Genomic DNA, 144,179 nt, shown 5'->3' with positions numbered 1-144,179 from the left:
TTCTTTATGTTCCAATGCAGATGACTGAGCAATCCTCTTTGTGGATTTAAACCATCTCTGTTGCTCAGGAAGTGTTTATAGTTTTCCTCATGCACTTGTCATGTTGCAAACAGCCTGGTTATTTGAAATTTTAGTGTTACTGCAAATGGTTGTCCGGTTGTTGACTTACAGGTGTTCAGCTCCTAGCCAGCCACCATACTCACATTCCCACGGAGGTTCTGACAGTTCCCAAAAAGGAATCCCATCAGATGTGAATTATATGCTGAACTCTTTTTTAAATTTTTGTTTATTAGTATTTGTGGACGTGTATATGTGTATGCACATGCATGTGTGTGGTATGTGGGGGAAGGCACACCACAGTGCATGTGTAGACTAGGGGACAGCCTTCTAGAGTCTATTCTCTCCTTCCACCTTTAAACGGGTTCTGGGGTTCACACTTAGTGGGGGTCTTTGTGATCTGCCAGCCAAGTATCAAACCCTGTGAGGCAAGAAGGAAATCCAGTCCAAGATGACTCAGTAGACAGCGTAGATTCAAACTCCTAGAGTCTCTCACTGGGCAGTTTGTGTAGGCATATTTAAGTACAGTACAATTTGGAGAAAATACTTCCTGGTGTAACACAATTCCCTGTGCACAAGAAGGCATAATTACATTGAAACTCTTCTCAGAGTACATGTTACTTCTTCCATGATGAAGGGCTCTAGAGATGGGCTACATGTGTTATCTTCAGCCTAGGGGAGGATACAGTGTGGTCTCCATCATACAGATAGTGTAGAGGTCATTTGGGCTATTAGCCACCTCCAGTCCTGGCTGTGGGAGCTTGGGGGAGCCCCTGGACATACAGTAACACAAAGGTCATGTAGACTATTAACCACCTACAGTCTTGCTTGTGGGAGCTTGGTATTGTCTGGCCCTACAGATACCACAGAACATTAACTACCTCCATTCACAGACTTCTAGGTGGAAAAATAGGCTATAGATCTCTCCCATAGGAAAGGTAATCTTGTGTGTTTAGCATTCCTGGTTTCCCTAGTGCTTATCTGTGAGCATAAGGATCTTTGGGCTCCCAACAATACTTGGGACATCATGCTTTTGCCCACTGAGCTTATCTCCCCAACCCCTGTACTCTTTTTCTGATAATTGGATCTCTCTCTCGTTTCTCTATTATGCCATAATGTCACTAGCATTAGGCATTGGTCAACAGTTACACAATATGTAATAATTATTTAATATTTAATATGTAATATTATTTAATATATATGATTATGGTAGTTTGAAAGAAAATGGCCCCCGAAGGGAGCGGCACTATTAGGAGGTGTGCCTTTGTTAGAGTGGGTATGGCCTTGTTGGAGGAAGTGTGTCACTGTGGTGGATGGCTTTGAGGTCTCATATAAGCTCAAGCCATGCCCAGTGTTTCAGATCACTTCCTGTTGCCTGGCAAGATATTGAACTCTCAGCTCTTTCTCCAGCACCATGTCTGTCTGCGTGCCACCATGTCCCACCATGACGATAATGGACTAAACCTCTGAAACTGTAAACCACCCAATTAAACGTTTCCTTTGTAAGAGTTGCCATGGTCATGGTGTCTCTCCACAGCAAATGAAACCCTAACTAAGACAGTAATATATAACAACAATATGATAACAATATACTATAAGTACCATGGGCTAGAGGGAGATTAAACAACGAAAAAATTATTTTCTCCTGGTTCCAGAGGCTGAAATCCAAGATAAAGGTGAGTGAGGCTGTCTTCACTGAGGCCTCTCTCCTCAGCTTACAAATGGCTGCCTTCTCCTGTGTCTTCATGTGACCTTCCCGCCTCACATTTTGTGTCTGAATTTCCTCATCTTTTAAGGACAAGAGAGACCCTAATGGCCTTGTTTTAAGTGAATGAACTCGTTAAGAAGACTACCTCCAGTCACATACTGGAGGCACTTGAGGTTAGGACTTCAACATATGAATTTGGGGACCACAGTTCTGCCCATAGCAGGTAGCATCTTTGTCTATGCTATAAGTGTATCTTCAGTTTCAAGTCTGAAATATGCTTAGGGTTAAGAGATACATTTACCATGCTTCATTCAAATTCCTAAAAGGCTTTATGTCAGGAATGAACCTCAAGTCTATTAAAGGCCTTTCAGAACCTATTGACATAGCCATATGGAATATTTTAGGAATAGATTTCCTGTTATAAAACAATTCTGGCTCAACATTTAAGATATATAGAGACCCTACAAAATGACAAGAAAAGAATTGTTTTAATCTGGTATAAATTAAGCTAAGAATATAAACAGACAATTTAGGCAAAAAGAAACAGACGAAAAAAATCTCTCCTTCACTAGTAATCAAGGAAATGCAAATTAAAACAGGAATAAAAGCCCATCCCACACGAGAGTTAGCAAGGTGTGGGAGGCAGAAATATCCCTCCTGTTCACAGGAGGCTTGCTGCTGCAGCCTCATTCACACATGTGGGTGGGGAAGTGTACACATTTGTTCTAGCATTGTTATAACAGCAGCTAAGAAAAGAAACAACCTACATTTCTGTCTCAGTCCACGCGGCTATAACAAAACACGGCAGACTCAGTGCTTATAAACAGAAGGAGGCTGGAAGGCAGAAGCCGGGAGTCTGAATTCAGGCGTCAGCCTAGTCGGGTTCTGCTGAGGAACTTCTTCCAGGCTGCAGACTTCCGCCTTCTCACTCTGTGCTCACATGGGCGAGAGGGCTCTGGAGTATCTTTTAGAAGTACATCGATTCCATTCATGAGAGCTCTGCCTTCATGACTTAATTATGTCCTGTGTCAGCTTTATGTTGTTGTGATAAAATACCTGAGTTAAGTGACCTAAAAGGAGAAAAGGCACAAGGGAAGCAGAGGCAGGTGGATCTCTGTGAGTTCGAGGCCAGCCTGGTCTACAGAGATCCAGGACAGGCGCAAAGCTACACAGAGAAACCCTGTCTCGAAAAACCAAAAAAAAAGGGGGGGTGGGGGGCTCAAAGTTGCAAAGCTTTCAAAGACACTTATGGAGAACGTAATTGTTTGGCCCCATTTCTTTGGGTATATCATGCCAGGGAGCATCTGGCAGAGAAAAGCAGCTCATTGTGGTGATCAGAAAGCAGATACAGGTCCCAATATACCCTTCAATGCCATGCCCCCAATGGCCTACTTCCTCCCACGAGGCCCCCCTTCCTCTAGTTCCCACCACTTCCCAATATCTAAGAATGAAACCTTTAATGCACAGGCTTTTGGACTGAGCAAATCCAGACTATAAAAGCCCAAAGTCCCCCCAACTCCTAATGCACTGTTAGGGCTTCAACATAGTAATTTGAACTAGACACAAATGTTCTTGACAGAAGGATGATGTCCACATATGCAATGGATAGCGTTAATGGGCAGCATGACACACCCAGAGTCTTCTGAGGAGAGGGTCTGGATGGGAGATCATTTACATTGCATTGCCCTATGGGCATGCCTCGAGGGAATTATCTTAATTAAACTGGTTGATGAGGGAACACCCAGCCCAGTGTAGGCAACACCATTCCCTAGTCAGAGGGTTCCTAACTGTATGAGAGTTGAGAAATTGGGCTTGGTACAAGCAAGAGAGCATGCATGCATCCATTCTCTCTCTCTCTCTCTCTCTCTCTCTCTCTCTCTCTCTCTCTCTCTCTCTCTCTCTCTCCTCTTGACTACAGTTGTGATGTGACCAGCTATCTCAAGTTCCTGCCACTGTGACATCCCCCACAATGATCAGCTGTAACCTGGAATTATAAATCAAATTATCCTCTCTCTCCCCTAAGTTGCTTTTTGTCAGGGTATTTTATCACAGCAGTATAAATAAAACTAGGGAAGCGTGTTTTAAAAATCAATAATTAAATAAAAATGGAGTATGTATACCATGAATGGGCTAGCTCTCTTGTGTCAACACGAGTGAATCTCAAAATCATAATCCTAAGAGAACAAAGCAAGGGTATGCAAAATCATGTGTGGCTAGATAGTTGTGGATATTTATGAAAGTTGTAGGGACAGCAGAAAATATAAACTGGAGGGATAAATATCAACTTCACAGAAGTTGTGATCTCTGGTTTTTGCAAGGGGTGGGGAGAAGAAGAAAGAGGTAGGTGTGGAAGCCAAGAGCTGTTCAGAGAGGATGAATGAATTCATCTATAAGATTTTCTTTTCTTTCTTTTTAAATAAAATGATCTGCAGAAGAGAAGGTTTTGCATTCCTAGGACAAATCCTGCTTGGTCATGGTGAACGATTCCATTAGCACATTATCGAATTGTTTGCTGTTATTTATTTATAGGTTTCATCTAACGCCGTGATTGTCCCTTCTCCCCCCCCTTTCCCACTATATTCTTCAAGATTGGATTTCAGGGTTGTGCTAGCCTCATAAAATGGATTAAAGTATTTTCTATGCTTCTCTATAATCCGGAACCATTAGCTGAGTATTAAAAAAAATATCTTTTATTGGAAAATCTAAAGGAAAAAAGTTAGAAAAATACCTATGCAAAGAGGCTGCTTTAGACTTAACATTTGTAATGTGCATTTTACATTTATGTGATTTTTTTTTCATTCAGTCTGATTTCCTTTTTTATAAGTCTACTATTGTAATTTGTATTTCACAAAGCAAATCTGTGTCATTGCAGAAAGTTGTGCGTGGTAATATCTTGGCTTTCTAACTTCTCCCAGGCCCCCGAAAGTGCCTCATCATCGATAACGTTTGCTTTCCCCCTCTCCAGCCAGCTGGTCGGAATTTCAGCTAAACTGTGGGGTTTCTTCCCAGAGCCCGCTCTCTGGTACACTTCTCGCTTTTCTGCTCTAAGATCTGTAGATTTCTGCTTTGTTCCTTAAAGATTTATTTTTCTGGATTCCTTTTAAAGTTTTTTGCTAATTTTCAGACTTCTTGATTTGGAAGCTAGCTTCATTTATTTTTTATTTGCAACAGTAAACAGCAATTTGAGAGCCCTGGCTGCATCCCGCACGTTCTCATATGTTTTATTCACGCTCTCATTATTCCCTAAATGGTGTTTGACTGTATGCTTTATTTCTCCTTAGACTCGATAATTTCTTAAGAGATTATTCTTTTTAGTCCATTTCCGAATAGTAATAGCTGTTCAGTATAAATGTGAGGAACACAGACTATGAGAATAGACCAAAGGATGCATCCAGCATAGTGCCTGGTACTGTTAACACTCATTAGGTGACCACAGTGGGGTTGGATGGAAACAGGCTATTGATCATGAGGAAAGGTATTGACTCCTTAGTTAACATAATAACCAAAAATAACTAAAAAGAAGCAGTTTCCCCTCCCCCAGCTTGTGCCACATGAGGATTCCACGTGTTATTCTTAGGGACAGTGATCCACAATAGGTACTGTTGTGGTTTGAATAAGAATTGTCATCCACAGACTCATTAGTTACACTTGATCTCCCATTACTTTTTTTCCTCTTTTTTTTTTTTTTTTTTTTGACGTTTATGGGACCTTTAAGAGGTGGAGCCTTGCTGGTTGCTGGAAGGGGGTATGTGACTGTTCCCAATTCCTATTCTCCCTCTCTGCTTCTTGACTGCTGAAAGTGTGATCTTCCAGCTTCCTGGAGAGCAGAGCAGCCTAACACTGCTGTGTGAATGCCTGTGCATTCACCACTGTGATGGGCGGTATCCCCTACAGAACTGTAAGCCCGAGTAAGCCCTTCTCCCTAAGTTGTTCTTTATTAGACACTGTCACGCAACAGAAAATAACTAAAACAGAAGTAACAAATACAGAAGTATTAGCAATACAGAAATACAATGATACAGGACAGTATAGAAGTACAGATATGCAGAAGAAACAAAAGTAGCTAATACATTCCAATGACTGAATCCACAAGACCCGGTTTAACTAAGAGCAAAGATCTTTTGGAAATCAGGGCTGAATCCTCCCACCATCATTAAGAGAATTACCAAATACATAGTATGTATCATTGCTCACACTGAAAATCATTGCTCACACCGCCCCAGTGTGCTCAGCATAAACAAGGCCATTCCATCATGGCCAAGCATCATAGCTAAAACTGGCCAGTAGACTCTATTACCAACTTTCTAAGAAACACACCTTGACAAGACATGAAGAGTCCAATATGTCAACTGCAAAATTTAAGGTGCCAGGGCCACAAGATGACTCAGCAGGTTAAGGCACCTGGTGCCAAGCTGATAACCTGAGGTCAATACCGAAGACCTATACAGTGAATGTGTGCCATAGTGTGTGAATATGTATACACTCCCAGACACACAAGACACATAAATGATTGTGTTTTTTTAAAAAGGTTTAATATGTCCCTCTCTACCTTTCCAATTTCTTATGAGAAAACAGTTAAAATTTGGCATATATATCTAATTGAAAGGAAAATTCATTATATATATATGAATTTTATATATTTTGTATAAAATTGTATATATGAATAGTATATATGAAAATCCATTATATACACCATATCTATATAAATTCATATATATAATGAATTTACCTTTCAAACTACATTAGCACTATTTATGTTGTTACTGTAAATGCCCCCTTGCCTTCAAAGCAGCTAATATGAGGGCTGGAGAGATAGCTCTGCAGTTAAGAGAATGTACTGCTCTTCCAGAAGACAGGGTTAGACTCCCAGCAACTATGTCTGGCAACTCACAACCACCTGTAACTCTGCCTCCAGGGGAATCCTATACGTCTGGCCTCTATGGGCACTTGCAGTCATAAGCACATACACAGGTGGGCACACACATGTGCGTGCACACATACATTTTAAAACTAAAATGATTTATGAAAAAATACAAAATAGCTAATGTCAACTATTTTGTAGTTATCTTTTCATGTTTCTCCTGAGTTTATACAAAAAGTCACAAGGAAGATTTCCTACCTAAAATAGGCTCTTCTTCAAAACTAGGGTCATATTGTACAAACTTGCTTAACAGGACAGGCCCCAAAACATAGATCTGACCTGTTCTCAATCACTGCATAAAAATCTAGAGTACAAAAATACTATAATTTCTTCAATAGTTTCCACTTTTTTGGTAATTCCCGGATTTTCAGAATTTTGCAAGTTTGGGATATTTGTAATAGATGGATTTCTATTGAATTTTTATTTTCATTTCTGTCTGAGTCAAAGGGCACAGACATTTTACACTTCAGTAGCTCTGTCAAGATTTTTTTTCCCTTTGACTGGCTAAAACAATTCCTATTCATACCTGCAAAGTGGGAGACTCTTCTTTCTCTCTCGATGATCACAGCCATGATTATGAGTCATTTTGATTTGGACCAAACTAATGAATTTCCAGAGTGATCTCACTGTGGTTTTGATTTGCATTCCTCTTCCTGACATAAGAATGAGCATAACATCATTTGCATATTAGCTATTTGCATTCCCCTGTCTGAAATTGCCCACTCCTTTCCTTTGCCTATCTCTTTATTGGATTTTAAAAAAAACATTTTTAGAAGGTCTTGTAGATTGAAAGCTTAGCCCTGGAGCCCTCCAGGAACTTTCCTCAGAATAGTCTAATACAGGGCAGGAGTTTTCCTGGAATCACTGGTATGAAAGAAAGCCTGGAAAGATGCCATTTTGCCGCTATGTGCAGAAAAGCTGATAAAATTAATATAGAGAAGCAAGCCAGAATGGGGCAAGACAAAGAACTAATGATATTGTTTAAATAGCTAGATACAGCCACACTTAAAACTCCAATGGTTTGGACAAAGTTAAGAGCTAATGAATTTCCTCTGCTGCTTGTGACCCAAACCTCTCTGACTACAGTGTTATTCTAGAGTTAGTTCTGGGTGCAGGCAACATTTGAATTTCCTTATTGTAATCCTTGGGCTTCCTATGACATGGGGACCTGCAGAGGTTCCCTGACAAAATAGCACAGACCAGTCCCATAGGAAGAGATCATAGCGCATGTCTAGCATACGGGTCACCAGAGAGAGAAACTGAGTCTCTGCAGTTACATGGTTTATGTGCTGTACATTGGCTGGACACACTCAGGTGAAGGTAGCAAGATAATATGCACAGGCCCATGTTACAAACCACAAGTCACACCTGGTGGTGTTTGTGAAAAAGAAATCCCCGAGCCCGCAGGTGTGCAGAGGACCAGCTAGCTCTCCATGTAACTGTCATAAGGTTGGTTGTTGTTTTCATTAGCCGTGTATCATGGGATTAAGAAAGAGGGTTGCAAAGGAAAGGGGGTGTTAACAGTGTGGAGATTTTAAAACTTTGTAAACACTTGAACAGAGAGGACTCCATGGTGTCTGGTGTAGGGATTTCTATTCTGAATAGACAGGGATCTGTTTGATATTGAGGTGCTAAGAGATTAGCCAGACTTTGAACGTACTACCATAAGATTCCAAACACCATCATTTTTGCATGAAATAAAGACGTCTAAGACCAGCCAGGCAGTGGTGGCACATGCCTTTAATCCTGGTACTTGGGAGGCAGAGCCAGGAGGATCTCTGTGAGTTCGAGGCCAACCTGGTCTACAGAGATCCAGGACAGGAACCAAAACTACACAAAGAGACCCTGTCTCAAAAACAAAACAAAAGGCATCTAAAACCACCAACAATTTTTGCTAACATTGATCATGGGCCCTTTGTGTGCCATACATTGAAGGAAACTCTTTGAACGCCCCTTCATTATCTTTGCCCATATAACAACCTCCATAAGTCGGGTACCAGGTCTTAGAAGACAACCAAGCTCATCTATCCAGAGTTCTACTGGTCAGGGTGAGGTATGTTATGCTGAAGTAACAACCACCACAACAACAAACCCTCAGCATCTCCGTGTCTGAACAAATTTTGCTTCCTCTGCACTACTGGTCCAGCAAAGTGAAGGGCAGTCTGCTCATCTTGGAATAACGAGGGCTCTGCCTGAGCTGTGTTCCAGGACCACATGGAAGATGAAGGAAGCACACCAAACTGCATGATGTTTTTTAAATCGTAAAACTTGTTAGCGTAAGTGCCGGGGAGACGGTTCTGTGGATAAAGTGCTGCACATGTGTGAGGATGCCCAGAACCCTGCAAAGGCTGGTCTGTCACCCTGGTGCTTGGTGAGAAGGCAGTCACAGAAAGATCATAGGGGCTTGCTGGCCAGCCAGCGGAGCCAAAAATGACAAGCTCCAGGTTCAGTGGGAGACTTTGTCTCAAAAAGGAAGGTGGAAAGCAATAGAGGAAGACATTCAGCATAGACTTGACCTCTACATGCACATGCATTGTTAGTGTATATTATTTGTACAGAATAAATAGATTTCTTCATGACATTTCACACATGTTTCCAAAGTGTGTTCATCACATTCACCCCTTCATTCTTGGCCCCTACTCCCCACCATTCTTTCATATTTTTTTTCAGATTCCACATATGAGAGTAAATGTGATACTTGTCTTTCTGGTCTGACTTATTTCACATAATAAAGGTCCACCCATTTTCCTACAAATGACATAATTCACTGTTCTTTATGACTGGATAATATCCATTGTATATACATACCATGCTTCTGTTACCCACTCATCCACTTACAGATGCCTAGACTGATTCCATATCTTGGTTCTTGTGAATAGTGCCATAATAAACATGAGTGTGTGGGTGTCTCTATTGGTCTTGACTTGGCTTCTGACAGATACCTAGAGTGGCATAGCTGGGCCATATGGTAGTTCTAGGTGATTTTTCTTTTGAGGAAACTCTATACTATTGGTGAAATTATTAAGGCCACTCCACGTAGTTAAAAGGGAGGTTTATTCTGTGGGGTAACTTACAAGTGAAGGGATGGTTTACAGGGTCTGGGAAAGGTGTGGCACAGCCCGGCGGTGTTCTCTGGAGAACTCTGCTCGGTCTACCTCCAGCATCCAGGGTCCGGCAACCAAGAGAGTCAGCGCATCCAGATCTTATTCCCATCAGCAGTCTATAGGTTCTATTCAAATGCAGGATGTCCCCGAGAGGTTTGTGTTTTGAGTCCTTCTTTTCCCACATGCTGGTGCCATTTTGGAGGGTGCTACTGTTCTGCCCGCTGCTCCCTCTCGCAGTTCATTAGAACAAGACCCCCCTGTGTGCGTTCAAGGCAGGAAGAGGGGAGAAGTTTAATCCACCTGTGCCCAGAAAGAAGGGAGCTGGAGATAAAAACCACAGCAGTACCCACAACCACAGAGTGCTTCTTCCCCAAACAAAGATGCAATGACTAGGGAGAGTTCTGTTTCTCTCTCCCAGGTGAAACCTGGAGACTTAAACATCTCTTTGCCTAACCTCACCTTTCCCTCTCTGCCCCCATTCTGTGCTCTGATGCTCTCGTGCAGGGGATTCTCATCTTTTCATTCTATTTGAGTAGAACTTTTGGGCTCCCTGGCACAAAGTTCTTCTAAAAGTCCATATTTGAATCAGTGGAAGGGCGGTTTGGGTTTTCTTTTTCTTTTTTTCCAAGGGAACTTTAAAACCCTTCATTCTGTATTCAGGAATAAATGAGAAGGGGTGTTATTTATAATTGGCTCCCTCTAATTCAGACGAAATGTAGATTAATCCTAATTGATAACACATAAAATTTAATTAAACCTTAATAAAGAACCTGGGAAAGAGTCCTCCATAGATGATATCAATGGTAATGTTGGCTGCTGCATGCTGCAGCTTGAGAGATAAAACACAACGTGCCCAAGTGTTTGCAGGACTCTGTCGAAGTCCAGGCGGGGGTCATTACCTCAAACCCGACGTTCATTAAAATCGTGGACATTCTGAGAGATGGTGCTCTCCACACGACTTTCCAGTAAGAAGTTTGCACTGCTAGAGTTCCGCAGGCCTCCGTTACCACCCTCCTTTCCCCAACCGGTCACAGGCTGCCTCAGGTCCCTGACCTTGAAGCCACCCTAAGTCCTTTCCAGAAGTTGCTGTCACAGCCTCTGTGTCAGCAGATAAACCCCACCCAACCGCACATCTTGTTGCAGAAATCCAATTAACACAGCAACATAAACATCACCCTTCTGATCAATGTTCCCAGCACAGTAACATTTTTATTTCATGTACTCACGAATATTTTAATGTGTTCAGGAGTGATTGAGAACCGATCTTCCATGGTCAATCACTGCAGAATCTAATTATTTAAAACATGAATACAGAATGCAGGCAGAGGTGGGGATCTGCCTCCCAGGGACAGGGTTCCCATCTTACAAACCAGAACAGTCACCCCAGCAGCTAATAAAGTGGGTCAAAAGCAAACTCAGGCTCTTGTAGAGACCAACAAGCTTCCCTGAGAGGAAAGAGGAAATAGTTGATGGTGCAGTCACCTGTGGAGTGCCGACCTTGTCAAGAGAGAGAACCATTCTCTACCCACGGTTGCTGGAGAGATGTCTTACTTTGCAGTATAATCCAAAAAGAAATGCCTGATTTTTTTTTAATTGGTGGGAAGAAAATGTTAAATACTTTTCAGGTCTTTGTGTTCCGGTTTAAAATTCTTCTCCTGTCTTGAGGACTCCTTTTCTTTGGTCTATTTTTCCTCTTATTCTTCCTGTATGGGCCATACATATCTAAAATCCCATCACTCAGGAGTCTGAAGCAGGAGAATTTCTGTGAGTTGAGGGTAGCCAGAACTGTAACAAGACTTGACTTTAAAAAAAAATGAGCTAACAAAAAATCTATGATGTCCTTTCCTTCAATAAATTTTTTTTAGATTTTTAAAAATTTTAAAAGTATTTGTCTGCATATATATCTGTGCACCATATGTGTTCCTGATGCCCAAAGAGATCAGAAAAGTGTGTCAGATCCCCTAAAGCTAAAGTTCCAGACAGTTGTGTGTAGCTAGAGTTTTCCTGCTTTGCCCACAGTCAGGACAAATCTTTGTCACCCGCCAGTCCCACAGCCGCTCAGACCCAACCAAGTAAACACATAGACTTATATTGCTTACAAACTGTATGGCCGTGGCAGGCTTCTTGCTAACTGTTCTTTTATCTTAAATTAACCATTTCCATAAATCTATACCTTGCCACGTGGCTGGTGGCTTACCGGCGTCTTCACATGCTGCTGGTCATGGCGGCGGCTGCAGTGTCTCCTTCTGCCTTCCTGTTCTTTTATTTCTCCTCTCTGTTAGTCCCGCCTATACTTCCTGCCTAGCCACGACCAATCAGGTTTTATTTATTGACCAATCAGAACAACTTGACATACAGACCATCCCCCAGTACAGCCAAGTGCAGACCATCTCAGACACCTGCACTCAGGCCCATGGTCCTAATCATCCTCTATGCAAACCTGCTGGGTAACGCCACAAGGAACCCAAGAAGGGCTCCCACAGGACATACATTAACATCCCACAGCACTTCCCCTTTTCTTTTTTTTTTGAAAAGGAAGGTTTTAACTTTTACACATCTCCAAAGCCAGCTTGGTATATTTGGGAATTTGGGCGTAGCTTCTCTTAACTACTTCCTGCTGGAGGGGGGCGCTGTATCTTATGGGGACACAAAGAATATTTAAGGATCATGGAGTAGTCCGTGAGGCTGTATCGTCTGAGCCAGTTGCCTTGAAACAATTCTGGATGTTGAATCATCTGGGCCATGGTGTCATCAGAGACCTTTCAGGTGGTCTTGGCTGGTCAAACCTGATGTATCTTAATCTGGAACAAATCCATAGTCTCTGGCTTTCTGTAGAAACAAAAGCAGAGTCTCCTTTCCAAAGCAAAACATCCTTAGACATAAATTTCAAAATTGAAATACCTTTAAAATATACACATTGATTTAACTGAGCAGTCTTTACAATCAAATGTCTTTCTGCAGTTAAAAATCCCAAAGACAATATAATCCAGACTCTCTGTGTGATATCCATCTTTACATGGCTTATTTTTTATATTACTTTTACTTTCTCTTTAAAGACTTTATTATTTTAAAACTTTCTATTTCTTTATATAACTGTCTATGTTCCTTTTCCTCTCTCTTCCAAGCCTATGTACATTTTTACACACATTGTAAAGCATTTAAAGTCTTGTTCCATCTGAATCTGTCTTATTGTGAATCTATTGCTTTAAACTGCAGCATTTGTAAGACTGAAACAGCGCTGTGGCTGCTGGCTCCACCCACCTCAGCTTCCCAACATGGCGGTGGTACGTTTACCGCCAGCTCTGGGAGCTATCATGAGTCTATGCTTTTATCCAAGCAGCGTGTAGCCCATAAACCTTTTTTGTTTTGTAACTAGCAAAGGCTAAATCCACCACGCAGCTTAATGTGCCACTTGCAGAGGCCTCATTTCCGCCTTACTGTAGGTTAAGCACACACGCCAGGAACCCGCCAGTAACTCAAACCAGCAGCTGCCGATCATTTGAGAGAGACAATTAGGAACTGTTTTTAGCTCCATTTTAGAATCTTTTTTCTCAGGTTTTAGGTGGAAACTCTTGCCAACACGTTGGGCGCCAGTTGTGGGCCACCATGTGAGTGCTGGGAACTGAGTCCAGGTCCTCTGCAAGAACAGCCAGTGCTCTCAAATGCTGAGCCATCTCCTCAGACCCCTCTATCAAGTTCTTGATGGATGCTTACTAGGTACTAAGTACTTTCCTAGCAGAGGACAGAGAAAAAGAAGCAAAGTAAAGATCCCCCCTCCTTGTGCAGCTTATATTCTGGGAGGAGGAAACAGGCAATCAGCAATAACTTAACGAATAAGTATAAAATACAATATGGCTCATGGGGTAAGTGCTGAGCAGAGACAGGACAGCATCCAACAACACTGGAAACTGGGATTTCAGAGAGATCAGCCATTGCTGGACAGACAAGGTGACCTGGAAAGGTCTCCTGCAGACCGTGACAAGGGAGCAGAAACTTGAAGGACAGGAAACAAGCCAAGCAAACACCCAGGCAGCACTAAGGAAAAGGGGACAACTGGTCAACTGGTACAGAGCTCTAGGCTGGTGGTGATCAAGAAACAGCACCTCAATTGGCGTGCTTGCAGTGGAGTGAGCAAGAGGAGCCTGGGGAGCAGTAAGGAGCGGGGGAGCACATGGTGCCTAGGTCACTGGAAAGATGTTGGTTTGTAACTGAGCAGCCATAGCCACTGTGCCTAGTGGCTCAGGTAGAGCTAGTAGGAAATACCTGCAAGTCTGCCTGTGGGGACCAAGAACAGAAGTTCAAGGGCAGCTTCAAGCAGTTTAGCTTGAACAACTGAGAGGACAAGAAGGCACCGTCCACACCCAACCCCAAATGTCCCCCAACAATTTCAAACAGATGAGAAAACGCTGGCTCCATGATGATGGTAACAACCACCGCATTCTCACTGAACACTCATTACCTGCCAAGGCAGTTTATACACACATTGTTTGAATCCTGTATCAACTCAATGAGCTACGCAGTTACTTAGCACCACTTTCTCCATTGAAACACTGAAGTCTTAAAAGGTAAGTGAAGGTTGAGAGTACATAGCTCAGCGGTAGAACACTCTCCTAGCACATTCAAGGCTCTGGATTCTGTCTATCCACAGCACTGAAAACAAAAAAAAAGGGAAATTGTCAAGTTTACAGAGTGTGTACATTTAGGGTCATGGCTTAAACCCAAGGCTCTATGACTGCAAAACTTGTAGCCACAACCACCAGGGTATACTTCCTCTTGGGGCCTTTATTTTTCTAGCTGCTTGCCAAATGTCAGGAATGAGCTAGGGCACTTTTCCATGTGGCTTCATTTCAGCTTTATAATGACCATGTGGAACAGGAGTTATTCTTCCCATTTCCAAGTTGAAGTTAACCGAAATACTCAGTCACTGAGTCCCTTATTCAGAAGCTGATCTCATGAGAAATATAGGTAGAGAATGCTATGATGTGAATGCCCTGTCTTCTCCAAAGCAGCATGTTGAATCTCTAATGCCTAGTGTGGTGTTGTCTGGAGACAGGACATTTAGGGTGATGATTGGGTGGGCATTACCATTGATACCATCTATGGAGGGTTCTTTGTTGAAGTTTAATTAAATTTCACGTTATCAGTTGAGATTATTCTACATCTAGTCTAAATTACAGAAAGCCAAATATAAATAATGCCACTTCTCATTTATTTCTGAATCTGTAAACTCCAAGTTCAGTGAGCAATCCTGTCTCAAAAAAAATATGAATATTGATTAAGGAAGACACATGATACTGACTTCTGGTCTTCACATGTGAGCACACACACATGCATGCATGCACACATGCACCTGCACATATATACACACACACATAGACAAACACACACTTCTAAAAATGAAAAACACCTCACACTTCTTTCCTTCTCCCTTTCTTTTCCTCTCTCTCTCTCTCTCTCTCTCTCTCTCTCTCTCTCTCTCTCTCTCTCTCTCTCTCATCTTTCTTCTCAGGTACAAAAAGACAGCAAGACAGCCCTCATCAGAAATGAAGTCCCCAGCATCTTAATCTTCCAGATACAGGAAGAATTGTGTTTCTGTTATTTGACCCCTGGTCCTTGGCATTTTGTTACAGGAGCTTGGACTGACTTCGATAGGACAGCTGGGATCTACCCAACTGCTCCAACATTGGCTTGGGTAGAAGAAGAGACTGAGCAAAGTGAGAGTGGAGGGATAGAAGACGGTCTCTGCACTTTTGAAAGATGACTCTCCCTGGGACGATGACTAATTACAAATGACAAGCTAGATGCCAATGTCAGTGTGTGCCTGCCTTCATCAGGCATCCCATTCAACTGAAACTTCACTCTGTGCTATGCACTGCACAACGCACTGAGGATACAAAGATGGACAGGGGAAAGCTCCTGGAAACATCCACAGGGAGTGAAGCTTGTGGGAGGCATCTGCATTTCTGTAAATGATTTGCAGAACTTATTCAAATGCATCATAACTGCCACTGAGCTGAGTGTCTATTCCCAGTTCTTTTCCTTAAATGTTAAAACTAAAGACAGCACTTGCCATCTGCTGTAGCTTGAGATCTTCTCCTTCCCCCAAGGCCTCCTGACATGGTGAGCCCTGGTTGATGCCCCATGTGCTACAGCTCACCAGCATCCAGAAGCAGGCAGAGCATCTGCTGGCCTTTTCTCTGTAAGGCACAATGCTGTAACCTTCTAGCTGGTGCTTTGCAGATGACTCCAGGCTACTGGACAATCAGAGACCTGGTCCTAGGGTGTTCAGCTCAGGCATTTCCTCATCTGGGTCTTCGAACTCCTGTTGTTTGTTCTGCATATATTCACTAAGCATATTCTCTATGCTGAACATGGTTATAGATGATACAAGGGTAAACAAGAAAGATGGAGGCTTTGCCCCATGAAGCAAAAACTAGAGGGGACAGACCAACCATGAATAAGTTCACTGACTATTTGGGAGATATACAGAGCACCTCAAGAATATCTAACAGATAGATCTGGACTGCTATGATTCTCCTGGAGCACATGATATTTGAGCTAGGAAGGAAGCATATCACCCAAGCCTGTAATCCCAGCTGCTTGAGAGGTTGAGGCAGGAAGATCCTAAGTTCAAGCCCTAGCTGGGCAACTTAGCAAGACTCTTTCTAAAGTTGCTTTTAAAAGTGAAAAATAGAAAAAAAGAAGGAGGAGGAAGAGAGGAAGAAGGAGGAGGAGGAGGAAGAGGAGGAGGAGAAGGAGAAAGAGAGGAGGAAGAAGGAGAAGGAGGAAGAGGAGAAGGAGGAGGAGGAGGAGAAGGAGAAGAAATAATGAAGCAAGTGGAGCTGGTGGTAACAAGGACTGCTGAATTGTTCAGGCAAGAAGAACAGCAGAAAAAGCTGCTGGATCTGGATAGTGCCTCTCAGCTTGGAGGCAAAGAGGGCACACGGGAGAAGATACAGTGAGACAGAGCAAAGAAATCTGGTTGTGCATCCTGTTGGGCCATTTTAAGAAGTTCATTATTTATCCTGAAGGCAGAGGAGAGTCACTAAAGGGTTTACGGGGAGACCTGATTAGGTTTGCATTGTGTGGAGCCGAGAGAGAGATGGAAAAACAAGAAAACAAGAATCATTAGTGCCTTGCAGTGGTCCAGATGGGAGAGGGGGTAGCAACTACACCATCAGAGAGATGGTGGAAATGGAGGGGCTAGGGTCTAGACATGGGTTTAGCTACAGGACACGGTAAGAAGTTAGATGAGGTGAGTGAGAGATGCGGTAGAATACGGTAGGATACAGGCTGGTTTTACCTTGAGCTGATGCTTCTGTCAGTTTTAGGTGATGAAAAATATAGGAGCATCAGGTCCGAGAAAGAGGAAGGGTGATGCTCAGAGGCTCACTTTTAGATTCACTGAGACGCTGGGAGACATTCAAGAAGATGAGCCCAAAAAGGAAAGTTGGCCAGACTTTCCATACAGGCCATTTATTTATTCTTACCAACATATAAAAAAGACACAGTAGGGTGAGTGAACCCTTCCATCCTGTGAATCTAAAGTGGTTTGTGTGCTGCTGTTGGAGACAAAATACAAACAGATGTACTGGGTACCCAGAGATGGTTCAACGCTCATTTGCAGCACCTTGGACAGCTCCTGAACACAGGCGGGGTGGGGGTGGGGGCCGCAAATCCGCCAATGGCTCTTTACTCCTCTCTTGTCCCTTACGGCCTCCACTGACCTCAGACTCTATTTTGTGTATGACAGTCACCAGTCACTTGCTCTATTATCCACAGTTTGGAAAGCAAATACAATATAATAAGAAGTCTTCCACCATCTGATTTTTTTTTTCTTTGTGAAACAGGTAGATCTGGACTGCTATGATTCTCCTGGAGCACATGATATTTGAGCTGGGAAGGAAGCATATCAGCCACACCTGTAATCCCAGCTGCTTGAGAGGTTGAGGCAGGAAGATCCTAATTACATTCTTGCTATGTATTGCAGGTTGGCCTTGAACTTATGATCCTCCTGCCTCAGCCACTTGAGAGCTAGGAATATAGGGGTGTGCCACGGAGCCTGGCTACTACTTGATTCTTGATGTGATTTTCCACAAGACTCTGAGAGTCGGAGGCAGGAGATCAGTGGGAATCTTCCCAGAATTGGAGAGTGTAGTGGAAGGGAGAGCGGGAAGGTAGGGGGGATGGGAAATTAAGCATTGAGTACTGCATCCTCATAGTTACTTATCTATCTATCTGTCAGTCTGTCTGTCCATCTGTCTGTGTGTTCATATGCCTGTGTGCAGGTAGCTGTGTGCCACAACATTCTCTCACCCGAGGTGAGAGAATACCCTCGGGTGTCAGTCCTCAGCTCCCACCCTGTTTGAGATAGTCTCAACTCTTTCTGCCGTTTGCCACCACAGAATTCAGGCTCTGGCCCGTGAGCCCTCATGTCAACCTTCCACCTCACCACAGGTGCACTGGGATTACAGACAGTGCTTCAGCACCCAGTTTTTACCCGGGGTAGGGGATTCAGATTCAAACTCTAGTCTTTGGGTTTGCGTGGCCAGCATTTTAACCACTGGGCCATTCCCCTAGCCCCAAGAGAGTAATCCTGATATAGCTTCAAGAAGCACCACAGAGCAATGTACATTTAAAATGCAGTCTGGGTGTAAAGGCAGCGCTTGGTAGTGAATAAACACTTCAATAACAGTATTGATTTAGGTCCCAAACTTCTAATTAGAAGATAAAAGAAAAGGAAGGAACATGAGCTGATTCCTACGTACTCACATACCATAATGTCCACAAAATGCTTCTTTTGAAAAATGGAGGAAAGGACAGCTTACTGGGCAGAATCTGTCCACAATCCAGCAGGCAAAGAGTTAACACCAAGCACAGCACAGTTTCAGATTTCTCAACTCTCACTCAGAACTCAGGGTCCATTCTACCTGGACAGTGGGCAAGCTGGAAAACTGTTAATTTTGAAAACATCTATTCTTCTCCCCCACCAAAAAAGAAAGTTACATTCATTCTTAAAAAAGAAAAAAAAAAATCTTGGTGTGGCTCCAATCAGAATTGCCTGATGACTGTCCTGCTGGAAGAATTTTAGAATACTGGGTCTCAATTTCCATTGTGGTCACGATTCACATGTCAAAGAACATTTACATCAAAGCCCGGCTCTCGTAGGCTTGCCTAAATTTTCAGACACATTCTTCTCTGCATCTCCAGCAGATGCAAGCTGCAGAATCAGAGCTTGTCCTCAAGGCTCTCTGCCTGATGCTGTCACAAGGCTGAGGGAGCCGCTCCTTCTTGGAGGCCTGTCTCAGCTACCTTCTCCCCACCCATCTTCATGCTTGGCCTCTGTCCCTTAATATTTCTCATTATTAAGCTCTGCCACCCCGCCTGCTTCGTCAGCACTCTGGAGACGTGCACATTGGCAGACGAGCTGCCGTTGTTCACACTGTATCTGGCCCACTCTCCAGCTTGTGGTAGACTTTCCAGAATATTTATTGCTTATGCTACATGCTATTTGCAAAGTGACCCTCCTCGTTGGTGGCTGTCACAGCTATGACAACTGTCACTGCATGGTTACTGCGACAGAGGACACAAAGCTTGTTCTAGGACAGGACTGGTAAGAGGAATGTTCCTCCCATCTGCAGGAGCAGAATCTATTTGTCTGTCTGCCTGTTCCAAGGACCCTTGCCTTTCCAGGCCTCTCCATTCTTTTTTTTTTTTAATTAAACTTATTCTTTGATAAGTTCGTGCATGTACATAAAGCATCTGATTCCCCTCGCCCCACCTTCTCAAGCCCCCTTCAAGCCCCCTTTTCACATTCATGTCTTTTGTTTTGCATTATGACCCAGTGAGTCTAACCAGGCCTGTGTGCATAACCATGGGTGTGGAAGTATCCACTGGAGCCTGGTGGGCTTAGAAGCTACGCAGCTGAAGTCATTGACTCTACCTTGCCGCTAGCATCCATCAGTAGCCAATAGCTCTCCAGAACAGGGTGGGGGGCTCTATGAACCCCTCCTTGGCCCCTGACTGGCTGTTGATAGGCCCAGTCTTATGCAATCCTGCACTGCTGCTATGAGTTCATGGATGCAATGCCATGGCATGCCAGAAGACAGCTTTTTACAGTACCACTCCCCATCATCAGCTCCTACAGGCTTTATGCTCCCCCTTCCCTAACATTCCCTGAGCCTGAAGGATATAGATATCCGGTTAGGGCTGAGCACACAGCAGTCACTTATTAATCAGCACCTGGAGCAGCCATGAGTCTGGTTCTCTGCCATTCGCCATGAAAACAAGCCTCTCCAATGCATATGAGAGCAGCACTTGCCTGTGGTATGAGTTGAACATTCAGAAGGCAGTTCGACACCACCAACCCTCTCCTGTTCTCAGTGTCTCTATTTACTTACATCGTTACCTGATAATAAATATCCTCTTTTGCTTTCGAACGTTTGTTATGGAACAAAATGCCTTTGATTCTCCTGTTTGTCTCTTGTTGGATACTAAAAGGCGTCATTCTTCTTAAAGGCACCACCATGTTGAGAAGCCAGATGAAGGTCTTTGGTACCCCAGTGATGGGCCAGTGACCAACATCAGATGGTAATTCACACGGGATGAGAGGGGAAGCCTCGACTTTTCATGCTCTAGCACAGAGAGCAGTCTTTCAAGGGAGTATCTAGTCAGCAGGTCATGTTCTTCCATGCTGTGACCCAGGGGCCCAGGCTCTTTCCAGCTTCTGACTCCACTTCCCCTAGAGCTTTGGAACCACCTTCTTTGGTTTACCTGAAGGGCAGGGAAGAGAATGGAGGAAGTGTCACTTCTTTAAAAGCCACCACCCAGCAGTGAAGCATGTCACTCCTACCCTTGTCTCCTTGATAAGAACTAATCCCAAATGATGTGATGCAAGGAAGGCTGAGCCCTGTGCTCCCTAGCTGGGAAGCTGCCTCCCAGCAGCAACTGTAGGAAGGGGTTGCCACCTACCACAGTCAGGGAATTAGAAGACCATCCAATAAAATGAAGAGAATCCATCTCCTTGGAGGCCAAGAACACATTCTCGCATTCATTCTTCCCAAGTCTCTTAATAATCCTGATACCTGTCATGGGATGTTGGTTTTTATGAAATTGTGGGGTGACTTTGAGCTAAAAGGCTGTACAGGGGTGCAACCCAGGTAAACCTTCACACTAGGCTGGAGTCCATATGGCCTGATGCCACAAACCCTGTCCACCTCAGGAAGCACATAAAGCATCCTTCAATTGTTTGAGATTAAGTGGTCTGTGTATTACTCAGATTTCTGTCACTATGATCAAACACAGGAGGCAATTAGCTTATGAAAAGAAAAGGTTTGGGAGCTGGTGAGATACCTCAGCAGATAAAAGCTCTTGTCACCAAGTCGGATGACCCGAGTCCAGCTCAAAAACCACAAGGTAAAATCCACAAGGAAAGAACTAACTCAGGAGGTTGGACTCTGACCTCTACACACGTGCTCTAGCATGTGTACCTTCATGCATGCACGCACACACATCAATAAATGAAGAAATTAAAACAATGAGAAAAGGTCCTGGGGGTTCCAGTGCAAGGTCAAGGGGCCCACTGCTTTCCACCTCTGCCACAGCAGGACATCTGGAAGAGGTAAACAATGGGGCCAACTCCTCTCATGATCCAGGAAACAGATTGGAGAGACATGATGAACCACAGTCTCACAATTCCCTTCAGGAAAATTCTGAGTCTACAGAACCCCAGCAACATGCCCCTGGGGACCAAGTCTTAAACACACGGACCTTTAACATTCCAACATCAGCAGCAATCCCCCTTCAGCTGTGGTCTTCTACTGTCCTTGGAGCATCTTGCCCCTCTCATCAGCCCTGTCTCCTGGCTCTGAGGCCACCATCTACCCCGTAAGAAATGCCTGTAGTAAACTCCTAGAACCTGTGTCCAATAAAGCTGATAGAATATTTTTTCTCATGCAAGTGCTACTGGTACATAATGAGCATTTTTTTAAAGTATTTTCTTTCATAGAGAAAAAATATAATTCATTCTTTTCCTAAAAAATCATAAAGAAAATTGCTAGTGGGAAAGAAAGGCTTGGCATTTGAAACCTAGTGGGAGATTTCGCCAGCAGATGGTTTAGTGACAAAAAAGCTTTTAAGAATTTCTGACTAGAGAGAGGAGAGGGAGAGGGAAAGGAGGGAGAGAGGGAGGAGCTGGAGGGAGGAGAGGGATAGGGGAGGCAGGAGGGAAGGGGGGAGAGAGGGAGGAAGGAAGAGAGGGAAGAAAAACCAGAGAAAACAGAGACAGAGGGAGACAGAGAGAGAGTTGATGTGATAAATGTTTTAAAAGAAAATCATTTTTACTCAAGGTGTGATGACTCAAATGACCTATACACTACATTATAGACTTATTTCAAAACTTGGCCTTGCATCAGAATAGCATGAAAAGTGTGTTTAAAATACTCACAGAGTCAGAATATCTGTGGGTGGCAACCAGACATGAAGATTTTTTAAGCTCCATCAGTGATGATGTTGAAACCCAGTGGCCCTTGTTTGTTTAAATTGATGAGATCTCTGAAGCCAGGTAGCATGTATTTTCTCAGCAAGCAACTCATACTCTCTGACGCTTGTTTTTGTTTTTGTTTTTTGTTTTTTGTTTTTTTTTTTAATTTTTGTCTATTCTAACCCATCAGCAGTAGACCCTTCACCTGGGCCTTCCTGTTTCCCCAGGAAGAACTTGGATGCTGTTCTTCAGAATCCGGTGGGTGAAGATAGCAATGCATTTGATGATTTCATTTGCAAACAAGAGGAACAGAGTTCATGGACAATTTACCCGGAGTTGTGTTACATCCAGAGCCTCGGACGAACATGGATGCTCTGGGGAGGCATGGAAGCATCCTGGAAAGGGCACAGGCTTTGGTGGATGAGCTTTAACTTGCAGCCATACCCTCTGCTAACTGAGAGCCCAGGACAAGTCCCTCCAATCCATTTTGTTTAATGTGTAATATAGGACTGGATTATATTAACCCTACAGCATGGGAAAACATCTGAGAAAGACCTTACTACAGAACTGAAACTGGACAGTGGTGCTCCCCTTATTCCACTTCTCTGGACCTTTTTGTCTCTAGAAAATGGAGAACCAGTTAGCAACAGCCAACAGCAGGTGGCATTCCATGATTGTCTATAGATGGGTTATCCTAGAAGGATAATGGTGCACACCTGCAGTCCCCTCAGCTAGGATGCTGAAGCCTGAGCCATATAATAAGTTATAGGCCAGCCTGGGTCACAGAATAAGACTTTGTCATTCATGGATGGATGGATGGATGGATGGGTGGGTGGATGGATGGGTGGATGGGCAGGAAGATGGATAGATAGATAGATAGATAGATAGATAGATAGATAGATAGATAGATAGATAGATAGATAGATCGATCCAGATATATATGTTATCTAAAATGTAATTTGGAGGCTTTCTCTGCTTTCCTTCATGCAACATGACTAGCAGTAAATGGACTGTTACCTCTAGTCCCAGATAGCACTCAAACTGGAAAGCATCTCCTGATACCCGAGGCCAACGATGAAAATCACAAGCCTGGCTTTTGTAGCTGTAACTTAGGTCATAGAAATGATTTCTGTGCATCCTACATGGTCAAATGCAAAATTATATGGAATTCAAATGAATCACATAGACAGGCATAAAACACCAAACTCTGAATATTATTTACCCAGCACCAAGCAGATGTTTGTTTCCAAAGCTGCAATCTCCTCTAATTGGCCGACGCTGTGCTGCATAAACCCCAAAGCAAGCTTATGTTCTACAATGAATGACAAATGCTGAGAAGAATCCTCTGTGAATTGACAGCCTCCCCCTCCGGCATGCAAATTACGCTGAAACTCCATCAGCAGACTAAGATAAGCTCATCTGCATGATTGGCAAACTAGTGGATAAACACACCCTTGGAGTCATTGTCCAAATTCAATTTGATCGGTTCATCTCTGTTTTGAGGGATCATTTGCTTGTTAATTTATTCATTCAGCCAACATTTATTGAGCAGCTATTCCAACGCAGGCACTGTCGTCTGTTTTAGGAACACAAAGTTGAACAAAGATATGTTCTCTTTGGTGAAGAAAACAGAAATGAAGCAAATGGTGTAAACGGGCATGAAAGTAGAGAGGTGAGCCAGCCTCTGTGGCCATCAGAAGAATGGAGTTGAGGGTGGGAGCCCAGGGTTTCAAGGGAAACATGGAGAAAGATGTTTGCTGGCCATGTGCAGGGCACAAGGAGAGGTTTCCATAAAGAGAGCAGTGAGGACACAAGGCAGAGGATGCAGCAGCATCCCATGGACCAGGAGCAGCTGGGGCTGCTGGAGCAGAAAGGTGTATGGGCAACTCTGCTTTGATCTCTCTGAAGCACCCTCCCAGGAGGTAAAAACGCAGTCCCTTGAAAGGGTGACACAGCTCCGTCTATTGAAATTTAAAGCCTTATTGCAAATAGAAAAAGCATAGAAAAAAGTGGTTCTTGGCCGGGTGTGGTGGCGCACACCTGTGATCCCAGCACTTGGGAGGCAGAGACCGGTGGATCTCTGTGAGTTCAGGGTCTGTCTGATCTACAGAGCAGATAATAATAATAATAATAATAATAATAATAATAATAATAATAATCAACTGATTCTTTTAAGGAGCTACTTAAACTATGGTCCATCAAGGTATGGAAACACTCCAGTAATCAAATACTATACTCTATAAAGGGAATGAGCACACATATACTTATATGCACATGGAAGGCTCATAGCTGTAGAAAGGCCTCCTGGATATGTTGTTAAGTGTGTGTGTGTGTGTGTGTGTGTGTGTGTGTGTGTAATATGTTACTTCATGTGTAATAAGGAGAAAATAAAGTTGTGTTTCTTTGCTTTATATTCATAAAAAATGCCCTGAAGGATATACCCTGTAGGGACAAAATTAAGGGAGAGCCAAAAGTAAGACTTTGCAGTGTATATATTGTCAATTTTTTTATCTTTTTATCTTCATTTTCATGTGTATGACACATGAGTATGCATGGTTGATGTGTGTGTGTGTGTGTGTGTGTGTGTGTGTGTGTGTGTGTGTGTGTGTGAATGTAGGCAAACTTGTGCTACCACATACATGCTGAGGTCACAGGACCATCTTGGGTGTCAGTCCTTGCTTTCTATCTTGTTTGAGATGAGTTCTCTTGTTCCCACTACATGTGATAGGCTAGCTGGCTGGCCAACTTCCAGAGATGCTCATGTCTCTGCCTCCACCCTCACCATTAGAAGTGCCAGAGTTACAGACACCTACGTTGTGATTAAATCTTTAATATTTTCACAAAATAAATAATAAATATGTAAGGCAATAAACATGTGCATTAGCTTCATAAAACCATTGCATCCTACACTACAAATTATCCAGTGTGTGTGTGTATGTGTGTGTGTGTGTGTGTGTGTGTGTGTGTGAGAGAGAGAGAGAGAGAGAGAGAGAGAGAGAGAGAGAGAGAGAGAGAGACTGTGTATGAGAAAGAGAGAAAGATTTATCTTAAGAATTTGCTTACCCAATTAAGTGGGAAAAGCAGAAAAATAGGATACCATTAATGTAAAAGCACACACACACACAACTACACTAGCTGAAAGAATTCACACCTAGTAGGCAACTGTACTTACCTCTGTCAATGGCCTGGAACTGCGATCTTTTGTAGAGAGCTGGATAGTAAGTATTTAGATCCTGCAGACTGTGCATCTCAGTCCTGTCTAATCAGCAATTCCATCTGAGTGTAGATACAACCATAGACTATGTGCAAATGAGTGATCTGTGTTCGTATAAAACTTTATTCAAAGCACATTGTGAACCATATTGGGGCCTGCCATGGTTTCCAGCTCCTAATTAGAGAACTGGGATGGGAGGCGTAAGTTAAATGTTCTTTAATATTTCATTTTTTATTTTTATTTTATCTATTCTTTGAAATTTTCACACATGTATACAATTTATCTTGATCCTTTCTACCCCTCAATGCCTCCAAGCTCCCCCATAGCCCCAATAAACCCCCCTCAATATCTCCCTCTCAACTTTGTTTGTTTGTATTAACCCACTAAATCCAATTGCTGCCTATGTGTACATGGGCATGGGGTCATCCATCTGGGAATGAGGAAGATGTTTTTATAAAAAGATGAGAGCCTTTATTAATGACCTTTCATAGCTAAAACAAGTTACAGACAATAATGTGGGTTCATGTGTCTTCTCGGGCTGCTATAGTAAAATACCAGTGAGTGGATGGTTTAAATAGCAGATAATTCTTTTCTCACTATTCTGATATTTAGAAGTCCAAGGTGCCAGGATTGGTCTATAGTGAGGACTTCCTTCTTGCCTTGAGGGCAGCCAGCTTCTCACTTTGTCCCAACATAGCCTGTCCTCTGTGATCAAGGGAAATGATGACACACTCCATATTTCCTCTCCTCCTCCTCCTCCTCCTCCTCCTCCTCCTCCTCCTCCTCCTCCTCCTCCTCCCCCTCCCCTCTCCTTTTCCTTCTCTTTGGATGAAAGTTCTATCAAGTTTGGGCCCTACCATTTTGACCAAATTTAACCTTAACTACCTTCCTAAAAGCACTGTATCCAAACATAGTCACATTGGAAATGAGAGTTTCAGCAAATGAATCTGGTGAGACATGATTCACTTTATCTTCGTAGACCCTGAGCAGTAGTTCTCAACCTTCCTAATGCTGTGACTCTTTAATACAGTTCTTCACATTGTGGTGACCCCCAACCATAAAATTACTTTCATTTCTACTTCATGACTTTAATTTTGCTACTGTTATGAATCATAAAACATCTGTGTTTTCCAATGGTCTTAGGCAACCCCTGTGAAAGGGTCAAGACCCACAGATCGAGAACTGCTGCCCTAGAGAAATCAGTCAAGGTCACGGTGGTCCCCCAAAATGAGGTGATACAATCTTCCTTAAAGTCTCTCTTTGGCTAAGTTTCTCTATCTGGGACTACCTTTACTTATTTGTGGCTAAAGCATATTCTTCAGAATCGTGTCCATCCACTTCAGAGGTGACCCATTGCTGGAGCAGTGATGCCCGAGGCTCACAGGCTTCTTGTTCTGTGGTTCCCACCAACCTTCCTCCACACAGCTGTTTCCCATCTATGCCCCCCAAAAATGGGCTGGCTTCCAGGTTCACTGGTCCTAGTCATGGATCTGCGTCAGGAATTCTTACAGTGTTGCTTGAACAAACAAGGAAAAGTTTCTAGAATAGCTTTGCAATTTCTGTGCTGGGTCCTACTCCTCAGGATAAAGAGGGCAAAGGAATGGGTTGGAGAGCTATGGTAAAATGAGGTAGATCTAAGACATCCAAAAAAAGTGTTGAACATTAAAAGTTGGAACTTGGCTGAACGTGGTAGTATGTGTGCTGTGATTCCAGGTCTTAGGAGGCTGAGGCAGGAGGATTGTGAATTCCAGGCCAGCCTGGGCTACTTAGCAAGATCCTGTCTCAAAAAAATATTTATCATAATTATCTGTAGTTTGGCTGTAGGAAAGAACTCAAATCAAAACAAACGGGCAAAGGAAGTGATTATTCAGTTCACAGAAAAAGATAAATAACATCTCTTGAATATACAAACAGATGTTCAAACTCACTCACAGCAGGAGAAATGCAAGCTGGCAACCTGAACACCATTTCTCATCTATCTATGGAAAAAAACTGAAAAAGGTGATGATGCCTTTTGTTGAGAAGGGCTGTGAGGAGCAAGAAGACGCCTACGCTGCTGGTAAGAACTTGATTTTATACAGTCACTGCCAGGAGCAATTTGGCATTCTAACACAATTCCAAATGCACATGTCCTCTGTCCCCCAGTCCTACTTTAGCAAATGTATCCTAAGGATATCCAGGCGCATGTGCGAGGTCAGTTAGTGCAAAGGTTCTCATTACAACACTGTGGTAATGCACAGGTGTTAGGCAAGGTTCCCCAGAGAAGCACAATCAATAATATATGTATGTGCACACACTCACACAAACACACACACACACACACACACACACACACACACACACACACGCATGCATGCATAGGTTTCATACTTATGCATTCAAATGATAATATATAGAAAATGTTTTTAAATGCATCTGCTGTAAACAGATGTCCAGATTTTTTTTCTTGTTATTGTTTCCTAAACAATAGAGTCTGGTGACTAGCTTTGTGGTATTTACACTGACTTACCATGACTAACCTAGAGATGGCAGAAGAGTATACAGGAGGCTGAGCACAGGTTACACACAAACACTTGACTGTTTCATACGAAGACCTTGAACAGCCGAGGTATCTGTAGAGGGTGCTGGGAATCATACACACACACAGAGAGAGAGAGAGAGAGAGAGAGAGAGAGAGAGAGAGAGAGAGAGAGAGAGAGAGAGAGAGAGAGAGAGAGAGAGAGAGATTTTGCTGACATAATTGCAGCAGCTGAGAACAGAAGCCCCAGGAAAGCCAATGGTGTAAATTCCTCTCTGAGTTGTGTCCAAAGACAAAACGGATGCCCTAGCCCAAAGACAAACAGGCTGGGAGAGAATTCCTTCTTCTTCTGTATTTGATTCAGGCTGTCTACAGATTGGATGAGACCCACCCACTGGGGGTGGGGTGACGATCAGCTACACCAAGCACAAAGTTAATCTCATCCAGACACACCCAGAAGAATAGTAAACCTTGTATCTGGATGCCCGCTGCCCAGTGAAGTTGACACATGAAATCAATCATCCCAGCAAGTGACAGAAAGCTCCTCAGTTGTCCACCTGTAGGAATCAGCTTAAATAAATTATGGGACACCCAGACAATCGAATGTTGTACAGTCATAAATCTCTCTCTCTCTCTCTCTCTCTCTCTCTCTCTCTCTCTCTCTCTCTCTCTCTCTCTCTCTCTCTCTCTCTCTCTCTCTCTCTCTCCCACACACACACACACACACAGACACACACAGACACACACACAAGTGTGTGTATCCCTGTATGGGTCCTGGGGGTTACATTAAGGTTGTTGGGCATGGGGGCAGGTGCTTTTACCCACTGAGACATCTTGTAGGCCCTAACAAACTTATTCATAAAAGAATGAGTCAGGGGCTCAGAGCTCTGGCTGCTCACCCAGAGGACCTGGGTTGGGTTCTCAGCATCTTCATGGTGAGCCACAATCATCTGTAATTCCAGTTCCAGAGGCTCTGATGTCCTCTTCTGACCTTCTTGGACACCTGGCACTCATATGGTCCACATACATACCTGCAGGCAAAATACTCATACATATAAAATAAAATCAATAAATCTTTTAAAAATGAGTTAAATGCAAGACAAAGAGGATAGAGAATTAAATGGCTTTTTTATATCATCTCGATTTTAACCTTGAAAGTGCCACACAGATAGAACATCACTAGCCTGGAACCTGATGCCCTCAGTACTCCAAGTTGGAAACTTTTTGAGGGCTATCATGATACTACAAGTGGAAAAATACATGCTGTGAAATTTTCTTTCATGCATAATGTTGCTTAACATACTATATAAGATTACCTTTGGGTTATCTATATGAACACCTAACTTTGAGTTTAGATGTGGGTCCCATCCCCAAGATACTGCTTTAGATGATGAAATTTTCCCCAAAATCCAAAACACTTCTGGTCCCAAACATTTTGGATAAGGGGTGCTTAACCTCTATCTATTCAGAAAGATTTTTAAATAACTCAGGAGAGAAGTGCAAGGAATAGGTGCCAAGGAAGACAGAATTTTGGAATCATTAGCACAAGGCCTGCCAGGGATGAAGCCATGAAGGTGAGGTGGCCCAGAAGGTGATGCAGAGAGAAGGGGGTGATGTGGAAACCAGGCCCTGGGAAGACATCAGTGTCTTCAAAGTAGGGCTAAGAGGCCAGGAAGAGGCAGTCAGACAGGTAAAGGACAGGAGAGACGTGGTCTCCGGGATCTGTAACGGCGGCAAGAAATATAAAGTGCAGACTTAAGCATTCAGATCATTTCTGAGATGATATATTGAACCAGGTAGTCTTTATTTTGTTTGCACTTTCTGCAAGAAATATATCACTTAGTTACATTTCTTCCCTGGAATTCCTTTCTCTCTTGTCAGTGCGACCTGATTCGAGATGTAAATAAACTGCAGAGATAATGCCCATGTCTCCTCAGACTCCGGATTCCGCCACCAGCCCAGGATGAAAGCAGTGATGAATGGCACACGAGCTGCAGAGCATCTCCTCTGCTTTAATATTCGATTATCACGTCCCTCATCTTCCCTAGACCTGAGACTCCACACATTCGCATTGCTTTGTTCCTTCCACAATGCCTCTATCTCCATCACATCTCTAGCTTCGTTTAATATTGTTCACTATTGAAATGAACACAGAAAACCAATTACCCAGGTGGCGTTAAGAGCTGGTTCCATGCCCAACCAGCCACACTGAGAACGGGATTCCTTGCTCAGGTGCATACGAATCTATACACAGATGAGCCCCTCCCTCGGGCTCCTGGGAGTGGCCACTGATGCAGCCACAAGAGGGTCGGGCAGCTTGGCCAGCCAAGTCCTTGTCAATGAAGCAGTTAAGAGCAGAGATGCCCAGGATGCCTGAAGTCAATTGTTGAAGCTGCAGCTGAAGCTGTAACTCTGCAGATTCTTAAATTCTCAGTTCCTCCTGGTGTCCATTTGTAAAAACAGAAACAGGCTGGGCACGGTGGTCCCATGTGACTAATCGATGCTTTTTTATTTTTTATTTTTAGAAGGAGGCATGAATATTTCAAGTTCAAAGGCAGCTTTCAATACATGGCAAGATCTGCTGGGCAGCAGTGGCGCACACCTTTAATCCCAGCACTAGCGAGGCAGAGCCAGGCGGATCTCTGTGAGTTCCAGGCCAACCTGGTCTACAGAGCGAGGACAGGAACCAAAACTACACGGAGAAACCCTGTCTCAAAAAAAAAAAAAAAATACATGACAAGATCCAAGTCAGCTTAAGATACAGAGCAGGACCTGTATCAGCCAATCAATCAATCAGTCCATCAATCAATAAAGCAATGCAGCACCAGTGACCTTCTACCAGCCAAGACTCACATCTCCTGCTAGGAGCTGGAGACCATTTGGTCAGGATCCCATAGAGGACATTTCAGCCTCAACCATAACAAAAGCGATTCAGAATTAGGGCAGCCTCTCCATTCAATGACTGGTATCCTGAAGAGAGAGAAGTAGAGACATAGCTCTAAACACAAGAAGGAAAACGCCAGCTGATGGCAGTGGTTCCAGCTAGAATAATACAGCCACAGGCCAAGGGACAGTGACCACCACAGGAAACTAGAAGAGCTAGAAAGGACCTTACCCAGGATCCCCAGAGGGGAGCTGCCATCTTGCTTTTGGATTTTCCAGCTATACAAGTGGAGGATGAGTGTCTACTGATTCAGGCCACCCGTTGTACCATATGTTGTGACAGCCACCTCCGTGGATTGTTAGGACGATGTATTTGTTATGTAATACATGTAACATGTACAGAAGAGTGTGGGGCATCTCATGGACCGCCTGCAAGAGTGGTCAAATGCCTTTGCCCGTCAGTATTACTTCGTAGTTGGTCACCCACGAGCAACCACCTTAGCTGGTTGAACAACAACAGCAGACAGATGGGTGGATTTGCAGCCTTCCATCTTCAAGGAACCTCAAGCTTCAGACTAATTAATGGGCCCAGTTCTGTCCTAAGCAGAGAAAGAACCCAGGTCCTGCACAGGGTATGGGAGTCAACTTTGCAGAATTTGTAAAGGAAGATGTTAAAGGTATATGCACAACAAACACTTTCGCATATTGCCAGCCTGTCACAGAGAAAGAAAGTTACATACATACATACACACATACATACATACATACATACATACATACATACATACATACATACACACATACATACCAGAAAAGAAAAGGACTTTGGAAACAAAAAGAAATTCTTTCCAACATTTGAAAGTAATACGCATAATTTATAACTAGATTAGGAAAGAATGCCTGTGTCTTTATAATGAAAACAGTGGATGCTAATAAGAGCAATAATATTTCAATAGAAATCTGTTAACCTTTTGCAAATTCAAGCATGGCTTTAATGCTGTAATGATTGATTTAAGGACCAAGGACTGGACTGATTATCCCTTCTGGGTTTGTCTGTTTGTTTTTAAAGAGAGGTTGGCTGGGGTGTGAAGGGCTGGGGAGGACTCAGTCACCCAAACCAATAAGAGCAAGGAATTGGTAGCAGAAATGGGAGCACTCCACCTGCCTGGATGCTGTAAGCTCTTCCCTTAAAAACATCACAGCTCAGGGAGACATGCCCCTCCTTTCAGAAAAAATGAACAGAAATAGACACACCAAAACTTTTGCATTTAAATGATTCTACATTGGAAATACATATCCTGTACATAAATAGAAGTTAAAAGCAATCTTTTTAAAAAGAGAGAAAGGAAAGTCTTGGTCTCATTATTTTATAACTTATTCTGAGATGCAAGGTCTATTTAAATGGGAGAGGGAGCAGATCCAAAATTGTAAATAAAAATTTTAATTCTCCATATCGCATCTTAATGAGATGCCTAGCTATGATTGCCTGGCTGGTAGGAAGGACTGGAATTATGAAGCAACCTTTGATATTAGAAACAAGTCAATTTCAAAATAGCACCAAAGGTCTGGACTCGGAACCCTCTACCCAAAAGTGATAAAATTATCACTCCTGTTGCTCACTTTACAAAGTTAAAATGAGGCTTTATATCAGTACCAAATCCTCCCAAAAATGTTAAATTAATGTCCTCTGTTTTGTTTTCCTTCGATTTTTAAATTGTATTTATTTGTGCGTGTACCTGTGAATGCACACAAGAGAATGCACACCTGTGTGGGCAGAGGCCAAAGGGAATATCTGTCCTCTTCCCTCACTCTCTGCCTGTTCCTCTGAGGTAGGGCCTCCACACTAGAAATCCTTCTGCATGTGTGGGGACGCTCCACTTGTTATGTGGGTACTGGGATCTGAACTCAAGTCCTCATGATGGTGGAGCAAGCTCTTAGCCTCTAAGCCATCTCAAGAGCAGCATCTGTTTTCTTTTATAGTTAATGAGACTGAATCAGCAAGGGAAGAATTAGTGAATCCATGTTCAGATGTGTTTGTTTCTTTGTTTGTTTGTTTGTTTGTTTGTTTGTTTGTTTGTTTGTTTGTTTTGAAACCAGACTCACCATGAAGCCCAGGCTGGCCAAGTATTCACTATCTTCCTGCCTCAGCCTAAGTGCTGGATTGCAAGCATGTGCCATTAAGGCAACATCCATGTAAAAGTGGTCTGTGGGTGAAGCACCTCAGAGAAGTTCTTTGATGTATGTCACTGTCTTCAGATTTTTCACATCAAAACCCTGAGGAGGCTCCATCAGGCTCCAATTTGTACTAACACTTGCTTTCAGCGTTGCTAAGTCTGAGGAGCCAGTCCCCTACAGGAAAACGATTGGGTCAAAAGAGTTCACCACCGCCTTGCACAGCCTTGGTGCAGTGGGAAGGGGCTTGGACCTGCCTAGGCTCAGTGTTCCGGGCTCTGCTGACTCCCCATGGCAGACCTTGATTTGGGTGATGTGGGGATGCAGGGTGGCTTGGGAGAGAGGGTGTGGAGGGTGGGAGGAGGGAGGAGGTGGGATCTGTGGGTGGTATGTGGAGTGAGTAGAAAATTTCTTAATAAAGAAAAATGAAAAAAAAAAAAAAGAGTTCACCACTTATCCTTAACAACCTTTATGGTAACTGAAGAAACTTCGGTGACAATATTTGCTGCCTCCAAGTGATCATCTTTTCCTCAGTATGTCCAGCAGTAACTGAACCCTGCTGAATAGTTCTGGAAGGGAGTGCTCATTTCCTCGAGACGGTGCAAATTCAGGCAATATGGCATCATCAAGAGCTTGTGGGTTTGTTCCCTGGCTGAGCACTTATGTGTAAACAACAAGACGATAATAGTCTGCATCCATTCTGCGACCAAATAAAATCTTCTCAAAGGGCCAGCTTCATGGCACTAGCCAAGACTCCTTCCAGGATTCTGGCCCAGTTTCCATGCCAATTGTGGAAGACGCGAGGGAGCCATATGTGATTATGAGCACGCCGGCTGAGGCCAACTGCAGCCTTCCCGACAGACATTTCCTCCAGTTAAAGCCTGAAGAAACCAACTTTTCAGTCACTGTTTCTAAGAGGACTGAGAGAAAATGATTCCTCCAAAGCAGTCAGAACGGACTGAAAGGGTGAGTGTGGCTCCACCCTGAAAGACACGGATGATTTTACACCCCATAAATGGAGGGATCGAGGAATTGTTGAGGTTCCTGCTTTAAAATGGGAGGTACATGTCCATCCAGAGCAGACGAGGCTTTTTGAAAGTGGTATTGTTTGGTGGGTGTCTCTGCTCAAAGTCATAAATCAGGTCAGGTGCTGCTTGAGTTCTGGGCTTTTTGGCACCATCCTTTAATGTATGGACACTCCGAGGAGAGGCGGGACAAAGATGTAACATGCTCCAACTTGAGGGCTAGGACTGAGACAAGTTCAAGAGTGGCTTCATCCATTCCTCTCAGGAGAAGCATCCACGCTGCAGGCTGCCCTTCGGCTTCTGATGCTTTTATGTGCCGGTTGACAAGTAGTTCACATTCCAAATGACTTCATCATTCCTTGAAAGAGACCTCAGTTGTGATGTTCTCTCTCATCTTGTAACTTCCCTACTGAGCAAGGCTTGATCTGAGCAAAGATGAACTTCCATTTTCAGTTTCTACCAATGACAAATTGATCTGGACAGGAACAAATGGCAGCCATAAACTCTGCATATGTGACCTGCTGGGAAGGTGCCCCCCCCACCGCATAGCATAATTGATTAGGATGAAACTATTCCTTAATCATGTAATTTGACACCAAACAAACCAAAAACCTTGTCATACTTTGTTAGAGTGTGTATATAGTGTGTGTGTGTGTGTGTGTGTGTGTGTGTGTGTGTGTGTGTGTGTGTGTGTGTTGTGAACCAAATGTGAGGTGACGGGTCCATCCCACTTGTTCAGGGTGACCACCACAAATGCTGTGCGCAGTATGTCTAGGAAATGACAGCCTTCCCCTACTCTGGGGCCATCATTCTCCTGTTCTCTCTTGCAAACGGCTCCCCCGCAGACTGGATACACTGTGAGCCTCTGCCCGCTGGCTGGCATGTACTTGTAGGTATTGGTTGTGGACCCGCTACTGTGTTCTCCAAGCTGCACCTCTGCCTGCTGTCTGTCTTGGTCTTCAAGCTGAGCTGCCTTGAACTTCTACTCCCAGTTTCCTTCGGGCCTCCCTCATCAGCTTCACCAAGCTCAACCGGAAGTTTCAGTAAGCAGCATTAAGGAACAGGATGTGGGGATGAGCCCTCCTTAATGGCCTTGGCCATGGGTCTTAGGCTGGACCCACCTGTGTTCTCAGATGGAATTGGATGTCTCGATTCCAGTACAAGCCACAGGTAGCACTGGATCCAGGCTGGATGTCTCAAGTACTCTGTGTTCTTTTGCCCCTACAGTATATAGCGTTCTTAGGAAAAGCTTGAAGTGCTATGTCATATTTATGCCCGTTGGTAGAGGGACATGCTGAAGACACATGAAGCCCCGGGATCCTGCAGAATGGTTTTTCTGATGCTACTGTCTATGCCTCTGTTGCAGTAAAGATCTTCATCCTGAAGTTACAGGGAACATACCTACAGCATCCTGTACTGTGGCCAATGGGCCAGTTCCTTAAACCCGGGTAAGCGGTCCATGGGGAGGACCCTCCTTTTGACTAGATTAATCTGAGACTCTATGGAAGAAGAAATTTCTAACTATAAACACAGTACCCAACACCTTTCTCAAAGTACTTATCTATGATAAAAATAAAATAACTCAAGAGGATACTAAAAGTTGCAACAGAGAACCACACTTTAGCTCACCTATAAATCTAAAATTTGCTTTTAAAATTCATACAAAAATGTAAAAAAGGGGGTCTGGGGAGATGGTTCAATTGGTAAAGTGCTTGCCCCCATGTAACACCCAGCTATGGTGGCATATATCTGTAATCCCAGCATGGGGAGTGGTTGGGGCACATAGAGATAAGCAGATCCCTGAAGCTTCCTGATGAGAAACCCTGTCTCAAAACATACATAAAGTGGAGTTCAACTGAGGATGATATACAACATTGACCTTTGGCCTACAGACATACACACACACACACACACACACACACACACACACACACACAAATACACATGTGCATGCACACACACGATCAGCTAAAAGAGCACAGACTGGCTTTTGGAGCACCACAGTCTAGATCTTGAAGTACCTTCAACATCCAGTAAGATGTGCGAGCCAGCAAACTTTTATAGTCTTAGTTAACACAGGGTTTCAAATTATGAAATTTGTTCTTCCTAGGGACTCTACTACATTGAAACAGGATATTCCTTATAATTATATTAGATTTGATGAACACTAAAACAAAAGATATCTTCCTCCTTAACCATCAGAAATATTGCCTGTCTAAGTTCCTCATAATCAAAATGTCCTTTGCCCTGAAATATCCCTTAGTAGGAAAGGGCTGTGTGACTCTTCCTGGGGGGACACAAACAAATGTCTACTCACCCCAGAGAAGGCCCTGATGACAGACAGATGGAAGGTACCATCCCCCCAAGTCTGTCTTGATAACCAGTGCACTTATTGAGATTATTTATGGGAGAATGGGTGAAGAAGGTCACTCACAGGCACACGGGTGACTCAAAGGCGGCTGCTTCACCAGAAGCTTCTCACAGAGTGGGTGACAGCTCACAAATCCTGCATCCCTAGAGCTCCCTGAGGAACTTGCCGACAACTCCACACAAGAGTCTCATTTCCTTCAGCAACAGCTTGTGGCTTATGAGGAGGGGCCCCATGAGGCCCGGAACTTTGACCTGCCTGAACCTCGTCAGTTTCCTCCGCTTCCTGGGTCTTGTACTACACAATGGTAAGAGTTCTCTGTCTCCATTTGTGATGATGTTGTTTTTGTCATGCTAGGGATTGCTCCTAGGGCTCTGCGTGTGCTATGTAAGTGCCCGACCACTGGACTATGTCTCCTGCCTCCAACGTGTACTAAATTAAGGTTCAATTGAGCCTTTCAGGTGTAAAATTGGTTTAACCAAAACAGGGCCCCCAGTGGACCTCCCTGATCCTGCTTAGAATATTTAATAAGATCCAGTATAAGTCAGAACAAGACATGTAAAATTGAAACGTATTGTGAAGGTCTAGTCTCCATTGAGAAGCTCAACTTGGCCTACCTTCCCCTTAGAAGGAAGGAATGGTGCCTCACCAAGGACACCATAGCTCAAGGTCATGGCCACATCAATGCCCACTTGTTGCTCAAAAGCTAAATGTTCTTTTTAATTAAAAAAAAAAAGTACCATATATTGGGGTAAATGCTGAAAGACCAGAGAGACAAAGGAACAAGCCACCGCCATGCCTCACCTCACCAATTCCATGAATCCTCTGACCGAATTCCTCTGAGTCCTCACCCGGATGGCTCCAACTGAAAAAACTTCTAGCTGAAAGGGACGCTTCTGCCGAAAAGCCTTTAGTTCCTGTCTCCTCATGCCTTATAGACCTTTCTTCACTCAGCCATCACTTCCTGGGATTAAAGGTGTGTGTGCTTCCCAAACAAAGGCATGAGATCTCAAGTGCTGGGATTAAAGGCATGTGATTCCCAAATACTGGGATTAAAGGTGTGTGCCACCACTGCCTGGCTGTTTTCTTTCCTAGACTGAGTCAAACTCATGTAGTCCAGGGTGCCTTTGAACTCACAGAGATCTAGACGGATCTCTGCTTCCCAAGTGCTAGGATTAAAGGTGTGTGCCACCACTGCGTGGCCTCTATGTTTAATCTAGTGGCTTGTTCTGTTCTCTGATCTACAGGCAAATTTTATTAGGGTACACAATATATCACCACACCCACTAAATTCATCTAATCAGCAACTGGTGGATGCTTTGTAGTTGTGCTTAGGTAAGCCTCTCCTCTGTGCCTATTGTAACATGTGCCCGGTTCCACTTCACCATCAAAGGTATGCAATACTCTTCAACTCAGTTACCTCAACAGCCCTGCCATTGCAGAAAAATCTTAACCACACCCACCGCAATGAATCTGGCTAGAAAGCTGCTGCTCTCCACTCCTAACCAAAGCATCTCTCAGAAGGAGTGTACCTAAGGCCATCACAGCCAAAAAGACTTCAGAAAGCCCAATCAGCATGAAATGCCCTGATCAATAGTTGGCCCCATATGCACACATTGTCAATGATCTGGCCACACAGCCTGGCCAATGATAGGAATATCTATCCCTCATCTAAATCTTCCTCTGGGGTAAAGAGCTCCATGAATCTCTTGCTTCATAGATATCCAAAATAGAAATTGGCACCACTCATCCTAAATGCACTAAAGCTGTGTACAAAGTCTTGCTTCTTAGATCCATCTGCCTGGACCAGAGCCCCCAGCTTATACCTCAACACACACAGAGTCGGCCACTGAGTGAGTCACTAAGCGGAAATTTTATCTCCTTTGTCATCCTCTGGGTATGCCTGCTAGAAAACCACAAGCTTCATTAAACAAGTTCAAACTCAAATGAAACACAGCAAATATGAAAACATAGGTTTGTGAGGCTGGTAAGATGGCTCAGTGGTCAAATGCACTGGCTGCTCTTTCTGAGGATCCAGGTTCAGTTCCCAGCACACACCTGGTGGCATACAACCATCTGACTCCAGTTCCAGGGGATCTTTCCTAGCCTCTTCAGGCTATACATGCATACATACATGCAAACAAAACACTCGTGTGTGTGTGTGTGTGTGTGTGTGTGTGTGTGTGTGTGTGTGTGTGTGTGTAAATAAATATTTTTTTTTAAGTTGGGACATATGATCCAGAAAACTCTGTCCTGGGCATATAACCCAAAAGAATTGAAAGCAGGATCTTGATGAGTACACAGGGGAAAAGGACACAACTCACATGTCAATCAACAGATAAATGAAAAACAAAATGGGGTATAACAATATACAATGGAATATTCCTCACCTCCTTTTAAAACAAAGAAAGTCTACGATTATGTTATATGTGGTGAGCCTTGAGAGCGCAATGCTAAGTGAAATGGCCAGCTGCCGCTGTAGTGCCTGCCACACTGTTTACTAACAAATGTGTAAATTGGCATGATTTTACTTCTGTACAGAAATGACTGGATATGTGTAAATATGATAGTTCCATTTATGCTTAGATACAAGAGAGACAGTGTTCTCAGAAGAGATATCCTCTGTGCTAAAGGTGACAGATCACTTCCTATGCCAGTAGCAGATGCCTCGTGCCACTGGATGCAAAGGACCACAACAGCCAGCACTGAATGAAAACTTAGAGGATTTCCGGGTTAATGGAGAGAGTGGCAGATACTGGGTGCTCAGTAAACACTCGAGTCCATGAATGGCCCCCACTCTGTGGGATTGAGAACTGATCTGCTAAGAAAAGGAACACATCACAAATAATGGAGAAATCAAAAACAAGAAAGCTTCTTCCGTGTGCTTCTTCCCAACATTTGCCAGACTTCAATGATTCCAAAATAAAGTTTAAAAAAGTTTTGGTAGTGAGACTTTAGGTGGACCTGTCTATGAATCGGAAGATTGGTCCTTTTTAAGACACTTTCAGAAGAAAAATTCCAAAAAGATTAAAACCAGTGCAGAGACCAAGGAACCATTTTTTCTATATCATATTGATCATTTCAAGTGGAACTGTTAGCTATCTTAGAAAAATTGTGGTTCTGAATTGCTTTCGCCTCTAACTCTGGACCTCTGTTCCTACGGGGTTGTTTCCTAAAAGAAAACATTCAACCAGAAAATTTCAGCACACCATAATCTCTCCAAAGATTAAGAAATCTCTGTGAAAAGACTGAATGTCTAAATTGAAAAGTTTTGGCTGTGGCATTCAGGTGTCAGTGAAATCATTTTTAGTATGCACCCCTTCTCTGTCTGTGGTGCAGATAAGCCAACTTTTCTCTCCAAAGTGAACTAAAATTAAAGCCTGTGACACTAAGTGTCTGTCGTAGTCAGCGACACCCTCTCCTGCTCTTCTTTGTTGAGGTGTTCCCAGAGACAGCCACCAGACACCACCCCTCTGTTTGGCTGGCTGTTCTCTATGCTCATTTTCACATCACCCGAGTTACACTGTAGGTACTGTTTCCAATGGGAACTCATTAGGCCGGGCCGTCTCTTAGACTTCTTTCAAGGCTCTTTTATGAAGGATTAGTGTCCCCTCCACACTGTGTGGGGATGACTTTCTATCTACATCAATGCCTTGTCACTAAAGCAAAAGAAAATGGCATTCCATTTCTCAGCCTGGGAGTCTCACTAAGCTTGCTCCTTGTCCATGACAGATGGGACATTTGGGAAGTTCTAAGCCTCCCTGAGGACCTGTCGCCCTGCTACTGACCTTGCCACACAGTCTTCCCAAATCCTCTGTTTGACCTCCAGACTACTTCCTACCAGGGGAGTCTGGATCTGGCCACTCAGTGATGATGGTGCAGCCAAGGGATTCAGGTCCCCACATATGGAGTTCCCTCTGGCTTCTGTACAGTGGATCTTTCTACAACACTGGAGGAATGTTTTAAAGATGGTGCCCAAGTCTCTCAACTGGCAGCTGGTCTGAGCCTGTAAAGCTGGAGGCCAGAGGCTAAGGAGACCAGGTGTGGCTGCCACCCTGTGATGTCACATCCCTGTGAACATGGAATGCAATGCGATGTGGGAAATCAGACATCTTATCTTTCCCAACTTTCCATAAATCTTGATTCTTAGAATCAAGGGGCTCTTCCTGCTAAGATGGGCCTTTATGTACAGTGAGGCAGAGAAGAAAACACCTTACCTGAGTGCTTTTGAAATCTCACTTACAACCTTTGCAAGCATTACATCTTTGCAAGTTTGATTATGTAACTCTTACCTTATTATTTACGTAGTGTTTATTTTTCATGGTGGGGAGGAGGTGGAGTGTGAATACAAGTACAGGGTGCAGGTGACTTCTCCCTTTTTGTTTGAGACAGACAATTGGCCTGGGACTTCATGAGTAGGGCAGGCTAGTTGTCCAGTCAGTGAGCTCCAGGGACCCAGCTGTCTCTGCCTCCCATCTTGTCATTGCTGGGATCACAGGTGTGTGTCACCATTCCTGGCTTTTTATGTGAGCTTAGGAATTCAAAAGCAGGACCCACACTTGCCAGACAGCAGCTGCACTGCCTAGCCATCTCCCCAGCCTCGCCCTGCTTGCTGTTGTTCTTCAGGCTAGCGCATCTTCAATGTGTCTAGCCTTAACCAATAACCTGTCTGTCATTACCCACCAGAGTAATGAACCACCTGTTGCTGGGATGATGCTGAGAGGAAGCCCAGCCAGTGAGAATCTCCTCCATCCTCCTAGTTCTCCTGTGGACAGAGCATCTTGGCAGAAGAGAGGGGTAAGACATTGCCCCAGCATTAGAGAGCAGAGTTCAAGGTAAGCTCATGGAAACGCAATTACTTTCCAACCAGCACACCGTACTTGACAAAATACTGTCCTAGAAGATGCTCGGGCAAGAAACGCCAGTTTGGAGAAATACGCTTGTGTGCACTGAGAGGATTTGGAGCTGGCTTTCCAGATCCCCTTAAGGCCCAACAAACAAATTATAATTTAGACAAGTCTGGGATTCTTCACAGCTCAGCTTGTGGTGAGGGTATTAGCTTCACAACTACAAACAAGCTAGACTATCTCTGTGAAAGCCATTCCGCAGCACCTCACTGGGAAACCTAGAGGCGCCAAAAGCACCGGGATTTCCCGGCATGTTTTCAACCAAGGGGAGCAAGTTTGACCCTCTGGGTGCTATGTCATCGTGAAGAAACAGTGCCCTTCTAGACCTTGCATAGAAGCCAACCCAATGACAAAGACAGACATGAGCTCCTGAAAGCCTCCACCACAGTGGAGCAAAAATGCCCTTGGCCAGGTGCCCTGCTCCTGCTGGTTCCAGCCTAAAAATCTGTGTAGTCTGATAGATAACACGTATTCCACACCTGGTTCTCAAGTGTTTACCCATCTTGTATTACACTCCTTATAGTATGCCCCTCCCATTGAGAGATGGTGTGTAGTCCCTCACTGCTCGCAGCTAGGCTAGCTCTGCAGCTTGTTTAAGCCAAGAGAACATGGTAGAAATGACAGTGCTGGTCCAGAACATAAGACTCAAGGTCTTGCATACAAGGACTTTCTTTTAGGACCCTGTCTCAACATGGACAACTCCACCCAAGCTAGCCCAGAAGAGAATGAGTGACCACATGGTGGAGAGCCAAGGTGTCCCAACCAATAGACACAGAGAGAGAGAGAGAGAGAGAGAGAGAGAGAGAGAGAGACAGACAGACAGACAGACAGACAGACAGACAGACAGTGGCAATTCTGGGGGCACAGTTGACAACACATTGCCTTGATATTGGATCTCCCAGCTTCCACAGTTGTGAGAAATAAAGTTCCATTTTATAAGTCACCCTGTCTCTGGCATTTTGTTACAGCAGCCTATTTTATTCACACTATAAAAAGTGAATGAAACAGTATATCTGCAACCATTCTTTCTTGTCATTATCCAGAAAACTATGACTTTGTAGATCCAGTTTAAATACTACTTCTTCCAAGACCTCCCTCAATCTCTGATAAAAAATTCTCTTGCTTCATGAAACTTGACAAAACAATCTGGAATTCTTTATCTAGCCATGGAGCTCTTTGTTTATCATCTTCCTACGCACAACTGCCTGTAATTCCAACTCCAGAGCGCCCTCTTCTGACCTCCAAAAGTACCTGCACTCATATGGCATACACAAACACACACACACACAACACATAGACACAGAGACACAGACACACAGAGACACAGAGACACAGATCTACACACACAGACACATAGACACACAGATACACACAACACATAGACACAGACACACAAAGACAAACACACAATACATAGACACAGATACACAGACACCTACACAGACACAGACACACACAACACACAGACACACACAGACACAGACATACAACACATAGATACAGATGCACACACACAACACACAGACACACACAACACACAGACACACACAGACATACAACACACAGATACAGATGCACACACACAACACACAGACACACAGAGACACAGACACACACAACACACAGACACACACAGACACAGACATACAACACAGATACAGATGCACACACACAACACACAGACACAGAGAGACACACACACAACACACAGACACAGACATACAACACAGATACAGATGCGCACACACACAACACACAGACACACATAGATACAGATACAAACACACACACACACACACACACACACACACACACACACACCAAACACAAATAAAAAAAGAAAATCTCCCTCAAATCAATGTACAAAACTTCTCAAAAAATTTTATTAATTCTTATGGGATTTCATACCTTGTATTTTTATCATATTCATCCCCCTCCACCAACTCCTCCTAGATCCATCTCCCCATTACCCACCCAACATTGTGTCTTCTTTTTATTTTAACCCATTGAGTCAAATTTGTGCCATTTATATACTCAGGTATATGGCCATCCACTAGGCCATGGTCAATCTACCAGGGTCACATCTTAAAGAAATTCTTCCCGCCTCTCTCAGCAACTATCAATTACCAATAATAGGTCCTCAGCTAGGAATGGGACTTCATGCCTACCTCCCCTCTGCATTCTGGAATTTTGTGTGGCCTGAGTTTATGTGGGTCTTGTGTTGCCACAACTGTTGTGAGTCCATATGTCCAACCACCCTGTTGTATCTAATTAATCATATTTTCCCTAACAGCACAGGAAAGAGAATATGTATCCAAAGATATCTGGGACTTAGCATGAAGTAGCCCTCTATAGGCAGATGGTTTAAATTGTTATCTCTTTAAAATTCCAATACAAATTGTTTATACTCTGCTCATCTTAATATTAAATGCTATATTTCGTTTCTTGGGCATCATTTTAAGTGGTTTTTAAAAACACTCAACCTCATTTAACAAAATAAAAGCAAGAAGCTGGAGAGGAGGCTCAACAGGAAAGAGTGTGCTTGCTGCTCTTCAGAGAAACCGAGTTTGGTTCCCAGCTCCCATGTCACGTGGCTCCTGACGGCCTGTGACTGAAACCTGCATGTACACATATTTTCTTTTACCCTTTTCAAAAGAAAGGCAATTTAAAACAACTATGTCATAATACCTATAAAATTGGGAACAAATTTTACTGTGATAACACACTGTTGGTAAAGTTATGAGAAAACGATTCTCTCTGGTGTTGGAATCTTGTGGGAGGAGGGGATTAGCTACAAAATTTGTATCCAAAATTTAAATGCAAGTTTTTAATCAATCCACAATTCAACCTCTAGGAGTTTGGCTTCCTGATTTCTTGCACAGATGTGTGTGCAAAGATTTGCATTCAGCACTATCTGTGACAGAGAAAGGCTTGAAGCAACTCCAGTGCTGATCACCAGGAGACGGGTCCAGAAATACTGTATATGTTGACTGAGTCCTCTGCAAAGCACATGCAGAGATCGAATGTAAAAGGTTTATCAAGACGACACCTAGGGAGGGAAAAGAGAAGAGAAGGAATTGAGCAGAGAGGCCATTGAAGCACAATGTAGAGCTAACAAAAGATCTGCTATTCTGGAATTGCAAAAATTGCTTACTAGAGAAATTACCTCCTGGCAGTGGCCACATGCTCAGTTACTGGCTGAAGTGCCATTCCAGAAGGGCACACTACAGCTCCACAGCTGAGCAGGAAGATCTGCCAGCTCCAGGCAGTCAGCACCCCACTCCTTGCAGTGCACACTGAGCCAGCTCATCTCCAGGTCTGGCCCAAGAGTCACCCATAGAATAAAAATGAAAGGGTGCAATATGTACTCCATGAAGCATTGTTTAGTTGGCTTTCCACTTCTAAAGAAAAAGGAGTTCTTCTGTTTCCCAGTTCTGGGGAACCCGTTGCCCCGTTGCATTGGGTGTATAACAGAGGGAACACAGGGAGAAGCAACTGCTCACCTCATGGCTGGCAGATTAGGGTCCCACGATCCCCTTCCAGGGCACACACCTAAGGACCTACCCCAAGGCCCCACCTTCTGAAGTCCCACACATTCCTGGTGCCATCTAACATATGGACCTTGGAGGGAACACTTTTCCAAACCACAGCAATTGAGAAATAACATGAAAGAACAAAAGAGAATGTAATATTTGGAGTAAGATGAGGTGTTAATTGCACAGCCACGTGAAAACATAAAAATTGTGTGCTTTAATATGGCAAATTTCACTTATAATATCAATGCTAGGGAAGTGGAGACAGGAGACTCCCTGGCCAGTCAAACTAGCCTAGCTGGTGTAAGCTCCGGGCCAATGAGACACCCTGTCTCAAGAGTGGGGGATGGTATTTCTAAGGATAACACCCAAGATTGTCCTCTGACCTCCTCACTCACATGCACATACAAACACACACACACATATACATACTACATACACATTACAAGAAAGGTCAGTTTTAGCACTGAGGAGATGATTCAGTGTTCTTGCCGAATAAGCCTGAGGAACAGAGTTTGGATCCCCAGAAACCCACAGGAATGCTTAGTGAGCATGGAGGCCCACCTCTAATTCCAGCCTCAGAAGGCAGAGACAGGGGATCCACAGAGCAAACTGGCTAGGGAGACTAGTCACATTTGCAAGCTCTGGATTTGAGACCCTGGGCCTCAGTGAATCAAATGAAAGAGTGATCGAGGATGATTTCCAACATCAACACTGGGCCTCCACATGCCTGTACACATGTGTACACATATACTCTTGTGCTCATATGCCTGCACACATTTGCCAACATGCATACACATTCTTGCACACCACACATACACACATGGAAAAGGAAATGGGGGGGTGTTAATTTTATGTGAATTTTACCTCAGTTTGCTTTCAGAAGTAGAAAATAGAGTGCTACTGCTGCTTTGAAGAGAAGAGGACCGTGGTCAGAAGCACGTGCAGAGCCAGCACAGACCTGTGCACGCAGCCACGAAACTTCCGAGGTCTCCAATCAGAAGACAGCCTGCATCTCCTCTGAACAGCCGCAGTGCTGCTCAAATTTCTACCACAATTATGTAATTACACCCCCTCTTTCAAAAACATCACTGAAGATGTCGTTTAATTGTTCTCATGGAAGAATAAATTACTTGCCATCAGGAAAAACAAGTGATGAAAAACTCCCTGCAAGACTGTGATTAGTAATTCACTACAGTGCTGAGTGATCCTTCCAGGAAAGCCAGGCCCCATCGGGGTGCACTGACGGCTTCTATTACACTGGGCTCCGTCCTTCCAGGGTCAAGGCTCCGCGAGGACACAGACACAGTAAATTTCTGGAACCAAATGGCAAATATCAAAACTGGCTAGAAAGAAGAGAACGCTTTACTGAACATCTCTTACCAGGAGCTGGGAGACGGCTTGGTGGGAACAGTGCTTGCTGTACAAACATGATAACCTGTGTTCTGAGCTCTAGCAGCCATGGAAAAGCTTGAAGTGTGGCCCAAGTCTTCGATCTCGGTGCTACAGGGCATGCACTGGTGCATGGAAGCTCACCGGCCACTCAGTCTAGCCAAGGGGTGAGCCCCGAGTTGAGTGAGAGACCTTGTCTCAAAAGCTAAGCACAGGAGTAGAGGAAGACACCCAACTTCAACCTATGTCCTCTGCACCTATGTGCATATATGTGTGTGCACACACGCACAAATGCACGCATGCGCGCGCACACACACACACACACACACACACACACACACACACACACACACACACACACACACTGCTTTACCTGCTGATAATTGCTCGGGAGCAGGCGGATTGGCATGTCCTTATAGGCTGCTTTAGTGTAAGGCTGACAAGATAGCCCAGTCCTCTTTCATTAAAATATAAAGGACTCTCCGTCGGTGTCTCTCCACCAAAGTAGAGCTTTCGAACCCATTTGATGGTGTCACTCAAGAAGGGCACCTTTTTTCAACTTGGCTGCCTCTTTTTGACCCAAAAATAATTTCAACCTTTTCTCCAGCTCCAGGCTCCACCAGGTTTTTTATTATTGCATGTACCTTTCACGGTGATTCCTAGCTGACCTTGAATGAAGAGACAAACAATTTTTTAACTGTGTTTGATTGCATTTCATATTGGACTGCTCCAAGCCCAGACTTCTCTCTGGAGTTGAAAAAAAATACCGGTTCTTACTTCCAAAGTCACACAAGTAGCTTTTCAATGTCTTTGCCAGTGTTTGGTTTTCTGCAGTCAGTGCTCAGATTTCTCTCGATAGAGAGACATATGGTTTGGGCCCATTTTAGCAACTCCATAATAAAACCAATTATAAAAATAAGCATCTAAGAATATCTCGTGCTTTCAGGACTGACACGGCTGCTCACTACTCAACTGCTGGCTGTGGTTGGCAGTGCACTTGGCGTCTCTGTGGTCAAGCTTGCTGCTGCAGACTCAGAGGCAATGTCATGGGACAGAGCAGAGACTCCGAGCCCTGTGGACAGGCATCCATTCACTGTGTCACACATGACGCAAGCTTCAAAACTGTGCTTTAGCGTCTTATACCTTCTAGGTCAAAATGTAACTTTGACTCCAGTCGCCTTTGAGAACGCACCTTAAATGATCCCGGCGAGGCATGAGAGCAGAGGGCGGGACTGCTTAGGAGAAGGAGAGGGCTAGCATGGGGAGGGAGGCCAAGGGGGATGATGGGGTGAATATACGTAGTTGAAAGGCTGTAATGAAATCCATATCTCGTATGCCAACTAAAGAACTCATTTAAAATGATGCTAACGTTTCATGAACTGGGGCAGGGGATTGCAAGCTCAGGGCCGACCTGGGCTACAAAGCAAGATTGTGTCAAGAAAAGAAAGGGAAGGGAAGAGGGGAAAGGGAAGAAGGGAAATGAAAGAAAAGGGAAGGAGAAGGGAGAGGAGTGGAGGGAGGTTACAGGAGGGGAAGGAGACACAAAAATCCACAAAGCCAGAATTGTCAGCAATCCTATGTGCCATTCATTTATTCCTTCACTCAACCAATATTCATCAGGTGGCTGTTTGTACCCCAGGTACTCCATGGTCCCTGGAAACTCAACCATAAAAAAATAAAAACAGAGTCTCTGACCTCGTGGAGTTTCTGATCTATTAGGGAGCTATAGATGCTAAATAACAACCATATGCATGTGTACTCACATGCTGTGAAGTGTTCCAAAGCAAACCCGTGGCACTCTGAATGGGACCAGGGCCTCACTTTAATCTAGAGAGTGAAAGGAGTGATATTCAATGTGAAAACGTAAAGGTAAGTGACTGGGTTGGAGCAAGGAGGGTGGCAAGGATGAAAACCATGGAGAAGGCAACCAAGGAGGTAGTTAAGTGAAAGAAGGGACCACGTGACTAGAGCACAGCAACTGGGCATCAGAAGGAAGATAGGACCAGAGAGGCCGGTGGGGACCAGCCCATGCTGGGCCGCAGAGCTTATGATAAGAGTCTGGGATTTTCTAGTAACTGCAAGGGAGCTTTTGAAGGTTTAATGAACACAGCAGCTTGATCAGATAAGTGTTTGTTTGAGGATTCTCTGGCTTCTGCTGAAAAAACAAAGGAGGCAGGGGGTAAGAGAGGAAGTGTGGATGTGAGCTGAGGCCCCGTCCTGTTGGGATGTTCTAGAGGCTCAGAGCGATGATGACAGGGTGGAGAGAAAGAAGTGGGTGACCTGGATGAGGCTTGTTGCTGCTGTTATTGGAGTGTGTGTGTGTGTGTGTGTGTGTGTGTGTGTGTGTGTGTACATGCACCACAACACATGTGTAGAGGTCAAAGTACAACTTTATGGAATCATCATTTCTCTCCTTCCGCCTTTACATGGATCTCAGGGAGAAAACTCAGGTAGTCAGGTTCACAAGGTATGAGCACCCTTAACCACTGAGCCATCTCACCAGCCAGCACTGGAGGTAAACTGGTGAGATACACAATTGTTGGAAAGAGAGTGTCCATTCGAGGGCCAAGAAGTGAGTGCTGGTTTTTAATGTAGCACTTTTACTCTGCGTCACGAGGCACCCATTATCAGAGCTGAGTTCTATGAGAAGAAGGGAGGGAGAGAAGAGAGGGTGACCAGGCGTGTGGAAGACATGTGCATGGAGAGAGAGGGTAGGGCAGGAGGAGGAGGAGGAGGAGGAGGAGGGGGAGGGGGAGGGGGAGGGGTCTGTGTCCTGCTTCTTATGGATTCCCCTGAACATGTGCACATGGGCTTACGGAGCTAAGGCACGCATGCGCAGATTGCATAACCACGCTGCGCAAATTACGCCATCACACGGCACACAGACTACATAGGACGTAAGGCCCCTTGCTTGGCTACTGAACTGCGCATGTGCGGTCATATAGCTGGGGGAGTGGCCAGGAATTCCAACGGTGAGGTGTAGGAGATGTGTCAAAGAAGAGAGCTGAACAGCTAGCCACTGTCCTAAAGCAGTGTACCATCTGAATATCTCCAGACCTCAGTTTCCCCGCCTTTGAAGACACTTGACCTGATGGATGAGAACAACATCTGAAGACCATCAGCAGTCAACACTAAAAGCCAGCTCTCTTTACGGCACTCTATCTTAGTCATCTTTGCCTGTTTCATACTGTTGTTTGCCAGAGGGGCTAGATTTTTCTCTCTTTGTCCATCTACTCACCCCTACCCAAATCTTGTTTTTGTTCCTTTAGTGCAACACTAAGGTCACAGTACATAAGTCCCCTGAGTTGTCAACTCCTTTTGTCCAAGAGAATTTCTTCTACAACTCTGGGCAGAGAGCTGTGCCTCGCCTCTTATCAGCAAGACTTTTAGACACTGTGGTCTTCTAGCAGTTCTTAATCTCTTATCATCATCATCATCATCATCATCATCATCATCAGTGTATGTTTCTGTGTGTGCATATGTGAGTGTTCATGTGTGCATGTGTGTGTAGAGGCTGGGGTGGATACTGGGTGTCTTCTCTAATTGCTCCCAACCTTATTTTTGAGACAGAGTCTCTCAGTGAACCTGGAGCTTTCTGATTTGGCTAGACTGGCTGACCGGTGACCTACCAGTCTCAGCTTTCCAGAGATGGAGTTACAGACACCCTAGCCTGAGTTGAGCCATCTCTCCAACCTGTTCTGGCTAGTATTTTGTCAACTTGACACAAGGTAAGTCATTTGGGAAGAAGGAACCTCAGTTGAGAAGATGCCCCCACCATACTGGCCTATAAGCAAGCCTGTGGGGCGTTTTCTTGATTGATGATTGAAATGAGAAGGCATAGCCCACTATGGGCAGCGCCATTTCTGGGCAGGTGGTGCTGGGTGCTGTAAGAAAACCGGCTGAGCAAGCCATGAGGAGCTGTCCAGTAAGCAGCACTCCTCCATGGTCGCTTCATCATGTCCAACTTCCACGTTCCTGCCCTTATCTCTGTTCAATGATCAACTGTAAAGAATGAGCCAAAATAAACTCTTTCCTCCCAGGTGCTTTTGGTTACCACGTCTTATCACACTATAGAAACTCTAAGACAAACTCTTCTCATTATTTTTATGGCAAAAAAAAAGCATATCAACTTCTTTAACTGTCTAAATTAAAGTATTTAGAGTAGCATGGTTTTATTTGAACAATTTCACAACATAAAAGTCTATAATATGTAGAGGACTATGTATTTAATACCTACCTCTCCCAAAAAGTTTACAAGCTCCATGTGCTCAGCGACCATTTATATTGCTCACCATTGTGTTTCCAGGGTCTCAGCTAGAAACCAGTGAAAAACAGAAGGTGTAGCCTCACTGGAGTATTTTCTTGTCACCACCATGGCTGCCAACCCAAAAATACCTGAGCTGGGAGAGATAGTTCAGTGCTAAGAGCACTCGCTACTCTTTCAGACGATCCAAGGCTGGTCCCAGCACCCATGTCTGGTGGACCACCTGTGCCTCCATCTCCAAGGGATGTCTAAACATTGTTCTAGCCTCTGTGGGCACCCATGTATATGTTGCACACACATACACACACACACACACACACACACACACACACACACACACACACACACTCAGAGAGAGAGAGAGAGAGATTAAAATGTAATTAGCCCTCATTGCCTATACATGGTCTCAAGTAACAGATGCCATAATGAGGCAAATCACACCAGCTCCTTCACAGCAGGGGACCTCATGGAAAAATCTAAAGTATGAGTTGTTGGCTATCATGGAGACAAATTGCAACTTCTTAGACCAGGAAATTCAAGGTTTGCAATAAGCTGCTTCTGGATAACTCCCCAGTTAAATCAATTAAAGAATTAATAAATAAATAAAGCTTAAAATCAATTGGAATAGTATTATGCCAACATCAATTTCCGGGTTTCGACAACATAATAGGGTTATGTAAATATCACCAAGGGAAGCAACGGATGGGCAAAGACCATTTCTGCACTACTTCTGTACCTCCTGTGAGTTTTGAATGACTTCAAAATAAGAGATTTTCAAAAGCAAATGCAGCTTTAAAAATTAATTATGGCCATCCAACTTGAGCACAGTAGCTTCACTTCTAGAGGTTTGGAGGAAGAACATAATACAGCTTCGTGAGGAATAACTATGTTTCTGTTGATCACACACCACAAATATGACAATGGTCCCATGCGATGAATCACCTAGTGATATGGGAGCTGTCTTCATCAGTCTAAGTACGGGCTGTAATGTTCCCACACCTGGGACACAAGCTAATGACGCATTTCTCAGAATGGATTCTTGTCGTTAAGTGACATGTGAGTGTACTTCACGAGTCATCAAAACTGCAAAAACAGTATGCAATTCATATGCAAAGCTGGGTAGACTCAGTGTTATAACAGTACCTCCATTTACAGATTCAAAGTTTGCATGTGATGGTTCATCTCGAGTGTCTGCTTTTTTCGGATTGAGAAGTACCTAGCACAGTGCTTCTCAACCTTCCTAATGCTGTGACCCTTTAAGACAGTTCCTCATGTTGTTGTGACCCCCAACCGTAAAATTATTTTGTTGCTACTTCATAACTGTAATTTTGCTACTGTTAAGAATTGTAACAAATATCTGATATGCAGGATATCCGATATAGGACCCTTGGGGGTCATGACCCATAGGTAGCACATAGGTTGAGAACCAATGACTTAACAGGCTAGTGAAGTACACTCTGGGTGTATCTGAGAGTTTTTCCAAAGAAGATTAGATCTTAATGACTGGATTAGCCACTTGGTAGATTCTTATTATGATGGCTGTATTGGCAGCTGATGGAAGACAGAGAATGGAGTTCAGTTGGAGCAAATAGGGTTGCTGGGGACCTCTCTTTGAGCACTACACCTTGCCTTGGCCCCAGCCACCATGGGAGCTCCCCTGATTTTCCACAGGCTCCCTGACATGGTGGACTGGAGCCTCTGAAACCATAAGCAAAATGAATCCTTCCTTTATGTTGCTTCTGTCCAGCTTGGGTCACAGTGGTGAAACCTTAGCTCACACACAACCATTAGCCCATAAGCGAGAGTGGTAGCTGTAGTTCCCAGGTCTGTTCTAAATGCCATCTCCTTTGAGTGCCTGTGCAGGGCTCTCAGGACGACAGTGTGGGGATCCAAGTGTCCTCAAGTATGTCCACAATGACATCCCTGTGCTTGTGACTTTTTCATCACAGTGACACAGTGACAGAAACAACTTATGAAAGGAATGATTTACTTTTGCTCACGGTACCAGAGGCTTTGTTTGCCATGGCAGTGGGAAGGCATGGCAAAGCAGAATTCATGATGGCAGGAGTGTGTGACAGGGTCCTGTTCACATCACAGCAGACCTGGAGGCAGAGAGAGATTGACCGGAACCAGGAGCTACTATAATCCCCAAAGGCTCGTCCCTAATGATCTCCTTCCACCACCTGGCCCCTCTTCCTACGGGTTTCACAGCTTCCAAACCAGCTGGAGAACAAGCATGTGAAACATGAGCTCGTGGGAGGCGTTTCAGACTCAAGGTAGCAGTCTATATCCACAGATGACAAGAGGGATAGGCACTAACACTGAGGACACTCCTCGGCTCTTTCTGCCCATAGTTCACTTAGTGATTACAACAGTAACCAAGCTCTGAAGAACAATAACCCATTCTTGGGCCAGCAATCCTAATCCAGGGACTCCTGTGCCAAGCTTCTTGAGCTAACAGCATTAGGAGCATTAGGACTTGTCTCTTTCCCCATCCTACCCTTGCTCAGAACCTCTCAAGAAAACCTCTCACTTTTCCCCTCTGGGGTCAAAGAAACTGTAATTGAAAATCTGATCCCTCATTTCAGGTGTAGAGGGGGGACAGTCGTTTCTTCATTTACTATGGAGTGGGAAAATTAGCTTAACTGAGCCCAAAATAAGTTTTCAAATGCCTTTGAAAAAACTTATAAATCAAACACCGTTTGTCCATCTCTTAGCTCTTCCAAATGATCACGCATGCACCTGAAGTTTAAACAAAGAAATCCATTAGACAAACAAACCTTAAGTCATAAAACCCAGATTTAGAGATTTATCCCCTCACAATAATGAATATCCAATTCAGAATACCATTTTGTCTTCAAAGAGCCCTGGGGGTTCTTATCTTCGTTATCTTTCTCTGCTGTTAGCAGAAATATTACATCTTTGGAATGAATAAAAACATTATTCCCTGAGCGAAAACAGAAAAGGCTTTGAACTATTTGGGGGGAATAAATCAACTTGTAGTTACCAATAAACCAAAAAGAATAAAAAAGACTATTTCAAACCAAGTTGGCTCCTCTTACCTATATATATTCAAGTGTCAGTTTTCAAATCAGCTTTAGAATAAACACAGACGCAATCAAATTCTTCTGGTGTGCCACACAAGCCCCTATTCAATCAAACAATTTAATTCTCTCTCTAGGGAGGGAGCCAAACTATTGATTGAGTTAACCTGAAGCCATGCTTCTAGACCTGATGGAGGTAGACTTTACTTTTCCCATGTAACATCTTTCACCAAGGATGGCATTCCTTATACATTATATGCAAGCCTATCTCTACTTCATTCAATTTTAAAATACTTCCTTCTACTGAATTGCTGGATTTTATAATAAAGAATAATAGTGGATCCCCTCATGCTTGTTTGGTCTGTGTGCTCACTGTATGAAGGCACAGGCCAATGTGACCAACGGGGACAAATATCCAATGACTCATGCTCTTTTTGCAGGTTAAGCCTTCCAGCCTGGCTCAAAGGTCTTCAGCCTAGAGGAAGGATGCCTTTTGATATCCATTCATCCCAGTCAGAAGAGTCACGTTTCACATTTATCTACACAATATTAATGCTATTTTGCAATTCACTAAAGGAATCCTAGGTGTCTGCTATAGCTGTGGGCATCACCCACCTACTGACTGCTGCCTAAGCCTCCCACCTTCCTCTTGCAGGTGGAAATAGGCCTTGGTCCCTAGCCCTGAATGCACAGATAAAGCCTTTCCCTGTAATTATATCTTGGGTCTCTCTCTCTCTCCCTCTCCTTCCCTCCGTGTGTGTGTGTGTGTGTGTGTGTGTGTGTGTGTGTGTGTGTGTGTGTGTGTGTGTATTCACAGTCTTTAATGGTGGAGATGATAGACAGGCAGGCAGGGAGGCAGGGAGGCAGGGAGGCAGACAGACAGATATTGGAATTGTTAGGGCTCCGGTATGTCTACCAAGGAGGACTGCAGACATGGAGTAGATCCAGCCTAGGGAGACAGAACTGGAAGGATGGGGCTACCCAAGCCCTTTGGAGCCCAGCCAAGTACGTTATAAACCCAAGATGCTAGACATAGAGGTGTGGGATTTTCTTTGGGGATGTGATGGGTTTAGGGTTTGGGTTTGATCATTCTTAGCTATGACCTGATTCTTCCATTTGCAATGAAAATTTTTAGCCTGTGACATTATATATTGGAAGTGTCTAACTTGTTTTTTTATTTTATGGGACTTCACAGTCAAGTAACACTGTACTTGTTCAAGTTTTTTAAGACTATGGGAACCTTTAAGGTTGGGTTATAATTGCATAAATGAGACTCTGGGGACAAGAACTGTGTGAAGGTTACAGCTTAAAGTGATGTTCATGTGTTTGTGTGTCAAGTTTTAAAGGAGTAGTTGTTGTACTGGTTAGCTTTAATTTTCGACTTAACACAACCTGTAACCATCCAGGAAGAGAGTCTCACAGAGGGATAATGTAGGTAGATCAGTTTGGTCTGTAAGCATCTCTGTGGAGGATTATCTTGAATATGTTCTTTGAGTTGGGAAGACTTAATCACTATGGTTGGCATCATTCCCTAGGCAGGAGATCCTGAATAGTGTGAGAATGGGGAAAAGTTTCGTACAAACACTCATGCATTAGCTCATTGCTCTTAACCATGAATGTAACAGCCACACTCTCTCAAGTTCCTGCTGCTGCCGTCACTTCCCTGCTATGACAGTGGAAATAAACTCTTTCTCCCTGATTTGCTTTTGTCACAACAACATACTGTCTATGCCGAGATGCTGTTAACTCAGAAAACACCAGCACTTCAGGCAGAAGCCCTCGACCACTGGGCTAAGCACCCAGTAGCAGAGTCTGAGCCCTGAGCTGTTTCACTTGGACAGCTCCGCATATCCGATCCCTGGGAGACGTTCAGAAGAGACTCACTTTTTAAGTGAGGTTGAAAGGAAGTGACATGGAAGTGATAAGTGGTAAGACTAGAGAGACGACTCCATGGTTAAGAGCACTGGCTGTTCTTGCAGAGGACTCAGTACTGTTCCCAGCGCTCACATGGTGGCTCCCAGCTGTCTGTTACTCCAGTTCCAGGGGATCCAGTGCCCTCTTATGGCCTCCATGGGCACGACACACAAGTGATACACAAACTGACATACAGCAAAAGACTTACAGACATAAAATAAAAATAAACAAGGCCGGGCAGTGGTGGCGGATGCCTTTAATCCCAGTACTCGGGAGGCAGAGGCAGGCGGATCTCTGTGAGTTCGAGGCCAGCCTGGACTACAGAGTGAGTTCCAGGAAAGGCGCAAAGCTACACAGAGAAAACCTGTCCCAAAAAAAAAAAAAAAAAAAAAAAATTAAATGATGTTTTAGAAAAAATAATAAATAAATAACATTATGTTTAACAAATTTCCTGTTACATAAGAAGTAGAGCTAAAAGTAAGGGCAATTGTATAAACGGATGATTGTTCCTATTTGTATAAGGCAAGAGTCGGCAGTTTAAAAGGAATTCAATTCAGCGACCTGTACAACATCACACTGTACTATTTATCAGGTGTTGATATCCCCTTAACAGCTACCATGGTTTTTTGAACACATGGGAGATTTCATTCATCTATTTCGTAAGGATTTGTTGAGTATCTTGTCACTGCACTAGCCTCTGATCTACATCCTGAGCGTGAACAAGGGGAGCAAAAGTCTCTGCAGTTTGGGACCCACATTCTAGGCTGGGGTGGAGGAGACAGACAAGGAACCAAAAGATTGAATAAACCATATAATAATAGATGAGGTATGCTATGGAGAAAAGTAAGGCAGAGGAGAGAAACAGAGTCTGTCAAGAGCACACTCTTACGCGCAGTGGTCAAAGAGATGCTGGTCCTAAAGCAAGGATGAGTGAGTTCCACCTGAGGAACCTGGTGGAAGACTTGGAGGCAGAGAGAACAGTCAAGAAGGACTCAGCCCCACAGAAAGAGCAGGGGTGAGCTGTGGGAGCAACAGCGAGAACTCTAGTGTGACTGAAGAAAGTAGAGATGGTAAGCATCGAGTCTTGTATATATAACTTTAAGAACCACAGTTCTGATTCTGAAAACCATGGACAGTCACTGCAAGGCTCTTAGCAGAGGGACCTGTTTCTTCTCCAATCTGTCCTGAAACAGCATGTAGCTGCCCTTTGGTATCTGGAGGGAAGGTGGGGTTCCAAAATAGGCCATGAGTATCAAAGCCGGAGGATGTTCAAGTCCCAAGTGTACAGTGGCATGGTGCGTGCATGTGAACTCCTTCCCATCCTCCATTTAATCATCTCTAGATGACACAGGATATCTAACAGGATGTTAGTGGCCCATACATGTTCACCATACCACATTATTTATGGGATGATGGCAAAGAAAAAGACTGTACAATCGCTGCTGCTGTCATTTCTTGCTGCCACTATTTTTTCAGAGGAGCTGCTATGTGTAGCCCAGGCTGGCCTCGAACTCATGCTCCTCCTGACTTAGCCCTGCACCCTGTGCCTGGTCAGATGCAGTGTTTTTAAGTCATTTCAACTGGTTGGCCCCGCAGATGTGAAACCCCCTCCGCCCCGACACAGAATGTCTAATGGGCTTTGACCTTGTCGTGGGGTCCAGCTTTGTAGAAAGTCCTGCCTGAGAACAGCTTGCTCTCAACTTTCTGTAACCAAACCGGATTTGTTCTCACTTGAGACTGCTTAGGGCACAGCTAACGAGCAACACCCCCACATTCAAATTTGTCATCCAGTCTGCTTTTTAACAGCCTTAATTGAAATGCAATTCATATACAATAAAATTCACCACGTAAGGTTTAGCACTCCGAGGGTTTTCATGTACTCATGAAGGGGCACAGCTTTCAGTATAATTTATTTTAGAACGTTTTCATCACCCCAAAGAGAAATTACATTCTCGTCAGCAGTCAGCCCCTATTTTCCCAGCTCCTCCCCACAGCCTCTGGCAGGCAGTAGTCTATTTTTGTCTCTATAGATTAGCCCACCGTGGTCATTTCTCAGCAATTGGATTATATAAGCCATGGGATATATTTTGTGTCTGCCTTCTTTCACTTAACATAAGGTTCTCAAGATCTACCCATTTTGTAGTCCCTGTCTGTTATTCTTTTTTTTAAGTTCTCAGTGTGCAAGTCTGTAGCATAAAAGCATCCATCCACACCATCACCCTCCAAACTTCTTTTCTTTCTGTAAAAACTGAATTTTATACCCATTAGTAAGAACCCCTCCACGTACTCTCTATCCCCTGTTAAGTCTGTCTAACTGTGCTTCATACCTTTTAATTGCTAGCTAATATTCCATCGTATGTCTATATCAAATTTTGTTTAAAGTATCATTCCAAGCTGAGGCGGAAATAGGCCCTGAGGATATGTGTTAATTAGTTTCCATTACTGTCACAAAATACCTGAGAGAATCAGCTTATTAAAAACAAACAGTTGATTTTAGCTCATGTTGGAATAAAGTAACAGAACACCATAACAGGAGCAGATGGTAAATGACGCCATTCACCTTATGGCCAGGACGTTTAAAGACAAAGAACTACAGGCAGCAATGGCTGCTGGGAGGAGAAGCAGCCTCTCCCAGCAGGAGCCCCTCATTGGTTGTCCAATGCAGAGTGGTCAGCCCTAAAACCATCACACACCACCAACAAAGATGGACTCAGCCAGCTGTACTTACATACATTGCACATACACATATATGCATATATATGCATATATATATATGAACAATAATAAAGAAAAAGAGGATTTTGAAGGATGGTGGTTGGGAGGGGCAGGAGGGAGGGGAAACGATAGAATTCTATTTCAATTAAAAACATTTTCGCCGGGCGGTGGTGGCGCACGCCTTTAATCCCAGCACTCGGGAGGCAGAGCCAGGTGGATCTCTGTGAGTTCGAGGCCAGCCTGGACTACCAAGTGAGTCCCACGAAAGGCGCAAAGCTACACAGAGAAACCCTGTCTCGAAAAACCAGAAAAAAAAAAAAAAAAAAAAAAAAATTTTCAAAAATCAAAAACTTCATATAATTATTATTTATAATTCAGTAATATTATTCAATATATAGTCAGTGTTCACCTTTCTCTGACTAAATGGTGTGTGTATGCATATATGTTTAAATAGCTGTATGTTTAAGTTACAGTTTAAATAAAGTTTATACATGAAGATTTTTTTAAATAAGAAAGAAGAAAAGGTAGGGTCTCATTGTCATCTTGGAGGATACACCCCCAATGACTAGAAAACTGGGTCTTACTTCAAAGTTCCCACTCATCCCCCAATATCATCAAGCATAGACTAAGCTTTTAACACGGGACTTTGGGAGACATTTCAGGTGCAAACCCAGTAAAAGGCAAGTCTGAGGTGGGAAAATATATAGAAGTTGTTGCAGCAGGCAGCCCAAGGGAGAGCCAAGAGCCGGTCACTCTCACATGACATGGTCGGAAGCGACCACATTCCACTGTTTTGTTTTGTTGTTTGTTTGTTTTGTTTCCTGGAGGTTTTCTTCATATTTCTTTGCTTAACCATTACTGTAATTATTCTGCTGCATTTTACCCGACTCACTGGTTCGCATGTTTAAAGCTGTGCTGTAAAAGCTTGCATTCATCCTTCTTTCAGCCTTAGGTGTGCCGCAATGCCTCTGCCCTCCTGGGATCTACCTGCATGAAAATCTGCACAGCAGACACATTCCACATATCTGCCGTTGTTTCCCTGAGACGATCTCATGGCCTCGGTCTCTAAAATGGTTTCCTCAAGTTCAACAGATACATATTCTTGAATCTCTGGCCAATATTTTCCAGAGCTTTGCTAACTAACTCCATTTCTGCAGCAGCCTCACCTAACACGTCGGGTGAAATGCCCAGAGCTTTTCTCAGTGGCTCTACCACACGCAACAGGGTGACTCGATTTTAACACCAGATGGGCATTTGGGTTGGATTTTTGTTTATATGGATAATACTTTCAAGCTATTGAGTAGTGAGACACACAAGAAGCAGCGAGGACTCTGTCCTGAACATTTTCCATCTATCATTAGTTTACATCTCTATAACACGTTCTGTCTGAGACAGGTGGGTTGTTTTGACACAGAGGATTCCCACCACTTCTGAACTTGAGGAGTTTGACAGCAAGTTTGGGGGTAAAAGTAAAAAAGAACGAAAAATGTTCTGTCAAATGAACAAAGAATCAAAAACCCAGAGGATATCACTCTTGAGCTGGGGGTGTTTTCAAAGCTGAGCATTTGCCTAGCATACGGGAGGTCCTTGGTTCCTTTCCAGTGCTGAAAAAAGAAATAAATAGAATAGAATAGAATCCACCTTACAAGATGAAAGCCCGGAGTGATAGCACATAGTGTAAGCCTAGCACCCAAGAGGCTTAGGCAGAACTCAACTACATGCATACAACAACTGAAAAGAGAGAAAGAGAAAAAAATCATTCTTCAGTTTTGCCATGTTTGACTTTGCTAGATATTGTCTCTACATTTTCAAAGAAAAGGAACAAGGGGAAGGGAGAAAAGGTTTCCACAGTGAAACCTCATGGGTTGATCAGTTGTCTATTTGCTGTAAGGAACTCGATGTAAATTATACTTTTGTTCCTATCCCCTCCCAACCCCCTCATTGGGCTCATCAGTAAAATCTACACTGTGGTATCAACTGTGAAAGAAATTATCTGGACACTAGCAGCCTCAAATAACACCAGCTTATTGCCTCAGTTTCTGTGGGCCAGGACTTGGAACACGGGTCAGCTAGGCCCTCTACTTTCAGGTCTCTCACATCTCCCAGGTCTTTTGATGAGACACTCTCATCAAGAGACTTGACCAGGGAAAGATCCACCACAAGATCCAACCTAGGAGATGCTGTCAGAAGCCACCTTCACTCAGACCTTTGCCATGTGGAAACTGATTTACCAGAGCGAGGAAGCAAGACAGATTGATGCCAGCAAGACAGAAGTCCCAGTCATTAGTCACCTTATCTCAGAAGTGACATTCCATCACTTTTCTACATCCTGCTGATTAAAAGCAAGTGGCTAGATCCAGCCAGAGCTACACAAGAGCCTGAATACCAGGAGGGGAGAATTATCTGGGGCCCTCTTCAAGGCTGTCTGCAACAATTACCCACTAGTGCCTTCCTATGAATGGACCATGAGAGGACTCGTGCCTAGCACAATGAGGCGCATAAATAACCTGTAATTAGGAGGTGCCCAGAGGCAGTCATTTGCAGACATCCTAGTGAGGTTTTGTTTGGGGAACTGGGATTGTTTCCTGCTGGATCAGTTCAGGAAACACTTGAATTAATTTGACAATTGTATTCAGAGTCATTAAGTACAAGGAGAGTATCCAGTTGTCCTCATATAGGAGTAAGAAATTTGCATCTCTGTGGCATCAAAGACAAACTTGATTAGATAAAATAGGCAGTATCAATTGACCTAATTCTGCTTTTATTGAGGTGGGAAGCTGGGGGAATTTCCATAGTGTTCCCCTTGCAGCCTTTAAGGGTTAATTCTTTGACACTGGATGTGTGAAATGAAGCAGTCTTCTGGAAAGAAATAGATGTCTCGCCTCAAATTGGGTAATTGAGGACAGTTTAGTAGAGAAACTATTTACAGGACTGAGGCCAAGGTTAAGAGAAACCAAGGGTGTGAAAGGCCCTGGAATTAGCAACAGCAGGGAGCTCTTGCCCACCGGGTCTAAAAGGGAAAGGAAGGGAGGGGAGAGGGTCCTGAGACCCAGGGAGAATTCAGCTCTAAGAAGGCGAGTTCCAGAACAACCAGGTCTACACAGAGAAACCCTGTCTCAAAACAAAGATAGATAGATGATAGACAGATGATAGATAGATAGATAGATAGATAGATAGATAGATAGATAGATAGATAGATAGATATAGATGATAGAGACAGAGAGAAAGAGAAAAGAGCTGCCCAGCAAGAGCAGTGGCCTTCAAGGGAATCTAAGCCCCCACTGCCTCTCAGTCTGTCAGGAGGAAGTTGAAGGAGCAGACCCTGATGTCTCTTCTACCCTCCGACCTGCTGCCTGGTCCTACAAGCTCACCCCAGCTGAGCACCAGAAGCTAATAACCAGCTCCCCAGACAAGCATAGGTGAAAAGAAAGCCGAACAAATTAGAAATGTGAGGCAGAAATCACCCAAAATCCAAATCAAAAGCCAGTCAATGTGGCTGGGGCTTTATAAAATGGCAGAGGTCATAAAAACTCTTTGAGGTATGAACAGACACTATGAGCTTCCAAAATCTGGTGTTCAAACTTGCATGGAGAAACTCAGTAGCACTTTGGGGGGAGGGGAGCATATATATGCATCTGTGTTTGTATGTGTGTATATTTGTATGTGTGTTGTATTTGCAGACATCCTGGTGAGGTTTTGATTGGGAAACAATCCCAGTGTGTGTGTGCCCATATGTGATGTGCAGAGGCCAGAGGTTGATGTTCAGAGTCTTCCTTGGCCTCTCTCTACCTTATCTTTTTGAGACAAGGTCTCTCACTAATCCTGGAACTCACCAATCCACCCGAGCCACCTGTCCCAGGAGCCCTAGGGATCTGGTTGTCTCTGCCTCCCCAGGACTGATATTACAGGCGCACGCCATGCCTGACTTTTTATGTGGGCAGTAGGAATCCAAATTTGGGTCTCTGTGCTTGCACAGCAAACACTTCACAGACTGGTCCATCTCTCCAACCTCCACAGAAAGACACTTTGGGAACGGTAATCTTCTCTGGAAAAGCTAAAGTGGCTCCTGGCAATGTGCTCTGGAGGGTCACAGTCCTGTGTTTTTCATCAGTGTGACAACATGAATCAGACAAATAATTCATAGAAAGAAAGGTTTGTTTGGGTTCATGGATGCAGAGGTTTCAGCTCATGGTCACTTGACCCTGTTGTCCTCGGGCCTATGACAAACAGTCTATTATGTTAGGGAGCCCATGGCAAACAAAGCTGCTCACCGCATGGTGGCCAGGAAGTAAAGAGAGAGAACTAGCCAGGGTCCCACTATCCTTTTCATGGGCATACCATGCATACCCCCATCGATCCAACCTCCTACCTCAATAGTACTACTACCTCCCAATAGTACCAGCCACTGCGGACCAAGTAAGTGTTCAACACATGAGGACTTTTCAAATCTAAACCATAGCAAGTCTCTACTCTCCATATCTACCCTTCCACATCTACCAAGAGAGAATTCCCAGAGCCTAACAAGGAGAGCTCCCCCAAGTAGATGCCTGAAGCCGCATCATCGAGTACAGAACTGAAGCAGAGCAGACCCTACACGAACTGCTGTTGCCTGTGCATACATACCTGTGTGGCCAGGTTGAATCTATATGTTAGACATGATACAAGACAAAGAGTAATTGATACTAATTAACTCGAACAATTATAGAAACACAGTATAATAAAAATCATATGCAGGGATTTTTTTCTTTTTCCCTTGAAATAACATCTTTGAGCTTTTGGCTAAGGAACCTTTCATGGCTTCTCTCTGGCAGACTCTGTTCGCCAGCATTACTACCCTCTTGTTTTCCTGAGTAAAATAAGGAATCCTTGAACACAGTCACTAGGATGTCACTAGTCAATCTAGTAACTAAAATGGGTACTTGGTGAGTAACAGGTGGGTAGCCTATGCAGCATAGATGCTCTGGACGAAAGGATAGTTGACATCCTGGGCAGGACGGAACTGGTCAGCACAAGGTTCTGTCGTGCCACTCCAAACTCTACACAGTTTAAAGGCTACGAATTGTCTATTTCGGGAATTTTAAATCTAATGATTTTGGACAATAGGTAACTGAAATCATTGGTAAAGAATTACTGTGCTCTGACAAAACCTAGAAGCATTGTTTGTAAGTACAGGACTGGGCCCTACCGAGAAAGCCTTGAGCATGCCACAAGAATGATTTGAGAAGCCTGGCGTGGTGACATAGGCCTTTAGTCCCAGCATTCTGGAGGCAGCGGCAGGTGGATGTCTGAGTTCGAGGTCTGCCTGGTCTACAGAACGAGTTCCGGGAGAACCATGGCTGCATAGAGAAACCCTGTCTCAACAATAACAAACAAGTAAAAAACAAACAACAAAGAAGACAAAAAACTGATTCGAGAGTAGAGGCATAGGAAAAGAGGGGCTGCCGAACTCTATAGGATATTCACAGGGTCCGATATCAAGGGTTCAATATCAACACAGATCAGTTCCTAACACTGTTTTGTTTTCACTGCTATAGCCACGCATTTCGCCAGATGAGTGTGGGTGCTTGATTATGGAGACAGTCGTAAGTGTTAAATTCCAGGCTATACACAAGGACAAAGACCACTGTGCTTGTGTAAGTGAAGGAGGGGTCTTCCTGACAAGCCGCACAGCAGGGCACTGCTGGATGCCAGCTACAAAATCAGACTTGATGCTAGCAGACTGCCTGTGAGCAAACTCCAACCACCTGAGAACTAAAGGCCTCTCCTGGGCACCAGAATACTCGTCCTTGATGGTGCTAAATCAGAAGGGTGAAAAAAGACGCCATTGGCTGCCCTGGGGGACTAGAAGAATCTGCCCAGCTAAGCTAGCAGACCACAATGCAAATGTGGGTATGACTCATACCCTTGAGACCCAGTTCCCAAGAAAGAACAGCCCAGGAGAGCAGGCAAAGACTCACTAGCATCTCCTGAACAGGGCCAGGGCTCACGGCATTATTTTGCTACTTTGTCATTCATTTGAAAATGAAGTTTGGGCCCTATAACCCATCAGAGCTTCAGGTATGCCAGGTCCAAATTCAAGGTGTAGCAACCTGTGAAGCTTATCAGAGCCATCCACAGTGAAAAGCTTTTGGAAGGACTGAGGGTGTAGTTCAGCAACAGAACACTTAACTGATGAGAGAGAGAGAGAGAGAGAGAAAGAGAGAGAGAGAGAGAGAGAGAGAGAGAGAGAGAGAGGTGGGGTGGGGAGAGGGGGGGTTGCTAATGTGCAGGTGTGCCCTATATTCAGCATTAGTGCCATTTTATTTATTCATTTACTTATTTGTTTGTTTGTGTGTGTGTGTGTGTGTGTGTGTGTGTGTGTGTGTGTGTGTGTGTGTGTGTGTTTATAATATGTGCACTTGCATGTTGTGGTCAAAGACAACTTCAAATTTAATTCCTCCTCTGGTGCTGTCCACCTTAAAAGTTTGTTTTGTGAAATAAGGTCTCTCCCTGGCCCACTTGAGTAGGTTGGCTTGCCAGCGTGCCCCTGGAACTTGCATGTATCCTCTCCCAGTTCTGGAACTGCAAGCATACATTCAGTTCTTTTTACGTGGATTCTGGGGATCAGATTCAGGTCTTGTGTTTGCAAAGCTAACACTTTACTGACTGAGTCATTTTGTTTCTGAATTCCACTCCTTCATACCGTGTCTCTCCTCATCATTTCAAGATGGCTAGCCAGTTTATTTCCCAAAGGAAAGGAAGGGTCCCTCTCTACTCCAACAGCCGAATAAAAATGTAATCTGCAGAGACTGAGGGACTGAGTGTTGGAACAGAGAGTGCTCTGGGTAGAATAGTTCAGAGTCTGTCTTGGCAAAGTATGCAGAATTTCCATGTTAGAAGCCTGGGCTGTAACCTAACTTCCCTCAGGACCTGATTTCTAGGGTCCATGGACTTAGAGATGGGAACTAATTGGGTGTGGGGCGTAGTGAAGGACCATTCTCAGCTACCAAGCACTTTCTGGAGGCAGAAGAGGCTTTACAAGTGGCCCCCTGGCACTGAGTGGATGATGGAAGGCAATTCACGAGATAAAATGTATCATTTACCTAGAAATAGGACAGGGTCTTCCCTGTGCAAAGAGCCGGTATTAACCACATGACAGTGTTTGAGTTAACTAAGGCTTCGCTGGGCACCGCTAAGGTTAGCTGGGTTAGACTTGTCTCCAAGGTATGGACTGAGTTTATTACTGTCCATGAGCCCCTTTCCATGAAGGAACGAGCCACACAAGACATGCACATTTAAAAGTTTTATTGCACTACGTCCTGTCTATTCACATTATAGTGACCAAAACTCAGATTGAGCTGGGTGGGGATGTAGACTCATCTAAAGAGTCACTGCATTTCACAGAATCAAATTCTGGAGCAAACAGTGTGTGTGTGTGTGTGTGTGTGTGTGTGTGTGTGTGTGTGTGTGTGTGTGTGTGTGTGATCCTAACAAAGGGAGCAGGTAGAATTGTGTAATCCACTACACAGAGGGAGGGATGTGCCCAGAGGTCTTAGAGGCTAGAAGGAATTCCCTCCATCAAATCTCTCTTGACAGCTCCTCCATGCTCCATATGACATCAGCATCTTAGTCTGCCTCACCGAAGTCCAGGAGGAGGTAAAAGGAAACACGATCCATTTACAGTGATTGCAGATACCCCCGTGGGTGGAAAAGACTCACTTCCTTCTATGGACTAGCCAGCACCTGACCCAGTGAAGACAAGGGTCACATGATGAACTGCCCATGGTGACTAAAGAGTCTCCAAAATCAACAGACATCCAAAATGGATTTGCAGATGGGGACTCATTTCCAGACCACACTCTAGAGATGTCCCAACCACGTGTGCTGTGCTGTGTGGCCTGGGAATTCTTATTGATTTTCTTGAAAGAGGATCTCACTATATAGCCAAGGCTGGCCTGGAACTCAGTTCTTTTCCAGTTCTTCTTTTCCTCCGGAATACTGAGATTACAGGTGCATGCTACCACACCTAGCCCACAGAACTCTTCCTTAAGTCAGACTTCAGCAGATACATATAGATGATAGACAAAGCACTTTTTAATTTTTAATTTTATGTTCATGAGTGTTTTTCCCAAATGTCTAACTGTGTACCGCACGTGGGCCTAGTGTCTTTGGAGGTCAGAGAGAGTGCTTGATCCCCTGCAAATGGAGTTACAGATGTCTGTGAGCCACCATACGGGTACTGGGAACTGTACCTGGGTCCTCTGCTGAAGTGACAAGTGGCTCTTATCCTCTGAGCCGTCTCTCCAGCCCCAAGGTCAAAGAAATGGCTTCTACTTGATATGAACTTGTCACTCTTACCTATAGGAGCATTTCTTCAACAAAGCCAAGTCACCCACCCCCATACATACAGAACAACCTATCTTTGGCAGAATAGCCCATCACCATTTACTGTTGCCCACCCCCTCTCCCCCTCCAGGTACCAGAACTAGAGTGGGGGGGGGGAATGAGCTCAAACTCCATTAGCTAGCAGGCTGAAGTTGTAGAAAGACTCCCAGCCCTCAGCAAGCCAGGCCTGGCATCCGAGTGGCCTAAAAGTGGGGCGTCTGCAAAAAGATATACTGGATGATATTCAAAGAGGTTAACAACCAGGAAGGCCCAGGTCCTGCCTGGTCAGAACCATGGCCAGCAGCATACCCTTCTCTGAGCACAAATGACCTTGATCCCTGCATCTAATTACAAACCTGTTAGGAAGGGGGAGACTGGGGGTCCATTGGGAGGGCTGACATTGAAAGGTGAGTGGGACAGTGCCTGCCATTGTGACCTACTGCTTCCTTGCATGCCAGGGACTAGGCATTTCAGCCTGACACCCCAGGGGTCCTGCAGGGCACAAGCTAGATTTGTCTTTCTGCCTGAGGCCATCACCAATTATCTGTGCTGGGAGGCAAGCTGGCCTCCTGCCAGAAGAGGAGGTGAAGGGATTTACAGAATCTTCCTCTGATCTAACTTATTAGAGAAGTTAAAGTCACCCACTCCGGAGGCAGCGCTGCACAAAGGTGAAGAAGTCAGGATTCAACCCCCTCCTAAGTGGGAGGCCTCCGACAGAGCTCCTTAACCTCTTGGGGGCTCAGTCTCCTTGTCCTGCAAAGGGGAATCATCTCAGGACCCACCCGGTCAGGCCCTGATGACAGTAAAATAAGCTAACAATACAGCAGAAGCCCTTCAGCAGCCTGACGGAGAGGAGAGCCATTATGATTATCCAGAGGGAAGAGGTGACCAGGAAGGTCAGAAATCAGTGATCACGGCTGAAGGGGACTCACAAAGGTCACAAAGGAAGTGGAACTCAGAGAGGTCTATAGGCAGGTGTGGTGGGGCACACCTGGGAGCCCAGCACTCCCCAGGCAGGACCAGGAGTTTGAGGGTAGCCTGGGCTACAGAGTGAGGCCCTGTCTCAAACGCACATGCACACACACACACACACACACACACACACACACACACACACAGAGGGTACTAGATAGGTAGTTCAGTCAAGGCACTGCCTGCCATGTCTTACCTGAATTCAATCCCCAGAACCCACATTTTATTATTTTTTTTAAGAACCAAAAACAGCGAGGAAAGGGAAGGGAGAATGATGAGAGTATACTGAAATTTTAAATTTTTAATTAAAAAATAAGCTACAAAAATTAAAAATAATAAAATAAAATCCAGGTGTGGTGTCTCACACTTGGAATCCCAGCTCCAGAGAGGTGGAAACAGCAGGTCCCTGGAGCTCACTGGCCAGCCATCCTGGAGAAATTGTGAGTTCCAACGAGAGACCCTGTCTGTGATTGAGGAAGACACCCAAGGTTGGCCTCTGGCCTCCCCATGCACATACAGGCACACACACACACACACACACACACACACACACACACACAAGTGCACACCTGCACATACAAGCACCCACACACATACGGGCACACCAAGAGAGGGATTTTTCTTGTTTGTCCCTGGTTTTCCAGGATAAGCAAGACCATAGGAAGAGGGGACAGGTAGCACCAAGGCCTTTCCGAAGTGGCTCTGCTAAGTTCCGTGCTCATGCTTGTCCACACAGCTGGTCTGACCCACTGAAACAGGGGACTGCTGCTGTTTATGAAGGATGAAATCTGTGCTTGGAAAGCAGCAGTCGCTGCCACTTCCACACCAGCATGGGAGGAAAGCAAACGGCACATCTGCCACACGGTGGTCTTTCGGTTTCCATGTAACCATGGGTGACAGTCGCCAGCCTTTAAACAGCACCCTTTGTAGGGTTCCCTCAGCCTCATAGGAAACAACCACAGGTTTTGGAAGGCTCACACTGTCTCCCCCTCCCATCTTCAAATGGGAATGCCCATGAAGGACTCATGAGGTTACCCAAGATGGGAACGGAGCACTTGCTGCTCTTACAGAGGACCCACATGGTGGCTGTCTTAGTTAGGGTTTCTATTGCTGTGAAGGGACACATGACTATGGCAACCCTTAATAAGGAAAACATTTCCGGGGCTGGCTTACAGTTCAGAGGTTTAGTCCATTATCATCATGGTGGGAAGCATGGCAGTGCGCAGGCAGACATGGTGCTGGAGAAGGAGCTGAGTTCTACATCTGGATTGGCAGGCAACAGGAAGAGAGTGAGCCACTGAGCCACTGGGCCTGGCTTGAGCTTCTGAAACCTCAAAGCCCACCTCCTATGACACACTTCCTCCAACAAGGTCACACCTATTCCAACAAGGCCACAACTTCTAACAATGCCAGTTCCTAGGCATCTTTGGGGGCCATTTTCATTCCAATCACCAGAATGGCTCACAGCCATGTGCAGCTCCAGTTCTGGGGAATCCAATTTCCCTTTCTGGCTACCACGGGTACTAGGCACACACCTGAGCACAGACATACATACAGGCAAACACAACCATACTCACAAAATAAAAATAAATAACTTTTGAGAGAGGGAGACCCAGGATGCCACTACTTACCACATGAGGAATGGCAGGTTGTTGTAGAATGTTAGTTTAACTAGGCAAAGATGTGTTACATTTGTTTATGCTGTGGAATATCACTTTAACTGTGTGAAAGTGTGTTACATTTGTCTATGCTGCATTTGTTTAATGATGTAAGGATATGTTGTGGCTGCATTCCTGCTGAGCCACTCCTGGCCTGGCTCCAGAGAGGAGCACCTAGGCCTACTCCATCCCTTGTTTAACTGATACCTTTTCTTTCTCTTATCGCTCCATGTGAACCTTGTCTGAGAGTCTCCCAAGGATCAAAGCCCTGTGAAAAACTTGGTTCAGGAAACCCGGAAACCCATGGTACCTGAGAAATCAAGGAATTTGCACTTGGCATTGTATTTTTGGGAGCTCCTTTCAGGTTGCTTTGAGCATATGGAAATCAACTGGCTAAACTGTAAATATTGAGAAAATAAAAATGCCCTGGGCGAAGGGAAAGTGCTTCAGTCCTGAGAGACTGGATCCCCTGTAGCCAAGAAAGGCTAGATTCATTCTTAAGGTGCCTCTGAGTCTTCTTCCCACAGACCCACATGAACCCACACACCTGTGCTGCTACACTTTGCAACAATGTGTTACACTTGTTTGTGCTGAATTTGTTTAATTAGGAAAAGATGTGCTGCATTTGTTCCACCTTGCCTGCCTAAGGCACCTGATTGGTCTAATAAAGAGCTGAATGGCCAATAGCTAGGCAGGAGAAAGGATAGGCAGGGCTGTCAGGGAGAGAGAGTAAATAGGAGAAGAAATCTAAGCTCAAGAAAAAGAACAAGAGAAAGAGGAGAAGAGAACCGGGACAGGACATGCCCAGGTCAAGGAGCCAGGCAGCCACTAGCCACCCAGACATAGAGACAGCAAAAATAACAAAAGGTAAAGAGCTCCCAGGCAAAAGGTAGATAGAAACAGGTTAATTTAAGTTAAAAGAGATAAGCAGAGCGGTGGTGGCGCACGCCTTTAATCCCAGCACTTGGGAGGCAGAGCCAGGCGGATTTCTGTGAGTTCAGAGGCCAGCCTGGGCTACAGAGCGAGTTCCAGGAAAGGCACAAAGCTACACAGAGAAACCCTGTCTCCAAAAACCAAAGAGAGAGAGAGAGAGAGAGAGAGAGAGAGAGAGAGAGAGAGAGAGAGAGCCAGCCAGCCAGAAATGTGCCTAAGGTAGGCCGAGCATTCAAAACTAATAAATCTCTATGTCGTAACTGGGAGCTGGTTGGTGGCCCAAAAGAAAAAGCCTGTTACACCAAGCAGCTCAGTGGTCGCCTTGCAAACGATGTAGCTTCCAGGTGGTGGTAAAGGCCAATGCTGCCCCACCCGTTCCATTGCTCTGACTTCTTATCCCTAAGACCAAAAGAACCCGGCAATTTCTAGAAATTAGTTCATCCCAGAAGGATCAAGTGTGGGGAGGGTAAGGGCTGAGTTTTCTGCACTGATCAGAAATCGCTTCAATGATTGACATATCCAATATATTTTTATTTCTTTTTATTTCAACCCATTTGCCAAAGCTCAGAACAGCTTAAAACCACACCCTCTACCCAAAATAAAAAATGTTTAGAAAGGTTAACTTAACTCCCAAGGAAACAGAAACATCTGGAAAATGTATTTAAAAATTGATTTAATGCTGAGCCATGTTAAATGTTTTAATTTCCAAGCAATGTGATGCCCACCAAAACATCAATTAGTCGCAGCAATCAGGCAGGAATATTGGCTTCTGTTGAGAGATTCATTTGTTTCAGCCCAGCTAAGTGTCAAAGGAGAAATCCAACGCACCCTGGTGCTCCGGGGAAGAGAAATCAAGCCAAACTAAAAACCAGATCACACCCTGGCTAAAAGAGCCTCCGCCCTCCCCCCCTCACCACGGCTTCTCTGTCTCCAAGCCAACATGAGATGTAAAGGAGTACCCACTAGGGAGACAGGCTGGCTTAAGAATTTGCGAGATGGTTCTTAATAATTATTTTTCCAAGACCCTGGAGTCTCCTGGCCCTCACTGAGGCTCTTCAGGTAAAGGTCTTCCACAGTCTAAACAGCTTCCCTCTCTACACACCTTCACCAGCTTCTTGCATCACCAAATAGGCCACTCCACATAGGGACTTGGCCATCAGAAGTAGCAGGGGGCAGCCAAGCCAAAGACCCTGGGAAGTGGGATCTCCTGAAAGGAAACACAAAACAGGAAGGCCTATGAAGTTGCTGTAGACCCTAGAGGATGGATGCATCATGCCCAACTCCCTGCATTTCTCTCTCTGGAATCGGACCTCTCACCTGCAAACCTCCATGTCTTCATCCCTTAAACGGGAGTGATGGAGGAACTGGAATAAACTGGAATTGTGTGACTCGGCATGTGCCAGACCCACCTTAATCAAAGGAGTCAGGGAGCTGTTCCAAGCTGCGGATGCCTGGATGCATTGCTGGGCGTACTGATTGAGGAACTCTTAGGAGCAGGGGAGGGGGGAGGGCGGGGCATCTGCATGTAAGCATCACTCCCAGGTATTTAAGAAGCAAGAGATGGAGAAAGGGTCAGACCCCCCAGAAAAGGGTTCACCCAATGGCTATGAGGTAAATGGAAGAAGGGCATGTAGGGTCTTGCCTTGTTCCTTTCTGACATGGCTGTTTCAAGAGAAAACGGTTACCTACCTCTCTGCAGAGGATTTGGCAATGTCTTAGCTTAAAAGTGTACTTGCCCCTGGGACAGATGCAGACTGCAGAGCTGCATCCTTTGTAACAGAAAACAAGATAACCTGGCTATACAGAGACTCTACAAGTTTGCTTAGATACTTAAGGCTCAGCCTACAGCCAGCCATTGTTCAGTTCCCACATAGGGCATGGAATGCTTCTGAGCGTATCATCGGAGCCAAGATGCAGGGTGCAGAGCAAGGGTGCGGTAAGTCCTCGAAAGAGTGCAAGGCTTGTGTAGGCTTGACTTATTTGTGTGTGTACAGACGATGTAGACAAATGTCCCAGGCACTGGCAACGTCGGTTGCCCCTGGAGAGAGGTGCTGGGAAACTGGGAGACAGGAGACAAAACAGAAAGGTTCCTCACATCCCTCTCAGGCCTTGTGTGTTTAAAGCTATATGCTTTATCCATTTTGTGTATCATCATATGAAATACCATATGCATTCTGTGTTCCAATGAACACTTGCAAACGATGACAAGTATATCAAAGAACATGGCTCCCATTAGTGGCTACAGAAATTGTAGTGGCTAAGTCCCCAATTCGACATCCTCAGTGGAAGGAGAGGCAAGAACGTGGGGTTGTTAAGAAAGAGAAGGGAGGGAGAAGGGAGTTCTAGTTAGGTGCCAAGTTCTCTTTCCAGTTTGGGTGTTTTTAGATGCTCTCCCCAACTCAGGGTGCAATCCATCTCCATCATCCTCTCTCTCTACCACACTGCCTCGGAGTCATGCCAGCACTGTCTCCCCTCACCCATACATGACTATTGTGAGGGCAAGGATGGTGTGACTGCCTTGCTGTGAATTGTCTCCCCAGAAGTGTAGACCTACACCTAGTCCAAAGGTGGTACTCATTCAAGACAGGATTCCGGAAAATGTGAGAGAGTTCTGAGGGGCAGAGGAGAGGAGTCAGCAAGAGGAAGAAGAGAAATCTGTAGCATCAGGGTAATGGCATCTGCTCTGGGAAACTGACCCTGCCTCCCTCCCCCCTCCCCCCACCTTGCTCAGCCCCCCCCCCCCCAGTTACCATCACCTGCCCTGCTTATCGCCTCCCTCGTCTTATGGCTCTGAGATCTTATTGGCAAGGGCCTTACCTGTCTTACTTGCATCCACACTCCCAGCCCCTACTGCAGACTTGGGACACAGTAGGTACCAAAGAGAGATGCAGAGGCTGATTAATACTGGACAGCAAGTAGGCGGATGAAAGGAGCCATTGAAATGAATTTATTCCTGAGAGATTCTGATTGGGTGGATTCTGGGTCATATCCAGGGAACTCAAAGACTTTTAAAGATCCCCCAGGTGGCTTCAAAGATGGGAGAGCTGACAGTGTGCAAAAGAAGCTTGGTGGGAATTCCAGGCTAATCTTTGAGAGTAAATACCCAATGTCTATCAAGCCTCCACCCTCAATCATAGAAGCCTTCCTATCTTGCAGGGTGGACCAAGGCTCAAAGAAAAGGATTCTGGGTGTGGCTAAGGCAAGGGCTGGGCTGCTCACCTGTTGGGGACCCAGTGGAGGTCGGGCGGGCACTCACAGGATCATCCTGCCAGGAGTGAGCCTTGGCGCCATCTAGTGCCCTCTGGAGGCTCTGCAGCTGTGCCGAGCTGAGCTGCAGACGCTGGGAGTCGGTCACCGAGGCAGCATTCTGAGGACCCAAGGAGGCTATCTGCTCCGTGGACAGCTCCTGCAGGCAGGAAAGTCGAGGGAGACCCTCTGTACACCCTCTCGGGGTCTTCCAAACCTCGTTTATCTGCTCAGAGCTTCATAACTTTGTCATACCCTTGTACTGTGACCGTAAGCAAGCATTATATAGAAGCTGAAAGAAACTATATTTGAATCCCTGTCTGATTTGTCCACCAACAGCAACCGAACTCCTGACCTCTTAAAAAAGAGACTACAGTAGGTTTTTAAAGTGTTACAGGGGTATTAAGCCATTCTAGCTCCAAACTGAGACGTTTGCCTTGAAGTCTAGAAGTTAAAGGGGGTCTTGGCTTTCCACGTTGTTAATCCAGTGTTGTTAATCACTTTACACTGGAGAAAATACTGATGAAGCGAGCTCTGACCTGAATGCCAGCCTGAATCTGAGCACATAACAGCTGTGTGGTCTTCAGCAAGTTATGTCGCCTCTCTAGGCTTCTGGACTTGCTTTGAGGTGATGCAGAGAACTCACCTCCAAGGCCAACCAATCCCTGTCCCTTCGGTTATGACTGTTGGAATACTCTATGATGATTCCTGGTAACCCAGAGGAGGGCAAGGACAGCGGTTTTCTGTTAATACTGCCATGGACAGCAGAAGCGGGGGACTCTGCTGGGTGCACTGTGGCTTCAGGGCTGTGAACACGGTATCTTCTGAAGCCACACAGCTTCAAAGGGACTTGGTGGCTAGCTCCAGTGAGACTAGGACAAGATGGCATGACAGAAGAGCTCTCACATCTCCTGACTGTTTTAAAGCACCCCCAAAAAGCTAGGACTTCATCTGCTTCTGTTCCTTTTTCCCTTCCTTTCCTATTGGTCACTCACTTCACTCCTTCCACATAGCTGCTTCCTGAAATCGAATTCTTCTGTTTATGACCCCAGGATGCAGCTCGGGCTTCTGAACATAGCAAGGACACCTTCGGGCTGGGAGTGCTGCCTACCTCTCCAGCCTCTCACCTGACCCTCTTCCTTTTGGGCAAAACAAAGATCTGCCTGGGCCCAGAAGGAAGCAGTTCTTTGCGCCTGTCCTCCTGTCTGGGACACTGTCCTTTGCCCTGTAGGTGCTAGGCAGACTCGCACCTGTCATTAACAGTCTGTGATACAGAAATTATCTATTTCCCATTGCCACTGACTTGTGTGACCCACAGGCCAGACTGACTCCCTGGTCTATGGTGTTTTCAAAAATAAATTCAAATTGACTACCAACATGTAAAATCAGGAGGTTTCACATGAAAATGGAGATGTCTGGGTGCATCTGAAAAAGCAAGGATGATCCAGCAACACTGGACTCACATGGTCACACTGCATTAATGTGCCTATGGTGAGAAGCACGCGCGCACGCGCGCGCGCACACACACACACACACACACACACACACACCTTGTAGCCAGTATAACCAGTGCTCTGCAGCTCAGCTCAGGCCCCATTCAGCCTGCTGCATCCTTGGTGCCACCTTCGTGGCCCCTGAAGGCACTGTGCTATAACCTCTTTACCAGAGAACCTACAGACCCGCGTGTGCCTATCCTGGAAGCCATCGTGATGTCGTTGAAATAGAAATTTCAGGAACAGGCAACTGCCTGAACAAGGAAGCTGCCCCAACTATGCCCAAAACACGACCAGAGGGAAGTACTCAGAAGCTGCCCTGGTTCCTTCCTTGTCTCCCCAGTGCCATCTGCCCAGAGAGGAAGAAGGAATCTGCTCAGGGGTTGGAGTGGTTTGAGTCAGCAATGTCCCTCACTGGTTCCTGTGCTTGAACATTCAGCCGTCAGCTGACAGCACTTGGCAGGTGGTGGGACCTTTTGAGACCAGGGCCTAGCCTGCAAAGAGGTCACTGGATATGTAGTACTAGTGGGTCTTGAGGATGACGTCCTGGCCTCGCCTCTGGTCCCATCTCTACTGACCCAGTGACACCAGCTGCCACGCTGGACCAGTACCCACTAAACCCTGAGCTGGAACAAACACATCCTTCCGCAAGTTGCTTCTGTCACTTGTTTGTTTGTTTGTCACAGCAACAGGACAAGTAACTAATGGAGCAGCCTTGAGGACAGCTGTTTCTTCCCCGGCCCCCAAGAGCTGTACAGCATCCTGCTGTGGTGGACAGGATGTGTCCCCATGTCACCCCGAAAGCAAGAGTGCCAAAGCTGAACCAAGAATAGTGGCACGTACCTATAATCCTAGCACTCGGGAGGTTGACACAGGGGTGGTGTTTGAGGCCAGCCTGGACTGCATACCAAGCTCAAGAAAATTGAACAATATATTAAGACATTATCTGAAAAAAACAGAAAAGGCTGGGGAGTCAGCTCAGCCAGGATCCCAGCACTGGGGAGGCAGAGGCAGTTAAGTCCCTTGCTCATCAGCCAGGCTAAGCCCTTGGCTGAGCTCTAGACCAGTGAAGGATGCTGTCTCAAGGCTTGCAGGAGTCGGGGTGGGGGGTGGGGGGGGACGGGTTGGCAGTTAAGAGCATTTGCTGCTCTTCCAAAGGACCCAGGGCCCATTCCCATCACCCACATGGTGGTTCACAACTGTCTGTATCTCCAGTCTCAAGGGATGCAACACCCTCTTCTGGCCTCTCAGGCACTGCACATATGTGGTGCACAGACATACATGTAGGCAAAACACCCGAGCATACAAGATGAAAGGTTTTAAAAGAAAAAGGGGGAGGGTAATAAGATAGTTCAGTACTGCAAAGGCACCTGCTGCCAAGCCTGAAGACTGGAGTTGGATCCGAGGACTAACATGGTGGAAGGAGAGACTAAGAATTTCAAGTTGTCTTCTGACCTTCACCCATATACCATGGCACACACGTGCGTACGCATGCACGCGTGTGCATGTGCACACACACACACACACAATTAAATCATTAATTTTTATTTTTTTAATAAATAAAAAGGTGGACAACAACAAAGAAACAGCACACAACGTTGTCCTCTGGCCTCCACATGTCTGTACACACAAACATACACGTAAACACACACACACACACACAAACCCACCAAGGTCACCCCCATCTCATCAGAGCAGACTGTCCCCACAAATCCTCTCCTCATCTTGCTTATGGAAAGGAAGCAAGAATGCTTTCTAGAACTCTGCCTCCCTTCCTTCAGCTGATCCAGGCCCCTCTGGTATTTTCCACAGTAGCTCATGTGGGCCAGTGCAGGACTCGTCACTATTCTTCCAGCAATAGAAACATCTCAACACCAGTTTATTTTAAAGAAAATGTTCATAGCACCATGATCCCTGTCTACAAATCCAAAGTCCATGAACTCTAAAAACTGAAATTTTTTTTTTTTTTACAAAGTTTAAGACAAACTAGCAGAAGTTGACCTGAATTGACGGGAGGCTATTTATAGTGTATTTAGTGTGATTTGTCACAGGTGTCTTCCAAAAAAAAATGGATGTGTTTGCTTGTGAATGCTCCCTCAGACACTGCTAGAGGTGTGGGGCACATACCATGCATCGGGGTGACCTTTACAGAACCTGAAACCTTCTGAATTCTGAAATGTACCTGGGGGGCTTTGCCCGGGAATTTATGAACTCGTCACAGCACCAGAAATAGAAACTCAGTAACCACAGGTATGAAGGGAAGAGGACTAAAAAGAACAATAAGATAAAATGAAAATTTAAGGAGAAAAACTTTAAAAACCAGCTCAAGTTATCCTGTGGGTATCCACAGTTGGCATGCAGATCTTCTCTGGCCCTAGAAGCAAAGGGCTGGCTGGAGGTCCCACGAAGCCAGGCCTGGCACCTGTTTCCCTGTACGATCTGAAGCGAGGTTGAGCTCTCATCTCTCCCTGAGGACATGAGCACCTACTTTGAACGTCTCACCCGGCAGGCATCTTATGGCTGACGGCTGGAAATGGGGCATCAGTGCCTTGTCGAGCATTCGGAGCTCTGCCTTAGTTAATCCAGCTAGGGAGAGAAAGAATCACGAGGGTTCAGCTCAAGCTGCAGGAACTCCACAGTGTTGTTAATGGCTCTGCATAATGTAAAGATAGAGCGAGTCTCAGGAAAGCACTATCCCTTACCACACCAGAAAGCCAGCTAGGGAAACCAGCTCTGTAATCAACTCAGGAAAATATGTGGGTCACATTAGCCCTGATTGGCCTCCTACAGTGGAGTATATACCAAGAAGGAGGTTCATTTATACACTTTAAGATTGAGTATAAATCTATTTAGGGGCCAATCAAATCAAATTCTAGACCAGTGTTTTTTATGTTTTTTTTTTTAAACTATAGCATGCACAAGAATCCCCAGGAGGACTCATTTTAAATGGAGACTTGTAGACACTGTCCCCAGCAACTTAAGTCTTGACATCCAGATTCTACTGGAACTCCTTCATGTTTACTTCAATGTGGCCAAGGATTATTACTTTGTTCCCTTACGTTTTATTTTAGTCCCAGTTTTCAACTTGAAGGCAGGGGATGTGCTCAGGGACCTCTTACCTGCAATGGTCCCAAGTTCCTGCAAGATAGAGCTAGTCCACTCAGTGGGTCTCCCAAATACAACTTCTGCTTTCTTCTTAAACCCAGCCAAGACAGGGGTGCTGCAGAGCAGCGTCCCAATTCTGGCTACCACTGCCCTGGGTAGAGAGGAGGGATCTGGTGAGCCTGGGGGATTCCCCAGCCATCAAGAAGTACACAGAGAATAAATAATCTGAGCACCTAGATAGGATCCAGTGAGTCCCATTGCCAACTTTAGCACAGAAAAGGGGCAAAGACAAGAAAGTGGAGAGCAACTGGATGGATGGATGGATGGATGGATGGATGGATGGATGGATGGATGGATGGATGATAGATATGTAAATGGAATGATAGATGGATAGATGGATGGATGGGTAGATGAATAAGTAGATGGGTGGGTGAATGGGTGAATGCATGTGTGCACAGATGGTAGATGACTGGATATACAGGTGATAGGAGAGATGGATGGATGGATGGATGGATGGATGGATGGATGGATGGATGGATGGATGATAGATGTGTAAATGGAATGATGGATGTACAGATGGATGAGTAGATGAATAAGTAGATGGGTAGATGAAGGGGTGGATGCATGTATGCACAGATGGTAGATGGCTGGATATATAGGTAATAGGAGAGATGGATGGATAGAATGGTCAATGTGTGAGTAAATAGAATATTTGCCATTTTTCACACTTGTATTTTGGTTACCTGAATTCTGAGGTCTTTATAAGTGGGATTTCAGTGATGTCTATAGCACATAGAGTGGAACCAAGCCCAACCAAATGGAAACTCTTCAGATCCTGGATACGGTAGCCTGAATCTTCAAGGAATGCCTTCAGAATGGATTTAGCCTATAGAAAGAGAGAGAGAGAGAGAGAGAGAGAGAGAGAGAGAGAGAGAGAGAGAGAGAGAGAGAGAGATCTGTCCATTTCTTTCATTTGAAAACCATTATGACTTCCAGGTGGCTTGGCTGTTCAAGTTCTTGGACATCCAGATCTGGATATTTCCAGCATCTAGCCCCACAACTCTCCAGCAAAACCTTCTCTGTCCTGCCCCTTCCTGCCTCTGCTCAAACCATCTTCTCCATATGAAATGTACTCCTCTATTTCTAGCTATTAAAACCCAGCCATTCCCTGTGTTTTAGTTCCATTCAAATGTAGGGCTGGAGAGATAGCTCAGAGGTTAAGAGTGTTGACTGCTCTTCCAGAGGTCCTGAGTTCAATTGCCAGCAACCACATGGCGGCTCACAACCACCTAATGAGATCTGGTGCCCTCTTCTGGTGTGCAGGCATACATTCAGATAAATCAATCTTTTAAAAAAAGAAAAAAAGGCAAATGTCATTTCCACATGGAAAGCTCAAGCTCAAGTGATTTTTCCTTTCCCTCTTTTTTACAAAACTGTATCTTTCCTCAATCTTCAGTTTCAGAGACTATAAATGATTTTTGTGCTTAAAAATAGAATTACACAGGGGTGTCTCCAATGAAGTTTAAGGGTCTGATTACAGGTCTTGCATAATTCCAGCAGAGAAGCTATTCAAACCTCAAGACTTGTCCCATGGAAAACCACTCTGCCCCACTCTCCTTCTCCCACGTCGTTCAGCTGCAGCCAACTGCATCATGGGATCCACAGGTAATGACATGGCCTAGACCTGTCCTAATCATGTCATTTCTCTGCCTGACCACAGCAACTGACTCTAGATTAGGCATGTGATTGAGTCAGGCAGGAATAACCAAGATTTTGGCTGGATTAATTTGACAAACTTTTGTTTTTCTTCTTCAACTTAGAAAGAAACACACAGGGGTCCTTGAAATGATATACACAGGTATCTTCTAGAACCCACTACACTGAGAGGGCCTACCTATCTCAGAATGAAGCAAATACAAAAGAAAACAGAGTCCCTTGATATGGAGAGAGCTAGATTCCTAGCAATAGTGTTGAAGCTCCTAGATGAAGCTGTACCTGAACTCCAAATTTGAACTTTCCGTTATGCACAATGTGGTGGTCTGAATGAGACTGTCCCCCAGAGATTCATGTTTGAATGCTTGGTGCCCAGTTGGTGGAACTATTTGGGAAGGATTAGGAGGTGTGGCCTTCTTGAAGTAAATATGTCACTGGGGTTGGGCTTTAAGGTTTTGAAAGCCTATACCATTTCCAGTTAGCACCACACTGCCCCTGCCTTGTGATTGTGGATCAGGTGTAAGCTCTCAGCCACTCTTCCAGTGCCATGCCTGCCTGCGGCTGTGTTCACCACCATGATAGCCATGGACTCACCCTCTAGAACTGTGAGCCCCCAAATTAAACACTTTCTTTTATGAGTTGCCTTGGGCGTGGTGTTTTGTCATGGCAACAGAACGGTAGCCAGGACAAGCATCAACCAACTCCTTCCCTCATTCAGAGAGAGGCTGGGGCCATGGCTCAGTGGTGAAAGCGCCTACTGTGTAAGTGCGAAGATGGGAACTCGAATCTCAAGAACCCACATTAATGCCAGGTCAGCATGGAAGCCCACCTGTAATTCTGTCACTCCAGAGCTATAGACAGGGATCTCCAGAGCAAGCTAGACTAGCCAAATCAATGAGATCTGAGTTCAATTAAGAGACCCTGAATAAAGTGAAGAAAAAATGAGGAAGACTTTCAATATCAACCTAGGGTGCGCGCGCGTGTGTGTGTGTGTGTGTGTGTGTGTGCGCACACACACACACACACACACACACCAAGATTTTAACACCCAGGCAGTAGGACACCACAGTTGTCTTATCCAATAAAGAAATAAAGGTGTTTGCCTCTGGAGGGAAAACACAGAGATTCAACAGCACCCAGTATCCCTGGACAGTCTCGAGTACTAGCTAGGCAGGCCCCACCCTACCTAGCTTCCAAGATCAGACAAGAGCAGATCATTCAGAGTGGTGTGACCACAGACTGAATTTTTCTTATTAAATCTTCGCAATCAGATTTTACTAGTTGACTCATGGCAATTTGTGGTCCTCAAGTATCATGGATGCCCATTTTAAGATGAAAGTGCAAAATTACAATTCAAATAAAATTGCTTTGAAGATGTGGCATTAAATTGTCCTTGCACCTGGAACCCAGAAAATGCAAGCTCAGCCTGCAAGGTGATAAGTCAAAATATATTTCCTTGAATGACTGGACCAGTGTATGTGTAATGATTCTGAGACAATTAATACCAACACTTGTAGGCAATATTAACCACTGAAAAATGAGTAGCTGTAAGATTTCAATCTCTCTGTTCATCCCTCTGGCTCCTATAATAGTTTTTCCCCCTTATATTAGGTTTTAAGCTGAACTATCTGCTAATGTAGTTCCTCCAGGTCCTACTATTAATCTAGGAACATGCATTTAAAGGTTTGATTGGAGGCTGAAGTTGAAGAACTGACTGCAAATGATATATGCAAATGTTACGTTTTCATATCCTTTTAAAACATATTGATATATCTCGCTGCCATCCACGGGAATTAAAACTGGCACGCAGGGAAAGGGATGCTGCAGCTTCTAAGTTGGATCTATTTTTCGGTTTCTTCCAGGCTGCAAATAAAATCATTTTAATATCAGGAATGGAATGTGGCACTTCCCAAACTAGTCAAAACCAGTTTTAGAGTCAGAGAACCATGGGACTGCAGAATGTTAGTGGAAAGAACTTCTGTTTATTGGGTTTCATCCTTCATTCTGCAAACAGGAAAACCAACTCAGAAAGGGAAGTGATTGTGGTCCTGGTGACACAGGATGCTGAGGACAATGGTAAAAAGAATAAGGGAAGCAGCTGTTGTCTGAATGTGAAACGTCCCCACAGGTTCACCAGTTTGAACACTTGGTCCCCAGCTGTAGCACTGTTTGGGAAGGATGTGGAAGCTACAGGAAGTGGAGTTTGCTGGAGGAAGTGAATCACTGGGAAGTGAGCCTTGAAGCTTATCGGCTGACCTAATTTCCTGTCCACTTTCTGCTTCCTGACTGCCCAGTCAGTGTGACCAGCTGGCCTCCTACTGCAGCCAGGCTTTCCTTTCCTGAAGCCCCACCTTCCTCACCAGAATGGAATATGTCCCCTCAAACTGGGAGCCAGAAGACCCTTCCTTCCTTAAATAGCCCCCCGTCTGGTGTTATGTCCTAACGGTGAGAATGGTAACTAGCACAACAGTTGTTTTCCTGACCTTTACACATCATTGTTCAACACATTTTATTTTTTAATTCATTTAATTTTCACGACCGGGATCTCCAGATTGCCCTGCTCCAGGCAAGGCAAGACTCACACCATGCTGTATTTGAAAGGTGCCACTCAGAATCATAGGACATCATTACAAAAATCTAATGAAAGAAGAGCCCAACACCCATCCCCCTTGGCTTAGTAACACCACTACTTTTCCTTTATTCAACTACTCTGCATTAGTTTTATCTTGCTGCTGCTACAAATTACCACCAACCTGGTGGGAAAACAGATGTATTCACTTATAGTTCTGGAGCCTTTAAGTCCTAAAATGAATCTGTAGGCTGTGTTTCATTTGAGGACTTTAGAGAAAATACATTTCCTTGCTTTTTCTAGCTACTGGTTAGTTCATTCCTTAATTCGTGGCCACATATTCCATCTTTAAAACCATCAGCCTAGCACCTCAAAACCCCTATTTCCATCTGCTTTCATTGTTGAATCATATTCTATGGCTGTGGCGTCCTGGCTCCCTCTTATAGGCACCTTATGATCACATTTACATCTCAATGTCTTCAAAAATCTTTTTACGTGTATGTGTGTGTGTATGCACCTTATATGTGCAAGTACCTGTGGAAACCAGAAGAAGACATCAGATCCCCTGGAATTGGAGTAAGGGCAGGTTGTGAGCCATACAACATTGTGAATGCTGGGAATTGAACCTAGGTCCTCTGCAAGAGCAGCAAGTGCTCAGCCTCCCTCTCAAGGACTTTACATGACTTCCATCTGTGAAGTCCCTTCCTGCTGGGGAACAAATTGTAAGTACAGGTTCTAGGAACTTAGACTGAAGATCTTCGTGGGAAGGGTTTAATCTGCTTTCCATACACCCTTCCCGGCTCTCAGATCACCACGCAGTCCTAGAGACAGGACTCTGCTCACTGTAGCAGGCAGAACCAACGAACACCTTCTACCCCAGACAGGAGTAGCTGCTCAGAGCTGAACAAGTACATGGGTGGAGTTAGTGGTGGAGCTTTCTAATATAAGAAATGACGCAGAGACACATGTTGATGGAGCTGCTAACTAGGTAGTGTGTAAACCTAGTGCTGAACTTAACCACCGAGGGATAGCTGTCCAAGAATGAAGCTAGCACAGAGGCACTTAGGACTAGATAACTCCAAATGCCTCATCGCATCAAAACTAAAATTCTGGGGCTTCTTTAGCTCATGGGAGATTAACAACCAAACAGACTTTCAACCCATCACAAACAACTAGAAAACTGAACAAAATGCAGGAAGTGATGATATTAAAATATTGAACAACCAGGGAGCATGTAAAAGTGACCATGAAACAAGGTAAATAAAAAAAAAAAGTAAGCCCCAAAATTGTCCCCCAGAGGCACTTTTCACATCAGAAGGCAAGAAAGACCGATGGATCCCAGTGGATCCTAGCTGCACTGAAGACATAGACCCAAGGTCAAAAAAACAAACCTAGAAAGCTATCCCCCCCACTAGTTCAAATCTCAGCACTTCCCAAGTAGCAATCCACATCTCCTGACCTCTAGAAGATGAGAGTATCTTAGCATTCATTTATTCAATATATATTTATTATGCGATGAAACATATATGTGTAACTATATATTTTTAAGGGAAAAAATATATGTGCTAGTCATCTTTTATGGATACAATTTCTTTACCCAGGATCTAGCCTAAGCCAGTGTAAATATCACAGATAGTCCCCAGAGAAATGAAATCGAACTCTTAGAATGTTTTCTTCCCATAAGAGCAGCCTCGGAGAACTGACAGTCTGGGTTTTTCTATAAATAATTATACAAAAAGATGAGAGAGAAGCCCAAGTTCAGGAAGGCCAAAACACCTCTCATTTCAGGGGCAAAGAAAGAGGAGGAAATCGTACGGAGAGAGTTCTAGCAATCAGCAAAGAAGTCTTCTTGAGTACTGAGTCCTGATTTCCGTGTAGCAGGATGTCAGGAATGAAACCACACAGAGGGCAAGAGCCAGCAGAAGGTGGTAGGCTAGGCAGTTCTTAACCTTCACGTGGAGTTGCCAGCAGAGTGGAGATACCTTGATATCCATGGAAAATAGGTAGACTCCTTAGAAAACTTGTATCTCAATGAAGGAAGTACATTAACAGAATAGAGATTACTTCACCCCAATAAAGTTCAAAAGAATGCAACAAATTGATAAAAAAAAAATTATCTGCAAGCACTTACATAGATCAGAGCAAAGCCTGATATTTTTAAGGAACTATAACTAAACCAAACTCTTAACAATGCAAAGTTCACACTGCCCATCAATCAGTCAAAATTCCTAAGTGCCATGTTTCCCTGCCTTTGGCTCAGATCAAGTGAAAAATTACTAGGCTTTCAAATACACATAACCCTTAATTAGGAGAAAAATCAGTCCATAGATACAGGCTGAGAGGAGCTAGAAAGATGGCTTTGTGGTTGGGAGTACTTGCTGCTCCTCCAGAGGACCAGAGTTCAATCTCCATCACACACATTGGGCAGTTCATAACCCCCTGAAACTCCAGCTCCAAAGGAACTGATGACATCTTCTTCCCTCCAACTATCCTTCACACACATGATGTGTACACACACACACAAATTTTTAACAATAAAAATAAATCTCTTTTAAAAAAGACTGAGAAATGACAATGGTGATGGAGTATTAGCAAGGACACAAAAGAAACTATTATAAATACTACAAATCTGTCCAGGAATATAGAGTCAAACATAAGCAACTAAGGGAACAAGAATCTTTTTTTTTGTTGTTGTTTTGTTTTGGTTTGGTTTTTCGAGACAGGGTTTCTCTGTGTAGCTTTGCGCCGTTCCTGGATCTCACACTGTACACCAGGCTGGCCTCGAACTCACAGAGATCCACCTGCCTCTGCCTCCCAAGTGCTGGGATTAAAGGTGAACACCACTACCGCCCAGTGGGAACAAGAATCTTTAAAAGACCCAGGAACATCTACCCACCTGTCCTGGGGTCCATTCTGTCTGCTCTCCCAGGGATGTTACGGTGTCTATGGAGCTGAGGTCCAGCTGCTCTAACTCACTTTCATTGAGAGCCAAAGCAATGTGTCCCAGGGAGACAATGTGGTGTTGTTTCCAGTGGGAGGGCAGGTCCCAAACCTTTGGGTAGGAGAAAAAGAGACCAGACCAAATGTTAGTGACATCACCTGCTATGTTCTATACTTAATAGCCTCCCAAAATCCATCACTGAGACTTAATCCCAAATATGATGGTATCAGAAAATGCCTCCACCCTCAGAAACAGAATTCCTGCCTTAAGAGCTCTCTGGCCACTTCCACTGTATGAAGGCAAGATGCTGGAGGAAATGGTCACCTAAGAGAAATTCACCCTCACTGGACATTGAATTTGTCAGTGTCTTGATCATAGACTTCTTAGCTACCAGAATTGTAAGGAATAAATTCTGTTGTTTATAAGTTAATCAACATAAGGTATTTTATAACAGTCCAAAGAAATGCAGTATTTGAAACAGACATAGAGTGAATCACACACACACGCACACAGAGAGAGAGAGCTTTTTGTACCAGTTCATGCCAAAAGCCTTGGATAGTCTTTCACTGGGGAAGATCTACTTCTGGGTATTTAGCCTAAGAAAATTGAGGCCAGTGCTCAAAGCCGTATGTTTAAACATGTACAAAGGTGTAGCATGAATCTTAAAAGTTCTTATTAATAAAATCAAACCTGAGACTAGTTATTGGGGTCCATGCTGGTAGATCAGAGAGACAGAATAAGCCACAGCTATCTCACCTCACCAGTTCCTCAGCTGGTCCTGTTTCCTCAGACTGGAAGCCTCTGAGTCCTCATCCAGAATGAATCTCAGCTGAACTGTGTTGCTCCATAGCCTGAAAGCTTAACCAGGCCAAATGCTTAACCAGCCAAAAGCTTCTAGTTTCTGGTCCTCATGCCTTATGTATCTTTTTGCTTTCTACCACCACTCCCTGGGATTAAAGGCTGGCTTTCTGGGATTAAAGGCCTGAGTCACCATGCTTGGCTATTTCCAATGTGGCCTTGAACTCACAGAGATCCAGAGGGATTTCTATCTCTGGAATGCTAGGATTAAAGGTGTGAGTGCCACCATTTTCTAGCCTTTGTATCTAGTGGCTGTCTGTTCTCTGACCCCAGATAAATTTATTAGAGTGCACAATATTTTGGGGAACACAATACCACCACACAAAGGCCTATTGAGGGTTTGAATATGAAGCATTCCCCCAAGAGCCCATGCATTGAGGGCTTGGCTTCCAGCTGGTGGTACTCCTAAGAGGTGGTTGGGCCATGGGGGCATTAACCCCATTGAGCAATTAATCCATTGATGAGCTCATAGCCAAATGGACTATTAAGATGTGAGGACTACTGGAAAAAGAAAGTCATGTGGGCACAAGCCTTTAAAGGATACTGGAGAGCCTCTGTCTGTCTGTCTGTCTGTCTGTCTGTCATCATCATTCCCCTCCCCTGGCTGCTGTGAGTACCTATGCTTCATCATGCCCTCTCTACCCTGATGTTCTGTATTACTCGGACCCAAACCAAGAGCCAGCTGACCATGGAACACAGCCTCTGACACCGAGTTCACATGAGCCTTTCGTCCTTCTAAGCTGTCCTGACTTGGGCACTTTGTCACAACAACAGAAAGCTGGCTGGCATGAGGCATTTATAAAAAATTCAAAGAACCCAAAGCTTAATGACTAGCTAAATAAAGACCAGTCACAAAACACTGATGTATATTTATCTTTCCGATACAGAAAAACACACTGCTTGCGGAAAACAAGCTACTGAATAATGAGTGTGATATCATATTTGTAACAGATATACGCGAACCAAGCTATCTTGTATCTGCATGTTCTGAGAGCTGCAGACACAACAACCTCTACGTTAAAAATATTCTTTTAAAAATTACATCTGAGTCTGTAGCTAGCGCTCAGTGGTAGAGTGCTTGCCTTGCTTGTGGAGGGCCCTGGCTGCTAGACCACCAAAACCACTACAAATGGACTGAACATTTCTCCTGCTGGAACAGATTGCTTTGAGGACACCCTAAGTGATTGTAACAACTACCTAAATGGAATTTACATTGTACTGTGTAAGATGGGCTCTTTGCAAATACCACACCATTTTACATAAGGGACTCAAGCATCTATGGATTTTAGTACCTGTGGAGGTCCTGTAGTCAGCTTTCCATAGGTACTAAGAATGATCACATGTAGTACACGTATGAAATCTATATATTTTCTATCCATATATACAATATATATATATCCATATATATGTGACACTTCAAATCTGGTCCCAAAATATCAACGATGCCTGGTAAAAAACATTATCACCCATCTTCTTTATTATTTTCTGACTATATTTTCTTATGTATCTGTGTGTTTGTGTGTTCGTGTGTGTGCAGATATGTGTGAGTGAGCAGGTGCATGTGTATGCAAGGCCAAGTGGAACATCCTTAGATGTCTTTCTTCAGATACCATCCATCTTAAATTGCATGTAGGTTAGACATCTTACAGGGTCTCTCGCCCTTGCCTGAAGCTCACCACATAAGCTGGTTGGTCATTAACCCCCAGGGAATCTTCCTGCCTCTACTTCCTGGCTCTGGGACTATAAGCTTGCACACCATGCCTGAATGTTTCCCATGGATCCTGTGCATGGAACTCAGACCCTCATGCTTTTATAGGAAGCACATTGCCAATAGGACTATCTCCTCAGCCATATTTTCTGACATTTCTATTATAAGCTTGGGTTACCTACATAAAAATCAGAAACATAAATATAATTTTAACAACTCCTCTATCCCATGAGGGTAACTGGATTATTCTCTGATCGCAACAGCTATAATGTTCTTGGAACTTTTGAGTGTGTGCCTTTTGGACATGTGTGTGTGTCCACATATGTATGGGTACTTGTATGTGGAGGGTGAATGTGAGTGTATGTGTGTGTGCCTATGGAGTTCAGGGGTTGGGATCGGTGTCTTTCTCGATCTCTCTCCACTGATTAGAGAGAGGCAGAGTCTCTCACTTGAACCCGAGCTCAGTGATGTGGTTTCCTGGGCTAAGCCAGCTTATTCCAGGCATCCCTCTGTCTCCGCCTCCCAAGGGGTGGGATTATACTGGGCCCTCGGGCCACCTTCTTTTACTTGAGTGCTAGGATTCCAAACTCCAGTCTTCACACTTTCAAGGAAAGTGCTTTACCCAGTGAACCATTTCCCCAGACCCTCAAAGGGATTTGCTTGTTTTTGTTTTTGTTGTTCCAAGACAAGTTTTCTCTGTAAAGCCCTGGCTGTCTAGGAGCTTGCTATGTAGACCAGGGTGGCCTCAAAGTCACAAAGACCTGCCTGCCTCTGCTCCCCAGTGCTGGGATTAAAGACAACTTTTTAAAATGACAATGATAAACTACTTCCAATCCCTTTCACCCCTTTTCCTGCTTTCAGATGAATCTGCAGCAGCTGGGAGGCCAGCTGCAGACAGCTGTTGGGGTTCTCCAAGAGGAGGAAACGAAGGTAGTACTCTTGCAAGCAGTGTAGGTCAGAATATGCACAGAACTTGAATGGCTGAGACACAATCATCTGTGTTCTGCCTCTGCCCTAAGGACAGAATTACTAAGTTTGCCCATTTCTCAGATGAGGAAATCATGGCCACACCACTAAGAGGCAACAAAATTTCAACCAAGTGATACCGGTGCAGGGCCTCAAGGGTTCACAAGCAGAAAGGATGGGGTTGCATACTGGTCCTTGCTTGCTTTTTTATTGATGTTGCTCCCTGAGGTAGGCTTACCTGGATTGCCTTCTCCTTCAGGACCATCAGCTGAGGCCGGCTAAAACCCTTCACGGCCCCTAGCAGTTCCACATTCCTGATAAAAGTGTCCTCCTCCATGCAGAGAAGGACCTCAGGGTCCCAGCAGGTGTTGGCTTCAGCTAACTTAAAGATGTCGTCTGAAGAGGGAGCCACAACTCCATGGCAACCTGAGGAACATGTGCAATGTGGCGAAGTAACACAGGAAAGAGAATAGTAGGAAATGTTAGCTGCTTTCTTAAACAATAATCCTCACCAGCCGGATTCATTCACAAGAGGCAGAGTGGTGTAAACGCTGACAGCAGGAAACCAAGGGCTCCTGCCTCTGCGCTTCATGGTAATAACCTGGTTGTACTCATCCACCAAGAGGCTTCACTATATCACAACCAAACAGGTGGTATATATGCCTGTAATCATAGCACCATGAAAGCAGAGTCAGCAGCATCCCTGGGGCTTACTGACTACCTGGTCATGCCAAAACTGTGAGCTATGAGGTCACTGAGAACGCCTGTGTTGCAATCCCCTTCCCTGGTGAGACCTAAACAAACAGCTACCCTTCCTTAAAGGGTTCCGACACAAAGCGGTGTGCAAGTCCAGCCAAGTCCTACTTGGGGAAGCAAGGAGTTTATAGGGCCTCCTTACAGAGTATGGGTGAGGGGTTTGCTCCCAGAGCGCGGGTGACCCTAAAGCAAGCCTGCCACAATGAAGTCTCGCTCTAAATAAACAAGTAAACAACACCTGCCAACTAACACTGCCCCCACCGCTATTGCTGCCAGTTCTGACTAACTCTGAACCCCTCATGCCAGGTGCCAGTCTGCATTTACCAGGTACTCAGTACAGATTATAAAAAACGGTGACACCCCTGGCAATCCTGGTACTCAGGAAGCTGAGGCAGGAGGATTGAAAGTTCAAACCCAGCCTGGTCTCCAAAGCAGAAAGCAGAGGAAGAAATACTTTCTGGTAATTTCCTACATGCCCAGCCCTTTGCAGCCTGGTTAAAGTCATTAACCCTCACAATGACCCACTGCAGTCCAGAAGTCACATTGCCCCACGTGAGAGGGTGAAACCTGAGCCACGGCTGGGCATGGTGGCTCTCGCCTGTAACCCCAGCACTAGAGAGGCTGATGCAGGAGGAATAGGAATTTGAGGTTGCCTGGACTACACAGGGAGTTGCAATGCAAGCCACTGGGCTACAGAGAGAAACCCTGTCTACTAAGAAAGAAAGAGTGGGAAACCTGAGACACCGAGAGTCAGAAGAGCTTAGAGAAAGTCACAGGGCCAGTGAGTGACAAACTCAGAATTCAAATCCTACCAACTTGCGCCATTAAGCAGTTAAGTTTTGTTGATCCTTTAAGATAAGCCAAATTGAGGCTGGGGAGATGGCTCAGCAGTTAAGAGCACTAACTCTTTCAGAGGACCTGGGTTCAATTGCCAGCACTCACGTGGCAACTTACAACCATCTGTGACCCCAGTTCCAAGGGATCCAGGGTCCTCTTCTTGTCACTGAAGGCACTGTACACATGTGGTACATGCAGGCAGGCAGGCAAAATTCCCCGTGCATATAAAATAAAAATAAATAAATCTTTTTGAAAAAGCCAAACCTAATGAAACGCTTGTCACGTGTTCATGTGTCAACCCTTCAAGCCTTGCACCTGATTCCAAATGCAGACCTGTCATTTTCTGGCCATTCTACTGCAAATGTTTCATTCAGTTGCCTGAGAAGGACACTCTGTTCTGTCCCAGAAAACAATGCCACCATAGATGCAGGGTCAGACACCCTAGAAACACTCACCTAAGGTGGGGTCAAAGCTGGGGCTCTCATGACTGCTGTTCCGAACAGACTCAAAGACAGCCCAGAGGAATTCTTGGGGGGGCAACATCCCAACCATCTTGGAAGCTGTTTGTTGTAGGATATCGGGAAACTGTAGTTTAAAAGGGGGAGTGAGATACATTTAATTCAGAGTTTAAACTGTAACACTATTTAATGCCTCAAGGTGGCTTTTTTTCTTCATAATAGCTCGTTGTATAAATTTAATCCCTCACCCAAATGTTATTTCTAATAAGGAATCCTACCAAAATGATACTTGACTTCCACAGCAATACAATAAATGCTAAATAACAGGTGTCCATCATTTTCCACCCATCAGACTTCCAAAAATAGTGATGATAATTAATGCTGGACTAGACATAGAAGGCTGCACATGTGAGTTTTTCCAGTTGAATGGCATGTCATCACCAAGCAATCTGATTATCTACAAAAGATGTAAGTTTGCATACATCTTTTGTTTGATACTATTTTAGTTTTTAGCTTTCTATTTATTATTTTTAAAAGGGGGCAACCTCGGGGGCTGCTCTTGCTGGAGACCCAGGTCCTATTCCCAGCACCTACATTATGGCTCACAATTATCTGCAAAAACTCCAGTTCCAGGGGATCCAACACTCTTGTCTGACCTCCTCAGGCACCAGGCATGCCACCATATACCTACATTCAGCGAAAACACTCATACACTTAAAATAAAAATAAATAGGTAGAGGAGGGTTACATATAAATTCTAGGTATAGGCTAGCAATGAAGGAGCTTTGGTGACCCTGGGGAAGGTATGTGAAAATAATCCACTTTGTTGAGACTTGAGATATTATTGGGAGCCCCGCGCATGAGACCAAAAAAATGCATCAGGCTCTCTTACAAGGCCCTGCCTCACTGTTGCCTAGCCCCCAGAGAAAGTGCCTTGCTGAGGACCTCCTCTTTCAGAATTAGAGTCACAGGACACACCTGCAGTTCTCAACTCTGGATGGATGGAAGAAATGCCTACAAATTATATAATCAGGTCTCAACTCCATAGATACTGAGTCAATGGTCAGTGTGGTGACCACTCCAGAGTCTCCTGGGGCTCTATTTATCTCTATCTCCCTCCCGCCCTGATCCACTGTTGTGGGATGTCTTTCTGTATGCTGTGAATATGTGTTGCTCTGATTGGTTGATAAATAAAGCTGCATTGGCCTACAGCAGGGCAGGATAAGGTTAGGTGGTACATTCAAACTGAAGACCAGCTGAAGAAGGGTGGTGTGGGGGGAGACGCCAGCCCACCCGCCCAAGGAGCAACAAGACACCAGCAGACTGGTAATGCCACAGCCACGTGGCAACATATAGATTAATAGAAATGGGTTGAGTTAAGAGCTGGCTAACAAGAAGCCTGAGCCATAAGCCATACAGTTTGTAAATAGCATAAGCCTCTGTGTATTTACTTGGGACCAAGGGGCTCTGGGATGTGAGTGGGAGATTCGTCCAACTGCAGGGCCAGGTGAGACCTGAGAAACTTCTGGCTACACTCCCCGTTCACAGGCTCCCCCTGTGTAGCTCAAGCTGACCTGGAAATTGAGATACTCCTGCCTCAACCTCCAGAGGGCTGGGATTACAAGCCTGTGCCACCAAGACAGAGCTCTCCGGTGCATTCTTATATGCACCAAGGTTCTGCAGCACTCACACACTGAGTAACCAATCACGCTTCAGTCAAGAACGGACTATGGGTACAATAATGGTCTCACAGGTATGTGGGAAAGCTATTGTTAAGCCATTGTATAAAAGGACAGCCAAAGCCAGCAAGATGGCTCATTGGGTAAAGGCATTTGCTGCCAAGGCTGAGGTCTGACTTCCATCTCTTGGATCTGCATGGTGGAAGAAGAACTGATTCCCCTATTCTCTGACCTACACACACACACACACACACACACACACACACACACACACACGTGTGTGTGTGTGTGTGTGCGCGCGCGCGCGCGCGCGCGCGCACAAAAGAAAAAAGACAGGAAGGAAAGAAGGAATGAAGATTTTCCTTGTTTGTTTTTTGTTTCTGAAAGGATAGCCGAGTCCAGCTTGATAACATTTTCGTCATTGGGCCACATAACAACAGTGCCCCAGAGATGCTGCCATGTGTGGCTATCAGTTTGTACTCCGAGTTCTCATCTACAGTGTTCGCTCAGTGAGGAAATCACCTAAGGAGGTGTGTCTCCTGTGCTCCCCGGTCCTTCATAACTGCATTAATAGTATTTTTACTTTTTAAACATGTATTTATTTATTTGGGGGATGCACCACCATGGCACACATGCATGTGGAGGTCAGAAGACAACTTTAGGGAGTCAGTTCTGTTCTACCCTGTAGGTCTCCGAGCTCAGGCTCAGGCCTTCGGGCTTGGCAGCAAGTGTCTCTTTCACCAATGGCCCTTGTAGTTATGTTTTGTTTTTGTATTTGTTTTTAATGCAAATTGCATAGCCAAATGCTTCGGGTTTCTCATTTTCTGGTTTCAAGAGGGATGTATATGCACACAGGGTGGGGATTTCTGAAAGGAAGCTGAGGAGTCTGGGAGTGGAGACTACCTCTAACGGGGGTGGGGGGCTTGCTTTTCATCCAAGAGCCTCTGGGACATTCGGGATCTGTTTAACCAGAAGTATGTATATCTTGTTTTATTTTTAAAAGCACAGAGAATAATCCAACAAAGCACCCACATGCCCACACTGCCTGCAGCTTCAGAAATAAAACATCACAGACGTAACTGACAGGCTCATCCCTCACCCTCCCACCTTACTCCTTCCTAGATGTAACAAGGACCCTGAATTTGGAATAAACCATTCTCAGGCACACTGCTAAACCATTCTTATTTTGTACATGCTCAAAATTAATTTAGCTAATATTTATTCATGTGCTGAGTATCCTACCACCATAATCATTTGCAACGCAGGGATTTTTATAACTCCATGCTGTTTCTGAGATTTTACCATGTTGACAGAAGGCTTTTACAACCTCACAAGTGATTTTTTTTCCAAAAGATCAGATCTGCATATAACACTTGTATATCTAGTGCTTATGATTATATGTCTGGACACCAAAAAGATGGTTTTTTTTTTCTATGACTGGACATATGTGCTGTGAGTATGTGGCATTGGGTGGTAGGCCCTATGATCAGGCCCCATCAAGCGAGCTTCTGTGTGCAAGCACGGGTGTGAGAGCATGGAGCGTGATCTGTCCATGGGTGTGAGAGCACAGGGTGTGATCTGTCCATGGGTGTGAGAGCATGGGGTGTGATCTGTCCATGGGTGTGAGAGCACAGGGTGTGATCTGTCCATGGGTGTGAGAGCATGGGGTGTGATCTGTCCATGGGTGTGAGAGCATGGGGTGTGATCTGTCCATGGGTGTGAGAGCACAGGGTGTGATCTGTCCATGGGTGTGAGAGCATGGGGTGTGATCTGTCCATGGGTGTGAGAGCATGGGGTGTGATCTGTCCATGGGTGTGAGAGCACAGGGTGTGATCTGTCCATGGGTGTGAGAGCACAGGGTGTGATCTGTCCATGGGTGTGAGAGCACAGGGTGTGATCTTCCATGGGTGTGAGAGCACGGGGTGTGATCTGTCCATGGGTGTGAGAGCATGGGGTGTGATCTGTCCATGGGTGTGAGAGCACAGGGTGTGATCTGTCCATGGGTGTGAGAGCATGGGGTGTGATCTGTCCATGGGTGTGAGAGCACAGGGTGTGATCTGTCCATGGGTGTGAGAGCACAGGGTGTGATCTTCCATGGGTGTGAGAGCACAGGGTGTGATCTGTCCATGGGTGTGAGAGCACAGGGTGTGATCTGTCCATGGGTGTGAGAGCACAGGGTATGATCTTCCATGGGTGTGAGAGCACAGGGTGTGATCTGTCCATGGGTGTGAGAGCACGGGGTGTGATCTGTCCATGGGTGTGAGAGCACAGGGTGTGATCTGTCCATGGGTGTGAGAGCACGGGGTGTGATCTGTCCATGAATGTGAGAGCACAGGGTGTGATCTGTCCATGGGTGTGAGAGCACAGGGTGTGATCTGTCCATGGGTGTGAGAGGATGGGATGGGATCTGTCCATGGGTGTAAGAGCACAGGGTGTGATCTGTCCATGAGTGTGAGAGGATGGGATGGGATCTGTCCATGGGTGTGAGAGCATGGGGTGTGATCTGTCCATGGGTGTGAGAGCATGGGGTGTAATCTGTCCATGGGTGTGAGAGCACAGGGTGTGATCTGTCCATGGGTGTGAGAGCACAGGGTGTGATCTGTCCATGGGTGTGAGAGCACATGGTGTGATCTGTCCATGGGTGTGAGAGCATTGGGTGTGATCTGTCCATGTGTGTGCTGTCCTCTGCCTCCACAGAAGATTTGCTTTTGCCGGGAGTATGCAACTGTCCAGCCAAAGCCCTCAGGAGAATAAGATTCCTTTTTCTAAAATGTGAGCCCTGCACTGTGATGAGAGCCATGAACAGCCCCAGAAGTTGACTTAGGATGCAGACAAAGAGAAACAACCCCATACTGTTTGATGCCAATGAGATTGTATGGCTCTCCTGTCACTGGGGTGATTAACCATGATTGTCTCCTTGACTAGGTTAAGAATCATCTAGATTAGTGACACTCACCTTTGTGCGGCTATGAGGTTCCAGAGGTGATCAGATCATGGGAGCTCAGCCTAATCAATAGATCACTCCCTTGATGGATTCCTATCATGACAGTATTATTGGGAGGTGGTGGAAAGGCAGGAGGCGGAGTCTAGTTGGAGGAAGTAAGTCACTGAGGGCATATCCTTCAAGGTTATATCCTGCCATGGTCTTCTTGTATTTCTTTGACCCTGCTTTCTGTGTTCCAGGCATGAAGAACAACCGTCCCTCACACACGCCTGCCACTATGATGTTTTTTCCAAGCACACAGGGCCAACCGACCAACCCTCCAAAACCATGAGTCCAACCACCTCCCTCCTTTTATGTTGTTCTTCCATGTATCCTGCTCACAGTGAGAGAGGCATGCAGCAGAACATGGCACACAGGTTCATGCTTGCTTTGCATGCTGCTTGATTTTAACTTCCTTACATTGCATCTAAAGTCCACACAATGAAGAGTCATTGTCTTATTATAGGCGTGTGTTCATGGAACTATACCCCTTTGGGTATATGACCTAGAATAGGCATGTGTATGAGGTGTTCACAGATAGCAGAGTGCTAGATGAGGGACAGCGGCTGTACAGACTACCTGTATGTGAAGACGGTCTAGAGTTCATCTAGCGCCAAACTCAATTACTTTCCTAGAGCCTTGGATAATTTGAGGTGAAGCCAGAAATAACTGAGCTCTCTGAGACTTGGTAGAAGTTTCAAGAACTGCAGACTCTGTCAGCAAACCTGATAAGCTCTAACCAGCCATACTTTCTCTCCCTTTCAGATCCCTTCCACATTCTTCATATACTGATACCTTTGCAGCAATCGTATGCAATTCATCTCCTGAGAAAAATGCTAAGAAAGGTGCCAAGTCTTTCGTTGTCTCTGCTGTCCAGTTCTGAGGAGGTCTAGGAAAAGATACAAGAAGCAAAATGAAAAAGCATGCCACGGTGAATATCTGATGCCCTTGCATCCCACCATCCTTTAAACCTAGAAAGGCTGTCAATCAAGTCTTCTTACTTCTCTGACCAACGAACAAAAAAAAAAAAAAAAAAAAAAAAAAAAAAACAGGCATTTGTTAAGACTGACCAATTAGAACTTGGTTCTATGACTTTTGCTCGAACTGCCACAAGGCTCTTTCTTTTCTCTGGTATCTATCCCAGGAAAAAAGGTACCAGAGAGAAATTCTGTCATCACATGGAGAAAATGAGGGCCATACTGAGGCCTGCTGAGCTGAGGGATAGAGGAATATAACTATAATAACACCATTTGAGGCCATGGATCCATTCCTGAAGTTCCATCCATGCAATTCTCTAGCCATTCTCTTCCTGAACTCAAAGAACCCCTACTTTTTTGTTTGAATTGAATTTCCTAGTTTCTGTCACATAACACGGTACTTCTTCCATCCCTTCTTCAACAAAAGACTAAATTGCCATAATTGTCCTGTCTCACACAAACAAATAAAAATAAAAATCTCCTGAACTTGACACTGACCCAGAATCCACTTAGATCATAAATTTCTACACTAAAATTTATCTTTGGTGACTTCTCTAAAAGAGGTCAATCCAATTAGCATTGAGCGGGTCAAGGAGTCCCGATTCCTGTGTTTGGTTTTTGGTTGGTTGGTTGGTTGGTTGGTTGGTTGGTTGGTTGGTTGGTTGGTTGGATGGTTGGTTGGTTGGATGGTTGGTTGGTTGGTTGGTTGGATGGTTGGTTGGTTGGTTGGTTGGTTAGTTGGTTGGTTGGTTGGTTGGTTGGTTGGTTGGTTGGTTTAGAGATGGGTTTTCACTCCATAGCCCAGCCCAAGCTTGAACTCTTGATCTCTTAGCTCCAAATATTGAGAAGAAAGGAGTGTGCCACCATGCCTGGCTCCCAGTCCCTTTTACAAAGTATCATCCCACTAGATGGGAAGCTCCATGAAGGTGGGAACCACGCCTGTCTTAAGAGCCACTGTCATCTCCAGTCCCCTTAGAAAGAAACTGCTGCACACTCAGCACACGTGTGCCAGCTACTGTCACAGGTTCTTCACTCATGTCTGTCCCCATTCCACAGATGCAAATACTAAAGCTGCCCAAAGATGAAGCAACTTTTCCCAGACCATACAATCAGAAAACAATAAAAACAAGCAATTCAGGAAGAGTTGCTTACACTTTAGATAATAGCCTGTGACAAATAGCTGCTGTTAAACTATTTGTTCCCAGCATTCAGTAACTGAGGCAGGAGATTATGAGCTTGAGGCCAGCCTGGGCTACATAGTGAGTTAGCTCCAGGCCAGCATGGACTGTAGAGCAAGATCCTGTCTCAATAACAACAACAAAAACTGAAAACAATAGGAAAAAAAGATGCTAAAGAGATGGATCAGCTGTTAGGAGCACTTTCTGCTCTTGAGAAGGACCAGAGTTTGGGTCCCAGCACCCACATCAGGCTGTTCACAATCCCCTATAACTCCAGCTCCAAGGGATCCACTGCCTTCTTCTGAAATCCATGGGTGCCTGCACTCATGCATACACACACACACACACACACACAAAAAAAAAAAAAAAAAAAAAAAAAAAGAATAAATCCTTTTTTAGAAGCTGTCATCTCAGCACCGACTGATAGTAAGGTCCCACTAAAATGTCTGCTCCATAACAGCAAGTTCTGCATGGGAAAGGACGGTTCTGCTTGGCTGCTGGGAGCTCACATTCACCTGGGTCCAGGCTGCTGCTGCTTCTTCATCATCATCAGTATCAATATCTTTTTTAATTTTTATTACACTCATTTATTTATTGGGGGAGGGTAATTGCCACAGCAGGCATGTGGAGGTCAGAGGACAATTTGAGGAAGTCAATTCTCTCCTTCCACCAAATTATCCAGGAAATTGAATGCAGATCTTTAGCCTTAGCAACAAGCACATTTACCCCATGAGCCACCTCACCAGCCCATCATCAGTATCTTAACAACAATAAAAAGTAGTGTAGAGACCCAGAAATTCTCACTCACTGATGGTAAGAGTGCAAGGGCAGCCTCTGTGAAGGACATTTTGATGATCTCTTGCAAAAACCAAGTACATCCTTAGCTTTTTACACAGCAGCTGCACACTTCTGCATTTATACAAAAGCTTTGAAAACTTACAGATGCTTATAGCAGCTTTAATTATAATGGCCCAAACTTGGAAGGCATGGAGATGCCCTCCAATTGGTGACTGGACAAGCCATCCCAGCTACCTCCAGACAGTGGGGTATTGTTCAGAGCTAAAGAAGTGAACTATCGCCGGGTGGTGGTGGAGCACGCCTTTAATCCCAGCACTCGGGAGGCAGAGGCAGGTGGATTTCTGTGAGTTCAAGTCCAGCCTGGGCTACAGAGTGAGTTCCAGGAAAGGTACAAAGCTACACAGAGAAACCCTGTCTTGAAAAACAAAAAACAAACAAACAAAAAGAAGTGAACTATCAAGCCATGAAAAGACCAGAATATTATTATGTGAAAAAGGCCTGTTTGAAGAGGCTCGATACTGGATACTGCATGTTCCCCCTACCTGACCATCAGAGAAGACAAAGCCATCAGTGGTGACCAGAGACATGGGGATGGGGGACTGCCTAGGCAGAGCCAGTAGAATAGAAAAATACTAAACATGCTTTTTGGGGGGTATTTTATCATTTTTACATTTTGAGGGATCACAGGTCATGGCACATGTGTGAGGTCATAAGACAGCTTACAGGAATCCTTTCTCTCCCTCTACCATGTGGGTTCCAAGGACCAAATTCAAATCATCTGACTTGTCTGCAAATGCCTTCCCCCACTGAGTGAGCCTCAGTGTGATATATATATATATATATATATATATATATATATATATATATATATATATATATACACATACGTGTGTGTGTGTATGTGTGTGTGTGTGTGTGTGTGTGTGTGTTTCAAGACATGGTTTCTCTGTGTAGTCCTGGCTGCCTTGGAACTCATTCTGTAGACCAGGTAGGCCTTGAACTCACATCTGCCTGCCTCTGCCTCACAAGGACTGGGATTAAAGGTGTATGCCACCACCACCCGGCTTACACCTGGCTTTCTTTTAACATGTTTTCTGGAGACTGGACTCAGGCCTCATACTTGTATTGGTACAGCAAGCGCTGTACCAATGAGCCGTGCTGAAGTGCCATCTTTTCAAAACTCTCCCGACCCCAAACACCAAGGTGACTTGGCGATGACCACATGAGGCCTGCTGCCAGCTATGGCTGTTCCCCTTGGCAGGGAATCTGAAGCCCGAAGGAGAAAGGTCACATATTCAGAGTCAGTGGAGACTTCTCATCCTAGTCTGGTGGTCTCTGTGGAAGCAGCCAAGCCAGGTCACGCTCACCAAACCTGCCACACCCCCTGCAGCCCAGGAGGCCCCTCTTACCCCCACTGCTCCAGAAGCCTGGACCTCACTGCAGCCTTCTGCTCAGAACTGAGAGCTGTGCAGCCTCTGAGGCCATGCAGAGCAGTAGCCCAGGCTCTGGGTGAGATCCCTCTCTCGATGAAGGTGGCTGGCAAATGGCACAGGAGGTTTCCCATGATGTCCACAGTGTACTCATCAGCAATGACACCATCCTGAAACCAACAAGAAAAGCTGATGGGAGATCCGGCTGGGCTCGAGCTCATGACCTATTGAGGACACTCCCCATCCCCAAACCCCATACATCTTTCGGGATCAGAATCACCTACCATCACAGACCATCCAGGATGGTACTGAGTCTGATTTCCCTCACCCAGGGAAGCAGGCCTCAGGTGCTTGGGAACCCCCAGCTTAGCACATGCTTGGCATTCAGTAAATGGAGACTGCTGCCATTGATACTGTATATTTGATAACCAAGAGCAGGATACACCCCTCAATGGTAGAGCACTCACCCAGAATGCACGAGGCCCTGGGCTCCACCATCAGTGACATAAGATAGTAATATTGGTGTGACCTGGGAAGCTGCACCTGAGCCTCCACAGCCCATTCTCAGAATGGCAAACACAGCATGGCCGTATGTTTGCTGTGGGCCGGGGACTGTGCTAAGTGCTACAGGCCTTAGTCTACTCCATCATCATAGGAACTGTAAGTACCAACCATTTATACTCTATAAAGATAAAGAAACTTCCTTGTTCCCGAGTATGCCTGGGGCCTTGACATTCTGCAATGCATCACCCGATTTACGCCCACAGAGCTGCAGAATGGCGTACTTTGGCACCCACCTTACACAGGAGGATGCTGAGGCAGAGGGGAGGTCAGGTTTGCTAGAACCACAGAACCAATTGCCAGCAAGGCTTGAAAAGAACCCAGTCCTCCACAGTAGCTGTCCAGCATCCTCTCTATGAGGTGGAAGTCTCCAGAACCAATGGCCAAGATTACTGAAAACAATAATTTCAAGGCTGGCTCTGAGACTCACAACTCAGACTTCTAGCCATCACTGCAGGCTCAAGATCCCATGGAGCCCCTTCCACAGCTCCCTGAGACTGCCACAGACACACACTTCCAGATTCCCTCCACAGCTCCCTGAGACTGCCACAGACAGACACACACTTCCAGATTCCCTCCACAGCTCCCTGAGACTGCCACAGTCACACACTTCCAGATTCCCTCCACAGCTCCCTGAGACTGCCACAGACAGACACACACTTCCAGATTCCTTCCACAGCTCCCTGAGACTGCCACAGTCACACACTTCCAGATTCCCTCCACAGCTCCCTGAGACTGCCACAGACAGACACACACTTCCAGAATCCCTCCACAGCTCCCTGAGACTGCCACAGACAGACACACACTTCCAGATTCCTTCCACAGCTCCCTGAGACTGCCACAGTCACACACTTCCAGATTCCCTCCACAGCTCCCTGAGACTGCCACAGACAGACACACACTTCCAGAATCCCTCCACAGCTCCCTGAGACTGCCACAGACAGACACACACTTCCAGATTCCCTCCACAGCTCCCTGAGACTGCCACAGACAGACACACACTTCCAGAATCCCTCCACAGCTCCCTGAGACTGCCACAGTCACACACTTCCAGATTCCCTCCACAGCTCCCTGAGACTGCCACAGACACACACACACACACACACACACACTTCCAGATTCCTTCCACAGCTCCCTGAGACTGCCACAAATAGACACACACTTCCAGATTCCCTCCACAGCTCCCTGAGACTGCCACAGTCACACACTTCCAGATTCCTTCCACAGCTCCCTGAGACTGCCACGGACAGACACACACTTCCAGATTCCCTCCACAGCTCCATGAAGTGACCACAGACACACACTTCCAGATTCCCTCCACAGCTCCATGAAGTGACCACAGACACACTGAAGGGACAGGGTACTAGGAAAAGTGTCTCCCAGGATGTTCTCTTACCAGACACTGCTGTACCTTCCTGATAACCAAACTCCTTTTATGGGAATCTAAAACCAAGGTGTCCAAGTATCTCTTCCCCAGGCTGATCAGAAAACGCATACAGCGAGAGGTGGGAACTGAAGCCAGGAAGCGGGACCTACAGAGAGACCAGAGGATGGAGGAAAGCAGTGTCTGTTCTGCACTGTCCCCTGAGACCAGAGGCAACAACAGCACCAGACACCACCCCAGGGACGTTCTGTGAGCATGACTGATGCGCCTCGGGTCTGAAAGCAAGTCTCCTTCCTATCACACTCCAATTTAGGGTCCATGTGGAACACTGTCTACTCAGAGCTCAGAAGTAATCCCAGACTCTCAGGTCCCGAGATGGCTAAGGCGTTCTCCACCCTGCCTCTGGTTCCTTAACAAAGCCCAGAGGGAAAGAATGGCAAAGTCTGCCCGCCCCCCACCGCACCCCCCCTCATCTGGTGGCTGAGTCAGAAAGGGCCTCGATGCTCACGTACGGAAGGGTAGCCAAGAGGAATGCGGGCAAGGAGGACCTTGAGACTTCCCAGTATTTCCATGCCAAACAATTGACCTGCGAGGTAAACACAGGGAACTTAGCCAAACGATAATACAATCAAACACAGACAATGTCCATTTGTGTAACAGAGTGCCTCCTGGTGTAAATACCACTCCTTTGACACTAGCAGCCGAGGAGACTGAGACAGTAATAAGATGAATGTATGCATTAAGTACGAGAACAATTTCACTTATGATTACAAAAGGGTGAGGTGGCATCTTGACGTCCATCGACAGGAAGTCAAACATCAGGCATGGGAATAGAACAGAATATTACATGTCTTTACTTTTCACTACATTTATTCATTGATGTGTGCGAGCAGGCGTGCCACAGCAGGCATTCAGAGGACAGAAGACAGCTTTGAAGTCAGTTCTCTCCTTCCACCATGTGTGGCCCAGGGATTCTGAACTCAGGTGTCCAGGCCTCATAGCAAGCACCTTTACCCACTGAGCCATCCTTCTGGCCCTTATGCAACGATTTTGTTTTAATGATAGAGATGTATATAGTAACATAATGCTTGTATACAGAGAGAGAGGAAGCTGGTGTGGGTTCATGTGTTTTTATGTCACACGTACTGTAGGGGACACAAAGGTCTTTGTGCTCACAGATGAGAACTAAGGGCACCTGCGATGAGATCTGCTATCTGCCCAGGAAGCTGGGCAAGGACATGTTTTCTATATCTGGTTCTAGCCAGTTCCATAGTAGATCTGTATGATTCTGGTAGAAACATCTTTAGATACCACAGTCAATCCAGGCCCAGCCCTGGCATCAGAAGAGAGCTGGAAGCAGGAAAGCACTCCAGGGGTACCTGATCTGGTGAAAGCAGGGAGAAGTTGTTCTCGAAATACTGGAAGTGAGCCAGGAAGACATGGGCACTCATGGCATCGATGTGTGAGCACTGCACGCCTTTCGCCAGCTGCCCAGCACTGGGAAACGAGACGAGGACCTCTGAGAAGGGGTAAGGAGGGGAGAGGGAAGGAGCCAAAGAAGGCATGCTCCACCCAACTCGGGCTGAGCACGAAGTAGCACTAAATCATGATTTCTAACGTCCCGACAAGCTCTGCATTCCAATATTTGGTCTACAAAGTGTTATGTGGGGAGAGTCTAGAAACGGAAAGTAGATCAGAGGTAGAAGAAGTAGGTCAGTAGGGGCAGGTCCTTGGGAAGATGGCTACTTCCTGTCTCCCTCTCTGTTTCCTGGCCCACCACGATGTGAACTGCTGTGCCCCACGCCGCCCTCCCTGCCACGATGGACTGAAGCCCTGACAGTGTGAGCTAAGACAAAAACATTCCTCCTTAAGTCACTTTCTTAAAAAAACTTCTTTAATGCATTTAGTGTGTGCGCATGCGTGTGTGCACACTAACACCCATGTACATGGCACACATGTGGAGGTCAGAGGAAGACTTGCAGGGCTTGGCTCTCTTCATCTACGATGTGATTCTATGGCCTGACCTCAGGTCATCAGGCTTAGCAGCAAGTGCCTTGACCCGCTGAGCCATCTCACTGGCCCTCACTTGGATTTTGGTATTTTCCCACAGCTCAGAGGTCCCTGCTCGGAAACCAGGCTTCCCTACAGAAGACTTCTTGGGGTTGTTGAGGCCAGGCTGTCACCCTGTCCTACCTCAGGATCTCCTCAGGCCTTTCCGTGGTCTTTTCCAGAAGCTCATACAGGAACAAGGCCTGAAACAAGAGAGAAGAAACAGTGGTAGGGCCCAGCGCACCAAGGCCCGGTGGAGAAAGCACACTATGATCCCACCTTACAGATGGGAAAACTGAGGCTGAACACGGAGTGTTGCTAAACCAAGGCCCTCGAACCACTAAGTGGCTGAGCCAGAATCTGAAACAATGTCAGGAGCAATCTCAGAGCACAGCCTGCCACACTCCAGATGATTCTCCATCCTCCACAGGAGTGGTTCTCAGCCTTGGGTCATGACTCCTTTGGGGTCCAGTGACCCTTTCAAGGGGCCTGCAGTTGGAAGTTTTCCTGTGTCCCGTCTGGTCTGCAGTTAGGACAAATCTCTCTCACCCTCAATCCCACAGATACTTATAAAATAATCACTTCAGAGGCTTAATATTACTTACAAACTGTAAGGGCTAACAGCTCAGGTTTCTCACTAGCTAGCTCCTATAACAACCCATTCTATTAATCTCTAAGTTGCCATGTGGCTGTGGCTTACCGATACTTTCACACCCTGCTTCTCCTGGCGGTGGCGGGCATCTCCTTCCTCTCTCTCTCCTTTCTTCTTCCTATCTGCCTGCCTCTAAGCTGCCTTGCCATAGGCCAATACAGCTTTATTTATCAATCAATCAGAGCAACACATATTCACAGCATACAGAAAGACATCCCACAGCAGGGGCTGCCTAAGACCATCTGCACATCAGATATTTACATTACGATTCATAATGGTAGCAAAATTACAGTCATGAAGTAGTGACAAAAATAATGTTATGGTTGGGGGGGGTCACGACAAAAGGCGGAACTGTTTTAAAGGGCTGCAGCATTAGGAAAGCGGAGAACCACTGCTCTAAGGGCTGAGTGAAGAGCAGGAACACAGAGTGGCAGGGTTGAAGTCTTACTACCTCAGCTTTATGACGCTGCTGCCCTGTGAAGGGCTTGATGTGGTCCCTCTTTGTGTGCCCATCTGCTAGTCCTGAACCCGAACAGCAACATGAGGCGACCAGCAGGGACCAGAAAGTAACGTCAATGAAGGAGCTCGTGCCCACAGCGCACACTCCCCGCAAACCCTCCCAGGTGAGCACTCCAGAATGCTAGAGCTTAGGCAGGGGAGTCATTTGTTTTAAGGAATGAAATTTTACAGAATACCTAACTTGCAGAAGCGATCAAGTGCGACATTTGTCTATTTTATAGACTCTAAAACTTTGAACGTAATTCCCCGAACGCAGTAAATTATGAGCTGGAGTTAGACAGAGGCTTCTGCTATGTGACAGCTGAGGGCCTCAAAGTCTCATAAAGGCCTAGGCAAAAAAAAAAAAAAAGCCAGGGAGCAGATGGACTGTCCAAGTGCTCTGTGTATGGTCCCTGAGGTTTCCAAGGACAGTAGGCCTGGGAACCCTCTCACAGGCTTCCCAATCTCAGGGGATGAAAACTCCATTAGGCCAGCTTCTGGGACAAAAATACCTGGAGTCTGTCTACAGAAGTATGAATTTCCAAACTAAAACAAGTATTCAAGCTTCTGAACCTGGCAGTGGTTTGTCCCATGGCAACAGAGTGCTATAACACTGTCCAGCTTCGTGAAAGACCCCACAGGAGATGCCCTGATGCTCTGTTCACGTCTGCATTCCTGGTTCCTGAGTGGTGTGGGAACACGCAAGTGTGTGCCCGATAAACATTTCCAGAGCCTAGAGAGATGCTCAGTGGATAAAGTGCTTTTCACACAAGCGTGGGGACCTGAGTTTGTGTCTCCCAAACCCATGTAAAAGCTGAGCACAGTGGCACACATATGTAATCCCAGTTCCTCTATGGGGAGATGGAAGGCAGAGACAAGGAAATCCCTGGGAACTGCTAGGCCAGAGTACTGGCTGGTTTTGTGTGTCAACTTGACACAAGCTATAGCCATCAGAGAGGAAGGAGCCTCAGCTGAGGAAATGCCTCCTTGAGATCCAGCTGTAAGGCATTTTCTCATTTAGTGATCAATGGGGGAGGGCACAGCCCACAGTGGGTGGCGCCATCTCCGGGCTGCTGATCCTGGGTTCTATAAGAAGGTGAGCTAAGCAAGCCATGGGAAGCAAGCCAGTAAGCAGCACCCCTCCATGGCCTCTGCATCAGCTCCTGCCTCCAGAATCCTGCCCTGACTTCCTTCAGTGATGAACAGCAATGCTCAAGTGTAAGCCAAAAAATCCCTTTCCTCCCCAAGTTGCTTTTTGGTCATGGTGTTTTGTCGCAGAAATAGAAACCCTAACTAAGACAACCAGCTAGCTTGGAGTATGCCTCAGTGACCAACAAGAGACCTTGTCTCAAGCAAGATGGAAGATGAGAACTAATACTCAGGATTGTCCTCTGACCACCACATACACACACCATGGCACACTGCACACACACACACACACACACACACACACACACACACTTCAGAAGTGATCTCTGGGCTCAGTCAATAAAGCATGAGGACATGGGCTTGGTCCCCAGAACCTACAAAAAGAAGCAAGATGTGGCTACACTGATGGTGTAAAGATAGGGATCCCTAGGGCTCCCTGGACAGCCAGTCTAGCTGAATCAGCAAGCTCTAGTGAGAGCTGAGAGACTCAGTTTCAAAAAGCCAAGTAAAGGGTGATTGAGAAAGGCACCTGAGGTTGAATTCTGGCCTCCACACACATGCACACATGCACACACGCACACACATGCACACATGCAAAATAAGTCACTTCAGGAGCAAATGAAAATGAGTGACTAACTCAACAGAAAGCCGGGGAAGGTTCCATGACCAGGTATCAACCTCAACGGCATCTTCCTTTCCAAGCAGCCTGGATGCTGGCAATCTCTAACTATAAATATAATGGTGGGTAACATTTACAGCGTGCTGTTCTTGGGCTGGGTGTCCTGTGTCACAATTGTTACCCATAATCATGCTCATTTTGCACATAAGACAACTGAGGCCATGTAAGGAGAAGTCACTTCCCCACAGCTAATAAATGGCAGGAAGAATCCATCCTTAGACCTTGTCTAACTTCTTACCACACACTACTTTGCTTCCTGGTCTCAATAATAAAAGCCAAGTGTCTTTATCAATCTGACCCTAAATAGGTCATTCCCATAACGACAAATAGTGAGAAGTGTGTGTCCAGAGTTGGCCGTGAAATTCAGCGGAAATGCACTCACCTGTCTTGTGGGAGTCCCTGGGCTCCATTTTCCGCACCACAGAAGGAAATACAGGGTTGATCTGTGAGCACTTCAGTCCTACCTGGCTCCTTCGAAGCTCCTTTTCTTTCAGGACTGTAGCATTGAACCGGGATTCTTTCCACAAATCATAGAGAGACAGTTCCTTAAAGAGAGTTCTCGGCACCTCCGCAATGCCTGAAGCACTGGCATCTTCTGCTTCCATCAGCTGCCAAAAGTGAGAAGAAAGATAGAGCGGAGACTGAGGAGAGTGTACCGTGGTCAGAGGCACTCCGTCTACAAGGGACGAAGCACCACCAGGGGCCACATGTTCTGGATTCAGAACACCCTGCATACTAACTGCCAAGATAACCCCAGCCAAAATAAAGGGCCCAAAGTCCTAGCCTATTCACAGACTCTGAAAACCATATCCTCTGTAAGCCACGTGGCTAAGGACTGGACAGTTGCCTCTCACCTTGCTGAGGATACCTTGCTGCTGGACAGGTGACAGATCAGACACGTGCTGGGAAGCAGGGCTTCTCAGGACCTGCCAGAGATCCTTGTGGTCCATGTTGTAGAAGGCTTGTGTGCTGACCCCCGCCAGCAGCACGCCCATCTGGCTGACGTTGTAGAAGGACAGCACCTAGCAGAGAAACAGCCAGGAGAACCATGCTCTCTCAGACATTTACCAGACCAACCTGATGCAGGTCCTGGGATGGGTGACAGCCAAGGGGCCCGATGGGGAGCAAGGTGGATGAAGCACTCATGGACCTTCCTGCCTTTTATCAGGAAAGAGTTAAATACCAAAGCATGAGGCTGCGGTCAGCTCTCTGGTGGGAACTGCTATTCTTGGCAAGCCCAGAGTAAACAGAATAAAAAAGTGACAGCCCTTGAGTCATTGATGGACTTTTGGTTTTGGTATTTGACACTAGGAAAAAGACTACCCTCTTTATCCAGGGCAGGGATGGAACACAACAATCTCCCTCTGCTTCCTGAAATTATTTGCACAGAAAACGTCATCGTGGACCCCCAGAACCTCAGTCAAGGTCCAGAAAAGCTAAGGTCTTCAGAGCCTCAAAATGAAGTCACCATGAACCTACAGGAACAGGAGAATGCTGGCGTTGGCCTTGAGTACAAAAGCGAACATGAGTGAACCGTGGTGGTCTTCATTAGGGTTATCATTGTATGATGAAACACCATGACCAAAAACCAAGTTGGGGAGGAAAGGGTTTATTTGGCTTACGTGTCCACATTGTAATCCATCCTTAAAAGAAGTTAGGGCAGGAACTCAAACAGAGCAGGATTCTGGAGGCAGGAGCTGATGCAGAGGCCATGGAGAAGTGCTGCTTACTGGTTTGTTCCCCATGGCTTGCTTGCTCAGCCTGCTTTTTTCTTTTTTTATAGACCCCCTAAACCACCAGCCCAGGGATGGTACCACCCACAATGAGCTGGGCACTCTCCCATGAATTACTAATTAAGAAAATGCCCTACAAGCTTGCGTACAGCCAGATCTTATGAAGGCATTTTCTTATTGGAGGATCCCTCCTCTCTGATGACTTTAGTGTATGTCAAGTTGACACAAAACTAAAACTAGCCAAGACAATGGCCATGGTGCCGTGGTGAAGCTGGCATTCATAAGCAGACTCCAAAGCAGATGCCTTGGGCTTTTCCCACTGTGACTTTGGCAACTCAGTCCCTTACATTCTCTGTGCCCTGTGTGAATAACCTCAGAAATGAAGGTTGTTAACACCGCTGAAATCATGAGGACGATAGGAAGACAAAATGATTAACCCACTTAGAACAGATCCTGGCATACAATAAGCACTTCATGAACGTGTGTTATTATTTTCATACTGAAATTGGTCCCAATCCAACTGTCAAGAGCCAGTTGACATCCTGGGAAGTGACTAAGTATGTGAACAGAAAGAGTAGGACGCCCAAGTGCTTCGGAACCAAGTCTCTGGGGGCCTGGAGCCTTTTTAACTGGACCCAGCATAGAGACAGCTCTCCTCACACAAACCATAAGAAGGTCCAACCGAGCAGCTACAGGGTGGGCCAAGGCGCCTGCCCTCTAAACAGGACTTTCTTCCCACACGTTTCCCTCTCTGCAGCCCAGGGCTGAGACAAAAGAGCATCATTCCTGACACCAGTGTGATGGGGAATGATAAGTATTTTTAAAACATCCCCAGGTAGTGGATAACTCCACCGATACAATAAGCCAAATCAAACTGAATTAGAAGTCCAGATTTAATGAGCAAAGCATTCCCAGGTGCTCTCGGGGAGGAAGAAGAAACCGGGAGGCTGCACCCAGGGAGGGGGCCTTAAATATCCTGTAGTCCGTCTTTGCGCAGCTCCAGGGGAGGGGCCACTGCTTGGCAGCCTTTCTTTGGGCGGGGTCTGGAATGAGAGGCGTGGAGCCCAAACGGAGATTTCCAACAGGCAATCCTGCCAGCCAACCTGTATCAAGACACCTGAGAGATGAATAAAGCATGGTCTGGACATGACCTTTGGAACATTTTCAGGGAAATTTCGCTTCCTGGCCACCACGAGATGAACGGCCTACTCTTCCACACAGTCTTTCAGCCATGATGTTTTGTGTGGCCTCATACTCAGAGCAAGGGAGCCAGCTGACCGCAGACTGACATCTCCGACTCTGCAAAGCAAAATAAGGCTTGCCTCTGTTAACCTGGTTCCCTCAGGTAGCTGTCACAGCCAGGAAAATGCTGCTCACAGGCAAGCTAGGAGGTGTGTCAGCAGCCTTAAAAACAAAGAAGAAAATCCTGAGGTGTGTCCACGGCTCTGTAGCAGCTCTCTCGAAGAGCTCACGGCCTGTTACTTCCCCAATGCTCAATCACTTCCCCGTGCACTGCTGGAGTAATCTGCAACAGCGATGTGAGGAAGGAGCTATTCTTAGCCCCGTTTTAAAATAGGGGAACCGGGGCAAAGAGAAATTAAGCTATTGCCTAATGTCACACAAGTAGATGACAGAGTAAAGATTCAAACCCCAGTCACCTCCTCCACATTTCCTCTGTATAGTTGCTTCTGCTGTATGAGCACATGGCTGACTGTTATAGACAGAATGTTTGTGTCCTCCCCCAAAATTCATACGCTGTGTGATGGTATTGGGTTGCAATGAAGTCACGAGATAGCTTTGTTAGTTTTATGTCAACTTGACACAACCTAGAGTCATTTGGAAAGACAGACTCTCAAATGAGAAACTGCCTCAGTTGGCCTATAGGCAAATCTGTCTGGTATTTTGACTGATGAGTGATGTGGGAGGGCCCAGCTCACTGCCTATAGGAAGGTGATCTTGAGTTGTCTAAGAAAACAGGTTGAGCAAGCTATGTGGAGCAAGCCAGTGAGAAGCATTCCTCCACAGCTTCTGCATCAAGTTCTTGTCTCCAGGTTCCTGCTTTGGCTTCCCCGATGATAGGCTGTTACCAGTGAGCTAGATAAGCCCTTTCCTCCCAAGTTACCTCTGGTAATGTGTTTTGTCATAGGAATAGGAACCCTAAGTCATGAGATATTGGAGGTAGATAGGGACCCTGAACTGATAGAATTAAGGCCTTCACCAGAACGCAGGGCTGGGGAGAGGGCTCTCAGTGGGCAAAGGCTTTCTGTACAAGCATGAGGACTCTAAGTTTGGACACCCACATAAAAAGATGACCATGGCAGTCAGCCTGTAACCCCAGCATTTGGGGTGGAAGGCAGAGACATGTGAGTCCTTGGGGCTTGCTACCTGGCCAGTCTAGTTAAAATGGCAGGCTCTAGGTTCAGTGAGAGAACCTGTCTCAATAAGACAAGGTAGAGAAATGCTTGAAGAAGACATTTCATCATCCCTCTGGCCTCCACATATATCTGTACAAATAAGCATACATGTATTTGCCAAGGGACAGAGAGACAGTGACAGAGAGACAGACAAGCTTGCCGTCATGGAGTTTACCTGAGTACATAGAAAGACAGCTGTTTCCACAAGTCAAAACAACAGGCCTCTCAAAATGAGGCTTCCCAGAACTGTGGAAAGGAAATGTCTGTTGTTTAAGCCACCAACTCTTGTTATTTCATTACAGCAACCTAATTAACATCACAGTGGCCCCTGAGGCACTAGAAGGAGGTTGAGGATCCCAGCTGACCTTTTCCTGGGCCAAGTATTTGGCAGACAAGATGCAGATCTGGCTTCTGCTCCAGCCTGTAACCTGGTTGAGGGTAGGGATGGCGCTGTGCACCGCCTCAGGGGAGAGGGATTCCAGCTGACTGCTGCTCAGACCCACGACTGCATCTGACAGAGAGCCGAGGGTCTCGTTGAGGGTCTGGTTCTCTGTAGCAATGTCCAGGAGGTTAGCCTTGAGCTGGAAGGATAACAAACTGGCATGAGCCTGGATAGACAGCAAGGCAGCGCTCCCCAGGACCACACCCTGGGTATAAGGACTCCACGCCGCCCTCTCTAGACATGGGCCCAGGGACAGCAAAGCAAGAGATTCTTGGTCATGGCCAGACAGTGGCTGGCCCCCTGAGAATGCCTCCTCCAGGCCTGGCTTTCATGTGCTGAAATTCACTTTGGGTTTCATTTAAATATTAATGTGTTGTTAAATCAACCTCCCAGCACGGCGGCGGGAAGAATTTTACTCCCTTGTAACTACACCACATTTTGTAGCGTCTGTTTTCCTCTTGTGATCTTGAACTCTACGTCCATATATTTGGTTGCTTTCCTTTTGTGAACTATCCAGGGGCTTTCTCATGGTAATATATAATCTGCATAGGAAATAATTCTCAGCAGTACAAGAAAGATAAAGTGAAAATGCAAACTCAAGAACAGAATTGCGGAAATGAGCACAGGGCTCAGTCACGGACCACTTTCCAGAAGCGGGAGGAGGGGGAGGAGAAGGAAGAGGGGAAAGAGGAGAAGGAAGGAAGGAAGAGAGGGGAGGAAGGAAGAAGGAAGGAAGGGGGAGGAAAGAGGAGGAGGGGAGGAAGAAGGAAAGAGTGGGTAGGAAAGAAAGAGGAAAATAAGGAGGGGACAGGAAGAAATGAGGGAAGGGGAAGGAGGAAGGTGGGAGGGAGGAGGAAAGGAAGGAGAGACAGAAGAAGAAAAGGAAGGGAGGAGAGAGGGGAGGACAGGAGGAAGGAAGGTCATGTGTATCTTTCCCAGTGGTTCTATGTCTTTAGAAAGACACAGTGTGAAGCCCTTACAGATTTATAATATGAACAGAATTACTTTATATTTTCACTTAAATCATATTTTGTACATGTCTGCGTGTTTCTAAGATTGTCATATTGATTATTTTTATTGTAATATACTTCCCTAGTTTCAGTCAAGAATTCCTATCTGATTCTGGTAATGTAAATTCTGGTAATAAACTCACCAACCGTATCATAGCCTCTGTACAAATAATAATAATAATAAATAATGATGGTGGTGGTGATGATGATGATGATGATGATAATTGAGAAGCCAATGAGGTGCTTAACAGGTGGCCGTACTTGGCCACCAAGCCTCATGACCTCAGTTGGATCCCTAAAACCCATAAGATGGATTAATTAAAAAGAACTAACTCTCAAGTGTTCTCTGACACATAAACGTGCACACACACAATATAGAAACAAGTAAAAATAATAAATAAATGTAGAAAATGAGGATAGTGACCTGTGTTAACACTTGAATTTGTCTAAACAACATTCACTTCAGTCACGCATGCACAACCCTTTTATGTGCAATCTTGAAATTGCCACTGGGGGGCAGCAGAGCTAAGAGGAAGAAACCGGTTTCAGTAGGCCCCCTCCCCGGTGCTGTTCCCAGGCTACAGAAGGAAGAGAGAGCCCCACAGTATCGGCTCTCAAAGCCTAGCCACAGGCAACAGCAGCGTCACATAATGGCTAGAATTGCACAATTCCAGGCCACAACAAGACCTGGGGAATCAGCTGGTTGCACAGAACCCAGTGCTGTGTGTGCACTTTAAGGAGTGGACCAATGAGCCCTCAAGTCTGAGAACTGCCGAGCTCCATGTCCTTAATCTGTTTCCCAATGACCTGAAGGGGTCCCCCACCCCAAGTCTAATTGCATTTGTCTTCCTTCTTGGCCAAGGGTGTCTCTATGGCCACAAAATACAATTATCTTCTTATTTTTGCTTGAGCTTCAGAATTTTTCTTGAGCACAAAGGTAGGCCTTGACAAATAGATGACCATGGTGAGAGATGCCCAACGTAACAAGGTATTTGGAATTATGTGTGGAAAACTGCTGTGGAATTACTGGTGGCTTTACCAAGATTTTCTTTGAATGGTATTATAGTGTGGTGGTTCTAATTTTCTGGTTAAGAAAAGAGTGATCTGAAATTTGAATGGGAAAAAAAATAGAAATAATAAGCCTAGATATGATAACACATGCTTGAAATCCCAGCACTCAGGTGGCTGGGGCAGGAAGATTGCAAATTCGAGGCCAGCCAGGGATCTATAACTAGACTTCACTGAAAAAATAAACAGAGAGAAAAGGATGGAGGAGGGTGGGGGAGTCATCTGTATTTGCTAATTTGACCCAGGAACAAGTCTAGGAACTCAGTAAAAACCACACTCATTCAGGGCTCCTCCGTCTGCCTGTGCTGGGATCGTCTGCAGACTTTTTCATTTCATTCATTCATTCATTCATTCATTCATTCATTCATGGAGAAGTGGGCCACTCACGTACCACTGCGTTCCGGTAGCAGTCAGGGGACAACTTGCAGGAGTCAGTTCTCTCCTGCCACCATGTGGGTTCTGGGGATCGAACTTGGGTTGTCAGCTTGGCCCTTGACCTGGTAACTGGTTTGTTTGTGTGTTTGTTTTTTGGGTTTTTTTGGTTTTGGTTTTGGTTTTTTTGTTTGTTTGTTTGTTTGTTTGTTTGTTTGTTTGCCACTCCAATTCTCAGAGTTAAACTTAAGGACCCATACAATTTAGGCAAGACTTCTACCACTGAGCTACAACATCCCTAGACCCTTTTCGTATCTCTTTTTAGTATTTTTTTACTTTGAGACAAAGTCTTAGGCTGACCCTGAATTCGTGACATTCCTGCTTCAGACTTCCAAGCAGCTGGGATCACAGGTCTGTGTCACCATGCTGGGCCTCTGAACTTCTTTAGAAACATGACATACCCAGGTCACATCCCTAGACCAATAACGTCAGTCCCTGGCATGGAGTCCGGCAGAGCCTTTACTCCCATGGCGCCCCTTGTACCACAAGTGCATTGTCTGTCCTTCAGCCACTTGTCAGCACTGCTGGGCTCCCCCAGACCTCCGAGGAGATCTCATCCACTTAAGACCCCAGGCTGTGCTCAGTACAGATGCTGAGATTCCCGGGTGACCCTTCATTTCGGTTGGCCAGGGCTCTTCTGATTGTCTTTCAATACATCCACATTTTCTCTAGTTCCTTCCTATGCTCTTCCCCTCCAGGACTGAAAATGCCATCTGCCAGGATTGGACTGCTTAATAACCCGTTTTTGTTCTCAAAAGCCAGGCAAACCGGGAAAACTGAGGCTGAGGCCCCAGGGACTCGCATCTCATCTGTACCTTCTGGATGCCAGCCTGGAAGCCCCGGAGACGGCTGCACTTGAGCATCTGGTGGAGAAGGACTTGGGCCAGGGTGGCGTCCAGCAGCTCCAGACCATCATAGAAACAGACCAACAGCCCCAGCCTGTGTGAGAAGACAAGGGAGGCTGCTGGGGTTGCTCAGAGCTGAGAGCAGTCCAGACCATGAAAGTGGCCATCACTCACCTGTGCCCTCTACGTGCATCATTACCTCTCAACAACCCCACAGACTGGTTTTCACCAGCCCCTGGTGTGGGTTGAATGTGGAATGTCATGTATTTGAATGCCTGGTCCCCAGCTGGTGGCAACCATGGCTGGAGGAGGTGGCTCACTGGGAGCAGACAGTGGAGGGTTATAGCCTGGTCTTGTTTCTGGTCTTGTTTTCAGTTTCCTGGTTGATCGTGATGTAAAGAATTGCAGCCTCATGCCCTGTTCCCCACCATGCTTTCCTCACCATGATGAGCTTTACCTTCTGAAACTGTCAGCCAGAATTAAGCTCTCCTTGAAGTTGCTTCTGTCAGGTATTTTATAACAGCAACAAGAAAAGTAACTAATAGAGCCCCATTTCACAGAGGGGCAGACTGAGACCCAGAGAGATCAGGGAACTTGCCCAAAAGCAAGTAATGGAGTTGGAACTTAAATCTAGAGCCTTCCAACTAAGCCACCTCATCCCATAGGAAGGGAAACATGAAAAGGGGGATGCCAGAGTCCTCCCACCCCATGTCAACATAGAAGTATAGGATCATCCACTCTGAACAACAGTTCTGTTCTCAGATGCTTTACCACCTACCTACTCAGATGATGCTAAGAGGTCAGAAGAAAAGAAACAAAATAACGCAGGAGTGGAGGAATGCAAACTCTGGTCTAGCTGGAAGCCTACAGCTAGTGGTTGGAAGCATCCTCTCAGGCCAGCTAGAGTTTGAAGGCCAGTTCTGTGAGACATTTGCCTCCGGTGAATAACTTGACTCCTCACTGAGGTTGCTGCATACAGCAGTGCAGTGCATGCTGTGGGCTACAGCGCAGGATATGCCTGTCTCTCTGCACTCTAAAGTAACTGGGTGTGCTTTACTCATCACAGTGCATCATGGGAAATATGAGTGGACAGTCAAGTAACTGGACAGGCAGGCCCAGTGATGAGTCTCCCGGTGGATACTAAACACTCACTCACCAGCGACTCTTCTTAGAGATAGGACAAAGACCATCTAGATCAACATGGCTGGACAAGCTGGTTGACAATAAGCAGCCTTGCTCAGACTTCTCAGAGATAGTGACATATTCAGCCATGGACACAGGAGCTCATTAAGCCACAGAAAGAGTAGGATGGTGGTTACCAAGAACTGGGGGGGGGGGGATGTCAACAGACACAAAATTTCAGTTAGATAAGAGGAGTAAGTTCCAGAGATAGAGACCACAGCAATGATGGTTAACAACAGGGAACCCTGCTCAGAGCAGATCTAAGCCTTCTCCTCACCTAAACAAACACACACATGCACAGGAGGTAACAGGCATGTATTTTATGGTTTTTTTTTTTTTAATTCATGGGCAGGGGCATGCGTGTGCGTAGGTTGTGCACACTCGTGTGTGAATTCAGATGTGAGTCACAGCATGAGAAGGTGGAAGTACAATCTCTTGGGTTAGACCTCACCTTCTGCCTTGTTAAGGATGAAGTCTCTCGTTCATGGATGCATATGGCCCACACACTCCTACCTCTACCTCCCCCATCTCTCCATATTACAGATGCTCACACTCTACATCTAGCTTTTATGTGGGTGCTGGGATTGGAACTCAGGTCTTCACCTTTGCTTAGCCAGAGTCTTTACCCACTGAGCCATCTCCCCAACCCTGTAGTTTCGATCTTGGATGTCCCTCAAAGGTTCATAGGTTGCAGATCTGGTCCTCAGCATGGCAGTGTTCAGAGGTGGGACCTTTGGGAGGTGATTAATCACAAGGGCTCAAATTTCCTCGATATGATAACCCATTGACAGATGCACAGCCTCACAGGCCATTCGAGGTGGTGAAGACATGGGGAGGCAGGGCCTTGCTAGAAGAAGTAGGTAGCTAGGAAGGGCGTGTTTTGCCCTGATACATTCATCCCCCCAACACACACCCCTCTCTGCTTCCTGGGTGCCATGAGGTGACCAGTTTTGCCCTGTTGCTTGCTTCCATCATGATGTGTCCATGTGTCACCTCCACCAAGCCCAAAAGCTGCAGGGCCAAGCCACCATGGACAGAAACCTCTCCAAACCATGAGGCCAAAATGAGCCTTTGCTGCTTTAAGTTAGTTCTCTCAGATATTTTGTCACAGTGACGAAACTGACCAGCACCATATACCATACATCATAAATAAACACAACTTGAGTTGTGAAATAATTTTAGGAAAAAATACCATTATTGAGCACCTGCAATGAATCTTTGAGAGGAACTAATGAGGCAGAGTGATTCTTGTCTCCCATTTTACATATGGATAAAGAAAGGCACAGTGGGGTGATAGGATGTGGCCAAGGTCACAACTCGAAAGTAGCAGAGCCGGGATTAAACCCAAGAAGTCTAGCTCTGGGTCCATGTCCTTACTTACCAGGTTATTTTTGTGTGTGTAAAATAGTAAAATAGGATTCATGCTGCTGGGTGAAATTTATTATGGACAGGGGAGATTGTGGCACAGTTCCAAATGAACACCCACTCTAGAAAGATCATCTGAAAGACTTTAAGGTAATTCAGGATGTGACAGCCAAGACCCTGAGAGGATGGAGAGAAGAGTGTGTGCTGGTTAGGTTTTTGTCAACTTAACACAAGCTTGATATCATCTCAGAAGAGGAAACCTCAGCTGAGAAATGCTTCCATCAGATTGGACTGTGGTCATGTCTAAAGGGCATTTTCTTGATTAATGATTGGTGTGGGAGGGTGCAGTCCACTATGGGTGGTGCCATCCCTAGGCAGATGGCCCTGGATTGTATAAGAAAGCAGGTTGAGCAGGCCATGGGAAGCAAAGCCAGTAAGCAGCACTCCTCCATGTTTCTGCATCAGTTCCTGCCTCCAGGTTCCTGCCCTTAGTTCCTACCATGGCTTCCTTCAATGATGGACTACAAGCTGTAAGATGTGATAAGCCCCCAACTTGCTCTTGGTCATGGTATTTTATTAAAGCAACAAAAATCAAATTAGAACATATGGTCCTCACCACCTCCTCTTTTGCTTGACCCCCTCCCTCCCCCCAGGGTCAGGCACCCCTAACTGGAAATGTCTATAGATGGGGATCTCAGTGTCATGACTAGATTCAAGAGCTGATGTCACCCAGGGGCTCCCCGGCTGACGGCCTGATACAAGGGATCTCAAACATGGGAACACACCAGCTGCCTCCAACACTTGCCCCAACCTAATGGAAACACCACTGAAGGGGACCAGGGCCAGTTGTTTTTTCCCCACAGGGGCCAGTTTGCTAAGACCACTGCCCCATATTACCCCACCATCCTGTGTTGACTCATGGCTGGCTTCAATCAGACCCTCAGGAAGCACATCCAGTCTGGTAGCCAATTAGGGTCCTACCCGGCCACAAGCAGGAACTGTTCTTGCTATTTTCAGTCAGACAGACCCCTGACCCAGCAGACAGAACCCTGATACCTCAACCACAGTTGCTGACCAGATGTCACGAGCCAATCACAAATTGATTCCTGTACTAGTAAGAGTCTATACTCCATCACTTCAAAGCACACTTAACCACAGCTCTAATTCCCCTAAGCAGGCTTAAAGGGGACTGCCTTACCCTCCCCTGGGGTCCAACCAAAAATCCATTTTGGTTGGACCCCAGCATGCTGGTTTTTCTCTCTCGGGAATAAAGCTGCTTTCTACAATTGCACACTGGGTGTCTTCTGGTCACTGGCGTGGTCTAAGGACCCTGCAGCCACATTGACCTTACAGTGTCACCCTGACTAGTGAAGACGGCCTAACTCCAGCTCAGGGCTGGAAGAAGCACTAGGAGAGGTAACAGAAAATGCCTGATATCCAGGAGATGCTCCAGGATTTTCCCCTTTCCCTTTCCAAACATTTTCAAAGGGTGCCGAGCCCTTGGGAGCAAATCTTTCTCCTCACATGCACAGAGAAGTATGGGGCTAGTATCAGGGAACTCTGGATTTGTAGTCACTCCAAGGTATCTGGTACTTTGATTGCATTTGTGCGTGCATACGTGCGTGCGTGCGCGCATGGGGTGTGTGTGTGTGTGTGTGTGTGTGTGTGTGTGTGTGTGTGTAAGTATGCATCCTCATGTGTGTATCCATGTGGAGACCAGAGGATGACATCAAGTGTCTTCCTAAGTCACCCTCCACCTTACTTAGTGGAGACAAGGTCTCTCAGTGAACCTGGAATTCATCACTTACCTAGCCTGGCTGAGCTCCCAGGATCCTCCCTTCTCTACCTGGTATCCTCTCTCAGTCATAGGATTACAGGCACATATTGACACACCTAGCTTTTTACCTGGGTGCTGTGGATTCTAACTCAGATCCTCAAGCTCGTTGGCCAAGCACTTTACCAACGGAGCCGTCTCCCCAGCCCTTGGACCAAATATTAGAAAGGCCCAGTGCCACCCTTGCCTGTGAATGGTGGAGGTGTTCCTCATGTCAAAGCTGGAGCAGCGGATCCTCTCCAGAAATGCCTGAGCCAGTTCAGGGGTGACATCATACACTGTGTCCAGCTGCTTGGTGGCGTTGTCGTAGCTGATAAACAGCCCAATCTGGTAGACAAGGATGGGAAGATGGGTGAGATCGGGGAGGAGGGTCAAGTGATCCAGTGGGGACCCATCCTGGTGGCCCGTGCTCGGCCCATCTCATATGATTATGCTACCAGTTCTCAAATGACTTTATTGCTTTTCTCTTCTTATTATTTTGTAATGTTCGGTGTATATACGCATTGCATATGGCACTTTGTTACACAGGTGTTTATATGAGTATCTACCGTTTGTGGAACATTCTCCCCATAGCCCCTCACCCCTCGTCTTTCTCACCTCCCCCCATCTTGTTAGCCCCGTTTGTTAGTTCCCCTAAACATTTCACTGCCACTTCCATGTCTTATACACACACATAGTTTTATGTATCTGCATAAAATCTGGGAACCACAAATGAGAGAAAACATATTTGTCTTTCTGAGACTGACTTAATTAGCTTGATATGATTATCTCCAGTTGCATTCAATGTAACTTCATCCTCTATGGCTGAAAGATTCCATTGTGTAAAACTGGACTCAATGGGGAAAGAAATGAAAAAAAAAAAAAAAAAAGAAAGAAATCTCAAAGCTGTGTGGGTGGGAGGGACTAGGGGGTGAGTATATTCAAGATACAATGTATAAAAGTCTTACGGAAATTAATAAAAACATCATTAAAAAGTAAAAATCACACTGATTTCAAATAAACCAAGATGATAGGATGAGAAAGGTTCTACTGTGCGCACAGAGCATATTTTCCGTATCCACTCCTCTACTGTTGGGGTCTAGTTGGCTCCACCCATCTCTTAGCTGTTGTAGGGCGCTGCAGTGGGCACTGGTGAGCAAGTGTCTCTCCAAACTGCTGCTTCGGAGGCTTTCCGGTAAAAAGGCAGGAGCAGTGTAGCTGGGAGATCTAGTTTGGGGGTGTTATTTGCTTTGAGAAGGGGGTCTCATGCTATAGACCAGGCTGTCCTTGAACTCACAGAGATCCACCTGCCCCTGCCTCCCAAGTGCTGGGATTAAAGGCGTGCCCCAACATGCCAGCGTAAAGATTCCTTCTTGCCTATATCCTCACTGGCATTTTTTCAGTACTAGGGAAGGAATTGCAGTTGCACACTACCAGGCTGGGGAAGGAATTGCAGTTGCACACTACCAGGCTGGGCAGGAAGGTGGTTTTTTGTTTTTTTGTTTTTCCAAGACAGGGTTTATCTGTGTAGCCCTGGGCTGTCCTGGGACTCACTCTGTAGACCAGGCTGGCCTCGAACTCACAGAGATTCATCTGCCTCTGCCTCCCAAGTGCTGGGATTAAAGGTGTGCTCCACCACCACCCTGCTGGAAGGTTTTACTTTTCAACATTCCAGTGGCTGAAGGTTTTTTTCTTTTTCTTTTTTTTTTTCATTTTTACTTGTTTATTTTTTTCTGTTATCAGCTTGATACAGAACAAATTCTTCCCCCCCTTTTCTATTTTAATAAAAATAAAAAAGGAAAAAAGTTATAACTAATATAAGAAAAACTATATACAAAAGTACAATAACTATATACCACATATACATGCAATAAATACCTAAACAATGTCTAGTCCATTTGTATTTGACAAATTCAGAGAAAATAATTCCATTATATATCCTGTTTTGGTAAGTCCAAAAATGTACCTGATTTACTTTCTATCCTAACATACTACTAACAGAACTATCTTATAACGTCTTTCAAATTTATATACTTACACCTCTTTGGTGAGTTTCTTTTCTGAAATTTTTTTAAAGATTTATTTATTATGCATACAATGTTCTGCCTGCATGTATGTCTGCAGGGGTTGCTGGGAATTGAACTCAGGACCTCTGGAAGAGCAGTCAGTGCTCTTAACCTCTGAGCCATCTCTCCAGCCCTTTTTTTTTCCTTTATGTATACAGTGTTCTGACTGCATGTATGTCTGCAGGCCAGAAGAAGGTGCCAGATCTCATTACAGATGGTTGTGAACCATGTGGTTTCTGGGAATTGAACTCAGGACCTCTGGAAGAACTGCCAGTGCTCTTAACCACTGAGCCATCTCTCCAGCCCCTAAAATTCTTAACAAAGAAAACTATAACTATCTAATCTTCAACTATAACTAATTAATCTTCAACTCCCTCAGAGATCCAATAAGGAAATAATATTGCCTAATAAAAAATAAAAACAGGAAGTGCACACAAGCAACTTCCAAAAAAAAATGTGAGTTGACAGAAACAGTCAGCTGCCTGGACAGTCACCTGAGGTTTCTCCACAGTGTTGGGGCATCATCTTCAGCCTATAGGCTTAGCATATCTGACAGACTCATTTGTGAAGTAAGATGTACCAAGGTCAACAGTTCAACCTCACATTGGGTGAGAGCAGTCCATGTACCAGAAACACATGAAATCCACTAGTGTCATGTCATGATTCAGGATTTTAAATTCTGGAAATTGTTGATTTTTTTTAATTCAGTTGTCTATTCTTCTTGGCTGTGTGTGTGTGTGTGTGTGTGTGTGTGTGTGTGTGTGTGTGTCTTCATCTCAGCATCCCATTCTTCTCCACATCCCTCTATTAAATGCCAGTCTACCATTGAGAGGTGTGAGCTTAGTTACTCTTCAAGAATAACTGTTTCAATGTAAAGAAATGCTCAACATCCTTAATCATCAGAGAAATGCAAATCAAAACGACTCTGAGATACCACCTTACACCTGTCAGAATGGCTATGATCAAAAACACTAATAACAGTCAATGTTGGAAAGGATGCGGAGCAAAGGGAACACTCCTCCACTGTTGGTGGGAATGCAAACTTGTACAACCACTGTGGAAATCAGTATGGCGGCTTCTCAGAAAATTGGGAATCGATCTACCTCAAGACCCAGCCATACCACTTTTGGGCATATACCCAAGGAATGCTCAATCATACCACAAAGATACATGCTCAACCATGTTCATAGCAGCACTATTTGTAATAGCCAGAACCTGGAAACAACCTAGATGCCGTCAACTGAAGAATGGATTAAGAAAATGTGGTACATATACACAATGGAGTACTACTCGGCTGAAGGTTTTTAAAGCTGATTGTTGTATGTGTGGTCCTAGACTTATTGTGCTGAGTACAGACAATGCAACCCACAAATTTTCTGCTTTGAAGAGTAAAAATTATTTTTAAATGGGTGAACAAGCTAATAGATGGCCTGTGATGATAGACAGAGCATGTGTTCTCTTTGCAAGATATAAAATGTAGCATATAGATTACACGTAGTGCTAAGTGTATTGTTCAGACTCTATATTCCTGCTCCATTTGCCTACATGTCCAAGGGTATCGCAGACATCTTATGCTACAATAGGACTCATTATGGACTTACCACCTGCCTCAGACTTTGCATTCTATGTGTTGATACACTCTAATTCTGTATTTTACAACGTGCTCAATGGACTGGGGGAGAAGCTCTGTGGATAAGGTCCAAGCACGAGGGAAGGGTTCAGATCTCTAGAGCCCACATGGTCAGACAGACATGGCAGCCCCCTGTATCCCAGCACTTCAGAGGCACAGACAGGAGATCCCAGGGCCAAGCTGGTTAGCTATGCTAGCCAGAATGGTGAGCTCTGGGCTCTGCTAGAGACCCTGCCTCAATAAACCAAGTGGAGAGCAGAGGCCGAAGGGAAGGCTCAGCAGTTGAGAGCACTAGCTGCTCTTATAGAGGACCCAGGTCCAATTCCCAGCACCCATGTGGCAGTTCACAACCATCTAGAACTTCAGTTCCAGGGAATCCAATGCTCTCTGTCAGCCTCCATGAGTACCAGGCACTGTAAGTGGTACATAGACAGAAACGCAGGCAAAACACTCAGACAAATAAAAATAACCAAGTAACAATTTTTAAAAAATTAAAAGAGCAATCAAGGAAGAGGCACCTGACGTTGACTTTGGGCCTACACACCCTCCTGCACACATGTGCAAATGTAGTTGCACACATGTGCACCTACACACTGGCACACATGACAAACACACACACACCACCACCACCACCACCACCACCACCACCACCACCACCACCACCACCACCACTACCACCACCACATGGAAAAGAAGGTGCTCTTAATAATCCCTCCGTTGAGGAGTACTCCCTTTGACCATATATAACCCCTCCCCACTTCTATTTGTAGGTCACGAGAAGTTGCCCATGGGTGCCTGATCTTACAAATCCCCCAGGAGCTCAGATTTCTGAGAATTTAACTACACTACTTCCTGAAAATCATTCAGCTTTGAGAGAGTAAGCAGGGAGAGGGGTGACAGGGTTACTTCAAAGACTGAAGTAAAACAGCAAAAATGTCTGAGGTGCTCCTAGCCTCCTAGGAAAGAGAGGAACCAGGGCTGGCAGAAAAGGCTTAGCAGGCAAAGGTTCTGGCCATGCAAGCTTCAGTTCAATCCCTTGAACCCATCACGGGAGAAAAGAACCAAGTCCTAAACGCTGTCCTCTGGCCCTCAGACAGGCGCCATGGCGTGTGCACACGGACACTCATACGTGCCCGCCATGTGTACAATGATGCGAGAGGAACCGAGTCTTGCCTTGGGTTTTCTAACAGTCATACACTGTTGGGTGGGCTGCTTTCGGAAGAAGGCAGTCATTTAATGCAAGGTGAAAGACAAGGTCCATGTGCTTTTTGTTTTTGTTGTAATGGAGCTCAGCCCCCTGCTCTTCAGGAACCTCTATTGGAGCATTCTTCAGAGGCCTCATTTCAAAGTCACAGTGCCCAAGGGATCTTAATGTCATTGAGTCAACATCAGAAGGAAAGAGACAAATCGACTGGCGAGTTAAGTAACATGAGCCACAAACGTTTCTCTACTGTAAACCCCCGAGTTCAGATCCAATCATCGCTCATGTTGAAGTAGCTATTAATAGAAGTCACTATTAATAGAAGCGGCCATTAATCCATGCTGCTCTGGCTTGAGCTCAGACTTCCATGGACTGGAAACTCAATAGCTATTGTCCTTGGCTTTTCTTGAGTACAAAAATCTCCTCACATGAGTCTTGGTTCCTAGCCAATGTTCCCTTCATATCACGTTGGCTATGTCAAAGCCCTCAGTTGTCCACGGTTCCTTTTCTTCTTAGCTCTTCTGTGCTGGAATACAACCCCACCACTGACCCCTAGGGCTTTGTTCCAAGAGTTTGGTTTAAAAGGTAAAGACAGTCTGGGCTGAGGCAGGTGTACGGTTCCCGGGACACCTGCTTAACAAACACTGGGAGTTTGGAGCGCGTTTCATTCGAGGAATATTAGCAATAAGGACATAAAAATATACTTCTCCAACTTACTTCTACAGGACTGATTTTCATAATTTCTTCAAATGATAGGTGAACCATGTATCTGCCCAAAATCCATAATTTTTCTGCACTGACCCATGAATCTGAGCCATCTACAAAGAGAGAGAAATAAATAATAGGTACATAAACAAATAACAGCTTCTAAATAAAAGGGTGGCTCAGCTGGTTAAGTGCTTGCCATATAAGCATGAGATCCTGAGTTCGATTCCCCAGAACCCACATTTAAAAAGAAGAAGAAAAAGAAAAGAACAGCAATCAGAACAAGACAGAACCGAACCGAACCAAACACTGGCTCAGTTGCATACACTTGCAATCCCAACACTAGAGAGGTAAAGATGGGAGGACTCCTGGAGATTGCTGGCCACCCAGCCTAGCCAAATTAGTGTGCTCCAGGTTCAAGAAGAGATTTTGTCTCAAGAATTAAGATAAAGAGCTATAGAGATAGCTCAACAATTAAGAGCCCTAAATACTCTTGTAAAAGACCCAAGTTCAGTTCCCAGTACTGTGTGTGTGTGTGTGTGTGTGTGTGTGTGTGTGTGTGTGTGTGTGTGGTGGGGACATGGTGTGTGTGTGTGTGGGTGGTGGGGATATGGTGTGTGTGTATGTGTGTGGGGTGGGGGGTGGGGGGGATATGGAGTATGTGTGTGTGTGAATGTGTATGTGGTGGGGATATGGGATGTGTGTGTGTGTGTGTGTGTGTGCGTGTGTGTGTGTGTGTGGTGGGGATATGGAGTGTGTGTGTGTGTGTGTGTGGTGGGGATATGGTGTGTGTATGTGTTTGTGTATGTGTGTGTGTGTGTTTGGTGGGGATATGGGGTGTGTGTGTGTGTGTGTGTATGTGTGTGTGGTGGGGATATGGTGTGTGTGTGTGTGTGTGTGTGTGTGTGTGTGTGTGTGTGGTGGGGATATGGTGTGTGTATGTGTATGTGTGTGTGGTGGGGATATGGGGTGTGTGTGTGTGTGTGTGTATGTGTGTGTGTGTGTGTATATGCGCGCGCTAAAGGACAACTTTAGGTGCCATTTCTCATGTACTACCAATTTCTTTTTGTTGTTGTTGTTGTTTGGGGGATTGTTTGTTTGCTTGTTTGCTTTTTGAAATGAGGTCTCTCACTTGCCTAGAACTCACTGAGTAAGCTAGACTGGCTGGCCAGAGAGCCCCATGGATTCACCTGTCTCTCCCTCCCTGGCATGGATACTATAAGCGCACACCACCACATGGACGCTGGGGATCGAACTCAGGTCTTCACGCTTGCAAGACGAGCACTTTGCCAACTGAGCCATCTCCCCAGCCCTTTGGCTTTGCTTTTGCTTTTGTTTTTTATTTAGGTGATGTTAGGGGTTGCCTCCAAGGCTTCACACATGCCAGGCAAGGGCTCCACCACTAAGAAACTCTCCACCCTGTTTTCACTTAGTTACAAGGTCTTACTCAGTTGCCCAGGCTGGTCTTGAACTTGCTATCATACTTCTGCCTTAGCCTCCCAAGTAGCTGGGATTACAGGTTGTGCTATCAAAACTAGCTTAAACCTTCCTTTATCTCCTTAGCTGGAAATAATCTCTTTCTCTTTGCAATTCCCAGAGGAGTCTCTGTGTCACTGTGTTCTGGCATTTGACATGCCCCATCTGTGACATATCAATGGAACTTTAAGAACAATCAAACCAATGTCAGATTTCAATGAGCTGGAACTGGCGGAGGTTGTCCCGCCCCCAGGCCTTTGGTACAGATGTTACACACAGCATTGTATTGGTGGCATTTAGAGAAAAGAAAGAAGTAAGAGCATATAAATCTGTCACCAAGAGCTGTTTGGGGGAGATGTGGACACTGGCAAGGTCTAAACGAGATAGACAAGTCAGCTTTTTCATGGGCTGATTCACCAAATACTGTTAACTCCTTAAGCTAGGGGATCAGAGGCATGGGAGTTGGGCACTGGGGAGAAGACGGAGCTGGTAATGTGCCTGCCTCAGAAACACAGTGACCTGAGTCTGCATCCCTAGCATCCATAGAAGCACACTTCTGTAACCCCAGCACTCCAGTGGTGGCAGTGAGGATTTAATTGGATCCCCAGTTCTCAATGGCCGTCTAGTCTAGCCAATCAGTGAGCTCCAGGTTCAGGGAGAGACCCTGTCTCAAAATAATAAAGTAGAAAGTGGTTGAGGAAGACATCTGATGTCTAACTACCTCTAACCAGCATACACACACACACACACACACACACACACACACACACACACACACACACGCATGCACATGCACACACATGCACGCGCTCACATTACACTTCATTCATTCATTCATTCATTACACTTGAGTGACCTCCTCATTGTATAGTGTGAGGCTCAGGTTCCTGGAGGCCATGACTAGAGGGAATTCACCCGTGTATTCAAGACATTTATTGTATGCTGTTTAAAGTTACTCCCACAAGAGTCTCAGAGATTAATTCCAGGAAAAGACTAGATGGCTCCAGCCCTGTTGGCGTCTCCTATGTCTTCCCAACACACTGAGTTCATCCTCACTCCAAACCCTTTGTATGTGTCTGCTGTCCCTCACCCTCGGGTGTCTTCCCTCCCTGTGCCTCATATGACAGAGTCAATCTCCTCATCTTGGACTTAATCCAGATGGCATCCATTGGAAAGGTCTTCCCTGACTTCTTAGTTCAGAGATTGGTCAACCCTAGGACAAACTCAGGCCACCATCTGTTTTTATATAGTCTGAAAATCAAGAACAGTCTTTATATGATAGAAAAGAAAATTAAGAAGCACTAATGTTTGGTAATGCAAGAACATTATATTAGCTCAAATACCAATGTTCGTTCAGAGTTTTACTGGGATTCGGGCCCCCTCATTCATCAATCATCTGTGACTGCATGCTCAAATGGCTAAAATATTTTACTAATTTTTGGCATGGGTATGTGTGTATGGTGTACCTGTGTGTATGAGTGTTTATATGAGTGTAGATAAACGTGTGTACGCATGTGTATGTGAAGGCCAGAGGCTGAATGTAGGTGTCTTCCTTGGTCACTTTCTACCTTAGATTTTTTAGTCAGGGTCTCTCACTTGAACCCAGAACTCACCAATTTGGCTAGTCTAGCTCACCAGCTTCCCCCAGGATGCCCTGTCTCCACCTCCTACTGGCTGTGATTACAAACAGCCTGCCACACTCACCTGGCATTTACCTGGGTGCTTTACCACCTGAGCCGCCTCCCAGCCCTGTTTCCTTGTCTTTTAAAGCATTGTAGAAAGGTCTTTGCCAAGTCTGTTGTAGTCTAAATCAGTCGGTCATCTGCCCTACAGCATTTATTCACTTTATCTTCTTCGTAACAGCTACCAGGATCTAAGTAACTCAGTATCTCTCTTTCTCTCTTTCTGCCCTTCCCTCCATTTCTTCTCTTCTTCTCTCATCTCTTTTCTCTCTCCCTCTCTTCTCTTCCTCTCTGCAGGGACATCAAGCATAATGCCCCTAGAACCATGAGCCTAGGACCCCCATAGGTACCCAAATCCTTAACTGTTCTAGTCCCTCATAAAAACCACACATATCCCCACCTGTACTTTAAGTCATCTCTAGATGATTTATAATGCTGAACACAATGAGCATGTTATGCTAATAGTTTTATATTGTTGGGGGAGCAACGACAAGTGTAAAGTCCGCTCATGTTCAACACAGACAAGGCTGGTTACACATTAGTAAAGTGCCTGCCAAGCAAACAAGAAGACCTGAGTTTAATACCCAGAACCCATTTAAAAAAATTATAAAACCAGGCAAGGCACAATAGCACATGCCTTTAATCCCAGCACCGGGGAGGTAGAGAAATATAGATCTCCATGACTTCAGGGCCAGCCTGGTCTGCATAGTGAGTTCCAGGCCAGTCAAGACCCTGTCTCAAAACAAACAAACAACTAAAACAACAACAACAAAAAGCCTGATGTGGTAGCACAGGCTTGGAATTCTAGCGTGGAGAAGTAGGGTCAGACAGATCCCTGGGGGTTTCTGGCCAGCTAGCCCACCTAGCCAGCAAGGCCCGGGTCTCAGTGAGAAAGCCTATCACCATTGTTCTTTTTTCTTTTTCTTTTTCTGTTTTTTGGTTTTGTTTTGTTTTGTGACAGGGTTTCTCAGTGTAACAGACTTGGCTGTCCTGGAACTCACTTTATAAACCAGGCTGGGCTTGAACTCATAGAGATCCATCTGCCTCTGCCTCCCAAGTACTGGGGTTAAAGGCATGCACCACCATGCCTGGCTAATGTACAAATTTTTCACACAGGTTTTAAACTTGTAATCCCACTCTAAAGGCTGTCATCAAATGTAAGATGTCACCACAGAACAAGGACACGAGGTTACTTATAAGACAGATACATCCTTATTTCAGAAACTTCAGTGTTTGAACAGCAGGCTGATGCCGTGGAATGTGGTTCTACTCTACCAGCTACGTGACATAGGTTCTGGAATTGTGGTAGGGGAGGTGGGATAAAACAAAATCACAAAAACAAGAGACTAGAGAGATGGCTCAGTGGTTAAGAGCACTGAGTGCCCTTCCAGAGGACCCAGGTTCAGTTCCCAGCGCCCACATGGCAGCTCACAACTGTCTGTAACTCCAAGATCTGACACCCTCACACAGACATACATGCAGGCAAAACACCAATGTACATAAAATAAAAATAAATTTAAAAAATTTAAATCACAAAAGCAACGAAATCAACCCTGATTTCAGAGGTTGAAGCACCTGTCTGGAAGGTGGGGTTCCCCTAGAAGTCATTCCACCCACCCCTCCTCACTCACCAGTGATGTTGAAGGGTGTCCTCAGGATCCCGGTCATCCAGGAGTAGACAGCTCTCTGGGTGTGAGCTGAGGTTTGGTCATAGAGGTCTTTGAACACTGCAGATCTAAGACACAGGGGCACAGGTGCCCATTAACAACACACAGGAGGGTGCCCATTAACAACACACAGGAGGGTGCCCATTAACAACACACAGGAGGGTGCCCACCCTCAAGGAGCCAGGAGAGCACTGTGCCCAGGGCTGCCACGCTGAAACCCTCCACATGTCTTTGCTGTGTAGACTGTTTCCCTCATTTTCTCTGTTCCCCTTCACACCTAAACACCTTGCAAAGAGCGGCCTGTGCGCCCTGTCTCTGTTCTCTTAGCTCCTAATTCCTTTGGTGTGTAATAGCTTTTCCTTTTCCTTTTCCTTTTCTTTTTTGAGATAAAACTTATGTAGTTGGAATTTTCTTTGGGCCACCAACCAGCTCCCAAATAAAGACATGGAGACTTATTATTAATTATGAATGCTCGGCCTTAGCTTAGGCTTGTCCCACTAGTTCTTTTAACTTAATTTAACCAGTTTCTGTTCATCTATGTTTGCCTCAGGGCTTTTTACCTTTCTTTCATTCTGTATGTCCTACTCTCCTGCTTCCTCTGTGTCTATCTGGCTGGCCTCTGTCAATTCCTTTTCTTTCTTTCTTACTCAAGCCTAAATTCCTCCTACTACTTACTCTCCCTGCCTGGAAGTTCTGCCTATACATCCTTCCTTGCTATTGGCCATTCAGCTTCTTATTAGAGCAATGAGGTGCCTTAGGCAGGCAAGGTGAAACAGCAACACATCTTTACATAGTTAAACAAATGCAACACATCTTCAGATAGTTAAACAAATATCACAACAAACTTACATGCCCTTTAATTCACTTATTTAAAGTATATAATCCACCAGCACTCCCAAAAGCAGAATCAGTTCAAGGCCAGCCTTGGATATACAGCAAATTTGAGGCCAGCCTGCATAAGACCATATCTCAAGAAAATGAAATCATGATATTTTTCAATAAAATGGATGGAACTAGAAAATATTGTATTATGTAAGGTAAATCAGGCTCCAAACACAGCATAAACAGACCTTAGCTTCTGATTTTTACACATGTATTGTGTGAGAATGGGTGTGTGATGGGTATTCTTGGTTGTCAACTTGATTCCATCTGATTCACTAAAACCCATCATCACGTTACCAGCAGCTTACAAAGAAACTCCACCTTAGCTGTCACCCTTCAGCCCCCAGCCCCCCAGCTCCGGAAAACACTAATCCACTTCCTCTCTGTGGATTTGTCTGTTCTGGATGTTGCATATTAATGGAGTCACGCCATTCGTCATTCCCGTGTCATGCTTCTTACACATGCATGATGTTTTCAAGGCTGATACGTGTTGGAGCATGCATCAGGCCTTCTGTAAAACTAAAGAATTTTCAAAGCAGGAAACAGGGAGAAGGGCCTCGTGACCCCTCTCCCTTTCCTTTTAAGAGGTCATGAACAATGGCAAGAAGCACCACCTCCTTCAGGTCATAGAGTCCAAAGTCATGGGCAGAGCAAATACCACTACAGCTTTCATTCCTTTTTATGAGTAAATAATATTCCACTATCTGGGTATCTACATTGTGGTTGTCCAGTCATCAATGGACATTTAAATTGTTCTCACCTTTTGTTTTGTTTCTTTCTTTGTTGGTGCTTGGAATTGAACCTGAGGCCTCACACATATGATGCACATGCTCTATCAGCAAGCTGAGCACACACACACACACACACACACACACACACACACACACACACACACACACACACACCATCTTCCTGTTTAGCCTCCTAAGGAACCACCGACTGTCTCCACAGCAGCTGTCCCACCGTGTATTCCCACCATCACCACAGCTCATCTCTGATTTCTCTAATTGCCTTCAATTCTTGTCAATATCTGGTATTTTGACAAATAACCTCCTGCTGGTGTGAAGTGGCCTTGTCACTTTCTAAGCCACTGCAGTCTGATTTGGCACTGCTGGACCACCCCCATGGCTCCAGTCACCGTCATCTCCTTTTCATCCATCCCAGAAGTTCTGGTTGGTACAAATAGGACTTTCCATTTCATAGCCTCTGGCACTGACCATCCTTCCTGCTCATCCTGAAAACCTTCCAAACCTCTGTGTCCTGGGAGCCTCCTCCCCTCACACCTGCCCCATGAGTATAAGTCACCACACCCACACCATGAGTACAACTCTCCACATCAACACCATGAATAAAACTCTCCACATCAACACCATGACTTCAGCTCTCCACATCAACACCACTGAGTACAACTCACCATGTCAACACCATAAATAATTACAATTCACCACACCCACAGCATGAGTACAACTCATACCCACAGCATGAGTACAACTCACCACATCAACACCATGAGTACAACTCACACCCACAGCATAAGTACAACTCACTGTGTCAACAATTTATCTGCCTCTTCTATCGAGCATTCCCAGCAGCCTTTTAACAGTCATTCTGTGTTTTAACATACAAATTTTCCCTTGACCCCCACACAATGTTATCTTTGTATTTTCTATTTCTTTCTTTCCTTTCCTTTGACTTTCTGTTTTAATTTTGTGGCCATGAAGATGCTGTATTCCATTAGAAATGTATGATTACACTGTGGAGCACTCCACCAGCAGTGATCCCACAGTGTTCCAGCATCATCAGCTGTCTCCAACACCTATGTCAGGACCCCGAAGGAAGAACACGGCCAAGACTTCTGCTGTTCCACAGTTGTGTTCTGGTGTGTGTGTGTGTGTGTGTGTGTGTGTGTGTGTGTGTTTCCATTTTCTTTTTTCTTTTTATAAACACCACAGCAAATTTTAAAAAGCTGTTTAAACAAAATATTGTAGTTCTTGTTTTTCTAAATGTACTTAACACACTCTGCACTACGCTTCTCCTCTGGAGACCAGCAGTGGGACTCGGTCCTGAGGTGCCTTCCAGCAGCGGGTGGCCAGGACCCTTCCCTGGGAGGAGGAGCTCTCGGGTGCCCTGCAGAACTGGAAGTTGCCCTGTTGGAGCAGGAGAGCAGGGCACAGGGCAGCATCAGTGAGCAGCTGTGGTGTGGCATTCCTACGATGCCTGCTCTCACTGGATCTGCATGGCTCCGTGTGCAAGTTGCATTTTGGCTGCAGAGTGGGCTGCAATGCCTCAGCCATCTGTGCAGCAGCTGTGTGGTCGATCCATAGGCACCAGCCGGATGTACTGAACCTGGAGAGGCGACTCATCTACTCCCATAGCAGCAGGGTCTGAAGAGACCACCCTCCAGTACACTTCCACATTAGTGCATCATTGAAGGAAGTCAAGACAGGAACTCAAGCAGGGCAGGAACCTGGAGGCAGGAGCTGATGCAGAGGCCGTGGAGGGGTGCTGCTTACTGGCTTGTTCCTCTGGCTTGCTCCTGTTTCATTTTTTATTTTATTGTGTGTGTATTTGTATGTGTGCCTGCTTATCTGCATGTGTGCAGTAGCAGCAGAGGCCAGAAGAGGGCTTCTGATCCCCTGGAACTGGAGTTATAGGTGGCTGGCTGTGAGATGCTGGATGCAAACGCTGAGAACCAAAGCCAGGTCTTCTGCAAGAACAGCAAGTGCTCTTAAGCACCAGGCCCTTTCTCCAGCACCTTGTTTTGTTTTTTAAGAGCAAGGATAGTTGAAAAAGCAGGGACAATTGAAAGACACACACATACATAATACACAAATGCAATACATATATAAACACACACATGTGCATACAAAGTGGTAAGCATCATTTAAGGGAAAACTTTTCCCACTGCAAAAATGCTGTTTACCGTTCCCTATGGAATGCTACTGCCCTAGGGTGAGTTCTTTAGTCTCTCTGCCCTTCAATTTCCTCATCCACAAAGAAAAGAAACAGGAGGGCAGGATAGCGTGAGAAGTGAAGAGAAGACCTGGGGCAAACCCCCTGGGGTCACCTCAGGGTCAGGAGGCGGAGCCCTCATGAACGGGATTTGTGCCCTTGTCTAAGAGACTCCAGAGGGCTCCATGACACTTCTGCCGGCAGAGGACCCGGCAAGCAGATACTCCTGTGAACCAGAAAGTAGAAAGATGCCAAATCTGCCATGCCTTGACCTTGACGGTCTCAGCCACCAGAGGTAAGTGTCTGTTGTCCAAGGTGCCCAGCCTACAGCTGACTAAGATACTCAGGAGAGCAGTGTAGGGAGCTAGGATCTAGTAGCACTGTTTTTTAGTGTATTGTAAGGCTATTTTTTACTTAAAACAAAAATCATGATTTTCCATTTATGTAAATGAAGTTAAATTTACCTTAATTTTTTTCTTTTCCATTTATCTGCATGTGGTGCACATGTCTGTTGCCTGTGTGTGGGTACACATGTGTGCCTGTGACTGTGGAGGCTAATGTCGACGTTGGCAATCTTCATTGCTTGCTTTTCCACCGTATTTGTTGAGGCAGAGTCTCTCAGTCAAGCCCAGAGCTCATCAATATGCCTAGTTTCCCTAGCCATTGTTCTGGGGGAATCCCCTGTCTCTGCCTTCCCAGGCCGGAATTAGAGGCAGGCTGCCACACCCACCTGCCATTTACATGGACACTGATTATGCAGACTCTGATCTTCATGATTAGACAGTCAGTGCTCTACCACTGGGCCATTCTCAGGCCCTAAAACAATTTTTGTTTGTTTGTTTTGTTTTTGTTTTTTGTTTTGTTTTGTTTTGGTTTTTTGGTTTGTTTGTTTGTTTGTTTGTTTAGCGGAAAGGATGAAGGCTTATAAAGAAAACCATGGAACAAATCACAGGGCAGGTGGTAGCTAGATGTGACAAGAACTAGGAGAATAGTTCCCAGACACTACAGTTGAGAGAGAAGATCGTTTTAATAAAAGCACCTCTCAGCTCTGCTTCTGAAGACGTATGTCTACCTGTGCCCACCATCTTTCTCCCTTGCTGGGTAGTAACTGCCTTGAATCACCACAGCAGCCCCTGAGCAGTACACGGAACTAAGAGTGTTGTGCCCAGATCGTGACCCCCAGAGAGACCACCAAAGACGAGCATGCTGGAAGGCAAAAGCAAGGTTTAATTCTGGATATCCAAAAGCAATACAAGCCTAGGCAGGGACTTCGTCCAATACATCCAACGCAGTGGAGGCTGGAGGAAGCGCCCACCTGTCTGCAAGCTCAGTTTTTAAAGGGAAAAGTCACAAGGTTACATCATTTAGGGGTGCTAGTACAGGTACAATTCTGATTGGCTCACTTCTAGGGACTTCTAGAAATTACTTCTAAGGGAGTGGTTGCCCGCCACCATTTCTCATTGGCTGCCCTCAGGTGGGGGCATTTCTGTGGTCAGTTGCCCTGGAAACCAGGGAGAGGACATTCCATAGTCTGGCAGGCATTACCTCGTGACTATCTCGTGACTCTGTACTTTTACACTTCCTGGTTTCTGGAATCTGAACTGACTGGCTTCAGTAACTAATGGGCTATTCCCAAAAGGAGAAATCTTAGGCCTTAATTTTTGGGTGAAAGCATTTTGGTCTTATTTCTAAGATGGCTCATTTTGGTCTCACAAGAGTTCAGAGCAAAAGACTTACAGGTTCTTAAAGGCATCCTCATGCAGGTCCTGGGGTAACCTCTCTGTGATATCCGGCTTCAGAAAGCTGCCCGAGGACCCTCTGAGCACTCTGCCCAGGACCTCCACACACTCCAAGGGGTTCAGCACCTGGAAACAGCGCTCCAGTGTAATGACAAACAGGCTGCGGTTCACACCGGGGCTCTGAAGGGCCTCTTCCCAAATGTCTCCCAAGTGGATGACAGTGTCCTTCAGGTCCTAAAGGAAGGAGAGAGATTAGAGTCACTTCGGCTTTGTGGCCGAAGGAGGACATGTTTAGTTGGCCATAACGTGATGGGGGCGGGGTCTTGTAGATGGGGTTGTTCACCACACTGCTGACAGGGAACAAGGAAATGGAGGGACCATTCATAACCTTCTAAACCTGCCCCCCATGACCTGCTTCCTGCAATTAGGCTCCATCTCCTAAAGTTTCCACCACATCTCCCAAAATAGTCCCATCAGCTAGGAACCATGAGTTTATGGAGTACATTTCATATTCAAACCATTATAGTCCCAGGAGAGCGGCCTCTTCACTGGACAGCACTGGAAGAGACTAACATGCTGCAGCATGGAGAAATTCACATCATGCTGCTATGTGGAAACTTCTAGATCTTTCCATCACCTTTGGATCAAAGGCAAGGCTTTCACCTGCTCTTCCCATTCTCTGGGTGGACAGCAAGAATGTCACATCTTCACTTTCATTAGCATAGAACTGACACGTGGTGCTTCCTCTGGGGATGACCAGAGGTACCAGGCTCCAGACGGGGAGCAGGATCTTTGTCACAGCAGGAATCATTTGCATTTTCACAATGCATGACAGCTACTGCAGACATCTTGAGATCTTTACAGACAACACTTGTTGAGAGTTCCTGAAGTCGCTAGACTTGCTGCTGCGTTCTATTCCTTGGTGTGTAAAGAAACACACAATTTACCTCTGTGTTTGTACTGGGCTTTTCCATGAGTGTTCTCCAAGATAATTGGCTTCCTTTGCAATCTTCTGTATTTTGTTACATAGATTTTTAAAACATTGCTCTGAAATAGGCCCATGGCTTCCTCAGGCAGGAATCCATTTTCCAACCTCAGATTCAATCTTTCTAAGATGAGTCACTAGAGGTTACTCTCCAAGACTCGATTTCCTTACCTGAATATTAAAATGCAAGATTATTCTTATTTTTTATTTTGATTGCAGGTGTTATGCATTGAATTCAGGGCGTTGTTCATCCTGGGCCAGCACTCTGACCACTACGCTAAACCTTGAGCCCTTTTTCATGTGTGTGCATTCCTGCATGCGTGTGCATCCCTGCATGCGTGTGCATTCCTGCACGTGTGTGAGTATAGACAGAGCTTCACTCTGTAGTCCAGTCTGGACTGAAACTTTCTATGCAGCCCAGAATGATGTCAAAATCTCTTCCTGCCTCAGCGTCCTGAGTTCCAGGGTTGCAGGCATGAGCTAGCAAGCCTGTCTTTAAATGGTAACACTCTTCTTAACCTTATTTAATGTTATGGAGGAGATTAAATTAATCCATGCATATTAAACCCTTGAAACAATGACAGATGGCTATCTGTCCCATGAGCCAAAACTGACCCACCTCATGTGTGTGTGTGTGTGTGTGTGTGTGTGTGTGTGTGTGTGTGTTGTGAATAAAATTTTATTGGCATATACCCATACCTAATAGCAGAGCTGATTAATTGTGACTAGAGGTGTGTTCTCTATAAACACTACATTTTTACTCACTGGTCCCTTGCTGGTCATTCCCTTAGAAAAACACCTCATACATAGAAAAACCTCACCAAACATTAAACAACATAATTTTTAATAGATTTTGGATGGAATCACTTTTAAAAGCTGAAGTTCATTTAAAAATGAAATCTATCCATACCACACTAGTGGCTTTTATGTTTTAATAAAACATATTAATGTAAGAACAGATGAGGAGTTAGGGATACAGCTTGCTCAGCACTCACAAGTCCCTCGGTTTGATCACTGACATTACCAAAATAATTCAATAGAAAGTATAGAATTATTAAAATGTTTAAATCCTCTTTAAAAACCTTGTGAATTAAAACCAATAAGAATCTTAACATTTTAGAGCAGAGAGATGGCTCATCAGTGAAGAGTGTGTGCTGCCCTTGCAGAGGACCTCATTTCAACTCCCGGGACCCACGCAGGGCAGCTCACATCTACCAGAACCTCCAGGGAACCCAACGCTCTCTTCTGACCTCCACAGGCACCAGACATGCACACGGTGCACAGACATACATACACGCAGACAAAACTCTCATACACATTAAGATAAAAATAAACTAATCTTTTTTAAAAAAGAAGAATCTTTCCAGCCTGAGTACACATGGGGAAACTGAGGCTAGGCAAGGGTTTGACTCCATTTTGGAACAGGGGTCCATACCCACCTCTCTCCGATAAATGGACACTAGCCCTCAGCTTTGGAGCCCCAGGGCATTCTGGGGTTTGGGGAGCTTGCTCTCTGTGCTGTTTCTGTTATTGATCTTGTTTCATGGTCATTGTTAGTTGTTGCTTGTCTTCATCCAGCACTGTGGCCTTAGGGACAGGGACAGTCCTTTCTACACCCACTGCACACAGCAATCACCCTCACACACTTACCAACTCAGCATTAGAAGACCCTCAGTACACTCAGTGCCCGTAAGAGTAGAAAAATGTCACTTGGAGAAACTGGAGAAGAAAAGCCAGGCCCTGGAGTCCCGAGTGGGGGTGGCAGTGACGGGAGAAAGGAGTCAAGAGTGGCCAAGGCCTGGGTAGGCCCAGCAAATACCAGCTGGCCCAGCTCCTCCTCAGGAGATGCCAAGCATGCCTCACCAGGGGGTCCCACTTGTCTTCCAAAAGGCATTTCATGGCGGTGCGGAACTGCTGGGCATCAGTGTCCCTCAGGTCCTGCAGTAGCTTCTGGGGTTGGTACAAATACTGCTCCAGGTGGGCTTCCATGACTGCCTGGGCATGGGAGATTCAGTCAGTGAACAGCAGACCGGACAGTGGGTCAGCCCCATCGCCAGCAGCTCAGTAGGGTCCCCCTGACTCCCTGCAGAGTCCCCCACCTGGCAGCAGCCTGTATGTGGGGGGTGGGGGGGTTAGTGGTTGCAAATGCTGTAAGGTTGGGAGATTCCTTAAAAAACCCAGATTTCCAACTCCACTTGGGAAATGCAAGGAATGGGAAATGCTGGACATGCTTCCCCATTCAGGTGTCCAGCCTGATTTCCCCGTTCTGTAACCTGCCTGGTCCTTGTCCGAGGCAGTGGGCCTCTGTGGAGCGCCCCTGTTTCCTACCACTCAATCCCTACGCTGAGCAAGGAGAAAACCCAGGCAGATGGAATCAACGTGTCTGTCGCGCCTTGTCAGGCCACCAGCCTCCCCTGAAAGCCTCCCCTCTGCCATTTGCAGACTCCTTTTCTGTTTTTATTTAAGAGCTTTTGGACTTGCTGCTGTTGTTCACTTGGGGAATGGGAGTCTCACTATGTAGTCCAGGCTGGCCCTAAATCCACACACTCCTCTTGTCTTGACTTCCCAGGTGCTGAGGTTACAGTTGTATGCCCAGCCTCAGATTCTTAATACCCCTTACACAAATATTCAATGGGAAGGCAGTGTGAACTAACGCTTATAGGCAAACAGTGGGTATAAAAGACAGATAACATGTGTGCCAATCTCCATGTTTACACTTATCTGTACTTCAGTTTAATTAGATAGTGTGTGTTTGTGTGTTGTGCTTTCTCATGGAGCCCAGGCTGGGTTCAAACTCACTGTGCAGCCAGGGATGGTTTTGAACATGTGATTCTTCTCCCTCCATCCCTCTAGGGCTAGTATTGTGGATATGTGTCCGCCGTGCCTGTTTGCTGCAGTGTTGCGGATCAAGCCCAGGGCTTTATGCCTGCTGGGCAAGCACTCTGCCAACTGAACTGCACCTCTAGTCCGTGGGCATCCTATATTTCGTGTTTGCTAAGTTGGCAATCCCACATGTGGGCCTCAGAATTCATATCTGGAAAACAGAGACCCCCATAGTGCTCACCGTGTGGGGCGCTGTGAGAATTAAATGTCTGCCGTAGTCTCGGTGGTGCCTAGCCCAGAAGTGCTCAGCAGTGTCCACCGTTTGTCTCCACTTACGGTGAGTTTTTATTTACTGGCTGTCTGTTTCTACCTCAGAACGGTGGGAGTAATGTCTAGTTCTCCACCTCATCCTCGGTGTCTTCCACTGTGCCAACCTGCCAAGCGAATGAAGATGTGCGTGCAGCAGTATGCACCTACCAGTATGGGAAACCTTACTGTCGGGGAGGAAGGGGTTACTCGTTACTGCTAATTACGTTGCCAGGAGTGATGGAGGCAGATGCTGTGTGGGTCCAACAGCCCCTCCAGCTGGAGGAGCAAATAGTGAGCAGGCAGCCCCCTCTGGGTGCAGATCTGGTGTGAGTGTCTGTTGATATTTCTGTTTTATTAAAACGTAAGTTAAAACTGGAAATAACAAAGAATTGTGCTGCTCCTTAATTCATCAGCCTACGGCGTGACTTCCTTACTAAACAGAATAATGGTGTGTGGGCACTGAACACATCCTCAGGTCCAGACGTGGTTCCCAAGGTATCACCCTGAGCGACCAGCCATGCCGAGACATCCCAGTCATCACCACCTCCTCTGCGCCCTACTGATGCCCTAACCAGATGTCCACTGCTGTCACCGATGTTGGGTGTGGTTTCTCCCCCAAGACTCAAGCATCAGAAGTTAGTGCCTATGAAGGTGACATTAAGAGGTGAGGCCACCTCTAAGAAGTGGACCCTGGTGTGAGGGCATAGGGATGCTGCCCTTGGAAGGAACTGAGATAGTTCCCGGGAGATACTGGTGAGTTCTCAGGAGAGGATTAAAGTGAGCTTGACCATGAATCCTGCCCCAGATTCCTCTGCCCCCATTCGATCCATGTTTCCCTCTCATAGGTGTGCCCACCGTTGTAATGCATCTACCAAGTTTATACATTCTATTATGTCTTTGAGGAGCCAGCACTATACTGATGGATGGTCAGCCTCTAAAACTATGAGGTAGATTAAACTCTTTTTTAAAAAAGACTTATTCATGTATGTGTGTATATGTATCTGTGTGAGCATATGTGCGCATGTGTATAGAGGTGCCCACAAAGGCCTGAGGAGGACATCGGATCCCTTGGATGTGAAGTTGAAGGTATCTGTGAGCCACTACATGGGTGCTGGAATCCGAACTCTTGTCCTCATGATTGAGCAACAAGCACTCTTAACCACTGATTCATCCCTTCATCCTACAATTCTTTCCTGTCTTGGGATTTTGTTACAGTAATAGAAGTACCTGGTCTTGGATATTGTGGTCCAGTAATAGAAAAGCATCTAATACACCTCTGCTGTTTTTTTATCAGGAAATCCCCACCAGTTTCCACTCAGTGCACAACTGGTTTGCACTAAGGTGTGACCAATAGTAGAATTTAGGAACACATCTCACATACACACACCTGCAGGCTGGCGATGGTAAAGGCCACATTCCGTGAGTTCAGATAGGCAAGAACTCTGTGGGACAGGTCTGCAGTCCACACGTGGGAGCTTGAAGCAAAGACAGACGGAGAAAGTCAATGACCAGGTCCCCTACAAACATTCCTGTACTGGCTGTGTGCCCCGAGGCTCAGAGAGAAGGGTAGAAATGGGTCAGGGATGCCAGCAACTCTATGTTGAGAAGTAAGAGATGCCTTCACCTGGCACAGTGGCAGGAGGTGTGTTCATGAGTGTGCGTACAGGTGTGTCTGTGTATATATTCAGGTGTGTGTATGTATGTGTGTGTGTACAAGTGTGTATATATACAGGTCTGTTTGTATACAGGTGTATGTGTATATGTGTGTGCGTACTGGTGTGTGTGTTTGCATACAGGTGTATGTGTGTATGTGTGCTTGTATACAGGTGTATTGTATGTATGTGTATACAGGTGTGTATGTGTGTGTATACAGGTGCATGTGTATATATGTGTATACAGGTGTATGTGTCTATGTGTGTATACAGATGTGTGTGTATGTTTGCGTGTGTGTAGATGCCTGAAGACAACCTCAAGTATCATTGAGACAGGGTCTTTCATTGGCCAGGAGTTCACTGATTCCGCTAGACCAGATGACCAGCAGATCCTAAGAATGTCCCATCTGCACTGCCCCAGCACTGGGATTCCAAGCACGTGCCACCACACCCAAAACTTTTATGCAGATTCTGGGGGTCACACTCAGGTCCTCATGCGTGTGAGGCAGGCACTTTACTGACTGTGCCGTCTCCCCAGGCACTACAAACAGCTTTCTTCTGTTATAGATAAGTAGATGGATGGATGAACACATAAGTAAATAAATAAAATTGCAGCCTGAAAGAATATATCTAAAAGCACCATTGCAGGTCTCACGGGGAGAGGGATGTTTACAGGGGCCTTTCATCTTAGTGTGATTGGCTATCCCTGCCAGGGGCCCAAGGCCCCCATTTCCTCTTCTTTATGGAATGCATATTAAGATTTAATGTTGACAGCTTTCTTTCTACAACACTGCCACACCACCCCATCTCTCCAGCCTCTCGCACAGGCCTGCGCAGCGCAGCGCAGAGCAGTGGTGGTCACACTCCAGTTCTGCCGCTCCCCAGCTGTGTGGCCCCCACTCACCCTCCCCAAGCCTCGGTTTCATTATTCTGTCCAAAGGGATAGCAACGGGCCCCAGGCTGAGGGGTAGAGTGAACCCAGATGCCCTTCTCTTCACCAAGCCCCGGGAAGAAGTGCCTCCTCAGAAGCACGCCAGGCATCGTGGTCTCAAGCTCCAGTGATGGAGGAACAGTGTTTGGGGACCCGTGTGTCCACTGAAACACTGGACACTGCTTGATGCTCCTTGCAATGAGCACATACTACGTTTCTCAAGTAAGAAATTCCATGTCCGAGTTATTAGGAAGAAATCCCATCCCTCCCAAGCCCTCAGAGGCAGATTACCTTCCGAACTGTATGAGATCCAGAAACGCTACAGCGGGGAACAAAATGAAAAGACGGCTTTAAACAGGATGGTTCCACAGACACCACATCCATATTCTGTTTGAAGATCTCAGAAGGTACACATGGGACAGGCTGGGGACATTACCATTCAGATAGCTTCCCTCTATTATTTCTTCCTAAGAGGCAAAGAGATAAAATCAAGTATAACATTCAAATTTGGCAGCGCCAGTAGAGGGGATTTTGATTAAAATAAAAACGGAACACTCACCGCCATTTTCTGCAGCAATGGGTGTAGATCTGTAAGAAAGCCATTGGGTGTGTGAGGAGAACCGCACTGCGTGACCTTCATAAAGGCAAAAGTAGCTACCACGGGAGCCCAACAAAAGCCGCTCAGGGTTTCCCTGACTTGTCATCATTACAATAACTATGCCCAGTGTGAGAAAACTTTGGTTCCCAGCCCCCACTGAGAACCTTTGCACGCTGTCACTGGGAGTGTCAGTTTGTCCAGCCACTGTGGAAATTGGGGAAGAGGCACCCCACAAACATAAGGAGAACTACTGTCTGCTCCACTCTGTCACACAGAGGCAGCTGAGGTGCACCACACAGAGACACCCGCCCATCTGTGCTCAGTGTGGCAAGATTCATAATTACCAGGATACGGAGCTAGCCTGGAAACCCATCAACAAGATCCTGGTGAAAAAAAAGTGTGATCTATACCCACAGGGGAGTATTATTCTAGCATAAAGAAGAATGGAACTATGTCATCGGCAGGAGAAACGTTGGAACTGGAGATCATCCTGTCAATCAAAGCAAGCCAGACTCAGAAAGACAGGCGCTACATGCTTCCCTCATGTGTGGGATCTAGTGAACCCCTGGGGGATGGAGGAAAGAGGGGGTACTGGCAGTGAAGTCCACTGAAGTACATTGTGTGCATGTGTGACAATGTTATAATCAACCTATTACTTTGTACAAATAATATGCACTAATAAAAAAACCTTGTATAATAACCCTAAAAGGCCAACATTTACCCACAGGCACACATATGTTCTCTCTCTCTCTCTCTCTCTCTCTCTCTCTCTCTCTCTCTCTCTCTCTCTCTCTCTCTCTCTCTCTTGACACACACACACACACACACACACACACACACACACACATACACACACACACACACTCACCTGAATGTATCATGAATCTAAACTGATATATCCAGCTACATCCCCTAAAATGTGTGGAAGCTGCAAAAGGTGTTTTTCTCCTCAGAACTTACCCTGCCTGGAGCTTGGGTCTCCCTGGCTTACACCTCCATGGCTCAGAAAGAGGGCCAGGAGAAGGGAGAACATCCTAGGTCCCTGAGACATTCTCCTGCAGTTAAGTCAAGAACAGAAATGATTCAGGTTTATTTTTCCTTTAAAACATGCATTTAAGAATATTCAGGAACAAACCGGGCGGTGGTGGCGCACGCCTTTAATCCCAGCACTCGGGAGGCAGAGGCAGGTGGATCTTTGTGAGTTCGAGGCCAGCCTGGTCTCCAAAGCAAGTTCCAGGAAAGGCGCAAAGCTACACAGAGAAACCCTGTCTCGAAAAACAAACAAACAAAAAGAATATTCAGGAACAAAAGGAACATATAGACCCCAACTCTTCAAAAATATTTTAAATAATTTAATGAGTCCAGTGTATGTCTAAGACACATTCTTCATTCTCCCAGTGAACTCAATAGTCCATTTCTATTCTTACCACCACCCTGTTCCAGAGCACTTCAAAGCACTCACTCCGTTACCTCTCACATGAGCTCTGGATCCAGAACGTAAGAAATCTCACAATCCAGTAAGAAGACAGGCCAGCAGGAAAACACAGTTGAACTTCTCTAAAACAGATATGAAAATGTCCAATAAGAACACAAAAGATGGGCTGGAGAAATGGCTTAGAGGTTAAGAGTATTGACTGCTCTTCCTAAAGGTCCTGAGTTCAATTCCCAGCAACCACATGGTGACTCACAACCACCTGTAATAAGGTCTGGTGCCCTCTTCTGGTCATACATGCTGTATACATAATAAATAAATAAATCTTTAA

General features: G+C 45.4%; 1 protein-coding gene across 1 annotated transcript; it reads right to left on the bottom strand.

Moving 5' to 3' along the window:
- Positions 1–70,841: 70,841 nt before the first annotated feature.
- On the bottom strand, positions 70,842–142,458 carry Otoa (otoancorin). The gene is made up of 27 exons (XM_006980333.4): positions 142,378–142,458; positions 142,255–142,285; positions 142,110–142,137; positions 140,623–140,710; positions 137,967–138,098; positions 135,117–135,352; positions 129,510–129,613; positions 124,733–124,833; positions 119,327–119,466; positions 114,729–114,852; positions 111,327–111,542; positions 107,669–107,836; positions 107,279–107,422; positions 103,981–104,039; positions 103,167–103,284; positions 102,300–102,373; positions 101,800–101,935; positions 99,822–100,012; positions 96,255–96,348; positions 90,795–90,924; positions 88,985–89,172; positions 85,170–85,325; positions 78,735–78,877; positions 78,006–78,142; positions 77,375–77,472; positions 73,367–73,553; positions 70,842–71,354 (listed from the first exon to the last, which is right to left on the bottom strand). The coding sequence occupies exons 1-27, from the start codon at positions 142,456–142,458 to the stop codon at positions 71,242–71,244; spliced, it is 3,417 nt and encodes a 1,138-aa protein (XP_006980395.2). The 3' UTR covers positions 70,842–71,241.
- Positions 142,459–144,179: the final 1,721 nt, after the last annotated feature.

The sequence above is a fragment of the Peromyscus maniculatus genome, chromosome 1, assembly GCF_049852395.1.
Source record: "Peromyscus maniculatus bairdii isolate BWxNUB_F1_BW_parent chromosome 1, HU_Pman_BW_mat_3.1, whole genome shotgun sequence".
NCBI classification, from domain to species: domain Eukaryota; kingdom Metazoa; phylum Chordata; class Mammalia; order Rodentia; family Cricetidae; genus Peromyscus; species Peromyscus maniculatus.
Note: the sequence above shows the minus strand (reverse complement) of the source record. Positions and strands in the feature narration are given on the sequence as shown.

What these genes read in the sequence shown, in the direction of transcription:
- Otoa (XM_006980333.4), bottom strand. Translation starts at nt 142,458, where the DNA reads ATGAAGGTCACGCAGTGCGGTTCTCCTCACACACCCAATGGCTTTCTT. An exon ending in TCCAGGCTGGCATCCAGAAG is followed by an intron (nt 111,543 to 114,728) that starts GTACAGATGAGA and finishes TTATCCTTCCAG; the next exon opens with CTCAAGGCTAACCTCCTGGA. An exon ending in AGGCTTCTGGAGCAGTGGGG is followed by an intron (nt 96,349 to 99,821) that starts GTAAGAGGGGCC and finishes ATCTTTTCCTAG; the next exon opens with ACCTCCTCAGAACTGGACAG.